The following is a 121,896-nucleotide window of genomic DNA, read 5'->3' on the forward strand; positions in this document are numbered from 1 at the left end:
GAAGTATTGGTGGACAGAATGGAGAGGAGCTAGGCCTCACCATCCCTTTTTCCACCAATTCATACACTTCCCTCATGATCTTCTCTTATTGAGCTTGTGAAACTCAATAAGGAGGTTTATTAGGCGGTGAGCTTCCTAGTAGAAGCTCTATTGCATGGTAATCATCCCCTCATTTCGGAGGTAGCTCACCCAAGATGTCATCAATGAAAACATCTTGGAGTCCATTTAGAAAATTAGACAACTCTAATTCCTCTTGATTCCCTTTATTGCTACTTGTGAAAACATTAGAATCATTTACAGATTCTTCTAACAAAAATAATGTACGCAAAAATAGAGCTTTTCATTGACTTATCAAAAGCAAGCCTATTTACTAGGGATATGGTGTTCCCCAAATCATTAGCATCTATGTACATGCTCTTTTTCCTGTAGGTGAAATAGGTTCTCCTTTCAGGGAACTTCATGTTGGCAGCCATGCAGTTGAACCATGGTTCCCCTAGGATAACATCCTCATGTTGGAGAGGAGAGATGAAAACAAACCTTCTTTGTCAATGTAGCTTTGGACATGAAGCCTCAACTTCCCAATCAAGGGAGTAACGGAGGCTTGCTGTCCCTTGAAAGCTCCATTGGTAGTTCTATATTTCCCATTTTGAAGGCTTGAATACCCAACTTAGTGGCCAACTCCGTTGATATAAAGTTGTGAGTAGAGCCAGGGTCAAACAAGATGAAGGCATCATGCTCTCTTACTTTTCCCCAAGCATAGGGAAGGAATGAGCCTTTGCAATGAGTATCCTCTTTTGGAGCGTCAACCATGGAAGCTCTAGGAGTGTCATTGTGTACATTTTTTTAAAGGCAAGAACGATAACCATGTCCTTGCTCCCCACACTTAAAGCATTTATGGTCTTTATGCAAGGCCTCTAATTCTTTGGGAGAGAGCTTATTGTAAGCTCCTTTCTCTTTGGCCTTGTTGTTGTTGGTGTTGCCTTGGGAAGATTTTTGAGCATTTCTCTCTTCCTTTAGCTTCAGTTCGATCCTTGTTTTCCATGGGCTTGAAATTTCTTCTCGCCCCTTGTTGGAAATTGATCCTTGAAGCAACCATAGTGTGGTGGATGGCTTCGGTGATAGTGCTAGGCCGTTGTGAGTTGACATACTCGGCCATTTCTTCAGGTAATACTGCACAAAATTGTTGCTTTTGTTTGAAAAAGTCTATCCTTTGAAAGACTGTAGCTTTGAGACGTATATCCCAAAACTTGTCTACATGTTTGTGGATAGACTCGTTGAAGAGCAGCTTCAAGCTCCGCCATTCGGTAATCACTTTGTCTTTTGCATCGCTTGCAAGGAATTGCTTCATGATGGAAACTCGTAGAGTTTTCCATGTCTTTGGGTCCTCGCCATTGCCACGAAGGATAGCCTACCATTGGCGAGCAGATTTTTAGAAGTGCATAGCTACATGGTGTAGCTTGGAGGACTTCGTGACGCCCTCGTCTCCAAAGGCCGCATCAAATTGTTGGATGAAGGCCAATACTTTGTTAATGGCACCAAACGTGTCATCATAGGTGAGAAAAGAGATACTCTTTTCTCCCTCTTTGAATTTCTTGAGCTTTTGGGACTTTCGCCATGCAGGGTAAGTTTTGCGATGTCCTCTCCTCTTGTATTCTCTAGGAGAATAACTATTACTTTCATCAGAAGAGGAGGAGGGTGAAGAAGAAGGTGAAGAGGGTGACCTCTTTCTTGCCTTTTTCTTCCTTTGTTTCTTCTCTTCCCTTTTAGAATGATGAGGAGAAGGACGATCGGTTGACCGTTTCCTCTTGGGAGGAGTTGGATGTTGGGGTATAGGCGTCTGTGCCTTGCCCGACCGCCCATAGTCTGGGCGTCCACTGACTTGTATACATTATACATAGCATAAGTGTATAGGGGGCTGCTCACTCTTTGAGTCTCCCCACCCACATCGTGTGTGTGTGTCTCCTTCTCTCTCTCTCACTCTCCGTCTGTGGTGCTCCCCAATCCCCTTCAATTGGTATCAGAGCGTAGGTGCGGAGGGAGCGCGTGTGTGCACAGTCACGACGACAGCGGAGAGTCAGTTTCATTCCCGAAATCGCGTCCGCGCGCGCGCACTTTCAAGAGTGCAAACAGGGTTTCGACTTCGGCATCGGCAAATTCAGCTTTTAGAGAGCGTTTCCATCAGGTGTTCTGGCATTTTACCCCCCTTTCGAAGCCATTCGAGCCATCAGAAACTTCATTCGAGCTACGGTTGAGGAGCTGCATTTTTCAGCCCTCTTTTGGCAGTTTATGCTACGTTTTTGGGTCGAAAAGGAGGTTTTTTGGCATAGCTTTCACACCCGGACTCGGATACATGTGATCCAGGAGTCTACTTTGGGGTTTTTGCACGCTCCGGACGCGCTCGTCATATCAGAATTTTAAAATTCTGAATGCTGAATTTTCTGCAGCAACAGTTGTTTATTGTGTGTTGAGGATTCCACACATGGTTTGCTCTCAGATGTGAGAGTGATATTTGCTGCAAGTTTCCTCACAGGTGGGAGGATACGATGTATGCCTTATGTGGTTTGATGCTCAGGGAGACTAATGTGATTGCATTTTGAGCTCGGCAATGTATGCCTCGAGCATGTTTTTTGGCAGTCACAGGTAGAGCAGATATTTGTGTACTAGATTTGCAGGTGTTTGCAATGATGTATGCAAAGTGTGGAGATTGGTGCATGCATTTGGAGTGCGGTTTGATGCGCTTTGGTTGCTCATGGTTTTGAGCGTGCAATCAGTTTGGTTACTGGTTTTGTGGCCGTTTTACTGACGAAACTCTGGCGAAATTTTCCCAGGAGTTTTATGCGCATCATTTATGCGATCTAGGTAGAGATTGCGGGTTGCACTCAGCATTTGCGTGCGGTGTTCTCTGCAGGTGGGAGATTTGTGCATGTGTATGCATCAATACCGCACATTGTGGGCTTGGTGATTAGCTCACGGGTTTGACAGGTGTACAACTATCTTGGCACAGTCACAGGAGTGAGTATGGTGATGTATGCTTGTGTGGCTACGAGCTAGGTAGCCAGATTCGAGCACTAATGGCTTGAGGTTTTTCAGCAGGTTTTAGCTACAGGTTTACAAGTTTACAGGCAAGTTTGAGGTCTTATTTGGGCGCTGAATTTTCAGCCATTGTTTCCTCTTTGCAGGTGTCCATGTATGGCTCAGTTGTAGGCTGATCTGTGACACGTTTGTGACTTGTTTATGCAGCTGTTTAAGAGCTGAATTTTGGGGCTGTTTTGGGGCTGATTTGCAGCCATATTTGCAGACTTTTGTTTGATGCGATTCGAGCCAGTTTAGGGCTGATTTGGTTGACATTGCGGGAGCTCTATTTTGGAGTGTGTCTCACAGGTTTTACATTGTGTTTCTGGCCATATTTGTAGACAGTTTCAAGGTGTTGTTGGTGAGGTGGTTTTGCTATCTAGCTTGCTACTTGTGCTCATGGCAGAGACAGGTGATCGATCAGATTGTGACCTCTCACAGATGCGCGTGTTTGATGGGTCAGACTTTGCGGCATGGAGAGAGTGTATGCTTGATGCATTGACACATCGAGGGTTGCATCGACCATTGAGTGGTGATGCAGGTAGACCTTCAAACATGTCTGATGATCAGTGGCAGGAGCTAGAGGAGATGGCACTATCTACGCTCTCTTTGCACCTTGTGGAATCTGTATATGCTCTTGTTATGTATGAGACTACTTTGAGAGCACTTTGGCACAGATTACATGAAATGTATGATAGATCTGAGTCATCAAGGACTCGTGTGAGACATGTACATTCACGAGCACGCCGACAGGTGACATGTTGGTATTGTGGTCATTCTGGACACGTTAGACGGCATTGTTTTTGTCGTATGCGACATCGTAGGAGACATGGCAGTCTCAGAGATGTATGTAGTGATGCCATGGACTCAGTTGCTTTGACAATTGAGGCACATGTAGTGTCGGAGTATACTAGTGATGGGGATGTCACTTTTACCTCGAGCTATGCACGAGATGCTATACATGTGGATAGTGCACTCCCTTCGCAGTGGTTGCTAGACACAGATGCTATGTTTCATGTCACGCCGCATCGTGCATGGTTTTGTAGCTATTCTAGCGGGATGCTTGGCAGTGTACGTTTGACCGATGGATCGGTGCATGCGATAGCAGGTGCAGGAGATGTGAGACTGTCATTACCGAGTGGTGCATCTTACTTGTTACGACTTGTTACAACAGTGAGTTTGATCTCGATTGGTCAGCTTAGAGATTGTGGATGTCAGATTTCTCTACGAGAGCGAGATTTTGTGATGCATTTGGGTTCGCTAGTGATTGCAAGAGGTGCCAGGAGTGGTACAAGTTACCCATTGCATGTGGATCACGGGAGAGACGGTGTTGTCTTCGTGATCACGCAGCGAGGTAGAGAGCGAGAGAGCAAGCGAGTCTCTTTTGCTCATGGGTTGCAGGGTACTTTGCATGGAGTGCAGAGTAGTGAGCTCGTTGTGCACACAGTTGGGGCACGACTTGAGCAGTCACACAGAGAGGTGACAGAGTCAGACATGCATGCTTTGCTAGTGACTGAGCAAAGCAGAGAGTCAGTTGTGCGAGATACTTCTATGCAGGATAGACAGGTAGAGCGGTCTTGCTCTAGTGAGTCACGACAGGAGGACGTTGTACAAGAGTCTATACATACGGTGTTAGAGCATGAGAGCTCTAGTGAGTCACAGCAGATTGAGTGGTCATGTTTGCAGTGGATGATTGCAGAGGAGGCTGAGATGTCAGCGATTATGTAGTCATTCCTTTCTATGCTCGACAGTGAGCATGGGGATATAGTTGTGCAGGATATGTCTTCCAGCAGACACCTAGAGCAGCTGGTTTGCTCTGAGGTTGCACGACAGGTTGATGCGTCTTTTGCGGACAGTCAGGAGATGCATGTGGCTGACACGCCTTGTCAGTCAGAGATGCCTATTTCCAAGGATATATATGTTGATGCATGCTCCGTAGAGCTAGCAGGGCCCGCTAGCATTGCATCGGCATTCGGTGGTCTCATGTATGAGATGTTGATCTTGAGACCGGATATCGCAGCTGTAGTGGGAGCATTTGCAGTTGGGGTTGTCAGTCGTTTGTTGACTGATGATGGCATAGTGCACGAGGGAGATATGCAGGTATTGCGTACATACTTGCAGTACGTGTGTGGTACGTCTGGTGGTGTATGGACTTACACGGGAGCAGGACAGCTGGATGCACATGATCACAGCCAGCTAGTGGGCATCGGTTGAGAGCGGTCTTCTCTCGCCTTTTGTAGTCTTTAGACTAGGTTCTCTTGCTTAAAGGCACAGTCGCCTTTAAGTGGGAGGTTGTTGGGGTATAGGCGTCTGTGCCTTGCCCGGCCGCCCATAGTCTGGGCGCCCACTGACTTGTATACCTTATACATAGCATAAGTGTATAGGGGGCTGCTCACTCTTTGAGTCTCCCCACCCACATCGTGTGTGTGTCTCCTTCTCTCTCTCTCACTCTCCGTCTGTGGTGCTCCCCGATCCCCTTCATTGGCGATAGTCTAGACTTCCATCTTTGTGGAGCCACATCTTTAGAGGAACTTAGGGATTCGCTTCTTTCTCGTTCTTTGGATTCCTCTTCTCTTATGAGAGAGAGTCTTCTTTTGGGAGTCTCATCGAGAGGCCTCCTAAACTCGCTCTCCTCTTGGAGAGGGAGGGAAATCCCATAAGCGCGAAGTTGCTGGGTAAATTTAGCTTGCAAAGTAGGGTTGCGCATAGCTTGATGCAACCTAGTAACAAGATAATTGATAAACATGTGGGAATCATCATTAGCACCTTCATGTGCAAAATCAAAGTTATCAATGTTCATTCTACTCTCTTGGTTATTGTCACCCATGCTAATTATACTTATTGTTAACCTAGTGTATCCTTTGGCAATTCAAAACCTTAGTTACTACTTCTCTTAGCCTTTTGAAAATAAGCACTTAAGTATCTACACCCACGGCTCGAATTGGTTAATTATAGAGTAGTGGAGTGGATCAAACATAGCAGAATTGTCGAGGGATAGCTCCTTTCAGACTTCTTGTGGCTCAATAATGGTGAAGCCGTAGGAAAGTCTAAAAAGACTCCATTATTAAGACCAAAGCTCCCGAGGTGTGCACCATATCCCACATACTGGTCTCAACAAAACCGATAATAGATCCCAGTCCTATTTACCCTAATATAATCAACAAAATCAACCCCATTAATAGGCTACTTAAGGACCTCTCTTCTTAAGCAAGAAAAGAGAAACCAAATGCTCTGATACTAATGTAATGGAAATGGCCTATGAACTTTGAGAATAGCGGAATTAAGAGAATTAAAGTGAGCATTTTTGTGAGATCACTTTGAGAACATAGAGGGTGAACTTAATTGGTGGTAGCAACATAAAAATAATACTTAATTAACTTGGCATGAACAATACTTTTGCAAAGGAGAGAGTATTAGAGAACATGACAATAGTTGAGGACCGGATTTACTTGGAGCCAGTCCCCCTTCTAAAAGGCACTTGTATTATAATTTCTCCCATCAAGAGAGACTTGGTACAATACAATCTTTGTGTTCCTTGTGACCTTGGTGATGCTATGAAGATGGAAAGCTTCATGCATCATGAGCGTAACATAAACTTTGCAAAAAGAATTAACTATCCCAAGCCTCGGTCCCAAGGCTTCAAACACCTTCGAAGGTGGAGAGATCTAGCAGGGAATGAGGGTAGGGAAGAGGAAGAAGAATCATTCATAGAAGAAAGAAATAGTTCCTCACTTATCATCACTCTTCTTGCTTAGCATATCATAATAGCATAGTAATGAAGATGAAGAAGATGGCAAGCTTAAGCATTGAAGCATGGCTCTTGGTTGGATTTGCATTCCATAGCCAAGATTGTTGGTGTAGGCTCTCAACTTCGCCACAAGCTGTGGAGAAGGAGATGGAGCTCTTGCACTTTGCACTCCACACAATGAGAGAATTTGTGTGTTTGTGTGGGAGAGTATACCCCCCTCTCATGATTGGTCCACCTCTCCCCCCCCCCCCCCCCCCCCCTCTCTCTCTCTCTCTCTCTCTCTCTCTCTCTCTCTCTCTTGTATCTTTGAATTATATCATTTGGACACGTGTCCTCTTTTTCCTCTTTAGAGAAAGAACTTAATTATTTATTTTTATGCACCTAATTTCTCATTGGACCCTTTAAAGCCTATCCAATAGGATTCAAGCACATCATGAGGGCCACATGTGGAGGATTTTGACATGTTTCTTTTATGCTTCTCAAGTCATTTGGTTTGAATTGAACACTTCAAGCACTTGGTCAATTAAGCATGGAAACCGTTTATGCCTCTTGAGAGTTTATCTTTGAATTGAACTCTTCGAGAACCTTAGTCATTTAAGCATGAGAATCACCTCAAGCTCGGGCAAGGTTCCCACAAACACTTTAAGCACTTTAGTTAGCAAGCCGATAAGCACCTCATGCTTGGGTAGGATTCCCACCTAAGGTCAAAGGACTTTTTAACATTAACTTTTTGGAGGTCTTTAATGAAGCTAACCCTAAGGTCTTTTAAGCTCCATTAGATGCACATTGCTCTTTGATAGACTACCTCCTTTTGGACCCCTATTGAGATGTAACCATGTCTCTTCTTGGTCCCTTTTGCTGAGGTAAATCTAGAAGCACTTATTGCACATTGCTCTTTGGTAGACAGTCTCCTTTTGGACCCTATTGAGATGCAACCATTTCTCCTTTTGGTCCCCTGTTGAGACAGGTCTAGAAGCACATATCTATATCCTAACTCTTGTTCCCCTTTTATCTTCACATATTAATTGATCACTCTAATATGAAAAAATCATTTGGTAAAGTTAGATATTAAATTTTATGACATACAATGTCGCGTAGAGATTTCATCTGCGAACACATTGAAGTACAGGACTTAGAAATAGAATGTTCGCTTATTATCCAAAAACTTCATAAGGGGTTTTGACAAAAAAAATGGCTTTATACCTTAGCGAAGGTTTTAAAAATGTTAAACATGCTCAAATCTTGGTAATTACAAGATGGAAGATCCCAGCCTCAACTATCGACTTGACAATCTCGTAAAAATAATCAAAATTACAAATTTGGACACGATGGGTTTTTACATCAAAAATGAAAGAAGCTACCAGTATCGAGCTCGAAATAAAGCCGCTTTGTTAGCCTGCTACTAAAAACTTCACTTTTTTGCTTCATAAAATAGATCCATACTTTCCTTGTATGGTCATCAATGAAGCTCTAATAGTACCTGTATCCACCCATGGATGTAGTCTTTGCGAGACCCCATACATCTATATGTACTAAATCCAATGCATTCTTGCTTACATGCTTGTCATGAGAAAATGATTATTTTGCTCGCTTTTCCCAAACTGAATAGCCTCATAAATTTTTTGCATTTTGGCAACTTTAAAGGTTGTGAAACCTAACCATCTCTTTATTTTGCATTGTATTCAGCCTTTTGCAAATTTACACGATCAATATGTTTGTGCCAAATCTTGACTTTTGCAACAGATCTTGCACCTTATGTAAGCATGACAACATTCACCTCGAACACATTTACATTCAAAGTAAACAGTATGTCCACTTTCTTTCCTTGCACAACCAACTTTCCATCCTTCTTATTCTCTTTGACAAAGAGACCATCAAAGTTAAACTTGATGTGCAAACCTTACTTAGCCATTTGCCCAACAAAAACCAAATTCTTTGTGATGTTAGAAACACATAGTAGATTAGCCAAGTACTTTACTTTACCATCTATTAGAGACAATGGTATATTTTCTATATGCATAATGGGATGTATCATATCATCCCCAGTCTCTACATAGCCAAGACTGTGCAAAATCTGCATTTCCTTGAACCACTCACCACCGTGATTGGTCATGTGATTTGACACACCTGAATCCACATACCAAACATTTTGTTATATTTACAAACATAGTATTTTAACATGTGCTGCACCACAAACAACCTTTCAAGCTCGTCCACATTTTTGCTAGTGGTTGCATAATTATTTTTTTGCATCCTATCTAGGTAGTCATGTTCAAAGTGACCATGTCTCCCACAACCTTAGCATACAACATTTCCATGTTGACTTGTATTGTTACGTTGCACATTACCACAACCTCTTGTATATCCCTTGCCTTGGAAATTTCCCCGACCATCCATGTTCTACCTCTGAACATTATTTTGATGCTATGCTTGGTGGTTTCCTCTTTCTCAACCGTCTCCATGACCTGTACTACAGCTTCTTCCTCTAGCCCTATTGTTGGAGAGGACATGTTCAAAACTATTTAAAAACTGCATGAAGGAGTCTTCCTAAATTTCCTTCTCTTCCATAATCATTAAGGATACAAAATCTATAAACAAGGGCACGTTCTTTTGAAGATGGATACTGATCTTATCATCATCATCAACTAAAGCATTGATTAATGCAAGGGTCTCACATCAGTTCTTGATGTTCAACGAATAGACATTGATAGATAATTATTTCTTTTGCAGATGAGGAAGAGAATGGGGTATAGGAGGGTCTCTTTATTTGGCAGTTTAAGAAAATATTTTAAATTTAATCAAGCTTTGACTAAAGGCTAGAATGGTGGGGTAGATAGCCTAAACACACTTATATAAAAATACTTTTCCTTTTTTCTTGAAAAGTATATGCAAATTTTACTAGATTTGGTTGGAGGTACTCTCCCTTCAAAAGTTTTTTTTTTCAATTTTCAAATATTAAAATTTCCCTCTTTTATCCCCTCTTTGTCCCAAGATCTCTTTCTCTCTCCTCATTTGCTAAAAAGTATAGATATGCAATATTTATCCCCACACTCCTCTAAAATGCCATGAGATCTCTCTCTCCTCCTATTCTCATGCTAGGGAACCTTTTTGTAAAGTAGCCTACCACACATCATTTTATCTTTGTAACATCTCCTTTTAGATTTTCAACCTCTTCCTCCATAGCTACTTCATCTCCTTCTAAACTTGCAACCTCTTTCTCCATAGCTATAACATCTCCTTCTAGATTCACAATATCTTTCTCCATAGCTCCCTATCCCTCTTGAGATATCTTTCCACAATTGCTGCAACATCTCTTTCCTTACTCCATCTCTCTCTCTCTACATATATATATATATATATATATATATATATATATATATATATATATATATATATATATATATATATATATATATATATATATATATATGAGAACTATGCACTATGCAAGTAATTTCTAGCAGGAGTGTGCTTGCTCCTAGCTACCAAAGGATTACAATGGAGTAAAGATCTATTGTACATGGTGCCAATGCAGTGGAATGCAAGGGATGTATATAAGTCTTATCAAGGGTCACACATTTTCAATGTTGGCAAAGGATCCTTAGATAAGTGCTAGTTTCTACAAAGCATGTGTGTATTTTTCCCATAAATGACTTATTGGAGCTTTTTTTTTTTGAAACTAGAAGGATTCTTTATTAACCATATCTTGTTTTAGCAGATTCTATATATTCAATAAGATTGGAAACTAGTATTAGTACCTCCAAAAGAGTCACTTGTAAGTTGCTAATCAATGGCTTGTAAAACTTGACTCCAATGCATTTCAACAATGTAGGCCACAAGTATGGATTGGCCTAAATTCAACAATGTTAAATCTAATCTATGGCTTTGAAAACTTGACTCCAATGCATTCCAACAATGTAGTCCACAAGTATAGATTGGCCTAAATTCAACAAGGTTCAAATACTTGCACTCTTAGAAGAGATAAAGTGTTGAATGTTCATATTGCAATCAAATTCATCTATGGATTTAAGAGGCTCACATTGTACTTATATTTTGATAATGTACATCTTTGTGTTTATGTGACTTGTAGAAGGTGTATTTCAAATGTTAATAACATGGAATTTCATGCCTGTGTTAGAAATAGGGTTGCAGAGAAACACACACAGCTTGGAAAAGACGAAGGAAGCTCAAGGCACACAATAGAGAGTGTGTTACTTAGTGTGCAATGGAAAGATTGATAGCCCTAGAGTGATGGGCGTATATACAATGCACGGGGGAAAAAACCTCCTAAAGAGGGAAAGAGTGATGGGCGTATATACAATGCACGCGGGAAAAAACCTCCTAAAGAGGGAAAAAATGCCCCGGCGGTCCTAGTGTGTTCACACACATCACTACCACATGTATATGGTAACAAATCCCCCTGGAGTGATGCGGTGAATGAGAGCTGGCACATGAGTAAAGGGAAGTGCCGTGCTTTTCCGTGCATCACAAAGGGGAGTAAGCCCAAAGCTTTGCGGAAAGCTTCAAGCTTCTCACGAGACAATGCCTTTGTGAAAAGATCTGCAAGGTTGTCCTGTGTTGGCACATAAGCCAAGCTGATCTCTCCTGCTGAGAGCCTCTCCTTGACATAGTGGTAATGCACCTCAATGTGCTTTGTGCGAGCATGAAAAACTGGGTTCCTCGCAACTGCCAATGCGCTCTGACTGTCAGTGTAGATAGTGTTGGCAGTGTCCTGTCCAACACCCAAATCATCCATAAGGCGTCTGAGCCATATACACTCAACCGTAGCTGTGAAGACTGCCCTGTACTCAGCCTCACAACTCGAAGTGGCCACAATAGGTTGCTTCTTGCTTAACCATGATATACATGAACTGCCAAGCATGAAACAAAAACCACTTGTGGACACTCGCGTGTCAAAACAACCAGCCCAATCTGAGTCCAAAAAAGCATGTAAGTCTGGCGGCAATGATCCCCCCTTGGGATAAAACAAGCCAAGATGTAAAGTGCCACTAAGGTAGCGGAAAATCCTCTTGACAGCCTGCCAATGCTTAGACCCTGGGCTATGCATAAATCTGCTGACCTGTGAGACTGCAAACTGAATATCCGGCCTCGTGTTGCATACATAAATGAGGCAGCCAACAGCAGTTTGGTAAAGAGTGACATCAGCAGGATCGCAAGCATCATGTAGACTTAACTTCAAACCTGTTTCCATGGGAGTGGCAATAGGTTTGCAATCCTCAAGTCCAAACTTACATAGCAATGTCTCTATGTAACTTTTCTGACACAAGGCAATACCACCATCACACTGCTTAAACTGTATACCCAAGTAATGATGCAACAGCCCCAAATCTTTCATCTTGAAAGTAGCATTCAAATCAGCCTTAAATTCAGCAATATGTCTCTCATTTGGTCCAGTGATCAGCAAATCATCAACATAAAGAACCACGATGAGAAATACATCACCCTCACGCTTTACATACAATGTGCTTTCTGCTGGACTGTTACGAAAGTCTTGTTTGACCAAATGAGTGTCAGATTTCTCATACCAAGCACGAGGAGATTGCTTCAACCCATACAAAGACTTGTTACATTTGCACACTTTGTCCTCTTGTCCTTTTATGACAAAACCGCGAGGCTGCGTTACATAAACTTCCTCAAATATGTCACCATTCAAGAAAGCAGTAACAATGTCTGATTGATGTACATCCCAACCAAAATGAGCTGCCAATGCACATAGAAAATGCACAGTAGTCATACGACAAGTGGGAGCAAAAGTCTCTTCACAATCTATGCCTTTTTGCTGTGCATAACCCTTTGCAACAAGTCGAGCCTTATGGCGATCAATCTCACCATCCGGCTTGCGTTTCAACTTGTAAACCCACTTCGTACCAATGGCCTTTTTGCTAGGAGGCAAATCACATAAAGTCCATGTGTCATTTTCTATAAGTGCATCATATTCTGATTGCATGGAAGCCATCCAATTTTCTGAATTTTGTGCTTCGTCAAAAGATAGAGGCTCCTCAACATCATGTAAACTAGACACAGCCAAAGCATAAAAATCTGATGCATAGGATGCATGGCGAGAGCCTGAACGAGTACGACTAGACAAAGGTGCATCCAATTTACTGTCACGCAAAGTGTGCACCAGCCATTTTGTCATACCTCTAGCCTGCTCATTTTCAGCCCTTTCCTCATCAAGTACATCATGTACATCTACATCAGTAATAGGCTGATCTAAATTTTTTTCAGAAACCCCCATAGGCTGTACATTTGCCTCATTGGAAGTATTTCCACCACTGAAAAGAGGCAACAAAGTGTCATAAATGTCCTGTGAGCTTACATTACTGTCTCTAGTACATGACAGCAAGGGCTGAACATAATCTTCCACAAACACTATATCTCAAGAAACCAGAATACGTTTTGTTTGTGGATGATACAACCTGTAACCTTTGCTTTCAGCACTATAACCTACAAAAATACATTTGACAGCCTTATCATCCAATTTTCTGCGCTGCACTTGTGGCACCAAAGCATATGCCAAACATCCAAAAACACGCATGTGCTCAATAGAAGGCTTTCTATCATGCCATGCTTCATATGGAGTAATAGACTGCAAAGCTTTCGTAGGACACCTGCTAAGTACATAAGTGGCACACATGATGGCCTCAAGCAAAAAAGAATGCGATAAAGCTTGACTTTTGACCATACATCATGCCATTTCCGTCAGTGACCTGTTTTTCCTCTCAGCAACACCATTTTGCTGAGGCGTATAAGGCACTGTACATTGGTGTTTTATCCCACGACTAGCCAGAAATGCATTAAATTCATGAGACATATACTCCCCCCCTCGATCGGAACGGAGGGTGCCCATAGTACATTTCGAGACATTTTCAGCCATAGCTAGAAATTGTTTGAAGCACATAAAAACTTCGGAATTCGCTTTAAGAGGAAATACCCATGCATGCCTGGAGTAATCATCAATGAAAGTCACGAAGTACAGGTAATTGCCCAAGGACGGAGTTTGCATGGGCCCACAAACATCACTATGCACAAGCTGCAACCTGCATGTGGCCCGAACTGAACCATCCTTTGGAAACTTAGAACGCTGCATCTTACCCAAAATACAGCCTTCACAAACGTGTTTGACAGGTGCTTCAAGAGGCGGGAAAGAAGCAACCATATCAGATTTCTGCAAACGCAGCAAACTGGCAAAATTCAGATGACCAAAATGTGCATGCCAAAGTTTTGCACCTGAAATAGCCCTTGAATCTGCAACAACATTTGCAAAATTTTGTCCACACTTGTCATACAAAGTGAGCTTATACAGCCCACGGCACAAAGGCCAGATGCAACAATTTCATCACCAAAACTGAGATCATGAACTGCACATCTGTCATCCACAAATTTGACTACAAGTCCAAGTCTAGCAAGTGCGGATACAGACAAGAGATTCTTCTTGATCCCAGGTACATACAGTGCATCAACAAGTGTGAAGGAACTGCCATTAGCAACAGTGAGCACAATCTTTCCAACTCCCTGAACTGGATAAGAGGCGTTGTTGGCACAAGTGACTGAATTCCCATGAGGGACAAACTCGAGAGAGGTAAACAATTCACGATGTGAGGTAATGTGCTTTGTAGCACCACTGTCAAAATACCACACATGTGAATCTGCAGCAACTGACAAGCATGCATCATGGACAATAGGATTGTAAGTGCACTCTGTGCTAAACGCCCATTCTACATCAACATCAGCAACACAGTCTCCTTTCACAGAAGACTCAACAATGGCTGCATTTGTAGTGGAACCAACATTTGCAGTGGAACCACCCTCTTTCTTATTAGCCTCTTTGGCCTTCAACTTAGGACACGACTTGATCAAGTGATCATTGGCTTTACAATAATGGCAATGCATCTTCTTTTTACCCTTATCACGAGAATTGCAAGACGAAGTGCTGCCAGCAGAAGCATTAGGAACATAATTTTTGCCACTCGCAGCAGAACCATAAGAAGTGGCTGCATTACTGTTACCACCCTTTCTTTGAGAAGCAATAAAAGCCTGTTCAACTGCACGCTGTCTAGTCCTGTTTTTTCTGGACAGTGACTCTTGCAACAGTAATGTGCATAATGCATCAAACTTGACAACTTCAAGATTTCCTTGGGTCATCAGTCTCCAAGTACTAGCAAAAGTCTGGTAGGAATCTGGTAAGGCATCAAGAACAGTCTGCACTAGGGAACTGTCTGAAATGACTTCACCTGCAGAAATGAGTTGCTCATTGATATCCTTGACACTAGCAAGGAAAGTGTCCATATCATCTTCCTCATGCATAATCCTTGACACTAGCAAGGAAAGTGCCCATATCATCTTCCTCATGCATAATCCTTGACACTAGCAAGGAAAGTGTCCATATCATCTTCCTCATGCGGCTTGCATAAAGACCTGCTAGAATATCCCAAGCTTGTTTTGCAGATTTTGCTGAATGGATGTGAGGAACAATGGTGCGCTTCACTGACAACGTAATCAATGCATGAGCTTGCGCATCCTTAACATCCCAACGAGCTTGTTCTGCCATAGGCAAAACAACTCTAACAGCTGCAATCCTTGCAGCAAGACCTGCAACATCCTCAACATCGCCTACATCCTCAGAACCAGGACGTACATCAATGCACAATGTTCCAGACACCTTTTGACACAAGAACATGTTGCATCATATAAGCCCACATAGGGTAGTTGTCCCCATCCAACCTGTCCTCAGCAGCAAACATCTTGAACACATCTGTGTTGTTGTTGTCAGCCATGGTAAATGCTGCACCTGATGTGAAAACTGCCCGAAAATAGGAGAAATGGAGCGGGAACAACCTATGCTATATAGCACAAACCGTAGAAGACTATAAGGCACCTGTTATGCAGAAAACGGCACTGACAGAAATTCTGCACAAAATGAAGAAATAGCCTGTGCAGTACTGCCTGTAGTGGAAACAGAGGCCAAAATGAGCCCAAATCAAAATTCTGAGCAGACCAAGCTCTTCGAGCTTACCCAAAAATTTTGTCGACCTGCGAACGCATGCCAAAGCTCATTGAAATCGGAGAAAGTGAGCAGGTGTGTGCTGGAGCAGCTGGCGACTAAGCCCGGGAGGACGTGACCTGCTTTGATACCAATTGTTGGAATTAGGGTTGCAGAGAAACACACACAGCTTGGAGAAGACGAAGGAAGCTCAAGGCACACAATAGAGAGTGTGTTACTTAGTGTGCAATGGAAAGATTGATAGCCCTAGAGTGATGGGCGTATATAAAATGCACGGGGGGAAAAACCTCCTAAAGAGGGAAAAAATGCCCCGGCGGTCCTAGTGTGTTAACACACATCACTACCACATGTATATGGTAACAGCCTGCAATATTTGAATTTTCAAGCCCTAGGGAGATATAAATCAATCACTTAGTGGCTTAGTTGCAGACCAAAAACTAACCAATCCTAGATGGAAAGTCAGGTGTGGAACCAAACCTCAACAACCAAGAATCAATTGACTGTGTTTGGTGAAGTTATAGCAAAGAAAGGTGCCGCAAATAAAAGGCAAGATGAAGGGGCGATAAAGGTGGAGCAATATAATAACAAGGGAGGATTCCTTCATCACGATGGTGGGAGAGACCTGAGAGCCTAGCTCTGTTTTCCATGTACAAAACACTTATGTCGACAACTCATATGCTAAGCCGTTGGGTTCATGTATTTGATTAATGCAATACAATATTTACCATCTTACAATATCATCTCTTTACTTGCACTACTCTTTGTCATTGTTTTGAAGTAATTTATGTTGTCATTCAATTAGTGGTTAATTGCGTGCACTTGTCTCAAAATACTAAAGTTTTCCCCATTTTCTAAGCCCCACAAAATTTGTGTTGAGACTCAAGATAGCCAAGAACTCTTGTAGTTGACATGTTTTTGTACATAACTAGATATCAATCGTGGCTACTGAAAGGATGGTCATAATGCACCATAAAACAAAGGAAAGCTCATTATTTATGTTTCTAGATAAAGGACAACTAAATCTAAAATGTGGACATGAACATGTAGTTTCTCAAGGTACAATCAACCTTTATAGAAATTCAAAAGAGAATGGGGTATACAAGGGCCTCTTTATTTGGCGGTTTAAGGAAGTACTTAAAACTTGATCAATCTTTGACCAAAGGCTAGAATGGTGGGGTGTGTTAACACTAGTTTTAGGATGTACGTACATAAGTTTCTTGGGTCAAGTTAGTGGTGGATCTTAGGACATATGGACAAAAAGTGCCTTAAATCAGGTTAGTGGCTTAGGCCACATAGCTTATGGTTGATTTTAATAATTTGACCATAACTTTATATAAAATATGAAATATTCATGGAAGTATATTTTTAATATGTTAATAAAATTATAAAACTCATGATTGATTTCAAAGGATCCAAAAGAAGGAATTTTTCTAAAAATAGAAGTTTATACTGAGCTTAAATGAGCATTGAATTTCATTAATCTTTATTGAGACATTGTAAAAGATTCACAACTTTGCTAAATACCTACAAATGGAATTTTAAAAAAATGAGCCAAATTAAGAAATTTATGACCATTTATGATTTAGTAAAAACTTCTACGATTTGACAATTTGTCCCCTTAAACATGGACATGGAAATGTGTTATGGAGCTTGATTTACCCTTGTAACTCTTATCTTAGAAAAGTACATTTATAAAACCCTTGTTACGAGGAGAAGCCATCGTGCATAAGAAAAATCACTCATTGGAAAACTAAAATCACTCACCGGAAAACCAAAAATCAATCCCCGGTCTCGCCAAAATATTCCCTTCCGCCAGAATATTTAGGCCATATGGTGGCTAAAAAATGGCTGTAAAGTTGATTTTTCCATGCAAGGCCATGTTTTTGGAGCAAATTATGACCAAATTGGGCAGCATATAAAGAGGAATTTTCCATCCAAGGCTATGTTTTCGGAACAAATTATGGCCAAATTGGGCAGCATATGCACCAAAGGACCACACCGAGGGGTGTTTCTGGACCCAAGGAGCCTGAAAGATGCCCTGTGCACCACGACATGCACAAAGCCATTTTCATGTGGCATATGGGGCATCTCCCAGGCTCCTCGACTCTCAAATTGCTCCCCAACATGGTTATTTGGTGCATATGCTGCCCGATTTGGCCACAATTTGCTCGAAAAACATAGCCTCGCATGGAAAAATCCTCTATATGGCCCCAAAAATGTAGCATGCAACTTGATCATGGTGCAAAAACACCTCCATACTTTAATGATCCAACAAGTCCCCTTTTCCAATTGACCCCATTTTCCTAGATAAGTAGACTTCTTGCAAAGAGGGTATGCAAGTCCAGACCCTCGGTGAACAAGTCAAAGAAATTCTAAAAGAGGAATAAGAATACGACTCAAACCACAGAGTAGTAGACACGATGAGAAAAAAGTATAAGAACGATGTCCTTGCATGGAAATGGAAGTCATCTCCTCCCCCACTACCAATGAATAAGAAGAATAAGAAATGGAGAGCCAACATAGTGGCCTTGCATGATATACGAAAAATACTAAAAGAGCACGCATCCATAATTCCCAAAGCTCCATACTAAAGGTTGGAGCATGAAATAATTAGAATTTTGCGACACTCTTGAAGTCCAATGGTATTTGAAATGTTGTTGAGAGGAAAAGAAATTGATAACCCTATGTCACCATTCCATGCAAAGTGAGTAGATGGAATTCTAGAACCTCCTCCGATCACCTCATCTTCATCCAGTAATCGGTCTATGTGTCCACAGGGCCAGAATCCTATAGGAGCACAAGTTTCATTGAGACCACTTGTTACCATATACATGTGATAGTGATGTGTGTGAACACAATTACGACCGTTGGGCATTTTTTCCCTCTTTAGGAGCTTTTTTCCCCCGTGCATTGTATATATGCCCATCATTCTAGGGCTATCTATCTTTCCATTGCACACTAAGCTATACACTCTCTATTGTGTGCCTTAAGCTTCCTTAGTGTCAAGATCGTGGAACTCGATCTGCTCATCTTTTTTATTTGGGCTCATTTCGACCTTCCTTTCCACTATCGGCAGTACTGCACATGCTATTTTGTCATTTTGTGCAATTTTGTTGTCAGTGCCATTTTCTACATAACAGGTCCCTTACACTCTTCTATAGTTTTTTCTATAGAGCACGTGTTGTTCTTGCTTTGTTTCTCCTCTTTTCGAGCAGTTTTCACATCATGTGCAACATTTACCATGACCGACAACAACACAGATGTGTTCAAGATGTTTGCTACTAAGGACAGATTCGATGGAGATGATTACCCTATGTGGGCTTACATGATGCAACATGTTCTTGTGTCAAAGGGTGTTTAATATAATGTGTAGGGCATTGATGTACGTCCTGGTTCTGAGGATGTACACAATGTTGAGGATGTTGTAGGTATTGCTGCAAGGATGTTACTGTTAGAGTTGTTTTGCCTAAGACAGAACAAGCTCATTGGGATGTAAAATATGCGGAGGCTCATGCATTGATTGCATTTTCTATGAAGCGCACTATTACTCATCACATTCGTTCAACGTATCAAAGAACTGGAATCAAAGATTATGAATGAGGAAGATGACATGGACACTTTCATTGCTACTGTCAACGACATCAATGAGCAACTTTATTCTACAGGCGAAGTCATTTTAGATAGTTCCCTTGTGCAGACTGTTCTTGATGCCTTGCCAGACTCTTACCAGACTTTTGCTAGTACTTGGAGACTTATGACCAAGGAAATCCTGAAGTTGTCAAGTTTGATGCATTGTGCACATTGCTGTTGCAAGAGTCACTTTCTAGAAAAAAACACGACTAGGGAGTGTGTAGTTGGACATGCTTTTATTGATGCTCTCAAAGAAAGGGTGGTAATAGCAATGCAACCACTTCTTATGGTTCTTCTGCGAGTGGGAAATCACTTGTTCCGAATGCTTCTATCGGGAGCAATTTGTCTAGAAATTCTATGATAAGGTCAAAAAGAAGATGTGTTTCCATTATTGTAAAGCTAATGATCACTTGATCAAGCAGTGTCCTAAGTTGAAGGCCAAAGAGGCTAAGAAGAAAGAGCGTGGTTCCACCGCAACTGCTGGATCCACTACAAATGCAGCGATTGTTGAGTCTTCTATGAAAGGAGACTGTGATGCTGATTAGTGCAGAGTGTACCTATAATCCTGTTGTCCATGATGCATGCATGTCAGTTGATGTAGATTCACACGTCTAGTATTTTGTTAGTGGTGCTACAAAGCACATTACCTCACCTCGTGATTTGTTCACCTCTCTTCAGTCTACCCCTCACGGAAATTCAGTTACTTGTGCCAACAATGCCTCTTATCCGGTTAAGGCAGTTGGAAAGATTGTGCTTACTGCTGCAAATGGCAGTTCTTTTAGACTTGTTGATGCACTTTATGTACTTGGGATCAAGAAGAATCTTTTGTCTGTATGTGCACTTGCTAGACTTGGTCTTGTAGTAAAATTTGTGGATGACAGATGTACAATACATGATCTCAGTTTTGGTAATGAAATTGTTGCATAAGGCATTTTATGCCGTGGGCTGTATAAGATCACTTTGTATGACAAGTGTGGGCAGAATTTTGCAAATGGAGTTGTGGATTCAAATGCTATTTCAGATGCAAAACTTTGGCATGCACGTTTTGGTCATATGAATTTTTCTAATTTTCTGTGTTTGCAAAAATTTGATACGGTTGCTTCTTTGCCGCCTCTTGAAGCACCTATCAAACATGTTTGTGAAGGTTGTATTTTGGGTAAGATGCAGCGTTCTAAGTTTCCAAAGGATGGTTCAATTAGGGCCACATGCAGGTTGCAGCTTGTGCGTAGTGATGCTTATGGGCCCATGCAAACTCCGTCCTTGGAAAATCACCTTTACTTCGTGACTTTCATTGATGATTACTCCATGCATGCATGGGTATTTCCGCTTTAAGCGAATTTCGAAGTTTTTAGGTGCTTCAAACAATTTCTCGCTATGGCTGAAAATGTCTTGAAATGTACTATGGGCACCCTTCGTTCCGATCGAGGGGGGGAGTATATGTCTCATGAATTTAATGCATTTCTGGCTAGTCGTGGGATAAAACACCAATGTACATTTCCTTATACACCTCAACAAAATGGTGTTGCTGAGAGGAAAAATAGGTCAGTTACAGAAATGGCACGATGTATGGTCAAAAGTCAAGCTTTTTTGCATTCTTTTTGGCTTGAGGCCATCATGTGTGCCACTTATGTACTAAATAGGGGTCCTACGAAAGCTTTGCAATCTATTACACCATATGAAGCATGGCATGATAGAAAGCCTTCTATTGAGCACATGCGTGCTTTTGGCTGTTTGGCATATGCTTTGGTGCCACAAACACAACGCAAAAAATTGGATGATAAGGCTGTCAAATGTATTTTTGTTGGTTATAATGTTGAAAGAAAAAGTTACAAGTTGTATCATCCACAAGCAAAGCGTATTCTGGTTTCACGGGATGTAGTGTTTGTGGAAGATTCTGTTCAGCCCTTTGTTGTCATGTACTAGAGACAGTAATGTAAGCTCATAGGACATTTATGACACTTTGTTGCCTCTTTTCAGTGGTGGAAATACGAATGTAAATTCCAATGAGGCAAATGTACAGCCTATGGGGGTTTCAAAAAATGTTATAGATCAGCCTATTACTGATGCAAATGTACATGACGTACTTGATGAGGAAAGGGTTGAAAATGAGCAGGCTAGAGGTATGCCAAAATGGCTGGTGCATACATTGCGTGACGGTAAATTGGATGCACCTTTGTCTAGTTGTACTCGTTCAGGCTCTCACCATGCATCTTATGCATGAGATTGTTATGCTTTGGCTATGTCTAGCTTACATGATGTTGAGGAACCTCTGTCTTTTGATGAAGCACAAAATTCAAAAAATTGGATGGCTGCTATGCAATCAAAATATGATGCACTTATAGAAAACGACACATGGACTTTATGTGATTTGCCTTCTAGCAAAAAGGCCATTGGTACAAAGTGGGGTTACAAGTTGAAACACAAGCCGGATGGTGAGATTGATCGCCATAAGGCTCAACTTGTTGCAAAGGGTTATGCACAACAAAAAGGCATAGATTATGAAGAGACTTTGCTCCCACTTGTTGCATGACTACTGTGTGTTTTCTATGTGCATTGGCAGTTCATTTTGGTTGGGATGTACATCAATTAGACATTGTTACTATTTTCTTGAATGGTGACACATTTGAGGAAGTTTATGTAATGCAGCCTCACGGTTTTGTCAAGAAAGGACAAGAGGACAAAGTGTGCAGATGTAAGAAGGCTTTTTATGGGTTGAAGCAATCTCCTTGTGCTTGGTATGAGAAAGCTAACACTCATTTGGTCAAACAAGGCTTTTGTAATAGTCCAACAGAAAGCACGTTGTATGTAAAGCGTGAGGGTGATGTACTTCTCATTGTGGTTCTTTATGTAGATGATTTGCTGGTCACTCCACCAAATGAGAGACATATTGATGAATTTAAGGCTGATTTGAATGCTACTTTCAAGATGAAAGATTTGGGGTTATTGCATCATTACTTGGGTATACAGTTTAAGCAGTGTGATGGTGGTATTGCCTTGTGTCAGAAAAGTTACATAGAGACATTGCTATGTAAGTTTGGACTTGAGGATTGCAAACCTATTGCCACTCCCATGGAAACAGGTTTGAAGTTAAGTCTACATGATGCTGGCGATCCTGCTGATGTCACTCTTTACCAAACTGTTGTTGGATGCCTCATTTATGTATGCAGCACAAGGCCGGATATTTAGTTTGGAGTCTCACAGGTCAACAAATTTATGCATAGCCTAGGGTCTAAGCATTGGCAAGATCTCAAGAGGATTTTCCCCCACTTGAGTGGCACTTTACATCTTGGCTTGTTTTATCCTAAGGGGGATCATTGCTGCCAGACTTACATGCTATTTCAAACTCAGATTGGGCTGGTTGTTTTGACATATGAGTGTCCACAAGTGGTTTTTGTTTCATGCTTGGCAGCTCATGCATATCATGGTTGAGCAAGAAGAAACCTACTGTGGCCACCTCCAATTGTAAGGTTGAGTACAAGGCAGTCTTCTACGGTTGAGTGTGTATGGCTCAGACGCCTTATGGCTGATTTGGGTGTTGGACAGGACACTGCCAACACTATCTACACTAACTGTCAGAGTGCATTGATAGTTTCGAGGAACCCAATATTTCATGCTCGCACAAAGCACATTGAGGTGCATTACCACTATTTCAGGGAGATGATCTCAGTAGGAGAGATCAACTTGACTTATGTGCCAACACAGGACAACCTTGCAGATCTTTTCACAAAGGCATTGTCTCGTGAGAAGTTCGAAGCTTTCTGCAAAGCTTTGGGTTTACTCCCTGATCATGTCCTCAGGGCATGGCACTTCCCTTTACTCATGTGCCAGCTCTCATTCACCGCATCACTCTAGGGGGGTTTGTTACCATATACATGTGGTAGGAGGACCACCGTGGCATTTTTTCCCTCTTTAGGAGGTTTTTTCCCCCGTGCATTGTATATACGCCCATCATTCTAGGGCTATCTATCTTTCCATTGCACACTAAGTAATACACTCTCTGTTGTGTGCCTTGAGCTTCCTTCGTCATCTCCAAGATGTGTGTGTTTTCTTGCAACCCTAATTCCAACATTTGGTTGTTTGGCATATGCTTTGGTGCCACAAACACATCGCAGGAAATTGGATGACAAAGCTGTCAAATGTATTTTTGTTGGTTATAGCGTTGAAAGAAAAGTGTATTATCCACAAACAAAGTGTATTCTGGTTTCACGGGATGTTGTGTTTGTGGAAGATTCTGTTCAGTCCATCTTGTCATGTACTAGAGACAATAATGTCAGCTCACAAGACATTTATGACACTTTGTTGCATCTTTTCAGTGGTGGAATTTTGAATGTAAATTCCAATGAGGTAAATGTACAGCCTATGGGGGTTTTTGAAAATGTTATAGATCAGCCTATTACTGATGCAGATGTACATGATGTACTTGATGAGGAAAGGGTTGAAAATGAGTAGGCTAGAGGTATGCCAAAATGGTCGGTGTGTTAAGTATGGAGCCTGATTTACCCTTGTAATTTTCTATGGTAAAAGCGCACATTTGTAAGGCCCCCATTATGAGGAGAATCCATCGTGCGTGAAGGAAAATCACTCGCCGGAAACCAAAATTTTTACGGCCAAGAATCAGGGGCAACTTTTTTTTCACTCGTCGGAATATTCCTTTTCGCCGGAATATTATGGCCGGACGGCAGCCGGAAAGTGGTCGGAAAACAACCGTCGATTGGCTGGTGGGCCGGTAGTCAATGGCCGGTGGTCGAAAGTCAATGGCCGGTGGCCGGTGGCCGAATTCAAAAGCGGACTTGTCTTCTCAAGGGCGGCCACACATGGGCGGATTGGAGGGTCCGATTTAGACTTATTCACACAAGGGCGGCTACACATGGCTGCCTCTCATGAGAGAGGGCAGCCCTTTTGGCCTATAAAAGGAGGCCATTTCTACACACATTTCATAGAGTGTGAAGTTGATGCAACAAGGTGAGCGTGAGGTGGTGAGAGTGAAGCAAGGCGGGAGCTCCATCAAGGGTATAATCCCTTTGTAAACTACTTCTTGTTTTGAAGTACTAAAGCCATTGAGTGGCTGCTTTCCCGTGGACGTAGCCCACATTGGGTGAACCATGTATATCGTGTGTACTCTCTCTCTCTCTCTCTACTCTATAATCTCATGTATGTAAATCTGTCTCTCTCCATTAGTAATCTACTCAATTATATATTTAGCTACGTCTTATTTCCTAACAACTGGTATCAGAGCAAGGTTTGGTTGTAGCTAAGTTATCTCAAGGAAAGGATTCCTTGAATTGAATGGGAGTTATGGCGGAGGAAGGGAAGATGAAGATTGAGAAGTTCAATGGCAAAAACTACCAACATTGGAAGATGCAGATTGAAGACTATCTCTACCAGAAGGACCTCTATTTGCCACTAGGCGGTCTTGCAAAGAAGCCCGCAACGATGGCAGATGAAGCATGGATTGTCCTTGATCGAAAGGCATTGGGAAAAATCCGGTTAAGCTTGGCGTCAACGGTGGCCTTCAATGTTTCGGAGATGAAGACCATGGAGGACTTGATGAAGTCACTTGACGACTTCTACGAGAAACCATCGGCATCGAATAAGGTATTTCTTATGAAGCGCTTGTTCAATCTAAAGATGGCAGAGAATGGTTCAGTTGCAGAACACCTAAATGACTTTAACACAAACATAAGTCAACTTCGATCAATGAAAATCAATTTCGATGACGAAGTGCGAGCTCTGCTTATACTATCATCTCTACCGGATAGTTGGGACAGCCTTGTGATGGCTGTAAGTAATTCTATTTCTGGCACAAATACTCTTAAATTTGATGATGTTGTGGGTGTTCTCCTAAGCGAGGAAATATGAAGGAGAAGCACAGGAGAATTATCAAGTGCTGCACTGTCAATGGAAACAAGAGGAAGGCCTAAGGAGAGGTTCAAAAACCAAAAGGGTCGTGATCGCTCAAGGCGGAGCAAGTCACGCACAAAGTCAGTTCTTGAATGTTGGAACTGCGGCAAGAAGGGCCACGTCAAGAAGGATTGCTGGTCTAAGAAGAAGAAGGAGACAGAGTCTCAATAACAAGCCAACATCGGAGGCCAATGTGGCAGGTAAAGTAGAGCAAGATGCTCTAATTCTCTCATTAGACAATGTGTCTAATTCCCGAATAGTAGATTCCGGGGCTTCATTCCATGCGACACCACACAAGCAACATTTCCAAGACTACACCAAAGGTAATTTTGGGTATGTATAGTTGGGAGATGATGAAGCTTGTGAAATTGTCGGCAAAGGTACAGTTTCTGTCAAAAATGCTAACGGAAATGAATGGAAGCTTAAAGATGTTAGGCATGTTCCTTCTCTTCGCAAAAATTTGATCTCTACATGACAATTGGACGATGAAGGTCACAACATTGCATTCGGAAACAAACGGTGGAAGATATCAAAGGGATCTTTGGTGGTTGCCAAGGGAGAAAAAGTCGGTACACTTTACTTGTGTACTGTTAGCACGCAACCTTCATCTTGTGCAGCAACTATTGAAGTTGGCAGTGTGGTGTGGCACTACCGACTTGGGCATATGAGTGACAAAGGAATGCAAATCCTTCAAACAAAGAAGCTTCTACCAGGTTTGAAAGAAGTGGACTTAGAGTTCTGTGAAGATTATGTTTATGGTAAACAAAAGAGGGTAAAATTTCAAAAATCAGGAAATGAAAGAAAAAATAAAAAACTTAAGTTGGTTCATTCTGATGTTTGGGGTCCTGCAAGTACACCATCACTTGGTGGCTCATTGTACTATGTAACATTCATAGACGATGCGACTAGAAAAACATGGGTTTATGTCATGAAGAATAAATCCGATGTATTTTCCATATTTCAAAGGTGGAAAGCCTTTGTGGAGAATGAAACAGGTACCAAGGTTAAATGCCTCAGATCCGACAATGGAGGTGAATATTGCAGCCAAGCTTTTGAAAGCTTTTGTGCTAGCAATGGCATTTGGAGGCAAAGAACAACCCCAAGGACACCTCAACAAAATGGGATTTCAGAAAGGATGAACAGGACAATCATGGAGCGAGCACGAAGCATGCGGCTACATGCAAGCCTACAGCTTGAGCTTTGGGCGGAAGCTGTAAGTACGTCTGTGTACTTAATCAATCGGTCACCCTCAACGGCATTGGATGGGGGAGTTCCAGAAGAGGCATGGACAGGTAAACCGGTGAATTATGCATTTCTCAAAGTGTTTGGGTGTGAGGCTTTCATGCACATAGATAGAAGCCTAAGATCAAAGCTAGATGCAAAGTCCAAAAAGTGTTTCTTCATTGGCTATGGAGAAGGTGACTTTGGGTATCGCCTATGGAATCCTGAAGATGGTAAAATCTTAAGGAGTAGAGATGTAATTTTTAACGAACAAAATATGTACAAAGATTACTTGGAAAGAAATCAAACAAAAGAAAAAGGTGATGAGTACATGGAGCTTGAGGACGGGGAAGACTTAAGGACTGCAAACGGTGACAATGTGCAACAACGTCAACCAAATGAGGAGCCTGAACCTATTCCCCGAAGATCTACAAGAGCAAGTAGACCTCCAGAAAGGTTTGTTCCTTCCTTCAACCATCTCTTGATCTCAGATTCTGGAGAGCCGGAATCATACGAAGAAGCTATGCAACATGAATCCAAAGAAGAATGGACGAAGAGCATGCAAGTGGAGATGGACTCACTACATCGCAACCAAACATGGGAATTGGTTGAGTTACCTAAAGGTAAGCGGGCACTTCAAAACAAATGGGTGTACAAGGTGAAGGAAGAAGAAGGTGGAAAGAAAAGGTACAAGTCTAGGCTTGTGGTAAAAGGTTTTTCTCAAAAGAAAGCTATTGACTTCAATGAAATATTTTCTCCTATTATGAAAATGAACTCAATTAGGCTTGTCTTAAGCCTTGTGGCTGCTCATGATCTAAATCTCGAGCAAATGGATGTAAATACGGCATTCCCTCACGGTGACTTAGAGGAGGAATCTACATGCTTCAACCAAAGGGGTATGAAGTAAAAGGTAAGGAGAAAATGGTTTGCAGATTAAAGAAGAGCTTGTATGGTTTAAAGCAAGCATCAAGACAATGGTACTTGAAGTTTGATCGATGGATGTTGGATCATGGATTCACAAGATGCAACTCGGATCACTGCGTCTACACGAAGAATTTGGGAGATGGGAAATTCATCATCCTAATGTTGTATGTTGATGACATGTTGATTGCAAGTGCCAACATGCAGGACATCAAAAACCTAAAAGAGGAGCCGTCTAAATATTTTTCAATGAAAGATTTAGGTGCTGCAAAGAGGATACTTGGTATGAAAATATCAAGGGACAGGACGAAGAAGACAATAAAGCTATCTCAAGAAGATTACATCAAGAAGGTACTAGAAAGGTTTGCAATGCAAAATGAAAAACCAGTTTCTACACCTTTGGCTGGTCATTTTAAACTAACGAAGGATATGTGTCCAAAGACACAAGAGGAGATAGCCTATATGTCTAAAGTTCCATATGCTACAGCGGTAGGTTCTCTAATGTATGCTATGGCCAGACATTGCACATGCAGTGGGAGTTGTGAGTAGGTTCATGGACAACCCAGGTAAAGAGCATTGGCAAGCTGTGAAGTGGATACTTAGGTATCTAAAAGGGAAAACAACAAATGCTTTGTATTTTGGAGGAACTGATATTTTTCTAGAAGGGTATGCTGATGCAGATATGGCAGGTGACAATGATACTCGAAGGAGCACTACTGGCTATGTGTTCACGGTTGGAGGCACGGCAGTAAGCTGGGCTTCAAAGCTGCAGAAAGTGGTTTCACTTTCTACCACGGAAGCAGAGTATGTAGCAATGACGGAGGCAAGCAAAGAAATTCTGTGGCTTCACAGATTCTTAGAAGAGCTTGGATTCAAACAAAACAATTGTGTCTTGTATAGTGATAGCCAAAGCGCTATCCATCTTGCGAATAAATCAGCCTTTCATTCAAGGACAAAGCACATTGAGGTGAGATATCACTTCATACGCACTCTTTTGGAAGAGGGACAACTAAAGCTAGGAAAGGTGCATACAAGTGAAAATCCTGCAGACATGTTTACAAAGGTGGTCAACAAGGAGAAGTTGAGCTTTTGATCATCTTCAATCGACATTCAAGGATAAGAAGCCAGAATGGAAAGCAGTCACACAGGTTTGGTTTGGAGATCAGTCTCCAAGTGGGAGATTGTTAAGTATGGAGCCTGATTTACCCTTGTAATTTTATGTGGTAAAAGCGCACATTTGTAAGGCCCCCATTATGAGGAGAAGCCATAGTGCGTGAAGGAAAATCACTCGCCGGAAACCAAAATTTTCACGGCCAAGAATCAAGGGTAACTTTTTTTCCCTCGTCGGAATATTCTTTTTCGCCGGAATATTATGACCGGTCGGCGGTCGGAAAGTGGTCGAAAAACAATCGTCGGTTGGCCGGTAGTCAATGGTCGGTGGTCGAAAGTCAATGGCCGGTGGCCGAATTCAAAAGCAGACTTGTCTTCTCAAGGGGGCCACACATGGGCGGATTGGAGGGTCCGATTTAGACTTATTCACACAAGGGCGGCTACACATGGCTGCCTCTCATGAGAGAGGGCAGTCCTTTTGGCCTATAAAAGGAGGCCATTTCTACACACATTTCATAGAGTGTGAAGTTGATGCAACAAGGTGAGTGTGAGGTGGTGAGAGTGAAGCAAGGCGGGAGCTCCATTAAGGGTATAATCCCTTTGTAAACTACTTCTTGTTTTGAAGTACTAAAGCCATTGAGTGGCTGCTTTCCCGTGGACGTAGCCCACATTGGGTGAACCACGTATATCGTGTGTACTCTCTGTTGGGGTATAAAGCCCAATGTGGTCACCCAGGTGAGTGGGCGGGCCGCCAAGTATGTACACATATTCTTTTGTAAAAACCTAATAAGAACTCACTATGCTCTACACATTACAGTAGAGCGAGTTCACCATATCATCGTGCTCTTCTTCTCGCACTCTCTCTCGCATCTCACTTCCGCTCGTACTCCTTCACTTTCTCTCTCTCTCTCTCTCTCTCTCTACTCTATAATCTCGTGTATGTAAATCTGTCTCTCTCCATCAAGTAATCTACTCAATTATCTATTTAGCTACGTCTTATTTCCTAACATGGTGCATACATTGCGTGATAGTAAATTGGATGCACCCTTGTCTAGTTGCACTCGTTCATGCTCTCACCATGCAGATTGTTATGCTTTGACTGTGTCTAGCTTCCATGATGTTGAGGAACCTCTGTCTTTTGATGAAGCACAAAATTCAAAAAAATGGATGGCTATCATGCAATCAAAATATGACGCACTTATATAAAATGACACATGGACTTTATGTGATTTGCCTTTTGGGAAAAAGGCCATTGGTACGAAATGGGTTTACAAGTTGAAACACAAGCTGGATGGTGAGATTGATCGCTATAAGGCTCGACTTGCTGCAAAGGGTTATGCACAACAAAAAGGCATAGATTATGAAGAGAATTTTTCTCCCACTTGTCGTATGTCTATGCGCATTGGCAGCTCATTTTGGTTGGGATGTTCATCAATCATAAATTATTACTGCTTTGAGGAAGTTTATGCAACGCAGTCATGCGGTTTTGTCAAGAAAGGACAAGAGGATAAAGTGTGAAAATGTAACAAAGATTTGTATGGGTTGAAGAAATTTCCTTGTTCTTGGTATGAGAAGGCTAACACTCATTTGGTCAAATGAGGCTTTCGTAACAGTCCAACAAAAAGCACATTGTATGTAAAGCGTGAGGGTGATGTACTTCTCATTGTGCTTCTTTATGTAGATGATTTGATGATCACTGGACCAAATGAAAGACATATTACTGAATTTAAGGCTGATTTGAATTCTACTTTCAAGATGAAATATTTGGTGATGTTGCATCATTACTTGGGTACATAGTTGAAGCAGTGATATGGTGGTAATTGCCTTGTGTTAGAAATGTTACATAGAGACATTGCTATGTAAGTTTGGTCTTGAGGATTGCAAACCTATTGCCACTCCCATGGAAACAGGTTTGAAATTGAGTCTTCATGATGCTGGTGATTTTTCAAATGTCACTCTTTACCAAACTGTTGTTGGATGCCTCATTGATGTATGCAACACGAGGCCGGATATTTAGTTTGGAGTCTCACAGATCAGCAAATTTATGCATAGCCTAGGGCTATCCATTGCCAGGCTATCAAGAGCATTTTCCTCTACTTGAGTGGCACTTTACATCTTGTCTTGTTTTATCCCAAGGGGGATCATTGCCGCCAGACTTACATGCATTTTCAGACTCAGATTGGTGCTGGTTGTTTTGACATGTGAGTGTCCACAAGTGGGTTTTGTTTCATGCTTGGCAGCTCATGCATATCATGGTTGAGCAAGAAGCAACCTACTATGGCCACTTTCAATTGTGAGGCTGAGTACAGGGAAGTCTTCACAGCTACGATTGAGCGTGTATGGCTCAGCGGCCTTATGGCTCATATGGGAGTTGGACAATACACTGCTAACATTATCTACACTAACAATCAGAGCGCATTGGCAGTTGTGAGGAACCCAATTTTTCATGCTCGCACAAAGCACATTGAGGTGCATTACCACTATTTCAAGGAGAGGCTCTCAACAAAGAGATCAACTAGGTTTATGTGCCAACACATGACTACCTTGCAGATCTTTTCACAAAGTCATTTTCTTGTGAGAAGTTCGAAGCTTTCTGCAAAGCTTTAGGCTTACTCCCCTTTGTGGATTGAGCATGTCCTCGGGGCATGACACTTCCCTTTACTCTATGTGCCAGCTCTCGTTCATCGCATCACTCCAGGGGGGATTTGTTACCATATACATGTGGTAGTGATGTGTGTGAACACATTTAGGACCACCGGGGCATTTTTTCCCTCTTTATAGGATTTTCCCCCCCGTGCATTGTATATATGCCCATCATTCTAGGGCTATCTATCTTTCCATTGCACACTAAGTTATACACTCTCTGTTGTGTGCCTTGAGCTTCCTTCATCTTCTCCAAGTTGTGTGTGTTTTCCTACAACCCTAATTTCAAAACCACTTACATCTTCAACCTCCCCATCTCTCTCATCAACAAGGATTACAGGGGTTTCTTGTTTGTTTTTTCCTTTGTTGTTAACCCTCTCCATGTCTTCAAGCACCAAAAAAGCTAGGACCATGTCCCAATTAAGGAATTGGGTACATATACACCCCATGCCCAATCCAGTGAGGTCATCTTGATTCTCTACCTTATAGTCCCTCTTAGTAAGCCCTTTGAAGAATCTCAACAGTCAATATAAAAAAACCTAGTCAGATTTGTACATATGCTTTAGAAAATCAATTGATAACCATATGGTGTAAGTCCCTTAAAACAATTGCATATTCAAACATGTGTGCCTCTATATATTAGTTAAAAAACATTTAAGCACTTAAAATTGAATTTTAAATAAATTTTAGTAGAGAAAATAAATAAAAAACTAAACTTGTGCACCTGCACAGTAATACAACTCTTGCATGCCATTTTCTAAGACTTGATTACTTTTAAAGTTGACATCACAAATCAAAAAATTAATGAACTACCGAAGAATCACCTAAATTGAATCAAAACTGAAAGAACTTAACTTAAACTTTACAATCAATAGTTATGCACAGAGATGGGATGTAAAAAAAAAGTTTCATTAATATAAAACTCTATGGCTAAGCTTGTACAATAATACATTGTGGAAATGAGATATCCTTACAAGTAAAACCCTTGAATTTTCATAAACCGCACAAATTTGTTATTCAAACAACAAGATTCAAGGAATTTATATCTAAGATTGAGGTACTTGCAAAGAAAGCTAAGATGGGAGTCATCATTGACACATATATCAAGCACAATATCATTGTGGGGACATATTTGAAGGTCCACAGTCTCTCAAAAAATAATATCAAAGTCAAGCGCCTCCCATACTCCCATCGTTTGCTTTCATCTTCTATATGTAAATTTCATTGACAAGCCTTGCTTCGCAATATGGTATCTCCATACCAAATTTTCCCCAATAATAGAGCACTCGGTCTAACATAGCATAACTATAAAGGAATATATCTTGTGATGAAAGCTATCAAGGTAAATACTCTGCATATAAAAACAATGCCACAATCCACATGGACAGCTTCAAAGCTGCCTATAAAACATTCAATTGGCTCCCACTCTACAAAGTTAGATGGAAAAATATATAAAAGAAAAACACACCAAATCATGCACACTTTTGAAGCAACCTAATAGGTAAAAGTATAAATGAGACAATCCAAAACATTTAAATAAAAGTAGAACATGTGCAGTTTGCACAAACCCTAGGTTGAGGCAAGGATGTGTAAAGCTTCAATTGAGAAGCAATATACACATGTTGTACCCTTGCTATATCCTTGCCATCTTGAGTCTGTTTGATATCCATGATTTTTCCCTTCTAATGATGTGCCTAAGAATTCAAAGGTCTCCTTGACACCTTGTGTACACCTCTTAAACTTGGGTGCATTGTTACCCACATAAATAATTTGTAGTCACAACAGCAAGCCAAGAACTGTTATCATCCTACACGTTTCTATAATGTATTGACTCAATAAAACTCCCACGTTGTGAGCACTTGAAGAAGTCATAAAAGGAAGGCAACACATCTTGTGAAAAAATTCAAGATTAGTTCATATACACGACTATTCTTAGTGTCGCAAAACCAAAAATGCTAAGATGCATATAAACACAGACAATGGCATTGGTACATGTCTCTACATGCAAGATGGAAACAAAAACCAATATGGTGAGTGAGCAAAGTTATGAGAACATTGGAAATAAGAATGAAGCTCACTATTTTTACTAACACATATGCTGAAAGAATCCTAATGATCTTACCAAACAATCATCTTGTTCAAAATCTCCAAAATGATGTAGATGAGTGAGGGGAGACCATTTTGGATCTAGATGAGAAAGAAGGATCAAGGAAGGTGTTGATAAAGATGCTCTAGAAACCGCTAGTGCTTTAGATCTATAGATTTATGTAGAGATGTGAAGATGAGGTTGAATGATCAACCTCACCTTCACACCTAGATGAGAAAGAAGGACCAAGGAAGGTGTTCATGAAGATACTCTAGAAGCTGCCAGTGTTGTAGATCTACAACTTTACGTAGAGGTGTGAAGGTGAGATTGAGTGATCAATGGAGAAGGGAGGTTTCAAACCTCTATTGCAAGAGGTATTTCGAGGGAAAAATGGGCATGAATCAGGAGATGTAGGTTTCATAGCTGGAGGGGAGAGAGGGTAGATGTAATAGCCTTGGAGAGAGTAAAGAGGAGAGAGAGGATGTCAACACATTTTTGAAAGACCCCCTTTTAGTGAGGGAGGGAGGGGAGTTAGCAACCTCTAGAGAGAGAAAGAGTGGAATTTATGAAAAAAGATACAAATTGTTCTATTTTCTCATTTTATTAATAAAGAAAAGACCTCTCCACCTCTAGGCCTATAAGTTTGACCACTCATTTTTAGGACCTACCACACCCACCATTTCAGTCCAAATGGTAGTCCCCTGTGTTGATGATATCCACCAAGGACAATAATATGTCCCAGGCCTCCTTAGGGCTGTGAGCATCTTGTATGTGCCTAATCATAGTTTCTAATACACTCATACAAAGCAAATGCATGACCTTTCAAGTTTCCTGGTTCCAATTTGTAAACACCTTTATCTGCATAGTAGTTGCACCATTATCTACTCCATTGCCTCCATATGTGAAATTGAGAATGAAGATTGTCCCAAATAATTTGATGAGGAAAGGCCTGAGATGGCTAAGATTCCTTTTGCATTTGTGGTTGGCTCTTTGATGGAAGTCATGATTTAGCCTCGTGTGAACATTGCATTTATAATGGGAGTTATTAGCAGATTTATGGAAAATCCTAGCAAGAAGTATTGGGAGGTAGTGAGAGGTGTGATGAGATACTTGGCTGGTATGAAAGATTTTTGCATTTGCTTTGGAAGCAAAGATGCATATCTAGTGGGCTACATGGATGTAAAGTATGTAGGGAATGTAGATAATAGAAGGTCTATGATAAGTTATGTCTTCACATTCATTGGTGGTACAATTTTTATGGTGATGTCATTTGCAAGATTGTTCATCTCAATCTATCATAAAAGTTGAGCATGTTTCTACATCAGATGCCATCAAAAAATCTATAAGGATTACTTGTCTGGTCAGAGATTGGACATCAATGTAGAGGTTTGCATTTTTCCTTGTGATAGTCAAAGTGTTTTCCAACTAGCATGGAAGGCAATGTTTCATGCAAAGACATAGCACATGGATGTGAGGCATTACTTTAGTCAAGAGGTGCATGAGGATAAGCGTATAGAGATTGTTAAGATTTACACTAGTTATAACCTTATTGATCTACGAATTAAGGGTATATGCTCCATGAAGTTTGTGGAATATTAAGTACTTATGGGAATTGGATTAAAATCTAGGCTCTACATACCTTGTATGTATGTCCATAGTTTACTTAAAGGCACATTGGCCTTTAAGTGGGAGGTTGCTTCAAGTCAAAACTTCTCAAGAGATCACCTATCTCAGTATTGTTCCAATCCAAGCATGCTTAATTTTAAGGTAACCAACCATTGATTTAAACATCTTTCTTGTCTATATCTCCAAGAGAACGTGGGCTTTAAGCTTGCCTACCTAAGCTCAACCATGTGTAGAATAAAATTAGGAGGGAATACATAGGACTGATAAAGTGCACATGTAGGTGGGTGTGTTATGGGCACATGCACGACTAAGTAGGAGAGGGAATCCTTCTTTTGTTGGGGATTTCTGTTTACCTTAATTGCCTCCCCCCATTGTCATTACTCCTCTCCAATTTCTCTCTTCTTGCTCACTTGCAAGTGGTATGTGAAGCTTGGTTATTTTCCACTTATGGTTGACCCACTGAATAAGTTTCCAGATGCCACAATAGTATACCAAAATTGAGATCATGTACTTTCCATAAGTCATACACAAACTTGACTACCAAAAACAAGTTTTGCAAGTTCAAAAAGTTGCAAAAGGTTCTTCTTGATCCCTAGTATATACAAAGCATCTAAAGGTGTGAAAAAATTTCCGCTTGCAATAATAAGCATAATCTTCCCAATTCCTTGAACTGGATAAGAGGCATTACTGGCATATCATTCCCATCAGGGATAGTTTCAAGAGAAGTGAAGCAATCACGATTAAATGTAATGCGTTTAGTTACACAATTATCAAAGTACCACACATGATCCAAAGATTCTGCAATACATACATCATGAACAAATGGGTCTTATTGACACGACACGCTAAAATCTCATATTGCATCTTGCACAACACTTTCCAAATCTTCATTGGAAGAAGCATTTGCAATGGCTGTATTTGCCTCTTTCTTCCAAGCCTCTTTGGCCTTAAGCTTCAGGCTTTGCTTGATGAGATGATCATTTTCCTTACAGTCTTTTCTTCTCATCATTATCACTAGACTTGTCAAAACTATTACTATTTGAAGACCTAGCACTTGTGGGGCAAGCCTGCTACCTGTAGAAGCATTATAAGTGGCAATAATAACAATATTATTTTTTGCTCTACAGCCACAAATGCATGTTCAACAACATGCTACTTAGCCCTATTTTTTTGGAATGGATCTCTTGTAGCAACAACCATCCATGAGTGGCTAAACTTAAGCGGCTTTACCTTAAATGGCTAACCTTAAGGGATTAGTCCTAATGGTTAACCACAAGCTAAGAAGCTTAACAAAGAAAGAGGATTTGATTTCTATTACTGAAAAAAACTCTTGAAACCCCCCAATGGTACCGATTCTGAGGGTAAGAACAATATTGATTACAAAGCATCCCAAAGCCGACAAACTATAAAAAAATTTGGATACAACTAGCCACATGGATTGTAGAGGACATATCTCCTTCTCATAAATTTGAGAAACCACCAAGTATAAACTCACTTGGTACTTGGAGTTCCTCCATGCACAAAGTTAACTTGATGAGAAATTTGGTGCTTATATACCATAATGTGCCTTGCACAAGACCATCAAAATACGCTTCATAAGGTTTACTCTCTATCACAAGCCTAAAGGTGGATGCATAAATGTGATAAGAATCTGGCAAAGCAATAAGAAATTTCTACAAAAGAGTGCTACAAAGAATGATCTCACCAATTGCAACTAACTGCTCATTGAGATCTTTAATCCCGGTAGGACATATCCATATCATCCTCCTCATGCATAGCCTTGGGTTGTAGGTCCTTATGTAGGTAAGCAACTTTTGCCAAAGCTCTAGCCTATACCATGCCTCTTTTTCTATTTGTGTTGAGCAAATTGTGGAGTAATGGAACACTTCACAAAAAGCACAATCAATGCATGACATGAGCATCCCTAGCATCTAACATGCCTAGTTAATAATAGGCAAAATAACATAATAGAAGAACAACATGCACCATCATCTACGGAACTTTTATCCACACAACTTGGTCTTATATGATAACCATACACAATGTTCCAAATGCCATTTGCAACAAGGACATATTGCATCATGCATGCCAAAAATGGGTAGTTGTCAACAGATGGCATGTGGAAAACTTCATTGTTGTCAGTCATGGTCGATGACTACACTTGATGCAAGAACTACATGTATCAAAGGACAATTGCACAGAAGCAACGAGTTCTCTATAGCATGATCCACATTAGAGTAAAAAGTGCCTCTTTTACCAAAAAATTCATTGTTGGAAAACTTACATAGAATGATGAGATTGCATGCACAATACTCCTAGTATTGGAGACAAAGCTCAAAATGAGCTCGAATCATAATTTTCCTGGCAAAAACTCAATAAAAATCACCTCAATTGGAGAATGTGAGTGAAAGTTTGTTGGAAACGCTACCATGGATGTCAAATCTTGCTCTAAATATTATACGCTAAAAATAGGACTGTAAGAATGCACACAAATATGAAGAAGATCAAAGAGAAGCTCAAGAGCACACAACACAAAAGTAGTATTAGTGAGTGTGCAAATACAAAGATGTTCTGGAGGTATGTACAAGCTAGGGAGAAAAAAGCTCCTAACAAAAGAAAAAAGTGTCCCAACAATTCTAAGCGTGTTCACACACATCACTACCATAATACTCTATAAAATAGCTAAAATATTAATACTTATGTATTGATGCCATCACAATTTTCACCAAATGAGCCATCGCTTTATGGATTTCTTGGAAAGAAGTGAGAGCTTTTGTTGGAATCTACAAGAGCTCTAGAGCTTGATGTGCTCATAATTTTGATTCGAGCTTGTTTTGACCTTTGTTTTCACTACTATAGGTATTACACAAGAAATTTTATCCTTTTGTGTAGAATTCTTTCATTGAATATTTTTGCATAACAGGTCTTTGATAGTGTACTATAAATTTCTATGTATCACATACAATTTTCCTTCAGTTTCTACTCAGTCTCGACATTTTTATGTCAAGTTCATTCTTTCACAATGGATGAGAGCAATAATGTTTTCAACATGTTGTTTGTTGATGACAAATTGGATGGCAAAAAATATCCATTGTGGGCTTACATGATGCAACATATACTTGTTTCCAAGGGTGCATAGAACATTGTTAAAGTTTATGATGTACGCCTAGGTTTCCTGGATACAGACTCCATGGAGGATGTTGCATGTTATAGCAGTTTTTCTCCTATTGCTAGTCCTATTTTACCTACAACTAAATAGGCTCATTTGAGTAGTAGAAATTCATAGGCACATACATTGATTATGTTCTTTGTCAAGCACACCATTACTCCTCACATTCGATCAACCAATATAGCAAAACAAGCTTGAGCCATTCTAACTAGCTTGTATGTAGTTCACAATGAGGCAAAAGTATCATTTCTAAAGGTAATGCATGATGAAGATGAAATATACATTTTTCTTGTTGACAAAAAGATATTGTTTCTATGTGGAGGCTTGTTGCACAAGGAAATGATAATGCTATTAAGTTTGATACGTTGGTATCTTTGCTATTACAAGAGGCTATGCCGAGAAAAAATAGGGCTAAGCAACGGGCTGTTGATGAGGCTTTTGTTGTTGCACAAAGAAGAGGTAGCAACAACAATGCTGCTACTTCCAATGTTCCTTATTTAGGTAGAAATCCATTTGCGACAAATCCCTCCCACAATAGTAATTTACCTAGTAGATTTGCTAAAATAGGAAAGATCACAATTATTGCACATTCATTGATCATATGATAAAGCAATGTCCTAAGCTAAAGATGAAAGAGGCAAATAAGAAAGAAAGTGAATGTATGTATTACAAAATCCAAAAGTTCTATTGTTGATGTAGAATGGATTTATAGTGCACAGTGTCAATATGACCCTTACGCCCATGATTCATATGTGATTGAGGCTGCAGATTCACATATGTGTTATTTTGATAGTGGTGCTACAAAGCACATTACATCTCATCGTGACTTGTTCACATTTCTCGATATTGTCACTAATGGGAATATTTTCATTTGTGCCAACAATACCTCTTATCCAATTTAGGAATTTGGAAAGATTGTGCTCACTATAGTTAATGGCAATTCCTACACACTTTTATTCTTACCATAAAATTGACTATTAGTAGTTATGGCCCCGTCTTTTGAATATGATATCTAAAATATCCAGAGGTTTGATGGCACAAACTTCTCCATCTAGAAAGAAAAGATCTAGAATGTGTTGATTCATAAGAACTAGTTAGAGCCATTGTTTGAACGCCAAGGGTTGATGGTTACAAAGATGCCCAATGGAAATCACTTGATGTAAAAGCAAGTTCTACCATTTGTTTACACCTTGCAGGGTTAGTGTTCTTTACTATTGTGGGTTAAGTCACAACTCATGATCTATTATAAAAGTTATACAACACTTACGAGGGCAAGACTGCTAGTAACAAAAGTTAAGCTTCACATGAATGAAGGTGGTAGTGTGTCAAGACACCTATATGAGTTTAACATCATTTTTAGTCAATATTCGCAAGGACTCAATTTTGACAATAAAGTCCAATATATTTTCTTGTTGTGTTCCTTATCTTCCACATGGGATACATTTTAAATAGCTATAATCAATTTGGCACCTACAAGTAAACTGTCTACAATGATGTCGTTAGTAGTTGTTTTATTAAAGAGATTCTCACCAAATCTATTGGGCCTTTCAAGTCTAGTGATGCTTATGTTTCTCATTGTTATAGAGAGAAGTCGCACTCATGATCATGCCAAGTCTAAAGAATACAAGAATTGTTGCAAAAATTCTCATGGTTCTTTGTGTAATGTTGAATCTTCTATTTCCATAAGAAGGGACACATGAAGAAAGAAGTCATATGATGACAAGAAATTTAACAGTTCATGGAAGGAGCTGAGCTATGATAGAAGTTCTAGGCTCCCATCCATGGTGGGTTTAAAGAGTTACTGACAAGAGATTAACACTAGGTTGGTAATGGGACACTTTTATGTCCTGGGACACTTTTATGTCGTGTTAAGTGACCATTTTCCTTGAATTATGTCAAGAGTTTCAAAATGGATTTTGAGGTGCTATCTATCTAGAAAGTTGTCCGATGAGCTGAAAAAAACTCGACATTTTTTTGCAATATCAATTCCATCTTTAACCTTGTCCTTGCACAACATTTCACAACCTAAACTGTGTGAAAAAACGGGTCCTGTTTTTGCCTTTTTTCAACTTTTTGCAACTATACCACTCTAGAATTCATGTCTGCAAGGTCTATAATGCTAGAGAACTATCTTTAGTAGTCCTTAACATGTCCTGATGCTTCTAGGGAGAAATAAATATTAAAGTTGTAAGTTATGACCAAATTACAAAAATTGTAAAATCCTGTATTTTAGCCAATTTTAGCTCTTCTATGATTTTTTTGGTGGATTTCATGATATCCAAATGCATTTTTGATTTTCTATGTCGCATATTGTAACATAAAGCTAATATTTCTTGAGTTTTGGGGCACCTAATACCCTATTTTGCATAGTACACAATGATGGTTGATTTTTTCAATTATAGAAGAAAACGAAACATTCTAGTATATCAAGTATAGCTTTTTCAATATTGTTAGTTTCTTGTGACAACTACATGCATTTTGTAGGTAGTAACCATATCTAGTCATAAGGATCAAATTTGGCTAGATATTGAATAGTTTCTATGGGATTCTACAACGCATAATGTTGAACCCAGTTTTTTCATGTTTGCTGTATTTAGCACTTCATCTTTGTCCCCAAGATTCCCCTTGGTAAGAGATGTATTATTCTTTTGACATGCTCCATGGCTCCTTACGAACATAAAGGACAATAGGGAACTAAGAAAACATGCATATATTATTTTTATTGAGCGTGGCTATAGAAACTTTGATGATAGGTTTGCAGAATGGTAAAAATTCAACTTTTTTGTACCTATTTATTTTGGCAAAACAAAAAATAGTGAGTGAGAAGCAATCATATGTTCTCATCACCAACCCATTGAAGTTAACTAGGGAATTTATATCAAGTCCTACAAAAATCCCTAATCTTATTTTTATGCAACAAAACGTAAGAAATGACTGTTTTGATGAAAATGCACTGGTCCATCAACTTTGGAGGCTTGGTGTGACCAAAAAATGAGAAATTTTACAAGTTTCTTATTTTTTCCATGTATAGTAGGCCTTGAACTATAACCTCATGAAAGGATTTTACAAAATGAATGAATCTACTATGGTTTTGGAGGTTTTTTTCAAAACCCTGAAAGGACACTTTTATGTCCTGTTAGGTTACCAACCTAGTGTTAAGAGAGAGACTAGAGCCAATAGAACTAACAAATCGTTAACTAAATGCAAATCATGGTTACAAACTTGGCTCAAAGTGATCTTGTACAAAGTGTGTGGATGGGGCTTCTTTTATAGGAATAGAGACCTAAGAAGGGACTCATAAAGAAAGAAGTCATTTGATGACAAGAAGTCTGATAGTTCATGAAAGGAGACAAACTATGGCGGCGAAAGTTCTAGGATTCTACTCATGATGGGATTAAAGAGTTAATGACAAGAGATTAAGAGAGAGACTAGAGGAGCTAATAGAAGTAAGAAATCATTAACTAAATTAATTACAAACTAAATGCAAATCATGGGTACAAACTTGGCTAAAAGTGATGGGCTACAAAATTTGTGGATAGGGCTTCTTTTATAGGAGTAGAGAAAACATTTTTTTGTGACACAAGCGATGATGTCATTTGGAGATCTAGATGTTATCTAGTGTAGGCTCATTTAAGGTAGAGGGAATTTCCATAGGTAGACTAGCTGGTGGTGCGAAGTATGACACACCCCCAACCGTTCGGATTCTAAGGGCAAAGCTAAGGCGAAAGAGATTCATGTTGTGGCGTCTCCTAAAACTCATGTTTCTAATATGACTCATGTTTTGGATACCTTAATCCTTACACTAGATTTTAGCGAAGATACTCTCGTTATGTATGAGGCTAGTTATGCACATAATTGGATGATTGATTCTGATGCCAGTTTCCATGTTACACCGCATAGTCCTCCTCCCATGCAAAGGGATATCATGGTATAGTCAAGTTAGACGACTCTTATGTGCTTGGCATTCTGAGATTGGAGCATACAGTTGATACTCTCTAATGGCACATATTTCACGTTTAAGAATGTCATACATGTTCCCAAATTAGTGAAGAGCTTGATCTCGACCAGACAACTAGATGACTTGTAATACACAACCACATTTAGGAACAGTCTAGGGTTATCAAAAGAAGGGAAGCTTGGTATTTTTCAAAGTTCAGAAGCATAGTTTTTTGTATTCCATGCATGTGTCGTGTGTGAAAACTGATTTTATCGCAATAGGTCTACTGAGTTATGTCAAAGTTGGCTAGGCCATATAAGACAAAAACAAATGAAGATTCTTGCACATTTTTGCTATTTACCTGTCTTGAGTTTTAGTGAATTTTGAATGTGTGAACATTGCAATTACGGAAACCAAATTAGGAGTGTTCATTTACCCATGAATAGAAAGCATGTTGAGCCTCAAAGTTTGTTCATAGTGACGTATGTGGTCCTATTCTGACCAAGTCTCTAGGAGGAGCTAGTTACTTTGTAACTTTCAGAGACAAATCTACTAAGAAGGTGTGGCTTTACCCTTTGAAACATAAGGATGAGGTTTTCTCTACGTTCCAAAAGTTCCTTGCACTAGTTGAGAATTAGTTGGGAAAGAACCTTGAGAGCTTACGAATAGACAACGGTGGGGAGTATGTATCAAAAGAGATGGTAAACTTTTGTGCAAAGAGAGGGATTTAGTGCCAGTTTCTCAAGTCATACACACCTACATAGAATGAAGTTGCTGAGCGTATGAACCGTACTATATAGGTATGTGTTCTAGCTATGCTTTCTATGGCAAACCTTACAAAAGGCTTTTGGGCAGAAGTTTTTAATTAGTAATGCATATTATCAATCAGTCTCCTAGCACCCATTGGATTACAAAATTTCAAAAGAGTTGTGGTCAGATAAGAAGTTGCATTGCGACCATTTACGTGTCTTTGGTTGCAAGGCATATGCTCATATGCTAGAATGATATTATGGATGAATGCATTACATAGCCCATTCTTTGACACATCTAGAGTTAACAAACTATGGCCATGCATGCAAGTAAAGCAGTAAGATATTCTCTGTTGTGCACAAGCACATTAGTCCTATATGCCTAATTGTAGTCATTCGCATTTGTTAGAGCACATACACAATGCAAGCCCACATTCGAATTGTTAACGTATCTTTAATCCTAGAATTTCTTGTGACTAATAATCAAGTTTAGAGTTTGCTTTAAGGGGAACACAAGGTATGTCATTGGAAATTGCTCACCAATTTCAACACGAACAATACAAAGCTATGTAGACAAGCTTAGATATACCAAAAATATAGACTCCTACCATCAATGTGAAGTGATGGCACCCTGAAGTGAAACTGAAGCAAATATTTTTGCCCAAGACTAGAGCTTTGAAACAAAATAGTTAAAAGTGAAGTGAAACTAAGGACACTGACATCACTCAAGACTGAAGCAACAATGCATGACCTTGTTGTGCAATTTGAGTGGAACCAACCGAGGCACCTCAAGCATTGCATAAGGTATGAAAAACCTCCGACTAGAAAGTAGTGAAATTGATAACCATTGATAAAGACTCCCTCGTCGATTATGCAAGCCATGAGCTTTCTAGGCCATTAAATTTGATATATCTCACTCGCTGTCCCAAGATGATTAACACACATGAAGCCCTATAGGTTGGACATCAAGATACAAATGGCTCTTGAGGAAACCTGTGCCTAAGGACGAATTCCATAGACGAGGCTTTGGCACCTCAACCATCCAATAAGAGTAACAACATTGATAGTTTGCCTACCCGAAGTCTTGGTAGCCAACCACCCACCATGAACAACAATCAACATAAATCATATTGTATGGCAAGCTGCTCTATTTGAAATGTGCACCCATAACTACAACAAGAACAAACATAATCATGTATACTTCTTGTACTATTGACCAAGCAAGACTCTTTCTCCCCCCTCCTCCCCTTGGTTTCCCTTCAAATTCTCATGGAGGAAAGTCAATTGAATAGGAAAGGGTTGTATTGTTGCTTTGTAGACTTCAAAAAGGCTTTTGATATGGCAAGAGAATCTTTAGAGACGTATGGAAGAACTTCAAGTGAAACCATGAATATGATTTCACATACATAAGAGAAAGTGATATGTCAAGTACAAAGAAATTTTCTCACACAATATGTGTGTTGAGCAAGGGTGCCCATTGTATTAACTCGTTTTGGGCTATGCATTGGTGGGTTCGCATAAAGAAGGGATTGAAAGTGTTTTTATTTGGTAACATTGTAATCATATTTTTGGTGTATGCAAATGATGTAGTGCTTTTGGCTCATTCTAAAGATGTACAAAAGCTCATGACCTGTTTTTAAAAACTTTTGCTTGCATAGTGATTCAATGGTGAATGCCTCAAAGACAAAGGTTATGCTTGTGAAAACTTAATAAAGAAAAACCATTCATTGTGTATGATCAAAAGCATGTTGAAGTAGTAAAAAGTTTCAAGTACTTTGGCCTTGAGGTTCCAACCAATCACAAGACTAACGAATGTGCTATGTGACTTCATAAAGCCAAGAAAAGAGCCTACTATGCATTTGAAAACATGTGCGAACCGCCGCGGCGGGGGGGGGAGGGGGGGGGTTAGGTATTATATATTGGATTCTCAAGAAATATCTATGACACCTTCATAATGTACAAACATCTTACGAGCAAGATAAAGCTGGTCCAAAACACACATGCTTCATGAGGCATCATAGACCCTACAAGAAATGAGCCTTCCTACAACATCAATGTATCACGCCATGGGAAAATTCAGGAAACTTGCGCTTCATGCATTACACCATATTACCCCCAAAAATCATGTCCTTCTCTGAGAGAGGAAAAAGCATACATGCTTTAGTTCTTCCCCTTGTCGTGATCTGGCCATAGCAAGAATCTAGCTTAGCTCCCATCTCATTTGCATTGAAGGGGGTGGGGAAGAGTCCCATAGTGTATGTACACTATGATGCTTGCAAGTTCAACAGTCTAAGCAACAAGCCGTACTTTAGTGCTCAGAGTTTGACCACATTTCCTTTCTCTTCCAAGCCACGCCATGGACTCTCAATTGCCACTCTCATATCCACAATTCTCAAGCATTGAGTCATTGATCGACATTCCATTTGGTCCCATAGGTCATTTGACTTTTGAGGATGAACGATCTCTCTCTCTCTCTCTCTCTCTCTCTCTCTCTCTCTCTCAAATGTGAGTCAACATTGCGGAGAAACATGTGCATAACAGAGAAAAACAAGAACCTACTAGATCATATGGACTCTATGGACAAAACCTTTTCAATTGTCGTTTCTGCAAAAAAATTGAGTGATTCGAATGTAACAATTCATTTGGCAATGCTTAGATGCAAAGAAAATGTCAGAATCCATATTTGAAACAAGGTGTCTCCGGGACGGGAAAGTATCCTTTTGTTTCTCACATCTGCATTGAATACATATTCTTCACAACAGTCTCTCTGAGCTCTTTAAGGCTTCTATTGCACAAACATGATTGCAAATAACATCCAACAGACGATGGAACTGCCTTTTGAAGAGAGAGAGAGAGAGAGAGAGAGAGAGAGAGAGAGAGAGTCCTACGCACAGGCACATGGCAATAATGTGAAATGTCTCCAATACACGGGCTTAGCATTCACCCTCCCTCTCTGTCGAAAGGCAGTGCCAACAAAAAGCAAGCATTGGTATCCTGTGAGGCAAGTGAGATGGATATTGAATGTAATCGAGAGAACACTTTGTAAGGCCTTACCTAGTGGAGATGAAGCATGGAATGTGAATGACATTTTTATTTGAAGAGCTTGAGAAAAATAATAGACATGCATGCTGCATTCAAATAATCAATAGGCTGAAGGATTTTATGTCCATAATATGTTCTTCATCGTTTTTTCTTCTGATGATGAAAGAGAAAAAAATATTGTCTGATTTCATAATCAACTTTTGGATGAAGCACACGCATTTCAAGGAGCCAAAAAAGCAAAGAAATAACCTGCTATACTACTCCTGACACAGCATTCTTAAGATTAAGCACTGACTATATTTGATAGATGTGTCAGAACACTTTACAACAACACGATGCATACTTTAGATTCCCACTACCCAAAACCATGTAGCAAGCTCACAAATTAAAATGCTTCCTGTGATCGCCTTACAATACGGCTAACTTTTCTTTTGAAGTCATCACGAGAGTCACGCCATTCTTTCTGAAAGGTCAAGAAGCCTCTGTATGAGCAAACCTGAATAAAAGACGCCGAAAAAGATATGCAGTAAAACTACATAAGCAAGCCTAAACCACATCATGCCATCAACTTACAGCAGCATCAATATTTGCTGGAGACTCATCATTTGGGCTTGAAAGCATTGCAATTATGCTCAGCAGGATAGTTTCCACCTGTATCAAAAACAACAATGATGACCAAGTACCACACAAAAGCCCATATCAAACAGATTTAATAGAACGCTTCATACTGTGTGCACAGGAGACCACCGTTCACTAGCCAGTTCATATCCATTAGGATCGTCTCCAGGAGCATGAAGAATGGAAATGCAAACCCTTCCGTCTGGATATACTGGCAAAAATTGTACCGATTGAAAGAAGTCACGTTAAAAGCATCCTTTATAGAGAAGGTGAGGCAAAAATTAAGACAAGATTAACCCAAATACAATACCATTTGGATGCCACATTTCTGAGGTAAACCTTACTGTTGGAGGACTGTTCGGATAATTTGCAGGAAAACTCATGATGGCATTGAAAAACCCACCCTCGCTGTAAACATGCAAACACCTACAGTTCATTAACAAGTACAGTATTTTGCGCACACAATCTTCCAAACCCACTTGCAATAGCTTTATGACGCAATGACAAGAATATAAGTGGGACAAACACAGTCCAAAAGTTACCACTGGATTCACTTGTAGTACTACAGAGATATAACCTGCGCAGTGCGTGCACCAAATGGCCTTTATGCCCCTATATATGGGACCCTCCTTTATAAAATTGTAGTTTTTGCCTTATAAAACCTCCCTATTGCACACTCACGTGATACCATATGGTAACCCTTAGTTAATACCCCGAGGCCTTAAGAGCTACCAGAGAAAAAATATGTACAAACGAACATCTTCAGCCAAAAATGTTGTTTACACCAAAACTGTATACAGCATCATGTTCTTGCAAACATCTTTGAGCATGAAAAAAATGATAATCAATAAGACAATCATGGGCATAGCTTGTGTAACAACAAATGATGAAGTACAGATCCAGCAAAAATAAACCAGTTGAGGAGGAAGGAGTTGCCAAAGCAAAAGTAGTGAAGGAAGACAAAATAGTAGGGCAAGTCAGTTTGTTGCGATCCACAAGCCAATTCCACAAGTTGGCTGCAATAAAGAATAACCATGATCATCTTCCAAACCATGAAGCTGGAACCATCCAGCTTCTCCAATATCGGCATCCCATTGCCAAATTTGGACATAACTGCAAGAAGGCGTAAGTACACCAAAAATCTCAAAGTCTCGCAGCTGTGTCCGATAGAACGGTAAGGCCGATGCAAGGAAGGGGTAAGTCAAAGAACTCGGAAAGTTGCAGATAGAGCACGTGTCCAGCTGTCCACACCAAAATGTAGCAATCCAAGGGTTGGTAGCATAGGCAAGACACCATGGTAGAGCAATCCACAAGTGGATGTGCACCGAGAAAAAGAACAAAGCCAAAAAGGGCTGAAATCTGCAAGGAGATGAAGGAATTCGATGAACGAAGCCACACGGGAAAAGTAGGTAATGGAGCAGGAGACAATAGGGAAGGGAGAGGATCATAGGGAGAGAGTGTTGTTGCCAGCAAAGGAGGATTGCTGAAAATAAAGAGCTCTCCATAGGGCATTTTTAAAAAAACACTACAAGGCCAAACGTATTAAAAAAATGACACCCAATGTTTTAATTTTTAGAAATGCTATGGTAAGGAGTGTTTTTTTATAAAGGAACTGTTGATAAATGGACTGTTTTCTTACTTTTCTAAGTAATTTCTATTTAATGAAATTAGGATATTTAAACGTGTACACCTGAACTATAAAGGTTAGGAACGGTAGATATTTTGGAATTAATAAAAGCCATTAGAAACGAACAACTCTGATATGTCATATGATGGGTGACATTAAGCATCACTAAGGAGTTGTACCGTTAGTTCTGTGGGAGAGACTGAAACTAAATATTCTTGATGCGTCACGTGAAGGGTGACGAGAGCATCAGAAAGAGAATATTTTATTGGTATGGCAGGAAATCCGAATTGGAAAAAGGAATACGCGTAAAGATGCAGACACAAGAATAAAGATGGGTTCGGAGAAGCTTTTTCTAAAAAGAGGAATATTTTTAAGTGCTTTCCAGTCTACGTCTGCATTGCATCTATGCCAGAGAACTGCATCCAAGGAATGCTTGGGGAGTGTTGTGTAGCATCCATTTTCATGTCACTGAGTTTTTAAACAGGTTCACAAATTTTTAAAAGATGACCGGCCGCCCACTTGATAAGTGGGCAGCCAATCATTAAAAAAAGCAAGGCTTCGTATGAAAAATGCCAACGCCAACTCTTGGGCTGAGAATAGTGTGCGATCTCTCTCTCTTTTGCTCTCGCCAAAACTACCGCCAACTTCCTTGTTATTCTAGCGCTACCCTGCTTGGCTATTCTTGCGAGAATTTCACCGGGTATTCTTGCCAGTCCCATGAGCTTATAAAAGCGGCTAGCGCTTTCTTCTCTATCCCCCAGTGTTGCCAGCACTAGAGCGAAGGAGTGCTACCGCTGCAAATCTGCAAGTGCTCACGGTAAGACAGAGCATGGAGTTCGCTTTTCCGCACTTGGGAGGTACCGATTGTGAATACGTTCTACGAGTTGTTGTTTCATGTTTGTGCTTTTGCACGTACTCCATCACAGAGGAGGAGCAAGGAGGCCTCGGCCTACGCTCAAGGATTCTGGAAACGGAATCAAGAACGGTTTGCGGAGTTTCACACTCCGTGTGCGGACGGAATTGAGAGCTTGTCTTGAAATTTCCAACACGAGGAATTGAACATCGAGTTTGAGATTTAGAACAGAGGGTTTCTCCGATTCTTGTGCTTGTAAAAAGATTCTCCCTAATAAAGATTCTCTTTTTTTTTGGGGAGGGGGGAACCCATCTTCTAGTTCCCAATACTGTGTCGATCTTCTCCTCGTCCCTTTTGGTTGAAAGTTTAAAATATTCTCAGCTTGTTGATTATTCGTGTGCACTCCCCTTTGTGATAGCAACATCATAATAAAATTCAAGTCACTAGATCAAAAAAAGTTTGCCACAGGTGCCATGCAAAGAGGCATTGGCAAGAGGATGCACTCGAAGGGTGTTCGACGAAGGCAGATCATACGAAGAAATCCCGGAGCTCTAATACCATGTCAGAGTGTGTAGCGGAAGAAGAAACACAAACACAAGAAACATGAGAGCACAAGACAGAGAGAGACACACACACACACACACACAGAGAGAGAGAGAGAGAGAGAGGGGGGGGGGGGGGGGGGGGGGGGGGGCTTGAAGCCGACAACTCAGTAAGTCCAAAGGCATAATGATACTCAATAAGCCAGTGCATCTCAGAGTGGAGCTCCGCCACTCCGTGTCTCGTCCCAAGTCTGAAGATCTCTTTCATACAAGTGGAAGGTATGGAGTGATAAAAGAGTTTTATGTGTGATCAAGAGGAACAAAGAAGAGAAATAGGAAGATTTCAAAAAAAGGATATGGATATTTTATATATATGATAGCAAAGGAAGAGAGAAGCAAAGAGACAACATGTTGATGAATATTTGACAAGTTTGACCCATGTTGACCAACGTTTGACAGACCCAAAAGTGCATGGAGAAGCGTGTGCAAGTCTCAAGAATCATAGTTCGCATGGCTTTATACGCTTGTTTTCTAATTAAAAAGTCCAATTGTTTCAAAGACCTCTAAAAATCTCTTCAACGGATGAGAATAACGCAGAGCTACATAAGAAAAATTTGATTTTCTCGACGAGCATGACATGAACAGAGTTTGATTTTGACAACTTCGAAAAATTAAGGTTTTCAGCAATAAATTAGGGTTTTCGCTGTAAATTTCAGCCCGTTTCTAATTGATGTTTTTCAATGCCGGTAACAACACTAAGGAAGGACTTACAAAGGATGGGAGATAGAAAGCCACCTTTATGGATACGAGAAGAATTGTTTGATCATTGAATCAAAACTTGTTTGAAAACAAATATTGTTTGAACTTATTTAGATTTGTTTGGACCTGTTTAAACCTTGTTTGGATACTGTCTGAACTTGTTCCATCTGGTAGATAAATGTCTGAACCTGTTTGACTTGGGCTTATTTGGACAAGATTTTCCTCTTCAACAAAGTGTTCTTCGGCGGAACTAATGTTCTTCGGCGGATAGTTCCTACTTCGAGCAAATGCTTGAGCAGCTAGTACTTCTTGTGCGGTCGAACAAGATTCTAGGGTCCGTACAGTTGACCTGCCTTTGGTGGATGGACTTTATGTATTCATGTTTACGTAAGTACATCTGTAGCAATTGTGTTGGCATTGGCATGGCATTCTGTCGCATTTGTCAAGCATTTATTTGACTCTAGTGCATCAAAAGTGTAATACACTTGGACACTCCAAGCCAAAGATCCAGTGCAACACACGCGAGAAAACTGAAAGAACTGAACAAAACTGAAAAAAGAGAGACGACACGGCACGGCGAAGTTCCGTGCCCAGAGAGACTAGCCCCAAAGACTAGCACCCCTTCTCGGTATTTTTTTGTTATTATGCTTCACAAGTACAATGTCCGAGGGTCCTCTTCTCTCAACAGTGCTCCCAAGATAATCTGTCGGAGAGAGGGGGTGGTAATTCTTTTAAAGGCCCCTGGCTATAAGCAATACATAAAAAGCTTCGTCTAAAAGCATCTTGTTTCAAAAGCTAGCGCTAAAAATCCGTACAGCTGCCACATCATCAACATAAAACGCAAGCGTCCGTATAGCTACCACATCAACACAATTTTATGCAAGGCTTGAGTGTACGTGTGTGGTCCTGTTTTATTTTAATGTTTAGTGCCCCTAGGCCCCGTCAGACGGGGGTCCCATAAGTTGGTGGGAACTCAACTTGAAAAAATAGGTCACTCGACAAGCCTTGTAAGTTTGGTAAACTTTCATCTACCTCTTTCACTAGGGTTTTGGACGAGTCCGTCCTTTAGGTCATGCAACATCATCACTTTGTGACATACCCCCTCTTGAAAGAATTGTAATCACCCTCGATTACGCCTGCAAAAACAGAGACATGACAGAAACTAGTTCAATAGACACTAACTCTAAGTACCGGCACACTAGACCACATTTACCCAACACTTGCACGAAGATGACAGTCACTGAACATTCACATCACTATCCCCGTCGAAATCTTAGATGAGAATCATGATCATTGTAACTTAGATAGCAATCACACCCAGATCGCGTTGATCTCTGACACGTGTCTTGATTGACTAAATCTTGTTACTATCATATCCACATCACCCCTCGGTTGAACAAGACAAATGCTGCAGTCATTTCGTCTTTCAAACATGCACTTAAACAATACACATGAGAAAGCACATATAACAGATTCATTTCAAGAATTCCCATTTCAATGTACTATAAAAAGTCATTCAGTAGAATACTGTCAGCCTGTCAGTATCCCTAAAATCTCAAAAGAAATCGATGACTTTATTCCAACGAGGTAACCTGTGACAAAGGAGCGGAATAACTCCCCTCTTGTGCAATCCTCACCGCACCAAATTCAACCTGTTGATTTACCGATAACTCTTGGAATAGTCAGGGCTAGACCAAAAGCTTCAAGGTAAAGCTCTAAAATCTAAGGAATAAATGATGGGTCCTTCTCCTCCATCCACTTTGCATCCAAAGCTGGGTAGTTTCTGAACTTGACTAAATACCGGCGTGCTAGCTTACCTTTCACTTTCCTTTCCTTGTGAGCTAGGACCTATTCTGGAATGAGCATATCCTCTGTCTCTTCCACTTCGAGCTGCTCCTCTAGCTCCTTGACCATTGGCACTTCACCTTTGAAAGGTCTCAATAGACTCACATGAAATGCATTGTGAATCTTTCAAGTATCTGGTAACTTTAGTCTGAAGGATAAGTCATTGACCTTCTCCTAAATTTAGAATGGGTCGTAGAATCGCATACTCAACTTTGGAAAAAGCAGCTTCTTACGTAGGAGTTACCCTTCCGTTTCCATAGGCGTACACTCTCAAATTGTAAAAGCACCCAATCATCCTCCTTCAGCTCCAAGTCACGTCGATGTTTGTCTGCTGCCTTCTTATGCCGTGCTTGAGACTTCTCAAGAGCCTCGCGTACCTTAGCAAAAGCAGTGTCCACATCCTGGGTGTACTGATCTGCTTCAAAAATCTTATCTTTGGTGCTTAGAATAGGTGGGACCTTCTTAGTACCCTCGATAATCTGAAATGGTGTCTTCCTTGTAGACGTATGAACCGAGTTGTTGTAGGAAAACTCCACCAAGGGCAAATACTTCTCCCACTGATCTTTTGATTAGAGATGTATGACTTGTTATAACAAGGCCAAAACCACTGAATTCGTTATCTCTGATTGCCCATCTGTTTGTGGGTGGAAGAAGATGAGAATTGTAACCGTGTACCAATATTCTCCAGATTGCCCTTCAAAACAAACTTGTAAAGTGGGGATCTCTATCTGAAACTATAGACTCAAGCATACCATGTAGTCGAAAAATCTGCGAGACAAACAATTTAGCCAAATGATCGGGCTTAGCTGTCTTCTTGATCGGAATAAAGTGAGCCTGTTTACTGAATTTGTCGATGATCGTCCAAATGCCAAGGCCCAGTTCGAGGCTTTCGAGCTGATTGGAGGTGCCATTGATGATGAGGGCATTGATGTGTTGCTGCAGCAGAGAAAAGGGGTCGACAAGGGGTTATGGTGGGCTGTGAGCACATAGTGGGAGCTGATATGGCTAGCGAGAGCTTGAGGATTTGCAGATTTGAGCTTCCCTTGTAGCACGCAGGCTGACGTGAAACGAGTGTAGAGGCTAAAGTGAGGGAAGCAGCTCTGCTAGCGGACGTGAGAAGCAATTAATAATAGTTAAGCATCCGTGTGCCCTTTTTCCAAAAAAGGCTAAGTGCCCATGTGTCCTTTTCTAAAACAAAAGTCAAAGGAGCCCCTGAAATGAGGAGCCTTCACACGGTTTTGAAAAAGCTTGGAGCTTGATTTCCATCAAAAACAGCTTGGGAAATGAATGCTTTTAGGCGAGCGCGCGCACACAACTCTAAGATGTTGTCGGGCAAGAATTCCAGAGAGTAAAAGAACCAATAATCTTGCAAATTAATTGGGCAATTAGGTCAAAATCTTGTTCTCACGCGCCCTCCAATTCACACACTTAAGCACCCATTCTAACAAATATGAAGAGCTCAAAGCTTTTTTTGGTTTTGGCAAGCGCTTTCACGAAGCACAAAGCACATTTTGCCTCACCTTCTCGGCTTGGGATTATTCCCACCCGCAGCAGATCATTCGGCCACCAACCTTGGCCATCGAGCACGAAATAACTGTCACACAAGCTCAAGTGCACAGAAGTTTTTGAAAATCCAATTTCAAAATTGTCTGCGCATTTGCACAAAAATTTTGCATTCACACATTTGCATTGGACACAAAGCATAATCACTATTGGCTTCACAAAAGCGATTTTTATACAAGGATCACAATCTCGACATTGGGTAAGACCATCCTCATTTGCACATATCTTTGCACAAAAATTTGGCACACATGCCATGCCGACAACAGCATCTGCTTTGAAAAATTTGACCACATTTGGAGGAGAGGAGAAGCATCGACACGACAAATATCGATGACACTTTGTAGCCGACATCGGCAACAAAAAATGACAAAAGCATTTGAAATATTTGAAGTAAGCTTCATTTTGGCCCGTCCGACATCGAGGGCGTACAAAGCATCGATTGTAATTGGACGACCACCTTGATTGGTATACATTCTCTCAAAGGGAGACACTTTGGTCTAATCCTACTGTCAAATTCTCTAGGATAGACGTTTTGACTCCTACACCCTAGTTGACAATCTCTAAGGGAGGACACATTTTGTATCTGGTGCTACTTAAACACACATGGGGAGGCTTGTTGAGGTGTGTGACACATCCCACCACCAACTAATGGAAACACTCTCTACATTGGAAGTCTACACTTTGACATCACTGCTTACATCATTTCTCCCAATTCTATAAAAAAAGCCTATCACTTTGTGACACATCCCACCACCAACTAATGGAAACACTCTACACATTGGAAGTCTACACTTTGACATCACTGCTTACATCATTTCTCCCATTCTATAAAAAAAGCCTATCACTTTGTATTCAATTTATATCTGACTTTACATCATATCACTACCCCATCACTCTAGCCCACTTTTTACTCATTTGCATATATCAATCTACCTATGATTTGTCACTTTAATTAGTGTCCATATCTCTCTCTTTCTCTCTAATCTCAAGTAATTAACACACTTACACAACCATGAGCGGGATCATGTAGGGAATTGCGATCATGGCGGAAACGAGAGCGACTCATTCATGGTTGTATTAGAGTGTTAATTACTCGAGATGTGGATGAGAGAGAGAGAGAGAGAGAGAGAGAGAGAGAGAGAGAGACTAGTTGAAGTGGCAAATCATAAGTAGATTGACATATGCAAATGAGTACAAAGTGGGCTAGAGTAATGGGGTAGTGATAGGATGTAAAGTCGGTTATGGATTGGATTCAAAGTGTGCAGCATAGGCTTCTTTTGTAGAATTAGGAGGGAGTCTTCTAATGATGTAAGTAGTGATGTCAAAGTGGACTTCCAAACTAGAGAGGGTTTTCACTTGTGGTGGTGGGGATATGTCACACACCCCAACAAGCCTCCTCGTGTGTCATAGTAGTACCCAAAAGTATAAAGGTATCCTCCCTTGGAGAATTTGACAACAAGGTGTAGGATCAAAGGTGTTTGCCCTTTGGGAGAATGTATGTCAGTCAAGGTGGTCAGCTCAAATACAAACGGTGCTTTGTACGTCCTCGATGTCGGACGGGCCAAAATGAAGTCCACTTCAAATATTTCAAATGCTTTTGTCACTAGCTATATTGATATGTAGGCTAAATTTTATTGTCACCATGTATATGACGAGCTATGTCTTTGGACAAGGAATAGACACTGCCATTGGGAGTCCCTTTGGTAAGATATCTCTTCACACAAATTTTGGCACAATCATGTTATGTATGCCATATGCTTTTGTTGAGAACCACATTAAGCTCTCGTGCTTTATGCATGGCGAGAAGCACAAAATCTCTACATACACATTTACAGCATGATCATGCTGGGCTTTACAAAAGCAACTTTTGTACCAGGATCAAACACTGCCCCACAACAGGTAAGACAATCCTCACTAGCATATATTTACACAAAAAATTTGTTTTGTATGCTAGAAACACCCATGGGCCATAAACCAATGTATGGGCTAAGCATGCATAAGTGGCTAGGGAGAGGTTCCATAGGAGGTGCGAAGTATGTTACACACTACAACAATCCTCCCCGTATGTGTCATATGAAGCACTCAATAAATACAAATTGTCCTCCCCTAGAGAATTTGAACAATAGGGCGTAGGAAATCCTAGAGAATTTAACAACAGGAATAGATGCAAATGTCTCCCCTTGAGTGTATTCCGTCAAGGTTTTGGCTACAAAATGTTGGTGCTTTACAATTTGTCGTCAATGTAGCAAGTGTTTGCCTCGCCATCTTCATCGTCAAAACCTTGAAATGTCGTATTGACTTTGCCTTTGTTGTTAAGGTTTCTACCTCGACCTCTGTCTTTAAAGTTACTTTTGTTGCTTGTGTCAGCATCTTTGTCTTTGTAAAAGCAAAACTTCGATGAATGTATATTCTTTCCACATATGTTGCATAGGTTATATAGACGTCGATCTTTGGCTTCTTGATTTTTGTTGGTCCATTTTGTTGAGAATGCGGCCTTCATGGCTAATGGTGTAAAACACGCATACATTTCATTTACAATGCTTGTGATGCTTGTATGTGTGCTCATGATGATGGGCGGTCTTACCATACATATGTCATATAGGCAGTGTCTAAAACCCGTGATCGTGCAAGTGTACATGCAAAGGTTTTGTGTAGAAGCGAGAGTATGTGTATGCAAATGCGTAGTGTTGGTGCTTTCAAGGCCTTTGATAATCTCAAGATTGAATCTAACATACATTGCTTTGTGCTCATAATGTGCATGATAGTCACCTCTATAATTTAAAGGCATAAGTGGTGTGTGCGCTTTTACACAAAGATACAATAACATTTGTGTGTATGTTCCATAGCATGTAAAACCTTCATTTAATATGGCAGACTTTGTCATCACCAAAAGGGTGAACTTTGCAAAATGTTGTGTATTTTGCTTGAGCTTCTTAACTCGATAGCAGTTGGTGCTATTATGGGTGGCTGTAAGAACAGATCTTTAAAGGCTTGTGGAAAGGATCGACCAAGCTAAAAGTTGTACAAGTAGACAGACGATTGCAACGGGTGGTGAGGCCGGGGCTGATCAATGAGAAGCAGCACGCGGAGGTTGGGTTTTGCAGAGCATTGGGTGAGACCGATGATGTTGCTAGAGTAATCACCGGCAAAAGCTGCAAGGCTAGTGACTTAAACCGTCGAGTAGCAGATAGTTGAAGTGATTGAGGGCGAGTAGCAGGGGGCATCTTTTGCACTCGCCTCCTCGTTGCATCTACCTCGGTGACCCCTGCTACTCACCCTCGATCACTTCAACTACTTGCTGCCCGATGGTTCAACACACTGGCCCTGCACCTCCTACCGGTCGTTACCCTAGCCACATCAACGGTCTCACTTGCATGCTCTGCAAAACCCAACCTCCACACGCTGCTCCTCGTTGATCAGCCCCGACCTCACCATCCGCTGCAGTCGACTCTCTACTTGCACAGCTGTCAACTTGGTTGATCCTTTCCACAAGCCTATAAAGCCCGGGTTCTCACAGCCACCCATAATAGCACCAAGTGCTATCGGGTTGAGAAGCTCTTCTCATGGCAGCACAAATAAAATACACAACAGTTTGCAAAGTTCTCCCTTTTGGTGATGACAAAGTCTGCCATGTTAAATGAAGGTTTTACATGCTATGTGGCATACACACAAAGGTTATTGTATCTTTGAGTAAAAGCATGCACCACTTATGCCTTTAAATGAAGGTTTTACATGCTATGCGGCATACACACAAAGGTTATTGTATCTTTGAGTAAAAGCATGCACCACTTATGCCTTTAAATTATATAGGTGACTATCATGCACATTACCAGCACAAAGCAATGTATGTCAGATTCAATCTTGAGATTATCGAAGGCCCTAGAAGCATCAACACTACGCATTTGCATACACATACTCTCGCTTCTACACCAAACCTTTGCATGTATACTTGCACGATCACGGGTTTTAGACGCTGCATATATGACACGTGTATGGTAAGACCGCCCATCATCATGAGCACACACACAAGCATCACAAACATTGTAAATGAAATGTATGTGTATTTCACACCATTAGCCACGAAGGCTGCATTCTCAACAAAATGAATCAACAAAAATCAAGAAACCAAATATCAACGTCTATATATAAATGAAGATAAAGAAAACGATGTGACGGTTGAAATACAACAAGAGGAAGATCCCTCTTCACATGAATTTATTTAACATAGAGCTTTGTATAGGCCTTAGGATCCACATGACTCTACATGTTGTACCCGATTAAACCATGGTCGCTGAATCCGCTAAGAATCTCCACAATGTATCCAATTGAGAACCGTGAAGTGTTAAATCCAGTAAGACCCGCCATGATGTATCACGAGAACCTTGTAGATGTATCCAACAACAGACTTAAACACTATAACATCATGAAATCTTTCTAAAAGCCCCAAGTTTGACTTAAGGGACCATTGTTGGGATAAGCCAAACTCGTGGCTTCTATGGAAATTCCAGCTAGCCACCTAGGAAGGATGAGATTATGACATGGTTCGATAGCACGAGGATGCAACCTCTCTAGCCAATGATTGTAAAACACTAAGCCTACTTAAGAGGTTATTCTCTAATAAATTAATTTCACTTTTGAGTTCTATCAATTATGTCTATACTCTCTCTCTTTATGCTCTCGTCCTTACCGTAATCCTAACCCTAGTTTGCATTGCTCCAAGTTCCAACCCTAGCCCTAGCCTCATGGTGAGCTTAAGACTTCATCCACCATAGCCTATCTTGTTGGGGTGTGTAAGTTTGGAAGTCTATATTTTGGCATCATTGCTTACGTCATTAGAAGACTCTCTTCCAATTCTATAAAAGAAGCCTATGCTACACACTTTGAATCCAATTCATATCCGACTATCACTACCTCATCACTCTAGCCGACTTTGTACTTATTTTTTGCATATATCAATCTACGTATGATTTGCCACCTTGGTTAGTCTCTCTCTATCACGGGGACGGGCACCACGTGCCAACGGAAAAGAACAGACTGAACAACTTTAAACACTTCAAATAACAACTGAATTGAAAGAGATGTACAACACACGAGACGAGGAGTAGCAGAGTTCCACTCCAAGAGAGCATTGGCCCCAAACCTTGGCGCCCCTTTCTTTATATTGCTTCAACTCTGTACAAGCCGGTACTCCACGCTCTGCACCTTCACCCAGAAGCGTGCCAGAGACTGAGCCCTCTGCACATATTTAAAGGCCCTTGGCCTCTCAAAAGCAATTACATGAAAAGCTTCAAACTCAAAAGCATCTGGTCCAAAAGCAGCCAGCGCGTTTTGTAAAAATCCGAACAACTGCCACGTGTCACTGTCAATGTGTTTTGCAGGAATGTCCGTACAGTCTACCACGTCAGCATGTCGAGACGTTTTGCGGGCTATCCGTACAACTATGCCACGTCATCAGTTGCTTGGCTTTATTTAATCTCTTTAGGTCACTCGGGCCCCATCGGATGGGGTCCGCTAAGTTGGTGGAAACTCTTCTTTAAAATAGGCCACTCGGCAAGACTTTGCGAGTTAGTGAGACTTCTTCTGCTGCTTCTACGGTTTAGGCTCCTCGACCGGGATCTGCAGGTTGGCTCCGTTCTTCAGTGGCTTGAACGTCAGCAGTTTGCGGCATCCCCCCTTCTTAAAAGAAACTAATCCTTCGCGATTACAGCATATCTGCAAAACAACTCAAGTTAGCTCAAAAAATTTTGAGGGTAATTCCGAGGGCCATTCCGAGGGACAATCAGTTTTCTCAATCCAGATCGGAGCTCTTCATATCCTGGGTCGTTGGTTTCCCACAAGTATCTCATCCAATAAGCATCCTCATTCCAGATTGAAGCTCTTGATATCCAGGGTCGTTGGTTTCCTAGAAAAATCTCATCTTATAAGGAGTCTCATTCCAGATTGGAGCTCTTGATTTCCTGGGTCGTTGGTTTCTCAGAAAAATCTCATCCAATAACAAGTATTCAATGGTTGGCATATCACAATGCAACACAAATGCTGACATATGCATGTTACAAAACATAGAAACATAAAGCTGCCGGCCCAAATAACCATCTTGGTCGAGGCCATGAGTTGTTCGACAACTCCCTCATCACTCCTCCCGCAAATAATCTAAATAAGTTCGGGCCATGAGATATAGAGGACTTCTACAACCAAACGCCTCCCAGACCGCAGCTTGCGTCGTTTGGAGGTGCTGAAAGTAACCACTGCTCAGACTTCTTAATACTCCCTCCATAAATAACCATCCAGGTCCAGGCCATGAATAACAACAATACTCCCTGTCACAAGACGGGCACCACGTGCCAATAGAAAAGAACAGACTGAACAGACTTTTAGCACTTCAATAACAACTGAATTGAAAGAGAGAGACGACGCGCAACACTGAGTGGCGGAATTCCACCCCAGAGAGTATTGGCCCCAAACCTTGGCGCCCCTTTCGGTGTTTCTTTATATTGCATCAACACAGTACAAGCTAGTACTCCAGACTCTGCACCTTCTCCATGAAGCATGCCATAGAACGAGCCCTTAACACATATTTAAAGGCCCTACGCCCCAAAAGCAATTTACATGAAAAGCCTTCAAAACTCAAAAGCTTTTGATCTGTCGGTGCGATTTGCGGAATTCCGTACAACTACCACGTCATCAGTCAACGGAAAACGTAGAGCGTCCGCACAATTGCCACGTCATCAGTTTTGCGCGCGAGCGTGTGTCCTGCTTTATTTTAATCCCTTTATGTAATTGGGGCCCCATCGAACGAGGTCCCCATAAGTTGGTAGGACTTCTTCTTCTGCTACTTGTTCTTCTTAGGGTTTAGGCCCCTCGGCCGGCATCTGTAAGTTGGCTCCATTCTTCAGGGCTTTGACACGTCAGCAGTTTGTGACATCTCCCCTTCTTGAAAGAAAGTAATCGTCCGCGATTACACCATATCTGCAAAACAACTCAAGTTAGCTCCAAAATTTCAGAGGGTCATTCCGAGGGACAATCACTTTGCTCTTTTTGTTAAGGAGTTAGCTTCTCTTTTCGGCTCTTTTGATCAAGGAGTTGGCTTCTCCTTTCGTCCAAATCGGAACTCTTGATATTCAGGTGTAGTAAAATTAGCTATCACACCCAGACCGCACTTATCTTCCACGAGTGTCTTGATGCACTAAAATTACATACCCAAGCAATCTCATCCAATTAGGAATATTCAGTAGTTGGCACATCACAATGCAACACAAATGCTTACATATGCATGTTACAAGACATAGAAATATGAAGTCACCGATGAACACTCCTCCCGCATAACCTAACAAGGTCCGGGCCGGGTGATATTCAACGACTCCCTCATCACTCCTGCATAACCTAAAAAGGTTCGGGCCGGAAGATATAGAGGCCTTTTACAACCAAACGCCCCCCAGACCGCAACTTGCGTCGTTTGGAAGTGCTGAGAGTAACCACTGCTCAGACTTATTAATACTCCTCCCGCGTAACCATCTAGGTCCGGGCCGAGAGTCACAACAACAACTATTTTACAAGCATACAACCAAACGCTCCATAGGCATCGGCATGCGTTATTCGGAGGTTTTCTAGCATACAACGGAACGCTCCCCAAACATCGGCCTGCGTCGTTCCGAGGTTTTCAAACATACAACGAAACGCTCCCCAGGCATCGGCCTGCGTTCCTGCGAGGTTCAAACAATACCAAAACAATATTTCTCACTTCTCCATCCGGAAGTAAAATCACCAATCAATGAAACCAATATTAAAACCAAAGTCAAACAATTCAAATCGGTATCAAGACAGGTTCAAAACAGATACCATCCATTTCAAACAAATTTCAAATAGGATCACCAAACAAGTTCTCGAACAGAGTTCAAACTTAAAAAAGCAATCTCGATATCAGTCGAGCTCGAAAAGTCGACTGACTTTCCATCTTGAAACCTGCACAAAAAAAATTAGGGTTAGGTTCATTCCATAAGGTCGTAGCCGAGCACAACATGGTCCTTCAGCTCTTGGACAGACAATGCTTCTTTGGCGGCGATGGTAGTCCCAAGATAGCAATCGCACTGGACCTGAAAGGTTATCTGCTCGTCAAGAAACATCTACTGAGAGATGTCGAGAAATTTTAAGTTATAATCTGCTAGGGTTTCCATGGCAAGCATTGTAGGATACCCCACTCTACTAGAAGTTGCAATCCGAAGGAAGATGTCAGAAACCATATAACTTCGGGCAAAAATGTTCTTGAAAGCTTGCCAAGTCCTTGGAAGTGTGCAGCTTGGTAGCTATAGGCATCAATATCTGCATGGCACTTCTTTTGAGAAAAACAGTGACTCGAAACAAATCTTGGATCCTTCTCTTGCAACTGATCTTTTTGGCTTATGCCCTGTAAGACATGAGCGGTGAAGACGGGAGCACGCCCGATGCAAGTGAAGTAAGGGTGGGAGTGACTAATAAGTCCGGGGTCGGAGCACGAAGCTAAAATTTCCAATGAACTCTGGAAAGTGCGATCTTGCTTTGTCGGCTCTTTGGTAGGACCGGTATGCTTTCAAAAAAGCACACGCCTGATGCTCTAATATCACTGTCACATGACGGGCACCACGTGTCAATAGAAAAGAACAGATTGAACATACTTTTAGCACTTCAATAATAACTGAATTGAAAGAGAGAGGCGACACGCGATACGGAGTGGCGGAATTCCACCTCAGAGAGTATTGGCCCCAAACCTTGGCGCCCCTTTCGGTATTTCTTTATATTGCATCAACACAGTACAAGCCGGTACTCCAAACTTTGCATCTTCCCCAAGAAGCATGCCAAAGAATGAGCCTTAATACATATTTAAAGGCCCTAGGCCCCAAAAGCAGTTTATGTGAAAAGCCTTCAAAACCCAAACGCTTCTGATCCAAAAGCAATGCCAAAAAGCTGCTAGTCAACGCAAAACGCGGAGCGTCTATATAGCTGCCACGTCATCAGTTTTGTGTGTGTGTGTGTGTGTCCTGCTTTATTTTAATCCCTTTATGTCACTGGGGCCCTATTGGACGGGGTCCCCATAAGTTGGTAGGACTTTTTTTTTTTCCGAGAAAAAAATCCTTCTATTAGTTAATGAAAACTGCCCATAAGGCTACAACCACCCCTGCAAGAGAGGGCTACAACAAACATGATGGGGAGACTCTCCAATGAAAAAAAACAACATATATACAATGAGGCTAAATCAAGAGATGGGAGGAGGGAAGAGCCACACAGGTGGACGGTAGTGCCATCTGAGCACACCCTGGACTATGGTGTAGAAAGGCCCGGGGCGCCAGAGTCGAAGGAAAGCCTCGCGGCGCTCCCGCATGCGGTCGGAGCTGCCCTGTAGTCCCTCAAGCTGTCCTCTGAGAGTATGGATCAGCTCTAGCCAAAAGTCACGAACAGTCTCTGCTGGTGGCACAAGGCGAGCCTCAAAGATGCGGAAACAACGGGCCCGCCACATGAACCAGAGTGTCAGGCCACTGATGAGCTCCCAACACTCCTCTCTCTCACTGCACCACTCCTGTGGAGTAAGCTCTGTAGCAGGCTGGAGTGTAGGTCGCCCCCCCTGCATCACTATCATCCTGCTGGTGGAAGATAGCTCAAATTGAAGTGCCGGGCCCGTGAGGGTGGACCAAGCCGCTCCCCCCAAGTGTACTGTCGAGTCGTCGAGAGAGCAGGCATCAGCCGAAGAACTCGTAGCCCAAAGACAGTGACGCTGACTCTCCACCAAATGGTCACAAGCTGCACATGCGACCGAGAGACCACTATGCACTAGCCAGCTCCCTACTGCTGTAGCTCTGTGTGCGACCAGCCACTGAAACAAGGTGACTCGCCTCGGCTGTCTTGAGTCCCACAACCTCTCCCAAAAGGCTGCCAAGAACTCGACTGTGAGACCCTCCTCCTGCCAATGACGTGCTGCAACGGGGCAGGCCTCTCTCTGTGCTGCTAGTATATGACGTCCCAGTCGAACAGTGTACTGAAAGAACGGGACTCCTAGGTGGTCTGCAGAAGAGAAGGGGTCTCTCCATAGCCACTCACCAGGATCCCACTGTACTCGTGCCAGTGGAATACACTCCCAAGCCCACAGCCTCCAGTGTCCAGTCTCAAGAGCTGCTGGGTCAGGGTCTATGACGCAAGTCCTCCCACAGATGCCCACTACTCGGATCCTCTGAAAATAGCACTCTGCTACCTGCGGGGCCTCTACTACAACTCGCTGTAGTCGTCCCCCACCCTGCAGCTCGAAGAACAGGGCTGGGACAGTCTCTGAGCAGGCCCTGACTGAGATGATAACCTCCAGTCGTGTGAAGGCTCCCATCCACCGAGGTGCTACTAGCTCGAGAGACGTGAGCCACTCAGCTGGAACTGACTTTGCGATGTCCTGACACATGCTCTGCACCCCTCTCATGCCCTGTAGCTGGAACCCCTGTATCTCCTCTGACAAACCTGTGAACTCTAGCCAGTCACCTAGAGAGCGCGCTGGACCTGCTGCCATGGGACCCCAGGAAACATGAGGCCGACTACCAACTAAGTGGCCTCTCTGAGTGCTAACCATGGGGTTCCAGACAAGGGGCTGTCGTAGGCGCTCCTCCGTGCAAGTAGGTTGTCTCTGCTCCAGGCCTCGCCGCAAGAGCTCCCAAGATCGAAGCAAGCTCACAGCGAAGCGATCCTCCAGTCTCCTGCTCAAACCAACTCTGCGCATCTCTGTAAAGATCCATTTGGTCGAAGGTTGCCAAGGGCCTCCTGACTGAGGCACCCTGGCACGAAGCCGCTGTAGCAAGAGCTCCTTCCAGGGCTCCTCACCTGGAAGAAGTCCTCTGACGATGAACTTCCCAAGAAGGGCTCTGCTCTGCTGTGCTGGATCAATGATCCCAAGCCCTCCCTGAGAACAAGTAAGCGTGATGACCTGCCAAGCCACCTTGGCTCGGGCTATTTGAATGTCACGTCCTGACCAAAGGAAGTTCCTGATCAGCCTCTCTACCTGGCTGATACAAGAACTCGAGAAGATCCAGCAAGAAGTGATGTACCGAATAGTCGCCAACAACACTTGGTTGGCAACTACTACTCTGCCAGCCAGAGAAAGTCGTGCCGAGCTCCAATATAACAACTTTCTCCTGATAGAGAGGAGAAGGGGAGCAATCTGCTGCTCGGGAGACAAGTCCAAACCAACCTGACAACCCAAGTATCGAACTGCAGTCCCTGGGGGAATCCACCTGAAGCCCTCTCCTGGCATCCAATCTGGCACAGAAGCACTACCAACCGAGAAAGCCACAGTCTTTCTCCAGTTGATCAGTGCGCCCGATGCACAACAGAAGGTCGCCAAAGCCTGCGCACATCTGTGAAGATTGGCCTCCTGGCCATCTAGGTACAAGGCTGAGTCATTGGCAAACTCAGCGTCCAGTAGCTCATCTCCCCGAATAGGGAGTGCTAAGCCCCGTAGCCAACCTGCTGTGACACCAAAAATCTGCTCATCGCCTCCGCATAGAACAGAAAGAGAAAGGGGGCAAGAGGACAGCCCTATCTGACAGAACGTGTAAGCATGAAGCGATCCCCTCTACCTCCTGCCAAAAGTACCTGACTGTGAGCCTGTCTGTACAAGGCTGACACCCCTCTGATCCAAGCATCTGAGAAGCCTATCCTACGTAGAGTGCCCTCTAGAAAGTCCCATTCAACTCTGTCGTATGCCTTCTCAAAATCGAGAAGAAGAATCACGAGGTCATCACCACGGAGCCGTGCCAGGGCAGAAGCCTCCCAAAAGGTTAAGATGTTAAGGATACTGCGTTCCTTGACAAAACCTGTCTAGGTCCCATGTATAAGGCTCTCTGAAAGTGGCTGAATCCTCAAACTCAGAGCCTTGGCAACAATTTTGTAGGCTGAGTTGAGGATGGTGATGGGGCGCCACTGTCAAATCTCATCCAAGGAGCCACCCTCCTTGGGAATGAGGTAAATCAGGCCCTCATTCATGCTGTCAAGCAACACTCCTGTGTGCAAAATGTACTGAAAAGCACTACAGAGATCTAGGCCAAGCAGGTCCCAGTACTCCAAGAAAAAGCTGGGAGTCAACCCGTCCTCACCTGGACAGCTACCACCGGGGAGGGCCCTAAGAGCCGTGTGCAGCTCCTCAAGCTGAAGTGGCATCTCTAGCCTCTAACGCATCTCCTCAGTCACAAGACAAGGCATCTGTGCCCAAACCTGCTCCCTGCATGCATCCTGCCGCTCTGACTGGGGCTCTGCAGACAGTAGCTCACGGTAGAAGTCAGTAGCAACTGCACGCATATCCTCGGGCTCACAAGCAACTGACCCGTCGGGCCTCCTCAACTGACTGACCTTGGCATGCGAGTGCCGAGGTCCCACTGTCTCAAAGAAAGCACCAGTCACTCTGTCACCCCCTGAGTCCACTGAGATGCCTGTAAGTGAAAAGCAAACTCATGTCGCCTCTCCTCTGTGCTAGCAAGCTCCTGTCGAGCCTGCTGTAGCTGCTCCAACCACGGACTGTCTGGATGCTGCTCCTGCATCCTCTGTAGTGAAGCAATGCCCCGTCTGAGACGCTGCTCCGCCTCTCTCACTGCAGCCCGACGAGCCAGAGACTCCTGAAGAAAAAAATGGTTGATCTAAGCTAGGCCCGAGGCCACTCTGTCAGCAGGAGAAGCCTGTCTGTCCATGCCCTCTGTCCAGAGAGCCTCTACCCTCTCTCTGAGTGTTGAGTCCAGCAAGACCCTCTCTGGGATGCGGAGCATCGTGCTCCCACTCCTCTGCATGTCTGCCACTGTGAGAATCACTCGTGCATGGTCCGAGAAGGAGGTCCTTGCCAGGATGCCCACTGATCCTCCCAAGTCACTGAAGTGGTCACTAGTGTAGAAGCGATCTATCGGCGATAGATTCACTCCTCCCACTCTGCGGTCCGATCGAGAGAAGGCAAGACTGTCTGGGGGGCTCACAAAACCCAGAGTGCTGCCATGTATTCAAGACCCTCAGAGTCATACAAAACCTCTCCCAAGCTGCCAACTCGACTCCATGCACCGTAGCATGGCTGCCACCAATCCTGTCAGAAGGGTCCTCCAACATGTTGAAGTCCCCTTCTATGCACCAATGATCTGCCTATGGCAGAGACTCAACAATCTCTGACCAAACTCTGCACGAGCACTCGCCACATTGGGCACATAGATGTTCAGGAAACCCACAAGGCCACCCTGAACCTGCATAGTAATCCACTGAGCCCTGCTTGGCACAATGATCCCTCTGCCCACAATGGCCTGCTGCAATGAATCCGCGATAGTCATACATACCCCACCCTGGATGCCTCCAGGTCGAAAAGCAGCTGACCAAAAAGTATCATGTAAGGTGCAACGGAATGAATGTTGTATTTTCTCAAGATTAGTGATCTTTACTGCTCAAGGTTCCTTTTAGTTCTTAGGGAAAGAGAGAGCTTTCCGTCTTATGGAGACTGCTATGATCACGAAAAAAGTGAGTGGATATTGTGCGTGCAAGTGAATGAGACTGAGAGAAGGAGAGAGAAGAGATACGACACCGAGAGGTTGTAAAACCCTCCTCCGAAGGCCCCACTCTCGTCGGCGAGAGTGGTCTACTTTGATTGCACAAAGGCGTACAATGCGTATGCAATGGACTGATGCAATGGGACTATGCCGATGACGACGACGGTGGTGATGACGACGACTTGATGGCTGAAATCTGAGATCTTCTAATCGCTGAATTTCGGGACTGTTTCGGTGGCTGAAAATGACTGTTTTGGCTGCGTTTTTATGGCTGAAAATGGGGGAACATCTGCAACCGACTTGGGGCTGATCTGCTACTGTGTCATAGGCTCAAAACTGTGAGAATCCAACTGCTGAATTCTGCGTTTTTGCTACTGCTGAGCTGGCGTTTTTGACAAGGCTGAAAAAACGTTGAATCTGCAAGTGATGCTGGCGTTTTTGTCAAGGCTGAAAAACGCTGGCTGGGATGTATCTGCTGAGGTTGGAAAACGCCAGGCAAGAGGACTTGTAGGCGATGGCTTGCTGGGAGGAAACGCCAAAGGGAAGGAGTGGATGGCGAGGGTCTACTGCTGAGGGGGGGTACTGCTGAGAAGTTGCCTGTTGAGCGGGAAGCTCCTGTTGCCTCTTCTGCCAGAAAGTGCTAACTTGGGTTTGCTTATATATTAACTTAGCAAAATTGCCCTACCTACTTTTGTTGGAAAGTCACTTAAAAATAATAAGTGAAAATAACCAATAAATAGGAAAATAGGCTAAATGCACTGGAAAATTCCTCTAACTGATGCTAATGGATTCTGATGGGAATTCCGATGATCATGCTGTGTGCAACCGGAGGATATGCATCTATGCTAAGTGACTGGGCATGCACGGTCTACGAATAGACTCACAAAAGTGCCAGATCACTGCTAATCTAGACTTGACTGAACTGACGGAACCCTGTTGTGGTGTAGCTTGTCCACGGACACATAGGGTTGGGATGTGTCACGTGACATCCCCTCCTTTTCAAAGTGAGGTACTGGTACCGAATTGTATGGCGTCGTGGGAGATCGCCAACAGCATCCGGAATCCTGGAAGGGACTCTTCGCCGGCCCACTCTGATGTGTGGGTCGTGCGGTACTTGAACTTCATAAAGGTCTGCAACGCTTGCTTCTTTGGGCCGCGCTGAAATCGACACAAAGTCTTCTGTGGCTCCTTCCTTGCTTCAACTTCATCTAGAGACCTACTTCTTTCGTCTTCAAGAATCTCCATGGCTGAAAATTCCTGAAACCATCTCCAACACAAAACCATGAGCATACCCATTCCATGTAAATTGAGGGAAAAAAATCGTGTCTTCTCTAAAGACTGTGTATGCAATGTAGATGAACATAGAGACTGAGTGACAACCCGTTCATCAAACACATGCAAACAATGCGATCAAATCTTTTCTGTTTGATCGAAATCAATCAACTGTGGCAAATCACAATGGAAATTTCAAATGCCCATGCGTGGTGTTCATACAATCATGTGCTCTTTCGGAAACTGTGTCATGCCAAGGAAGAGACATGCAATGCGACTTCCTTACATACAAACTTTTTAGCTTTTCATGAACAATCTGCATACATTCGTGCTCATCCATGAGAGAAACGTGCTCAATATACAATATGTCATGCCTAGGAAAAGGGATCACATAACGATGCTGACTAAAATACAGGAAACCTTCACAAATGAAACACTCGAACAATGCGTGCGTATCAATCATGCGAACACATAATACTTCCTGTGAGGGTTCTTTGGACCAAGGCTTGAGAGCCAAGATCGGTTCGTCCTAAATGATCGAATCGTCCTGTGGGGGTTCTTTGGACCTCGACTCGAAAGCCAAGATCGGATCTTCATGATTGATCGAATCTACAACGAGGTTAGCTTTGATAGGAAAAGCATCCACTAACACATCATGCTTGTGAACAATCACATCTTCAAAATGCAAATCATCATGCTCGTGAGAAATCACATCTTGATCATGCAAATCATCATGCTTGTCATTGGCATCCAAATCATCATGCTTATCATTGTCATTCAAATCATCATCATGCTTCACACAATCATGCTAATCCTGTGTGTCATGCTTTGGAGAAGAAGAGACTGAGAGAGTCTCCGTCTCCTGAATCTCTTGCATCTGTGTCGGCACGGGATACAAGAGTCGCAAGAACTCTTGCATGTGTCGGTCGCGCCGTTCTTGTCTTGCCTTTCTTTCGGCTTCTCTTTCTGCTTTTTCTTTTGCATGGCTGCGTTTCATTTCTAAATTCTGTTTCAGAAACAATTGCTCCAAAGCCTCCATAGGAGTTAATGCAATCGGTGGTCGTAGATGGGGAAGGGTCGGAAAAACCTCCTGGTGGGGAAAATTCTTCTTCGCCTCTCTCATGCTCATCACCTCTATCCATTCTGCTTCGAGTGATGATCATTCTGAAGTCGTGGGTTCTTGTGGGTTCTTGTGTTCACGAGGAACTTGGGTTCTTGCGGGTCTTGGGTTCTTGAGGTTCTTGAGGTCCTTGATTCGTCAGAATCTTGGGTTCTTGAGGTTCTTGAGTCTTAAGGGTCTTGGGTTCTTGGGGTTCTTGAGGTTTTCTTTCGCTTGCAAATCGCGTTGGAGAAGGATCTTCTCTTCACCCGAGTTCTACTCCTTTCTACGGGCGCACCCCTTGGCGGCCTTGCGCTCACACCAAGGTTGCTTTTTCCCACCTCACGTCGATTGGCCGGCCGCTAAGTGCACGGTCCGCTCTCAATGAGTGAAAAGAGACACAAGGGGAGGCTGGACAAGCCCTTCTTTCTTGGGATTCCTGTCACTCTTCAACAAAACACGATTAGGAATCGCCACGCCCAAGTAAACTTGGGTTCGTGCGATCGCAACAAGCAAAAAAATTCTTGTGGTTCTTTCCTTGAGTAATGCAAAACGCTTCCAAAGCTCTGATACCAATGTTAGGTGTAGCGGAATGAATGTTGTATTTTCTCAAGATTAGTGATCTTTACTGCTCAAGGTTCCTTTTAGTTCTTAGGGAAAGAGAGCTTTCTGTCTTATGGAGAGTGCTATGATCACGAACAAAGTGAGTGGATATTGTGCGTGCAAGTGAATGAGACTAAGTGAAGGAGAGAGAAGAGATACGACACCGAGAGGTTGTAAAACCCTCCTCCGAAGGCCCCACTCTCGTCGGCGAGAGTGGTCTACTTTGATTGCACAAAGGCGTACAATGTGTATGCAATGGACTGATGCAATGGGACTATGCCGATGACGACGACGGTGGTGACGACGACGACGACTTGATGGCTGAAATCTGAGATCTTCTAATCGCTGAATTTCGGGACTGTTTCGGTGGCTGAAAATGACTGTTTTGGCTGCGTTTTTATGGCTGAAAATGGGGGAACATCTGCAACCGACTTGGGGCTGATCTGCTACTGTGTCATAGGCTGAAAACTGTGAGAATCCAACTGCTGAATTCTGCGTTCTTGCTACTGCTGAGCTGGCGTTTTTGACAAGGCTGAAAAAACGTTGAATCTGCAAGTGATGCTGGCGTTTTTGTCAAGGCTGAAAAACGCTGGCTGGGATGTATCTGCTGAGGTTGGAAAACGCCAGGCAAGAGGACTTGTAGGCGATGGCTTGCTGGGAGGAAACGCCAAAGGGAAGGAGTGGATGGCGAGGGTCTACTGCTGAGGGGGGGTACTGCTGAGAAGTTGCCTGTTGAGCGGGAAGCTCCTGTTGCCTCTTCTGCCAGAAAGTGCTAACTTGGGTTTGCTTATATATTAACTTAGCAAAATTGCCCTACCTACTTTTGTTGGAAAGTCACTTAAAAATAATAAGTGAAAATAACCAATAAATAGGAAAATAGGCTAAATGCACTGGAAAATTCCCCTAACTGATGCTAATGGATTTTGATGGGAATTCCGATGATCATGCTGTGTGAAACCGGAGGATATGCATCTATGCTAAGTAACTGGGCATGCACGATCTACGAATAGACTCACAAAAGTGCCAGATCACTGCTAATCTAGACTTGATTGAACTGACTGAACCCTGCCGTGGTGTAGCTTGTCCACGGACACATAGGGTTGGGATGTGTCACATCACATATCATATCGTCCACGCAAAAGCTGACCACATCGCCGAATGCGGCTCTCACACAGATGGTTCTCCTGAAGCATAAGGAGATCAATCTCTCCTCCCACAAGGCAGCGTTGAAACTCCTGACGTAATCGACCCCGCTGACGCTAAAACTGGAGCGAGAGAGAACAGATGCTGCCGCAGCAGCTAGACGGGCTATCTTCGAGGCTGGCTTGGATGGGGAGTAATCCGCATTCGAGCGTCCTCTAGATAGACGTGACTGCAATGAGTGCCTAGCCCAAGCCCACGCAAAGCGAGCCGTGCGTAAAGCAACCTCCTCTGTCCAGGAGTCCTCATGAATGTACACATAGCATGGCAAACGCTGCATGTCAGCAAAGAAGTAAACCACAATGTGCCTACATCCTGCTGAGTCTGGGAGTGTCACCGCAAACTTGGCCAATGGCCACAAAGTCTGTAGCATGTCTGTAACTCCTAGTTCTCCCATGTGGTGAGAGAACTCTAGGACCTGTGTATGCAACCATCCCAACACTAAGTCGAGAGTCCACTCTGTCTCAGCCTTGCCGCAGAGGGGGAAGGAGAAACCAACTGCTGAGTCCAAGGCCTCTGTCCACCTAGCGGCAAGGAAAAGAGTATGGACCCTGAAGCAGGCTGCCTCATGGTCTGCTGAGGGATCGCCGAGAAAACGAGTGAAGCCGTAGTCGAAAAAGTCCCAGCGGCGCCGGATGTCAATGCTCGTCAGACCCCGAGGGACAGCTGCAAGGGAAGATGTCTGTACCTGCAAAGGGGGCCGTAAGAAAGGCTGACCCTCTCTCGCTAGGCGACTCGTGGCAAAGGCGAGGCCAAGAGATCTCCTAGCCGCCGGAGAAGGCCATGCCCCCTGGGTCGAATGTGGAACTGGAGTAGGAGAAGGGGGGGAAGGAGCTGGGGGGAGCGGTGGAGAAGAGGGGCGGGAGGGGGCGACAGAGGTAGAGGGGCGAGGTGAAGAGGCGACAGGAGTAGAAGGCAAGGGGGAGGATGAGGAAGAGGGGGGGAACTCTGAGGGGAGAGGCTGTCGAGGGTGCAGCTGGGGTGGGGGCTGGAGCTGGTACCTCCTCTTGCTCTAGAGGACCAAAGCGGTTCCCCGTGGGAACCCACTACTGCTGAGTAGGCGCCTGAGGGCCACTCTGAGTGTCAGGTTGACGCTGTGGCCCCTGTCGTCGTCTACCACCGACTTGCTGTCATCCCTCCTCCGCTGGAGCCCCAGGCTCGGAGGGTGGCTCAACAAGAGTGCGTTGTGTCTCTGTCTGTGGCTGCGGGCCAGCCCAGGCAGGCTGGGGCTGAGGCTGTGGTGCAAGTCAAGGCCTCCTCCGTGGACAGGCCTTCGCTAGATGGCCCATCTGTCGACAAATGAAGCACTGGTTTGGAAGGCCCGAATACTCCACACTCTGTCTAAACCAACCCCCACTCACCCGAGGCAAAAGAATAACCTTCGGGAGCGTGTGGGTGTCTCTGACCAAAACTCGAACTGAGGGGATGCCAGCCGCCTTGGCAGCTACTGATGTTGCCGTACAAGGTGTCTCTAGGACAGTCCCAATGGCTGAGCCGATCCTGGACAGAAGTGGTAAGTACTCCCTCCATAAACCCGGAAAGCAGACTGAGATGGGGATGTCTGCCTCCTCTACTAGAACATCCAAAGCCGGGTCAAAACCATGTCTCCACTGTCGAAAGTGGGCACGTGCTGCTCGGATGGTCAGTGGACTCATGGCGATGACCTTGGACGCCATCTCGGAGGTCTCAAACTCGATCTGATAGTAACCCCGTCCGAGAATCTGGACATCCAAGATCTTGCCCACCTCTGCTAGAAGGCGGGCCTGGAGAAGGTCACGCAGCTCTCCTCTGCTAGGTCGAGTGCCAAGAATCTTGCAGATGACCGAAGTCGCCTGCAAACGCTCTACCTCTACGGCAAGGCTCGCTTGCTCTGTCGGCGAAAGAGCAAGTCGAATGGTGGGCTCAACGGGGTCGAGAGAGGAGGCTTCGAACGAGTCCCTCTGTGGCGAAGCTGGAGCCTCCATCTGTGTCTACTGTTGTGGCGTAAGAAGAGGGCGGCGGGCGGAATCTGCAACTTGGCACGCAAAGCACTGCCCCAAAAAAGAACTCAATGCTGTAGGTACCGACTTGCAGAATGCAATTGGGAGGAAAAAGAGCAGACGCGCCGGGGCGAGCCGGGGGGGGGGGGAGGGGGGGGGAGGGGGCTAATGCGGGAACGGCTACAACAGGGGGTCGGCAACGGGACGGCTATGGCGGCAGGGGCGGGTAGGGCTGCAACAGCGACAGTGGCGCGAGTTGCTACAGCAGGGGTGGGGCAACGCACGGACGAGCACATCAGCGAGGGCTAGCCGGGGGAAGAGAGGGCAGGCGGGTAGCGCTGGGAGGGAGGGGGGGGGGGGGGGGGGGGGCGAAGGCGCAACGAAGGGAATACAGCAGCAACGAGCGCACGTCTTCTCAATGAAGTTAAGAGTGGAAGGTTCCCAGTTGGTAGGACTTCTTCTTCTACGACTCGTTCTTCTTAGGGTTTAGGCCCCTTGGCCGGCATCTGTAAATTGGCTCCATTCTTCAGGGCTTTGACACGTCAACAATTTGTGACACTCCCCCCGTAAATAACCATCCAGGTTCAGGCCATGAGTAACGACAACAATACTCCTCCCGTAAATAAATAACCACAAGGGTCCGGGCCATGAGTAAAAACAACACTTTTCAAACATTCAATACTCTCTCCGCAAATAACCACAAGGGTCCGGGCCATGAGTATGTGCAAGCATTTCTCACTACTCCACCCGAGATTAAATCACCAAGCATTGAAACTAGTATTCAAACTAGAGTTAAATAGTTCAAATCGGCACCAAGAGAGGTTTGAAACACATACCATCCATTTTAAACAAATTTCAAACAGTACTTTGTCAAACAGAGTTCAAAAGTATTATAAACAACTAGATAATTCTTTCAGGTTTTTGTTCGTACAGCCTAACTTTGAGGACGGTTGGCCTATCCTTCTGCATCACGGTAATGGTTCGGTTCCAGATCTGGAGAGTTGCATCATTCTTTGTTGGGTTAAAGGCCTAAATAACCCCTTTTTGTACATTTTTATACTTTGTCCAAGTTCAATATGAATCTGAACACATTTTTTAAAGGTCACTTATAATAAAAGTGGGAAAACCCAAAACTCACTTATTGAGTTTTCCCCAAAAACGTCAGCTCTCTCTCTCTCCCTCTTCGTTCTGCTAGCGCTTCTCTTCTGCAGCACAGTGCCTCCGCTTCAAGCCTCAAGGCCTGCACATCTTCGCGTGCTCTATCACTTGCACACACCGCCGCGCGCTCATCAACCGGTATCAGAGCCCAATTAGGGTTTGCTCCCAAACCTGCAAACGCTGATTTTCAGCCAAGGAGGTCAACTTTCACGCGAGATTTTGTAATTTCATCGCCAAAGGACTCGTCCCCGGACACTAGAGAGCTCCCGGCAAGTCAAATTGTCCTAAAACAGGCAAAAATTAGGTCAAAACCAACGAATTACAGGTTATGACAGCAAAATACAGGTTTTGCAAATGATGTATTCAGGTGTGGGAACACTTTTGCTAAGTCCTCACTACCCGAAAACACTGAAATTGCCGAAAAACAAGTCCTAAAACAGGTGTTTTCAGCAAATTTCAGATTTACGCAGGTTTTTGCAAGTGTTTTTATGATGCGACTACATTGGGGGAAGTGCAAATTGAAGCAATCTACGCACGTTTGACAAAGTTTGGCTATGTATGACCATTTGTGGCTCAATTTCATACAATTTGATGCTACAAATTGGGGCTTTTGCTCTTACATGCTTCTAAAGGCTATGCATTAGCCTTATGTATGTTCTGTGAGGTTAAAAACAACTAAAATTGTTGTTTTTGAGCACAAATTCACTAGCTGAAATTTCCTGCGCATAAATTTCAGAAATTGTTTTTTGTGCCTAAATCGACCTATTTTGCCCCAAATTGCTCCTGTGAACACTTGGAGCTATAGTGCACACCTCTGTGAGGCTATACTCCGGTTTTTGTGCATTTTGTCCAAAAATTCAACGTATTAGCCCTCTTATTCGTGCAACAATGGCCTCATCTTCTTCGGATGTGAAGAATCTCTTCGAGATTAGGAGGTTCGATGGAACAGGTTTCGATCTTTGGAAAGACGGGATCCAGGGAATCCTATTTCTTAAGGATTGTGAAGGGGCACTTGAACAGGTAAAGCCACAGAATATGACGGATGAAGCATGGGTTAGCCTGAACAGGAAGGCTGTTACATACATTAAAATGGCCATGACCGATGAGACAATCATTGATGTGAAAGGTCTCACAAGTGCTTTTGATGTGTGGGAGAAGTTAAAGGGAATGTATGAGAATACAACGCCTGTCCACCAAGTGCATTTGATGCGAAAACTTGTTGACATGCAACTAGATGAGTCCAAGAGCGCTGCAGAGCACTTGTCGTTGTTCGTAGGTACTTTGTCGCAGTTTCAGGACTCCGGCTTGTCTCCTTTCGATGATAAGCTGAAAGCTATCTTCTTGCTTATGACCTTACTTGAATCATGGGAAACATTGGTGGTTTCATTGTCCAATAACCCCAATTTGACCTTTGATGGTGTTAGGAGTTCTATCTTGAATGATGAAATCGGGAGGAAAGCAAGTGGAGAGGGAGGCAGCTCTGCCAACATGGTTAGAGGTAGGACAGAAAAGAAGAATGCCTATGCACAAAGAAGGAAGAGTAAGAGTAAGGAAAGGGGAAATGGCAGCAAAGGCAAGGGTGATGTGACTTGCTATCAGTGTGGCAAGAAAGGTCACAAGAAACCCGATTGCAGGTACTACAAAGCCGAGTTAGAACGGAAAAAGAATGGCAGAGACAAAAAGAAAGAGAAGAAGGAAGTCAAAACAGATGCACAGGATAGCTCAAAGGACAAAGAGAAGGCCAATGTGGCTTCTAGTATTGTGATTGAGGAGCTGTCAGATGTAGAGGACATCTTGTGTGCCACTTTGTCAGATGATGATGCTTATGACATCGATGCCTCTCTTAATGTTCATTCACAGGACATGCAGATCACCAAGAGTGATCTTATTGATGCTTTGTTGACTGTCAATGATGCATTATTCCAGGCTTGGATTGTTGATTCCGGTGCTTCATTTCATGTGACTCCTATCAAGGAGTGTTTCTCTACTTTTGATGCAGGCAAGCTTGGCCATGTATACCTTGGAAACAATCATTCATGTTCCATTGAGGGTATTGGCACTGTGCATCTCTCCATAGATGACACAAATGAGCTTGTCTTGCATGATGTTAGATATGTGTCGGGAATCAAGAAGAGTCTGCTTTCTGTTGGTCAGATGGATATGCATGGTTACAGCATCTTGTTTGAGAGAGAATCATGGAAAATGACTAAAGGCTCAAGGCTGATTGTAAAGGGCACAAAGAAAGGGACACTTTACTGTGTTGGGCAAGTTTATTGCATTGGCTGAAATTAACTCACATGGAGTTGTGGCACAAGAGGCTTGGCCATATGAGCCAAAAGGGCCTTTCTAAACTTTGTACTTTGAACAAGCTTGATGCTAAAGGCACAAAGCTTGATGAATGTCAATATGGCAAGCAAACAAAGACATGTGAGTCAAGCAGTAAGTGGGAGCTTGCAATGCAAGAGGAAATGAAATCCTTGTATGCAAATGATACTTGGGATCTTGTGCCATTGCCTAAAGGGAGAAAGGCTCTTCCTAACAAATGGGTATACAAGATTAAGATTGTGGATGAAAAACCCAAGTACAAGGCAAGATTGGTTGCAAAAGGATATGCACAGAGAGAAGGAATTGATTTTCAAGAAATCTTTTCTCCCGTTGTAAAGCTTACAACTTTACGTGTCCTTTTTGCTCTCGTTGCGGTGCTTGATTTGGAATTGAATCAAATGGATGTACAGACAACGTTTTTGCACGGTGACATTAAAGAGAACATATGAAACAACCTGAAGGTTTTGTAGTTCCTACACGTGAGGAACTTGTATGCAAACTGAAAAGGGCTCTGTATGGTTTGAGACAATCATCATGGCAGTGGTATAGGAAGTTTGACACTTTTATGCTGTCTCAAGGCTTTAAACGCAGCCATGCAAATCATTGTTTGTATACGAAAAGGGATGAAGATTGTAGTCCCATCATACTTGTTCTCTATGTTGATGACAGAGCATATTTTGGGTGATGCAGAGCATATTTTGGGCATGCGTATTGAAAGAGATAGAAAGCTGAAATTGTTGTTTTTATCTCAAGAAAGGTACATTGCAAAAGTACTTGACATGTTTAATATGGCTGATGCTAAGCCTCTTGGAGTACCTTTACCTCCATACACTAAGCTTAGGAAAGCAGATTGCCCAAAGGATGAGGTGGCATTGAAAGCAATGAAGGGAATCCCTTATGCATCAGCTTGTGGTTCTCTTATGTATGCTATGGTTGCCACTCGTCCTGACATTGCTTATGCAGTGGGAGTTTTTAGTCGATACATGTTGAATCCTGGCAAAGCGCATTGGGAAGCTGTCAAATGCATTCTGAGATATTTGAAAGGTACATAATCATACTGGTTGGATTTGTAAAAATTCTTCTTCTTTGCATAAAAGCTGCTGTCATCCGAGTCCGAACTAAACGAGTCCTCTATAGAACTGTCAACCACGCGACGAGATTTAGACTTCTTTGCCTTTTTCTTGCCCTTTCCAAAGCGTTTCTTTTTGCTTCGCTTTTTGCCTTTTCTGTCTTCTTCGCTCCAGTCAGATGAGCTAGAAGAACTGTCAGAAGAAGAAGAAGAAGAAGAAGAAGAAAAACTGGGTACTCCTTTTAATCGAACAATCTTCTTCTACTTTCTTGCCTTTTCAAATGTACACTGACGACCCAAATAACCCGGAAAGTCAATGCCTTTCTTCTACTTTTTGTCATGCTTTTTAGCTTTGTTTTGCGCGTCAAAAAGCTGAGCAATTCGTGCATCAACCACCTCTTCTAATTCTTTCTCTGTATACTTCTTGGGAGTAGGAGGTTTCTTGAAAGCGGGTTTTCGGGGTGGTTTTGTGGTCTTCTGCCACTGCGTGTGCACTTCCTCGAAAGAAGTCTCGCTTATATATTTTGCCAATTTCGAGTCCTTGGCAAAATTAAGCATCGTCTTTGTTGCATCGTCGATCAATTGTCGACGCTCCATCTCTTGACACTCCGCCTGAGTAGGCTGAGGCGGGCCATACTTCTTGCCTGAATCTTCGTTGTGATCCCTTCCCGCATCTCCGGATGCCGAGAGAGTCGACTGACCTTTGCCTGAAGCCATAGGCGTCGCGTAAAAAGGATCGGATTTCCCGTAGGAGAGAAATCGGCCGCGCTCTGTTACCACTGTAATAGACTTGGACACTCCAAGTCAAGAATCTACCACAACACCACAAATAATCGCTTCAAACAATTCACAGTTCACAATTGATTCGACACTGGCCCGGCGAAGTTCCGTGCCTAGAGATATTGGCCCCAAAGACTGGCGCCCCTCTCGGTATTTCTTTTTGTATTAATCTGTGTTCAAAGTACAAGAGTGCAGGCAAGCGCTCACACTCGGACTCTGCGTCCAGATGCTCTAAGTTGTGAGAGGCCTACCTGCTTATTTATAGATTACAAGGGATGCTAAAAGAAGAGCCCCAAAAGCTGAAAATCAAAAGCATTAAAAGCTTTGAAAAATAAAGCAAAGGCTCTTTCTCTCTCAAGCTCTCTTGAGCCCCAAAACAAAGCAAAAGCTGGTTCTTGCAATGCGTAGAAAAGCAATGCCCAAAGCTGAGTGCTGGTTCCGTAAATTCTGCCGCTGCCACGTCATCAGTTGTATGGAGTTTGCCACGTCAGCATTTTCTGTCCCGCAGCCAGCCAGGTTAGCAGCCATGTCACCATTTCAGCCCGCCAAAGGGGTCCTTGCCGGGGGGGGGGGGTGTACTGGGCAGCAAACGTCACCAGTTTGTGACACTGAGAGTCTCCTTCTTATGTTTCTTTTCAAGCTGCCCCTGCACATTCGAAATGAGAGGTAAAGAATGAATACCCTCCTCACTACGAATGATAATGGGAGAGTTACTTTTGGCATTTACAATTAGCGTATTGTCTGCCTAATCAATGAGAGGGTTAGGCTCACGAAACCATCGAATGCCCAAAATAATATCACATTCTGAAAGAGGAGACACACAAATTTTCTACAGAAGGAAGCTTGCTGAATAGTGAATAACACATCAAGGCACTCTCGTATAATGAAAGAGTCCATACCAGCAACGAAGCCCAACACCTCGAGAGGAGTTGTCTTGCTAACCTTCAAGCGGGCTCTTTCTACAAGAGAGGCACCAATCACATCATGCATATTGCCTGAATCAAACAAGATCACCATGCGTTGACCATTCACACGACCATAGCACTTCATGAGAGACTCATCAACTAGATGATCATGAGAAACTTGGGACACACTAGTGTTCTCATTTATGGCATTAACAGAGGATGTGGGTTCTGTGGATTCTTGAGATTCGTTGGATGTGTTCTTAGGACATGTCTTCTTTATATGACCCTTGACGTGACATTGATAACATCGACCTTCCTTAGCATAAGTGACTTGTTCTTCTGGCGTTATGTATCCTCCTATAATTCCTTGTGAAGCTTTTTTATCTAGGCTTAGCTTAGGTTTAGCAGGTGTTTTACCTTTACCCTTACACTCATTTTAAGACTTATTTTCCGAAGGATTAGAGGAAGGTGGGCTAGAAGAGTTACCATTCTTACCGTTCTTACCGTTCTATGGATTCTGAGGAGTCTGAGAGGTATTGTGAGAAGACTTGTTCTCCTTAGGCTTTCCTTTGTTGTGCTTCATCTTCTGTGCGAGAGCAATCGCTACCTCCTTGTTGAGATATACGGGGTCAAGTACTTCGACATCAAACTTGATATACTCCTCTATTCCGAAAAGGAATGCCTCGTTGCGCTCTGTTAGGTGCAGCGGAATGAATGTTTGAACTTTGCTCAAGATGAGTGCTCCGAACTGTGCTCAAGGTTCCTTTTGTTCTTATGGAAGGGAGAGCCTTCCGTTCTTAATGAGAGAGTGCAATGATCACAAACAAAGTGAATGGACACTGTGCGTGCAAGTGTATGAGACTAAGAGATAGAGAGAGAAGAGAATACGACACAAGACGTTGTAAAACCCTCCTCCGAAGGCCCCACTCTCGTCGGAGAGAGTGGTCTACTATTGATTGCACAAACTGGTACAAAGTGAATGCATGTGACTGATGCAAGTCTAGGCTAGGTCGATGTCGACGACGGGGATGACGAGACGGACGCTACGACTGGAATCTGATGCTCCTTATTTGCTGTCCAAAAACGCAAATGGCTGAAATCTGCTGCGGCTGAAAACGCAAGAGAAAACACTGATTTTGCTCGTCTTTATTGCTGAATTTCTGCTGGTTCTTAGGCTTGTCAAGGGCTGAAATCTACTGAAAAACGCTGGGTATTGTGGACTTGGCGATGAGATCTTGCTGGTGAAAAACGCTAGTCACTGGGAGATCTAGGCGATGAGGCTATGGCCGAAAACGCCAGATGGCTGGGGGTCTTCTGGGCGAGGACGACTTGATGGAAAACGCTAGGGGGTCTTCTGGGCGAGGACGACTTGATGGAAAACGCTAGGAAGCTGGGGTTCTCTGCTTAGAGGAAAAACGCCAGGAGATGAAATCGCCCAAGGTTGGGTCTTGCTCAGAAGTGTCTCCAGAGGGCCTGTTGCATGTGAATGCTTGACACTCTCCTTCTTCTTCTACCAAATAGTGCTAGTCTAAGTTTGCTTATATATTTGCCCTGCCTACTTTCCAACAAAAGTCACTTAAAAATAATAAGTGAAAAGTGTCAAAAATAGGAAAAATAGGCTAAATGCACTAGAAAATTCCCCTGAAGGGTTCTGATGGATTCTGATGGGAATGCTTATGATCATGATGTGTGCAACCAGAGGATATGCATCTACACTAAGTGCCTGGACATGCACGGTCTGCGAACAAACTCAAAAAAGTGCCACAACACTTCTACATTTAGACTGACTGGACTGACTGAACCCTTGTCGTGTTGTAGCTTGTCCACGAACACATAGGGTTGGATGTGTCACGTGACATCCCCTCCTTTTCAAAGTGAGGTACTGGTACCAAACTGTATGGCATCGAGGGAGATCGCCAATAGCATCCGGAATCCCGGAAGGGACTCTTTGCCGGCCCACTTTGATGTGCATGGGTCGTGCGGTACTTGAACTTCATAAAGGTCTACAAAGCTTGCTTCTTTGGGCCGCGCCGAAAGACGACACAAAGTCTTTTGTGGCTCCTTCGATGCTTCAACTTCGTCTAGAGGCCTACTTCTTTCTTCTTCAAGAATCTCCATGGCTGAAAATTCTTGAAACCATTTCCAACACAAAAACATGAACATACCTATTCCATGTAAAGTGACTGGAAAAAATCTTGTCTTCCTAGAAGACTGTGCATGCAATGTAGACGAACAAATAGACGGAGTGCCAAACGGTTCACCACATACATGCAAACAATGAGATCAAATCTTGTCTTGCTGATCTAAATCAATCAATTGTGGCAATTCACAATGAAAATGCCCACGCTTGGTGCTCATACTGTCATGTGCTCTTTCTACAACTGTGTGATGCCAAGGAAGAGACATGGAATGTGACTTCCTTGAATGCAAACAGTTTATCTTTTCATGAGAAATCCGCATACATCCGAGCTCATCCATGAGTGAAACGTGCTCAACGTACAATATGTCATGCCTAGGAAAAGGGATCACAAAAAGACGCTGACGAAAATACAAGAAACGATCACGAATGAAACACTCGTACAATTCGTGTTGACCAATCATACGAACACATAGTACTTTCTGTAAGGGTTCTTTGGACCTAGGCTCGAGAGCCAAGATCGGTTCTTCCTAAGGGGGTGCTTTGGACCTTGACTCGAGAGCCAAGATCGGTTCTTCGTGGTTGATCGAATCTACAATGAGGTTAGCTTCACTAGAGAAAGTATCAACTAACACATCATCCTTGTGAACAATCACATCATCTTCATGCAACTCATCATGCTTGTGAGAAATAACATCTTAATCATGCAAATCATCATGCTTGTGAGAAATCACATCTTGATTATGCAAATCATCATGCTCATCATTATCATCCAAATCATCATGCTTATCATTGTCATTCAAATCATCATGCAAATCCTGTGTGTCATGTTTTGGAGAAGAAAAGACTGAGAGAGTCTCCTTCTCCTAACTCCGTTCAATCTTCGCCTGCACATTAGCAATGAGAGAGGGAGAATGAACAACTTCCTCTCCAAGAATGACAATGGCAGAGTCACTTTTGGCATTGAAAGTGAACGTATTTTCCGCCCAATCAATGAGAGGGTTATGCTCACGTAACCATCGAATGCCCAAAATCATATCACATCCTGAGAGAGGAGAGACAAAAAAATTTCTACGGAAAGCAACTTGTTGAACTGTAAACAACACATCAAGGCACTCTTTCGTGATGAGAGAGTCCATACCAGGAGCGAAGCCAAAGACCTCGAGAGGAGATTTTTGACTAACCTCTAGGCGGGCTCTCTCAACAAGAGAGGGACTGATCACATCATGCATACTACCTAGTCAAACAATATGACAAAACGTTGCCCCGTCAAATGACCATAACATTTAATGAGAGACTCATCAATGGGAGGGTCAAGAGAAACTTGGGACACACTCGTGTTATCATTAATTGCATTGATAGAGGAAGTGGGTTCTGTGGATTCTTTAGATTCATTAGAGTCAAGCTTAGGACATGTTCTTTTTATGTGACCCTTAATGTGACAATGAAAACAACGACCTTCCTTAGAATAACTGCTTTACTCTTTCGACGTGATGTATCCTCCTAAAATTCCTTGTGCTACCTTTTCATCTAGAGTAAGCTTAGGTTTAGCGATTGTGTTAGTCTTACCCTTAGGTTCATTGGAAGAATTCTTTTTTGAGAGACTATTGGAAGATTGGTTAGAAGAGTTACCGTTCTTACCATTCTTTCCGTTCTGAGGGTTCTGAGAAGTCTGAGAGGTACTTGTCGAAGTCTTGTTCTCCTTAGGCTTGCCCTTATTGTGCTTCATCTCCTGTGCGAGAGCAATCGCTACCGCCTTGTTGAGATCAATTGGATCGAACACCTCCACATCGTACTTGATATACTCGTCCAATCCATAAAGGAATGCCTCTTTGCGCTCATCATCCGACTTGTGTAATTGGGTACCTAGCTGCAAAACACGATTAGAGAAAGTCATAATCGGCATACCATTTTGCTTGAGAGCGCACCAATCGTCCTTCAATCGTGCGAGGTACTGAGGTGACATAAACCGCGTCTTGAGCTTGTCTTGGAGATCAACCCAATTGAAGGAAAGGGACGTGAATTCATCGGCTTCCTCTAGGTGCGTGGCTAACTGTGCCTCTTGCCATGCGTGGTACCAATTGATGGCATCACAGGCAAGGTACATAGCTGCCGTCAAAACCTTGCTATTCCTTGTCTTCTTAATTGTCGCAAAATAAGCATTGAATTGATGCAACCAAGAATGAATAACCGTAGTATCCATCTTACCATCATACTTACTGAAAGTCAACTTCTCTGTGACTTGGTTGTTGGAGTCCGCATCCCGGCTTGCGCCACTTGAGGAACTATTAACTTCTTTGGCTGGTTCAGACTTCGATGCAAGAACTTGTCGAACCAATCCTTGAGTGCAGAGGTCTCTTTGAACCTCACGATCGGCCTCCAAGGCCGCTCGTCTTGCTTCAGCTTCCTCCTTTGTTTGTGCTTTTCTTTCTTTTCGTTCGACGCGCTCGCGTTCCAAGGCAATGCGAGTCGCTTCTTGTTTGGCTATCATGTCCAACATCGACTTGACCATCGCCTCCATAGGATTTGGTACAACTAGTGGCGTAGATGGAGATGGGAGAGGGTCGGAAAAACCTCCTGGTGGGAAAAATTCTTCGTCGCCTCTCCCATGCTCATCACCTGTATGCGAAGTATCCATTCCGCTTCGGGTGATGACCATGCACTATGATCTTTGGTTCTTAAGATCACGAGGAACTTGGGTTCTTGAGGGTCTTGGGTTCTTGGGTTCTTGAGGGTCTAGAGGTCTTGAGATTCTTAAGGTTGTTGAGGGTCTTCTTTCGCTTGCAATCTGTGTTTGAGAAGGATCTTCTCTTCACCCGAGTTCTGCTCTTTTCCGCGGGCGCACCCCTTGGCGGCCTTGCGCTCACACCAAGGTTGTTTTTTTCCACCTCACGTCGATTGGCCGGCCGCTAAGTGCACGGTCTGCTCTCAATGAGTGAAAAGAGGCACAAGGGGAGGCTGGACAAACCCTTCTTTCCTGGGATTCCTGTCACTCTTCAAAAACACAATTAGGAATCGACACACCCAAGCGAACTTGGGTTCGTGTGACCGCAACAAGCAAAAAAATTATGTGGTTCTTTCCTTGAGTGATACAAAACACTGCCAAAGCTCTGATACCAATGTAAGGTGCAATGGAATGAATGTTTGAACTTTGCTCAAGATGAGTGCTCCGAACTGTGCTCAAGGTTCCTTTTGTTCTTATGGAAGGGAGAGCCTTCCGTTCTTAATGAGAGAATGCAATGATCACAAACAAAGTGAATGGACACTGTGCGTGCAAGTGTATGAGACTGAGAGATAGAGAGAGAGGAGAATACGACACCAGAGACGTTGTAAAACCCTCCTCCGAAGGCCCCACTCTCGTCGGCGAGAGTGGTCTACTATTGATTGCACAAACTGGTACAAAGTGAATGCATGTGACTGATGCAAGTCTAGGCTAGGTCGATGTCGACGACGGGGATGACGAGACGGATGCTATGGCTGGATGGGTATTGTGGACTTGGCGATGAGATCTTGCTAGTGAAAAACGCTGGTCACTGGGAGATCTAGGCAATGAGGCTATGGCCGAAAACGCCAGATGGCTGGGGGTCTTCTGGGCGAGGACGACTTAATGGAAAACGCTAGGAAGCTGGGGTTCTCTGCTTAGAGGAAAAACGCCAAGGGATGAAATCGCCCAAGGTTGGGTCTTGCTGAGAAGTGTCTCCAAAGGGCCTGTTGCATGTGAATGCTTGATGCTCTCCTTCTTCTTCTGCCAAATAGTGCTAGTCTAGGTTTTCTTCTGTACAAACTTACTCAATTTGCCCTACCTACTTTCCAACAAAAGTCACTTAAAAATAAAAGTGAAAAATGTCAAAAATAGGGAAAATAGGCTAAATGCACTGAAAAATTCCCATGAAGGATACTGATAGATTCTGATGGGAATGCTTAGATCATGTTGTGTTCAACCAGAGGATATGCATCTACACTAAGTGCCTGGACATGCACAGTCTGCGAACAGACTCACAAAAGTGCAAGAACACTTCTACATTTAGACTGACTTAACTGACTGAACCCTTGTCGTGCTGTAGCTTGTTCACGGACACATAGGGTTGGATGTGTCACGTGACACGCTCATCATCTGATTTGCGTAATTGGGTGCTGAGCTGCAAAACACGGTTAGAGAAAGACATAACTGGCATACCACTTTGCTTGAGATTGCACCAATCGTCCTTCAACTGTGCTAAGTACTGAGGTGGCATAAACCGCGCCTTGAGCTTGTCTTGAAAGTCGGCCCAATTGAAAGAAGGGGGCACGCCTTCTTCGGCTTCCTCTAGGCGCACGGCCACCTGTGCCTCTTGCCATGCGTGATACCAATTAATGGAATCATCGGCAAGATACATGGCTGCCGTCAAAACTTTGTTATTCCTTGTTTTCTTAGCTGTCGCAAAGTAAGCATTAAATTGATGCAAAAAGAATGAATAACATTAGCATCCATCTTATCGTCAAACTTACTGAACGTCAACTTCTCAATGACTGGAATGTTGGAGTCCGCACCTCTACTTGTGCTACCTCATGAACTGTCCACATCTTTGACCGGCTCGGATTTCGAGGTGAGTACATGTAGGACCAACTCGTGCATGCGTTGGTCTCTCTGCGCCTCACGCTCTGATTCCAAGGCCGCTCGCCTTTCTTTGGCCGCTATGCGTGAACTTCGCGTGCTTGCTCACGCTCAAGCTCCATAGCTACCTTTCTTTCTTCGACCGCCAAGCGCGCTTGCTGACGCTCACGCTCCAAGGATGCCTTTCTTTCTTCGCGGTCGCGATCCAGGGCGGTGCGTTGCACCTCTTGTTGTAGCATCATGTCCATCATCGACTTGACCAAAGCCTCCATAAGATTTGGTACAACCCGTGGCGTAGATGGGGAAGGGGGAGGATCGGAAAAAAATCCTCATTCTTCGTCACCAACTCCACTCTCATCACCTTCACGCAAAGTATCCATTCCGCTTCGGGTGACGACCATACACTGAGATCTTGGGTACTTATGTTCTCGAGGAACTTGGGTTCTTGAGGTTCTGGAGTTCTTTAGGTAGCAATCGGTGTTTGAAAAGGCTTTTCTTTTACCCGAGCTCGACTCTACCTTGCGGGCGCACCCATTGGCGGCCTTGCACTCGCACCAAAGTTGCTTTTTCCCACCTCACGTCGATTGGAAGGCCGCTAAGTGCACGGTACGCTCTCAAAGAGTGAAAAGAGAAACAAGGGGAGGCTGGACAAAGCCCTTCTTTCCTGGGTTACCTGTCACTCTTCAAAAACACGATTAGGAATCGACACGCCCAAGTGGACTTGGGTTACGTGCGACAGCAACAAGCAAAAAATTTCTTGTGATTCTTTCCTTGAGTGATACAGAACACTGCCAAAGCTCTGATACCAATGTAAGGTGCAGCAGAAGTAAATGTTGGTATTGCTCAAGATGAATACTGAATGTCATGCTAATGATCCTGCTATGTGCAATCGGAGGATATACAACTACTCTAAGTGCCTGGACATGCACGGCTTGCACACAAGCTCACAAAGGTGCCAAAACACTTCCTAAGTTGACCTGAACCCTAGACCTGAGATAGCTTGTCAACATGCACATAGGTTTAGATGTGCACGTGACAAAAACCCTAAGAAGCAGCAGCAGAAGAAGAAGAAGAAGTTATACAGACTTACAAAGTCTTGACGAGTGGCCTATTTTTAAAGAAGAGTTCCCACCAACTTACGGGACACCGTCCGATGGGGCCCAAGTGACATAAAGGCATTAAAAATAAAGCAGAACACACTCAGAAGACTTTGCACAACAAAATATGATGATGTGGCACCTGTACGGATGTTCCGCAATTCACAGCGGATTTTTAGGAAAATCCTGAAATTTTAGGAAAGTGTTTTTTTTGGGTCAGCTTTTCATATTTGATGCTTCTAGGCTTTGGGCCTTTAAATATGAGCCTTGGGGGCCCTCTCTGGCACTCGCAGATTGCAGAGGAGGTGCTCCCCGCCTATTGTACATTGCGAACCAGCAATAATGAAGAAATACCAAAAGGGGCACCAGCATTTGGGGCCAATGCTCTCTTGGGGTGGAACTTCGCCACTCCCCGTCTCGTGTCGTGCATCTTTTTCAATTCAATTGTTATTTGAAGTGCTTAAAGTTATCCAGTCTATTCTTTTCTATTGGCACGTGGTGCCCGTTTTGTGACAGTGGTATCAGAGCAGCATGCGTGTGCATTTCTGAAAGCATACCAGTCCTACAAAAGAGCAGACAGAGCAAACCAAAGACTACGGAATTTTATTTGAAGTATCTTCGGGTCCCTACCCCAAACTTATTAGGGACTCCCACCCTTACTTCATTGCGCACTGGGTGCGCTCGGAAGTCTTCATCGCTCATGTCTTACAGGGCATAAGCCAACAAGATCATTTGCAAGAGAAGGTTCCAAGATTTGTTTCGAGTCACTGTTTTTCTCAAAAGCAGTGCCATGCAGATGTTGATGTCTATAGCTACCAAGCCCCACATTCCAAGGACTTGGCAAGCTTTCAAGAAAAAATTTGTCCGAAGTTATATGGTTTCTGACATCTTCCTTTGGGGTGTAACTTCTGGCATAGTGGGGTATCCTAAAATGCTTGCCATGGAAACCCTAGCAGATTATAACTTGAAATTTCTAGACATCTCTCAATAGGTGTCTCTTGTTGATAGCCTCGGAGGTCTGGTGTGATTGCTATGTCTTGGGACTACCATCACCGCCACAGAAACATTGTTTGTCCAAGAGCTTATGGACTGTAGTGCGGTCATCTACGACCTTATAGAAGGAACCTAACCCTAATTTTTTTGGTGTACGTTTCACGATGGAAAGTCAGTTGACTTTTCAAGCTCGACTGATGTCGAGATTGCTTTTTAAGAGTTCTGTTTGAGAACTTGTTTGGTGATCCTGTTTGGAATTTGTTTGAAATGGATGGTATCTGTTTCGAACCTGTTTTGGTGCCGATTTGAATTGTTTGACTCTAGTTTTATACTGGTTTCAATGATTGGTGATTTTACTCCCGGGTGGAGTAGTGAAAAATGATGTTTGAGAATGCTTGTTCATACTCATGGCCCGAACCCTTGTGGTTATTTGCGGGGGGAGTAATGAATGATTGAGAAGTGTTGTTTTTACTCATGGCCCGGACCCTTGAGATTATTTACGGGGGGAGTATTGTTGTTGTTACTCATGGCCCAGACCCTTGTGGTTATTTACGGGGGGAGTATTACGAAGTCTGAGCAGTGGTTACTCTCAGCACCTCCAAACGACGCACGCTGCAGTCTGGGGGGCGTTTGGTTGTAAAAGGCCTCTATATCTCTGATCTCATGGCTTGGACCTTTTTAGGTTATTTGCGGGAGGAGTGATGTACAGACTTGGACACTCCAAGTCAAGAATCAACCGCGACAGCACCAAATAACCACTTCAAAACAATTCACAGATCACAATAGATTTGCACTGGCCCGGTGGAGTTCTGTGCCTAGAGATATTGGCCCCAAAGACTGGCGCCCCTTTCGGTATTTCTTTTTGTATTAATCAATTCAAAGTACAAGAGAGTGGGTCGGGATTCACTCTCAGACTCTGAGTCCAGATGCTCTGAGAAGTGAGGCCCTCACCACTAATTTAAAGGTACAAGGGATGCCCAGAAGCAGAGCCCCAAAAGCTTTTAAAATAAAAAGCATAAGAGCTCAAAAGCTCTTCTCTCTCAAGAGAGTCAGTAAAAAGCAAGTTCTCTTTTTCTCTTTCTTTCTCCCAAATCAAAGCGAAAAGCTGAGATTTGCGTCGCTCAGAATTTCCCAAAAAAAAAAAAAACTATTTTTTATTTTTTTTTAATAATCCGCTTCCGCGATTTCCGGAAATTAGGGTTTCTTGCAGAAATTAGGGTTTCTGTTGTCCGCCAAGTCATCACTTTGTGACATACCCCCCTCTTGAAAGCATTGTAATCGACCGCGATTACGCCTACAAAACCGACAAAAGCCATAAACTGTCTTAGCAGACACCGACTGTTAGTACCTACGTACTAGGAACACACATCTAGCACATGTACAAAATCGACAGTCACATCACAGGACATCACCAGACATCACAGGACATCACATGACATTCAACATTCATTCGGATCTTAGACCATGATTTATCGGCAATGTAGCTAGCAATCACATCTAGGTCCAATCGGGACCTCATCGATGTCCAATTGACTAACCCCTATTGCAACCATGTCTATTCGAGATCAATCAGACCAAAATGCTGCAATCATTTCGTCTATCAGTTCCTGCACTCACAAGAAGTCAAGAACAATCAGTATCATAATCAGGAATTCCATTTCATAAAGTCATCAAGCAGAATACTGTCAGCTCTCAGTATCCCTGAAGCTCAAAGAGGCATCAGTGACTTTAGTATCAAAATCGAGGCATTTGTTGACAAAGGAGCGGAGTCACTCCCCTCTTGTGCATCCCACTGCACCAGATCTTCGGCCAAGCTGAGTTTCTGGGTTCCGTTTGGAGCAGACTATGCTAAACCAAAACATCGAGGTAAAGTTTCACAATCCGAGGAGTATCTGCTAGGTCCTCCTCCTCCATCCACTTCGCATCAAATGCAGGAAAGTTCTTGAACTAAACCAAGAACCGCCTTCGGACTTTACCTTTCTTCGTATCGTTAGGTGCCAAAATCTGTTCAAGAACAAGGATCTCCTCGTTTTCTTCCACTTCGGGTTGCTCATCAGGCTTCCCATCATCAGGCACATCACCCTTAGCAGGGTTCAAGAGATCACATGCAATGCATTGTGAATCCTCCAAGTATCTGGCAGGTTCAATCGGAAGGAGACATCATTTATCTTTTCAGTAAGCTGGAAAGGTCCGTGGTATCACATACTAAGCTTTGGAAAAAGCCTCTCCTTTCCCTTTTTCTTTCTTAGGCGTGCCTTCTCAAAAGTAAGAGCACCCAATCATCCTCCTTCAGTTTCAAGTCGCGACGATGGCGATCCGCTGCCTTTTTCTGTCGTTCTTGAGACTTCTGCAAAGTCTCGCGAACCTTGGCAAAAGCCGTATCCAAATCTCGCGAATATTCATCCGCTTTAAATTTCTAATCTTTCGTGCTCAGGAAGGATGGAACCTTCGCAGCACTTTCAACAATCACACATGGCGTCTTCCCCGTCGAAGAGTGTATCGTGTTATTGTAGGCAAATTCCACCAAAGATAAGTTCTTTTCCCATTGAGTCTTCTGATCCGAGATACAAGACTTTAATAAATCTAAAATCACTGAATTTGCAACCTCAAATTGCCCGTCAGTCTGCAAGTGGAACGATGACGAGAACTGCAACTGCATGCCAATGTTCTCCCAAATTGCCTTCCAAAACAAACTCATAAATCTGGGGTCTCTGTCGGAGACAATCGTCTCAGACGTGCCATGTAATCGGAAAATCATCGTGATCATTCTGTGTTCTCGGGAGATCAAAAAAATGAAATCCATTTCAATATTTTCCTAGGGGCGGGTGGGTATGGGTAAAGGCTGTAATAATCCCTGTGCTTTATGCCTGTCAAACTTGACCTTCTGGCATACCAAGCTACTGCGTACAAACTCTTCCACATCTTTCTTGAGTCTCGGCCAAAAGAAATATCTCTCTACCCCTTTCATGGTGGTAGCAATGCCGCGGTGACCCGTAAAAGGTGGACAGTGGCATTCAGTCATAACCTTATCCCTCAACGGCTGTGTAACGCACAACATAGTCTTTCGCATCAAGTAGCCTTCCCGAAGGGAGCATCCAGCTACTGTCTCCCCATCCCGTATCCGTGTGAAAATATCTGCAAAATCTCTATCTGTGGCATACTCATCGACCATATCCTCGACGCTCCTATGATGTATCGCGGAAATAGCCAGAACCAATGGTTTCCGAGACAAAGCATCTGCCACCACATTCTTCTGTCCCTGCACATGGACAATCTCGAAGGGGAACTGTGACAAGATGTTCACCCACCGCATCTGCTTTTCCTAAAGCTGCTTCTGTGACAAGAAGTAGCGCAAACTCTGATGGTCTGTAAAGACAGTAAAATCCGCTCCGAGTAGGTAATGCTGCCACTGAGTAAGAGCATGGATAACCGCCAAAAGCTCTCTCATAGATCTGTGCTGTCATCTCCGGCCTAGAGAACAAACGGCTCTCGTAAGCTATGACATGGCCTTCTTGCATCAAGACCGCACCCAGACTACGACCACAAGCATCACAAAATACTTCAAATGACTTCTGCAAGTCCGGCAAAGTCAAATCTGGTCCTGTAGTCAATTTCTCTTTCAATGTCCGAAAGGCAGTCACCTCTGTGGGTCCCCATGAAAAAGGTACTCCTTTCTGTGTCAAGGTATGCAAAGGGGAAGCAACCTCTGCAAACTTTCATATGAACCGCTTGTAGTACGAACACAGTCTCAAGAAGCTTCTAACTTCATGGACATTCCTCAAATCGGGCCAATCACGGATAGTCTCTATCTTGGCCGGGTCCATTTGCACTCCTGCTGCTGACACAATGTGTCCCAAAAAGTGTATCTCTGGTAGGAAAAAATTCACTTTTCTTTGCATTAATCACTAGCGTGTGATCTCGTAATGCCTGAAAGACTTGAAGCAGATGATCTCTGTGTTTTGCCTCATTCTTGGAGAAAACAATGATGTCGTCAAAGAAAGTGCCAACAAATAGCGTGTACTCTCGAAAAATCCTGTCCATCATCCGGTTAAATGTCGCAAGAGCATTGGTTAAGTCAAAAGGCATCACCAAAAGCTCAAATAACCCAAAAGTCGTTCGAAAAGCTGTCTTGTAGACATCTCCTGGCGCTATCCTGATCTGATGATATCCACTCTTCAAGTCAATCCTGCTAAAGCACGAGGATCCCTGTAACCTGTCGAGTATATCATTGATCCTAGGAATCGGAAATCTGTTGTTGATGGTGATTTCGTTGAGAGTGCTATAATCGATGCACATTCTCCAAGATCCGTCTTTCTTCAAAACCAACAACACTGGAGAGCAATACGGTGAAGTACTAGGCTGGACAAGACCCTTTTCCAAGAGGTCTTTCACTGGGTTCATAATCTTTTCATTCTGTACTCGGCTCACCGGTAAGGTGGCCGATTCGGTGGCGTGCTTCCAGGTATCAGATCAATGGTTTGATCTTCAGGCCCTCTGAAAAGCAATCGGCATGAGTGTGGAGAAAAATCTTGGCATTCTTTTGATCAGGTCAAAACATATTCAACCTTTATCCAGCGTTCAGTTCTCTCCCAAAAGAATGAGTAAGAAACTGAAGTTCATCAAGTACAATCTCTAAGCCCTTCATTTATCAAAGTCGCTTTCTCGGCCCGGTAGTCAACCACGGCGTAGTTCTTGTGGTACCAAGGGATCCTGAGTAGAACGTCACTCGCGTGCCCTGAACACCCCTGTCATTGCAAACAAAGTTTGCCAATGCTCGGTGTAATGGCAACATCCCATCCGGGTGCCTGTCGAACTACCTCTGCCTGTGGCGTCAGTCTGTCGGGCGTAATTCCAAATCGAGCCGCCAATTCCAAGTGAAAAGAAGTTGGCCTTGGCTCCTTCAAAAGAGCTTCCTGATCCTTCACTTTGCCCCAAAAGCGGCAAAGTTTGTACTTTCATTCATTAGACTCGGTGCAGGTCCCACGCCATGTGGTACCAGTTCTGCTTTTCTATTTGCCTTTTCTGCCACATTCCTCAGCTGCTCTCGAACTCTCAGACCTGTCGTCGTCTTTATCATTCTGTTCTTTCTGTGCCTTATTAGGGCACTTCGCGGAGATATGTCCCTGTTCCCCACATCCAAAGCACTTCCCCTCTCTAAAGAAGCCAGCTCTCTCTTCAGGAGTAAGCTTGGGTCATGCATCCTTTTTTCTCTGGGTTGCTCTTTTTCTTTCTACTTTCATTCCCAAAAGTCTGTTCGGCTCGTTGTGTCATGGCCTCATCTGTGGGGTAGGTCAGACTGCCAGAGTGAATGGCAAAGCCCCACTTCGCATGACTCATCAACTCCTGAATAGAAGCTGACTTCTGTTCCAAGCAGTGATCTCGGATCTCTGTAGGTAGACCCAAGGTAAACCGCTCAATCTGTTCTCTGAACGAGATCTTCTTGAATGAAGAGGCGGGTAGAAAAGAGCTCCAGAATCTTTCACAATAAACATTGATTGTATCTTTCTTGGTCATCCGAAGATGGTTCCAAGCAGCTCGTATATCTCGCTCAAACTCTTGAGTCAACCAAGAAGAAATAAAAAGCCTCTTAAATTTCAGCCATTTAACTGGCGCAGTCTTGTTTAAAAGAAGCGTGGACCACCAAGTACGAGCATTCCCCTTAAAGTAAGAGGCAGCTCTCCGAATCTTGGAGTGCTCTGAATAGCGTCCTCCCGCGAAAGCGATGTCAAACTGCTGTATAAAAGACAAAGCCTTCGAAGCATCTGAGTATCTTGAAAAAGTATCAAACTTGATCGAGTGGCACCTTCCTTAAACTCTCGGACTTTCTTGCTTTTATCTTCGAGAAAGTCATACTGGTTAGCTTTGTAAAAGTTCTTCTTGTTCGCATAAAACTTTCCGTCATCGGAATCTGAGCTGTCTGTAGACGAGTCCTCGGTAGAATTGTCAGTCTCTGGGAGATGTAGCCTTCTTCTTGCCCTTTCCGAAGCTTTGTTTCTTGCTTCGCTTTTTACCTTTTCTGTCTTCTTCGCTCGAATCTGAAGAGCTAGAAGAACTGTCAGAAGAAGAAGAAGAAGAAGAACTCGGTACTCCTTCAAATCGAACACACTTCTTCTGTTTCTTTGCCTTGTCAAATGTCGACCGACGACCCAAATATCCCGGGAAGTCAGTGCCTTTCTTCTGCTTTTTGCTGTGCTTTTTGCCTTTCTTTTGCACGTCGAAAAGTTGAGCAATCCATGCATCAACCACGTTCTCCAGTTCCTTCTCCGTATATTTCTTGGAGGCAGAAGATTTCTTGAGAGCGGGTTTCGGTAGTGGTGTTGTGGTTCTCTGCCACTCCATTTATACCTCTTCCAAAGAGGTCTGGTTCATATATTTTGCTATCTTCGGATCCTTGGCAAAACTGAGCATCATCTTCGTTGCATCGCCTATCAATTGGCGACACTCCATCTCTTGCCGCTCCGCCTGAGTAGGCCTAGGCGGGCCATACTCTCTGTCTGAATCTTCGTTGTGATCCCAGCCCGCATCTCCAGATGCAGAGGGAGTCGACTAATCATTGCTTGAAGCCATAGGTGCCGCGGAAAAAAAATTCGGGGATCGGATTTCCCGTAGAAGAGAAATCGGCCGTGCTCTGATACCACTGTAACAGACTTGGACACTCCAAGTCAAGAATCAACCGCGACAGCACCAAATAACCACTTCAAAACAATTCACAGATCACAATAGATTTGCACTGGCCCGGCGGAGTTCCGTGCCTAGAGATATTGGCCCCAAAGACTGGTGCCCCTTTCGGTATTTCTTTTTGTATTAATCAATTCAAAGTACAAGAGAGTGGGTCGGGATTCACTCTCAGACTCTGCGTCCAGATGCTCTGAGAAGTGAGGCCCTCACCACTAATTTAAAGGTACAAGGGATGCCCAAAAGCAGAGCCCCAAAAGCTTTTAAAATAAAAAGCATAAGAGCTCAAAAGCTCTTCTCTCTCAAGAGAGTCAGTAAAAAGCAAGTTCTTTTTTTCTCTTTCTTTCTCCCAAATCAAAGCGAAAAGCTGAGATTTGCGTCGCTCAGAATTTCCCCAAAAAAATTTATTTTTTTATTTTTTTTTTTTAATAATCCGCTTCCGCGATTTTCGAAAATTAGGGTTTCTGTTGTCCGCCACGTCATCACTTTGTGACAAGTGATAGAGGGAGTCGTTGAACAACTCATGGCCCAAACCTAGATGGTTATTTGAGGGGGGAGTGTTCATAGGCGGCTTTATGTTTCTATGTCTTGTAACATGCATATGTGAGCATTTGTGTTGCATTGTGATGTGCCAACCACTAAATATTCCTAATTGGATGAGATTGCATGGGTAAGTAAGTTTAGTGCATCAAGACACTCGTAAAAGTCTAAAGATCAATGCGGTCTAAGTGTGATGGCTAATTTTACTACGCCGGAATAACAAGAGTTTCGATCTGGACGAAAGGAGAAGCCAACTCCTTAACAAAAGAGCAGAAAAGAAAAACCAACTCCTTAACAAAAAAACGAGCAAACTGATTGTCCCTCGGAATGACCCTTGGAAATTTTTGAGCTAACTTGAGTTGTTTTGCAGATATGTTGTAATCACAGACGATTACTTTCTTTCAAGAAGGGGGATGTCACAAAACTGCTAACGTGTCAATCCACTGAAGAACAAAGCCAACTTCAAATCCCGGCCAAGGGGTCAAAACCCTAAGAAGCAGCAGCAGAAGAAGAAGAAGAAGTTTTACAGACTTACAAAGTCTTGACGAGTGGCCTATTTTTAAAGAAGAGTTCCCACCAACTTACGGGATCCCGTCCGATAGGGCCCAAGTGACATAAAGGCTTAAAAAATAAAGCAGAATACACTCAAAAGACTTTGCACAGATGATGTGGCACTGGTACGGACATTCCGCAATTCGCGGCGGATTTTTAGAAAATTTTCAAAATTTTAGGAAAGTGTTTTCTTGGGGTTAACTTTTCATATTTGATGCTTCTAGGCTTTGGGCCTTTAAATATGAGCCTTGGGGGCCAACACGCAAATTGCAAAGGAGGTGCTCCCCAACTGTTATACTTTGCGAATCGGCAATAATAAAGAAATACCGAAAGGGACGCCAGCATTTGGGGCCAGTGCTGTCTTGGGGTGGCACTTCGCCACTCCCCGTCTCGTGTCATGCATCTTTTTCGATTCAGTTGTTATTTAAGTGCTTAAAGTTGTTCGATCTGTTCTTTTCTATTGGCACGTGGTGCCCGTCTTCTGACATTGTGCGTGTGTACACTAGAGCGCCATACATTCTAGTCGTCGTCATTTTCTTTTGAAAGCTTGACAAGAAGCCAGTTCGAGCTGGCACTCGACGGCCCCACCATTTGCTCTCTATGTTGCATCATCACCGCATGTAGACCATCACCGCCTCCACGTTGTCTGGTTTGGAAGTCTATACTTTGACATCACAGCTTACATCTAGGAAGACTCTCTCCCAATCCTATAAAAGAAGCCTACGCTGCACACTTTGACTCCAGTTCATATCCGACTTTACATCCTATCACTATATGTAACAAATTGATGACGTGGCAGATTGCCCGGGACAGGTGACGTGGCAACTGTATAGCCCTCTGTGAATCACGCGGACGTGGCAGCTGTACGGATCGGCTGCATTTCGCGTTGACATGCCACGTGGACAACCATATGAATTTCCGCCAATTGCACTGTCTACTTCTTGGGCAGTTTTTTAAGATTAGATGCTTTTGAGTTATTGCTTTTGAACAATGCTTTTGGGCTTCTGCTTTTGAGGCATCCCTTGTAAGAATAAATAGATCCTTGGGGCTCACTCTGCGGAGCATCTAGACGCAGTGTCTGAGAGCAAAGGTCACGCAGGTGTTGTACTTTGCTTAAGCATTAAAAATAAAAATAAATACCGAAAGGGGCGCAAGATTTTGGGGCCAATACCTCTAGGCATGGAACTACGCCGGGCCGTGTCGACTCAAATTTTACAATTGTGAAGTATTTTAAGTAATTCTCTCGTGTGTCGTGTCCAAGTCTGTTACAATGGTATCAGAGCTTGTGCTTCTCAAAGCATACCGGTCCTACCAAAGAGCAAACAAAGGACTTGGGCACTTTGGATTTTTGTCATTAACGAATCCTCGTGTCTCGACCCCAAACTTATTAGCCACTCCCACCCTTACTTCATCGCACATCGGGCGCGCTCCCATCTTCATCGCTCTGTCTTAAAGGGCATAAGCCATAAAGAATCCCAAATTACACATGAGTTCTCGTATCAGAGATAACACCTCTCGGTGGGCAGGCAAAGAAAAGTGAAATCTGGCCCGGGAACTGAAGAAAAGAATGAAGAATATGACAAATTTTCGGCAAGAAAGTTTGCCAAAAGACCTTTAAAATCTCTTCGATGGTGGCTGAGAATTTGGATATGCAACAAAAGGAAAAATTGATCCTTTCAACAAGCTCTACACATTAACACAAACAGAACTTATACCTAACAACTTTGGAAAATTAGGGTTTTTGCAGAAAATTTCAGTATGTGTGGAATTAATGTTTTTGGAAGCTCTCATTATCTGTGTGCAGATAACTACTAGAAGCAAGGAACATGCATATGAAAGCATTTGAAAGAATGGAGCCGGACATCGACTCTTTTGCAACAAGGTGAACCAATTGCTAGAAATTTTGCCTGTTTTGCAGGTGAAATCGAGGATGACATGGCCAGGAATTTGCATCTGAAAGAAATTGAGAGCAACAGCAACTCAGGAATGATTTCGTCGATTCAAGATTAAAAAAATGATGAATTTTGTTTTGAAATTTGAATGATGATGCATGAGGAATGATGAATGATGAAATAACATTCTAGTACATCAAGATTCCCATATGAATGAGATGACTGGATATTGTAACCGGCCCGTAGGGCAGTAGGCGTTGGCTTTCACCCGAAATTCTTTACTTTATACACACACACAGAGAACTTTGCAAAGAGAACCTGCGACGGGAGTTAACACTTGAATACACACACGGCTCGGAAGCTAGAATGCTCCGAGCAGACGCCGACAACCTGTAGGCCCCAAAATTGGCGCCCCTTTCGGTATTTCTTTATTCTTTAGGAGGGTAAATTACAAGGTAAGGTCCTGGGAATCCTTCACGTGTATCCACCTAGATACCATTTGATTTGGCCAAATTTCGGCAACGTAACAGCCCCAAAACTTGCGCGAAACCCATTTCCCTGCTGGAACTCGCTTGCACTGTCGTATACCCTCTGATTCCTGTCCAAAAACAGTAAATTCAGCACGCTGTATTTACTGGTTTTTGCCCTGTTTTCAGCCCCAAACAGTCCCCTAACTGTCCTTTGCCAGTGGGGCACGATTCCCAATGATCCTGGCGTCCGTATGGCTGAAAAACAGTAAATATACAGCGCATACACAGCGCTGATTTTGCACCTGTATGGTGAGGTTATGACCCTCACCAGTGCCCGCTTTGGAGCAGCAGCTAGCTACCCCTGTTCTTGCTCAAGGAGGCTCTTGCCTCAGCACAAAAGCATGAACCCACACAACTGTACATCAGTCAAATGAGGAGCCCTCTTGTGGGGCATCACATAACTGCACGTAGGGGAGACAGAGAACAGTGTGTAGTGTGCAGGGCATCACTCCTAGCACCACACTGTACATGAGAGGGAAAGGAAGCACTCCATAGCTCTTAAGCTGTGACCGGTTGCAAATGAAGCCTCTCCCTTCTCTAAATTCAGCGCCAATTCTTCTGCAAGAGGAAAGTGCATGAAAAGTTGACACTTGGCGCATTTACAAGCATTTGCCCGTTTCGAGCTTGCCGCTTAAAAATATCCTGACCGGTTGCCCAGTTGACTTGGCGGCAGAGTTGTAAAATGTTCCCCTAGTCATACCGGAGGTAATGACGCGAACACATTTCACGGCCCAAAATAGCAGTTCCCTAAATTTTAGGAGATGCTTCCGTTGGGCTCCCACTGGTCTTCTGACCATCTATCCTCATTGGGACCGCATCCAAAATTGCAATGTGGCCCAACTGTCGGATACTTTTTGTTGGTAGTCCCACCTTGACTTTACGCCTTAATTGAGTTCACTTCCTAGTATCCACCAACTTGCTAAGTGCGACGGGGGGACCTATAGGATCTTGCTCTGAGCCTAGACATCCTCTTACCATACGAATTCCAGTGCCGACCACTTCCCGTCTGCGGGTGAATCTACCGTTCACATTGGCCATACAATGTCCGACCGTTTGCTACTTCAAAAAGAGGGTCTCAAAATAAATAAAATAAACCCCATTGGAAAGAAACCAACAACCAAGGTTAGCAGTTGCCACATCTCTGTGACATGGTTAATAACTGCCACGTCCTCGTGACATACCCCTCTCTTGAAATCGCAAACGTCCTCGATTGCATACCATAAGTACACGCCACTGATGATCTTGTGCTATCAACACTCTTTTATCATCGCATGTATCCGCAAGAAAGGTCGTAACATACATAGATACAAATGACTTAATGAGGCCTTCATACTTTTGTCAGTTCCATCTATGGCACTGAATTCATATGTACATTTGATGTACTAGCTCTATCATTACCCCTCCTTTGCACACGTTGGGTTGGGGCATAAGTAGGCTGTAACCCAAAGGCTTCAAGGTAAAGCTGCAATACATTTGGTGACTCTAACAGTTCATGCTCTTCCATCCACTTTGCATCCATAGGCGGATAGTTCTTGAACTTCACCAAATAGCGTCTTGCAACTTGTCCTTTAACTTTTCTGTCCTTATGTGCCAAATCTTGCTCAGGTACCAGGATCTCATCAAGTTATCCTCAACTGGCATATCTTCTGGCACATCATCCACGAAGGGTCTTAGAAGACTCACGTGAAACGCATTATGAATCTTCCACGCATCAGGCAATTTCAGCCTGTAAGCCACGTCGCTGATCTTGTCAAGCACTTGAAAAGGCCCATAGTAACGCATGCTGAGCTTAGGAAATAGCCGTTCCTTGCCCTTCATCTTCTTTAACCTTGCCTTTTCGAACCTTAGCAGAACCCAATCACCAGGTGATAGTAGCAATTCACGACGGTGACGATCAGCAACCTTTTTCTGTTTTGCCTGAGTCCTCTCTAAGGCAACTTTAATCTTCTTATACATCTCATCCATGTTCTCAACATATCGATCTGCCTCAAAGATCTTGTCCTTTGTGTGCAAAATGGGAGGAACCTTTTTGCCGCCTTCAACAATTTCAAAAGGTGCTTTGCCAGTAGACGAATGCACCGTATTATTGTACGCATACTCAAGCATAGGCAAATACTGTTCCCACTTGCCCTTATTATCTGACACATAGCATTTCAGCAGATCTAAGACAGTAGAATTAGCCTCTTCTGACTGTCCATCAGTTTGTGGATGAAACGAAGACGAGAACTTGAGCGTAGTACCCATGTTCTCAAACAATCCTCTCCAGAACAAACTGGTCATGCGAGGATCACGATCACTGATAATCGATTGTGGCATACCATGGTACTTAAACACATTGTACATGAACAAGCGTGCCATCTGATCAGATTTTATCTTCTTCCTGACAGGGATAAAATGGGCATGCTTGTTGAACCTGCAGATAATGGTCCATTTACCATCATTTCCTGTTGGCATCCTTGGAAGATCAAAGATAAAGTCCATAGCAATGCTTTCCCATGGCTTATCCGGAATCGGTAGTGGTTGTAACAACCCTGTGCCTTTTGCCTGTCAAACTTGACCTTTTGGCAAACTATGCATGCTCGCACAAAGGCATCCACATCTCTCCTCAAGGTAGGCCAATAGAAGAACGTCTCTACCGCTTTAACTGTTGCATCAATGCCACGATGCCCTGCATACGGTGGGACATGACTCTCTTCCATGACCTTATGTCGCAGTGGCCTAGTGACACAAAGTCTGCCATGCATCATGATAAAACCATCTCTGAGGAGGTAGTGCTCGTGATGTTGCCCCTCTTGTAACTGTTCAAAGATCCTTGCAAAATCTTCATCAACAGTATACTGTTCCTTCATGTCATCTAACTCATGATGATAAGGAATTTACACAGCTGAAATTTGTGGCTTTCTTGATAACGCATCAGCCACAACATTCTTCTTGCCTTCCACATGCATAATCTGGAAGTGGAACATGGAAAGAATGTTTGCCCATCGCATATGCTTTTCGGATAACTTTGACTGTGTCAAGAAGTATCGCAAGGTCTGATGATCTGTTTGGACAACAAAATCAGCACCTAAGAGGTAGTGCTTCCAGCTAGAAAGCGCATGAATCACGGCCAAGAGCTCTTTCTCATAGACTTGCATAGTCCTCTCTGGCCCTTGCAAAATTCGGCTTTCATAGGCTACTACCCGTCCATCTTGCATTAGCACTGCTCCGATGCTACTGCCACACGCGTCACACTGGACCACAAATGACTTCCTGAGATCTGGCAGAACAATAACTGGATCTGAAGTCAACTTTTCCTTTAAGAGACTAAAAGCTGAAATCTCTTTTTGGGTCCATCTGAAAGTGACCTCTTTCTTTTGCAATGCGTGAAGAGGCGATGCTATCTCTGCAAAATTTCTGATAAACCTTCTATAGCAGGAACACAATCCCAAGAAGCTTCTGACATCGTGCACAGTCTTCAAGTCTGGCTATGTCTTGATAGCTTCGACCTTTGCGGGATCCATTCTAACACCATCCTTTGAGACTATGTGGCCCAGAAAGTGGATCTCTTCAAGGAAGAATTCACTTTTCTTAGGATTAACAAGTAACCTGTGACTGCGCAGCTCTTCGAACACAATGGTCAAGTGACGCCTATGCTCCTCTTCATTCTTCGAATACACAATCATGTCATCGAAGAATGTTCCAACAAACTGTTGAACGTGGCAGGAGCATTTGTTAGCCCAAACGGCATCACTAGAAACTCATAAAGACCAAATGTCGTTCTAAACGCAGTCTTGTGCACATCCTCTGGGCTTATACGAATCTGATGGTACCCACTCTTCAGGTCTATCCTGCTGAAAATTGCAGCACCCTCTAAACGATCGAGAATATCATCAATGAGAGGAATAGGGAACCTATTCTTGATGGTATTCTTATTCAACGCACGGTAATCAATACACATGCGCCATGAGCCATCCTTCTTCTGCACTAGGAGCACTGGGGAGCAAAAGGGTGAAGAACTAGGCTGAATCAGCCCCTTCTCTAATAACTCCTCAACCTGGCCCATAATCTCTTTCTGTTGCGCCGCACTAACCCTGTAGGGAGGTCTATTTGGTGGGCTACACCCTGGCACCAAATCTATCCGATGGTCCTCAGGTCTCTCTGGCAGCAATTGCGACGGTAATGAATCAGAAAAACAGTCACTAAACTTTTGCAAAAATGCTGACCTTTCTTTATCTAACACAGATAAATTTGACTGATCACTATCTGAGACATCACGTGCAAAAATCAAGTACACAGAAAGATGATTCTTTATTACAGAAGTGATAGCAGAAGCAGATACAATAGGGACTAACTCTCCTTTAAGCTTTACATCCAAGATGTGAGTTTTGCCCCTATGCTGTACAGTGATCTTTTTTTTGTAGGCATCCAAGACTCCATGCACTCGGAACATCCATGGGATCCCCAACAAGGCGTCACAACCTTCCAGCGGCATGATGTAAAACTCTTCAGTGTCCACATACGACTGAATATGCAGACGCAGTTTTCCAATGATGGGAGTAACACACTCTGAGTAGCCAGGACATGCCAACCCTGCCTCTGCTGTGTACCCCATCTCTTCAGCTTTGATGCCGAGCTTCATAGCTAACTCTGGTGAGATAAAGTTGGCTTTGGCACCTGGACCAAAGAAGATGAGTGCCGTCTGATCCCTAACTTTACCCCATGCCCTGCATAACTCACTGGCATCTGTGCTGGGCCTGTCACCCACCATGTCTGGCACTAAACCTGCCGTGGGTTTAGGCTTCTTGCCTTTCTGGTCTTCTTTATCCTCTGAGTCAGTTGGCCTTTTCCTTTGTGGACAATTGATAGAAATATGACCAGGCTGCTCGCATATAAAGCATTTGTTCTCAGCCATTAGGACCTTCTTTTCCTCGAGCGACTCACGCACAAAAGGCTTCCTTTTCTGTTTCTTTGCCTGCGCTCCAGAAGTCCCAGCTGAATCCTTGTCCTTGGTGGCCTGTTCTGACCCCTGTGACGCATCAGGAGCCGTTTTCACAAAGGGCTTCTTCGCTGAATTTTTCTTTTGCTGCCCTCCTTTATCACTGCTCGGAAATCCACTGTCCTCTCCTTTCAACAGGGCAAGACTAGTGTTCGCAACTTCCATAAGCTGAGTAAGGGTAGCCACTCTATTCTTTGTACAGTAATCGCGAAGCCCTTTAGGCAGCCCACAACAATACTTCTCTATCTGCTCTGTCAATGGCACAAATCTGTAGGAGGTCACTGAGAGTAATGCTTTACAAAACCTCCTATTGTACTCCAGCAAGCTCTTGCACGAAGCTGCCGTAAGCTGGTGCCAATCTGTCAGGACATCGGCTTCAAATTCATTTGATAGCCAAGCAGATGCAAACATTTGCTTGAAGTAAACCCAAGTGGCGGGTGCCTGTCCTTGCATTAACAATGTCGTCCACCATGTAAGCGCATTGTCCTTTAAGAAAGTGGCAGCTTTCCTAACCTTCGAGGCCTCTGTAAAATTCCCTCCCGCATAAGCTGTATCAAACTGCTGGAGGAAAGTGAGTGCCTTTGTCTTGTCCTCGAAACCACTGAAGGTACTGAACTTTACCGCTGCACCACCTTCTTTGTAAGCCTTCGGCTTCTCTAGTGCCCCCAAGTTGTCATACGGAATGGTCTGCAACATGGGCACTGTACTAGGCATGATCGGCACGCCTTGGCCATTCACATTTTGCGTCAGAGGTGCGATATCTGGCTGCTGTCCAGAAAAACCAGCCATGCCAAAATGACTCTGTGGCACCCCAAACTGGCCCTGGTTGCCGTGGAAACCTTGCTGCATGCCGATAGTACCATACATGGGGTTTGGCATGATGCCTTGCATACCCCCGAACACTGTTCCTGGCATGTACGGCTGACTTCCAGATGCATAACCAGCCATACTTTGGAACACTGATCCACCCCTGAAATACCCAGGATGTACCGTGGGTGGTGGAAAAACTGAGTGCATAGCCTCGTATCCAGCTCCCTGTCCATTCAAGACAGCATGCTGGCTCTGAAAGGTGGCGGGCTAAACTAGCATAACCTGTGGAATAGGCGTTCTAGCCACCTGTTCAAGCACGGGAGGAACCTGCTTTGGAGCCCCCGACTCCGCAACATGCGAGTGTTCCCTTTCCTCCTGCGCCTCATGAAGTACCTGGGCTTGAGCTTCAACAAGCTCCGTACGCGGCGTAGGTTGCCTATTTCGATGTTGCACTGGTGGCGCTTGCAAGAATTCCATAAACCTCGGATTCTGCACCAGCTGCGAAAAGACATTCACCGCGGCAACTAACTGAGTCTTAAACGCATCATCCTCAAGTTGCCCTGTCATAAAGCCCTGTACTACTGGAGGGACATTCACGTTGACAGGAGGTACAGACTGACGTGGCCGTGAGCTCTCGCCAATCTCAAAAACCATAGGAATCTCCTACCTGTCCTATGGAGAGGAACCCTCTTCCATAATTCCCTTCCCCTTGTCGGCCATAGTGTAATCCCCGCGTTCTTGCACTGTGTGTCTTTACCCTGAACAATCCAGGCTCACTCTTTAAGGAAAAAGTGATTGATATCCCGGCAACGGAACCATGTAACCGGCCCGTAGGGCGGTAGGCGTTGGCTTTCACCCGAAATTCTTTACTTTATACACTCACACAGAGAACTTTGCAAAGAGAACCTGCGACGGGAGTTAACACTTGAATACACACACAGCTCGGAAGCTAGAATGCTCCGAGCAGACGCCGACAACCTGTAGGCCCCAAAATTGGCGCCCCTTTCGGTATTTCTTTATTCTTTAGGAGGGTAAATTACAAGGTAAGGTCCTGGGAATCCTTCACGTGTATCCACCTAGATACCATTTGATTTGGCCAAATTTCGGCAACGTAACAGCCCCAAAACTTGCGCGAAACCCATTTCCCTGCTGGAACTCGCTTGCACTGTCGTATACCCTCTGATTCCTGTCCAAAAACAGTAAATTCAGCACGCTGTATTTACTGGTTTTTGCCCTGTTTTCAGCCCCAAACAGTCCCCTAATTGTCCTTTGCCAGTGGGGCACGATTCCCAATGATCCTGGCGTCCGTATGGCTGAAAAACAGTAAATATACAGCGCATACACAGCGCTGATTTTGCACCTGTATGGTGAGGTTATGACCCTCACCAGTGCCCGCTTTGGAGCAGCAGCTAGCTACCCCTGTTCCTGCTCAAGGAGGCTCTTGCCTCAGCACAAAAGCATGCACCCACACAACTGTACATCAGTCAAATGAGGAGCCCTCTTGTGGGGCATCACATAACTGCACGTAGGGGAGAGAGAGAGCAGTGTGTAGTGTGCAGGGCATCACTCCTAGCACCACACTGTACATGAGAGGGAAAGGAAGCACTCCATAGCTCTTAAGCTGTGACCGGTTGCAAATGAAGCCTCTCCCTTCTCTAAATTCAGCGCCAATTCTTCTGCAAGAGGAAAGTGCATGAAAAGTTAACACTTGGCGCATTTACAAGCATTTGCCCGTTTCGGGCTTGCCGCTTAAAAATATCCTGACCGGTTGCCCAGTTGACTTCGCGGCAGAGTTGTAAAATGTTCCCCTAGTCATACCGGAGGTAATGACGCGAACACATTTCACGGCCCAAAATAGCAGTTCCCTAAATTTTAGGAGATGCTTCCGTTGGGCTCCCACTGGTCTTCTGACCATCTATCCTCATTGGGACCGCATCCAAAATTGCAATGTGGCCCAACTGTCGGATACTCTTTGTTGGTAGTCCCACCTTGACTTTACGCCTTAATTGAGTTCACTTCCTAGTATCCACCAACTTGCTAAGTGCGACGGGGGGACCTATATGATCTTGCTCTGAGCCTAGACATCCTCTTACCATACGAATTCCAGTGCCGACCACTTCCCGTCTGCGGGTGAATCTACCGTTCACATTGGCCATACAATGTCCGACCATTTGCTACTTCAAAAAGAGGGTCTCAAAATAAATAAAATAAACCCCATTGGAAAGAAACCAACAACCAAGGTTAGCAATTGCCACATCTCTGTGACATGGTTAATAACTGCCACGTCCTCGTGACAGATATTGTGGTGAGTGCATCAAGAGTTGCTGCAAGATGAGATGGCTACACACGGATCTAGGTGCATCAAGACTTCTGGACGGATGAGATGACTAGGCTGAATGATTGAAACACTATGTTCAGTATGAACTAAGTGTGTGAATGAAGAACTTTGAAATAGAAATTTTCCAAAGATGACTTTCATTTACGTATGAAACTAATGTTTTATGGAGAAGCAGAATAAGATGATGACGATTTCGAACCAATGACAGCTCCAAAATGAACCTGATAACGATAAGAATAATGAATTTTTGAATCATGATAATGATTGATGATGCATGATTGAATGAAACTGTGGTGAGCACATTAAGAGTTCTCAACGGATGAGATGGCAACAAAGCGATAAGATGACTAGAAATGAATGATTGAAACACTTTGTTCAATAAAAACTCACTGTCTGATTGATGAACTGGAATTCCTAGAAATGATTACTCGCACATGATTGTGTTTGAGTGCACATGGAATGATTGATGAAATGACTGCACCATTTTGGTCTTAAGAAATCTGTGGACATGATCGCAATAAGGATTAGGTAATCCGACATAAGTGAGATCCGGTGTGGATCTAGATGCGATTGCCAAATATGTCGCCAAGATCATGGTCCTAGATCTGAATGGATTCTATGTGATATGATCTGAATGTGATGTGAATGTGATGCAGCTGTCCTCTTTGTACACGTGTTGGATTTGTGTCGTCTAGTGCGTCGGTACTTAGAGTCAGTGTCTACTGAATTGGTTTATGGCTTGTCTCATTTTGCAGGCATGATCAAGGGCGATTACAATACTTTCAAGAGGGGGGTATGCCACAAATTGATGACGTGGTAGACTGCCCGGACAGGTGACGTGGTAGCTGTACAATCCTCCGTGAATCGCACTGACCTGGCAGCTTTACAGATCGCTGCATTTCCCGCTAACATGCCACATGGACAGCTATACGGATTTTTGCCAATTGCGCTGGCTGCTTTTTGGGCAGTTTTTGGAGATTAGATGCTTTTAAGCTATTGCTTTTGAACTAAATGCTTTTGGGGCTCTGCTTTTGGGGCATCCCTTGTAAGAATAAATAGACCCTTGGGGCCTCACTCTGCAGAGCATCTTGACGCAAAGTCTGAGAGTAGAGGTCCCGTGGGTGTTGTGCTTTGCTCAAGCATTAACATAAAAATAAATAGCAAAAGGGGCGCTAGATTTTGGGGCCAATACCTCTGGCCACGGAACTACGCCTGGCCGTGTCGACTCAAATCTTAAAGTTGTGAAGTATTTTAAGTGATTCTCTCGTGTTACGTGTCAGATTCTCGTCTTGGGGTGTCCAAGTCTGTTACACTCTAGCCCACTTTGTACTCATTTTTTGGCATATATCAATCTACTTATGATTTGCCACTTTAATTAGTCTCTCTCTCTCTCTCTCTCTCTCTCTCTCTCTCTCTCTCTCTCTCTCTCTCTCTCTCTCTCTCTCTCTCTCTCTCTCTCTCTCTCTCTCTCTCTCTCTCTCTCTAAACACAATAACACAACCATGAACAAATCAGTCTCGTTTTCGCCACAACGCCATTCCCTTTCATGTGGAGGGCCCAATCGGGGTGTGTCACAATAATGCACACGGGGAGGCTTGTTGAGGTGTGCGACACATCCTCACCAGACTTCTCAATATCTGCTCTCTTGATTTTCCAAGGGCTTATACTTTTGTTGTCAATTTATTGAGGGTTGCTCCCGTAATGCTACCTGCTCAGACACCCTCCTTCGAAAGGATCTATGGCCTTAGGCCTCTTGCAGGCCAAGCTCAAATAGCCAATGAAATGTATGTCAAGACATTTGATCCTAGCTGCACAAAAAGAGGAGTCACCAAATTTGAAAAATGTATGCAACATTGCTCACACAAGCACGAGATCAAGCAATCTCGAGATCTTGAAAACTTTAAGCCATGAATTTTTACACACACCACTTGCATTTACTCATTTGCATTGGACACAAAGCATCATTACACTTGGCTTCATGAAGATGACCTAACTGGTACAAGAATCAGACACTGCCCGACATTGGGTAAGACTATCCTCACACATATTTGCACAAAAACTTGGCACACACGTCATGCTGCCATCGGCATAACTTTCAAGATTTTAACGACACATTTGAAGGGGAGGAGAAGTATCAACAAACGCAACGACAACAATTTGCACCAGACATGGCAACAAAAACACACAAATAAATGCTTTGCACATTTGCAGTAGAACTTTGGAAGCGTGCTCCCTAATCACCAATGGTTTAGCATTAGGCTATGTCACAAAATTATGACGTGGCACGACCAATCGACACTCGCTGACGTCGCAGTTGTACGGACCCTCCACAAATTGCGTTGGCTGGCTGATGTGGCAAGCCGTACGCACGCTCCGTTTTTTACGGCAAGCTTGTACGGAATTTTTGCAAAGAGTGCTGGCAACTTTTGGGAACCAATGCTTTTGAGTTTGAAGCTTTTCATGTAACTGCTTTTGAGAGCCCTCAAGGCCTTTAAATTGAACCCCAGAGCCACTCTCTAGCTCAGATTGTTGACGAGCTTCAGAGCAGAGAGGACCCGCGGGCATTGTAACTTTTGCTCATAAAAAATAAATACCGAAAGGGGCGCCAGACTTTGGGGCCAATCTCTTTGGGCACAAAACTACACCAGGCCGTGTCGACTCAATTGAACTGCGATTAAAGTGTGGAGTATTTTTAAGTAATTCTCTCGTGTTGGGCCAGACTCTCGACTTGGGATGCCTAAGTCTGTCGCAGTGGTATCAGAGCTCAGCCAATTTCTCTTCTAAACAGGAAATCCGATCCTTTTTCCTGCGGCGCACATGGATTCAGGAGATGATTCTCGCAAGAATCAAACAAACCCACCCGACAATTATGGAGCGGATGGCAGCACGGGAAATTCAAATGGAACAACAGATGAAGAGTACGGCCCACCTCAGCCTACGAAGTACCAATTAATGGAGATGCAACGTCAACGGCAGGTTGATGATTGCACAAAGCAATGCTCCAGTTTTTGAAGGATCCCTAATATGCCAAATTTTTGACCCGACACCCAATCGATGAAGTGCATTCCTGACGGCAGACATCCATCGGATTCCCATTAAAGTCAGCCCTCAAGAAACCTCCTGTCCCACGGATGTTTACTGAAGATGAACTCGATGACGTTGTCGAAAGACAAGTCAACCAACTTTTGGGGTCGAAGAAGCAACTTAAGAAACGCAACAAGGGAACAGACTACCTAGCTATTTGGGTCGTCAATCTTCTTTTGCGAATGCAAGAAATAGAAGAAGCATGTACGCTTTGAGGAATTGTCCAGTTCGTCCTCATCTTCTTCTGACAGTTCGGATAGCTCTTACTCTTCTGATTCGAGTGATGAGGACAAAAAGGGCAAGAAACGACGAAAGAACCACATACATAAAAAGAAGAAGAAGGCGGCCAAGAAAAGCAGATCCCACCGCAGATCCCGACAATTTTTTGACAGTTTTAACGAGGATTCATCCTCTTCTGAGAGTTTGGACTCTGAGGACCAGATGTTTTATCCGAAGAGGAAGCATTTTTATAGAGCAAATCAATACAACTTTCTTGAAGACAAGAATGCCAAGACCAAAGAATTCAAGGAAGGTGGGACAAGCAGTCAAATTTGATACTTTTTCAGGGTTTAGAGATGCCCACAAAGCCCTTGCCATTTGACATAGCTTTTTTTGAAGGGCGTTACTCATAACACTCAAAGATTAGAAGGGTGGTATCTTATCTGAAAGGAAATGCTCGAACATGGTGGTCCACTCTTCTCTTACGAAAAGAAGCACCAATCAAGTGGCTTAAATTCAAGCGAGTTTTGATTTCCTCTTGGCTCACTCGCGAGTACGAACGCGATATGATTACAGCTTGGAATCATCTTCAAATGACCAAGGGAGACACTTTGGATTCATTCTGCAAAAGGTTTTGGGATGCTTTTTTACCTGCCTCTTCCTTCAAAAAGATCAGCTTTAAGCAACAAATTGAGCGGTTTGCTGTGGACTCTCTTAAGGAGCTTTGAGATTATTGTTTACTACAAAAATCCGAGTCCATCCAGCAATTAATGGGACATGCTAAGCAAGGGTTTGCTATGCATTCGGGTAACCTGACTTATCCCACAGATCAACAGTTGACGCCAAGGACCGGACAAAATTCAACCAATGACAACAAAAGAAAAAAGAAGTTTCAGAAGAAGAAAGATACTCGTCCCTGTTTAACGGAGAAATAGAAATCCAAGTACCTCAAAGAATGCAAGTGTCTTGATTGTGGCAAACAAGGGCATATTGCCGCACGGTGCCCCAAAAAGGCACACGAGCCACATCAGAAGATAGGCCAGAGAGTTCCAAAGCAACCAAAGAACATGGCAGAAAAGGAAAGATGAAAGCAAGACTGGTACCGGATTGTGTGGAGACCGACCAGATCAGATGGATGAAAGCACAAGACTTTGCCCTGCATGGGGCAAAGTACGAGATCAAGAAGCCCTCATCTTCTTTGACAGAGGAGCCAAGGCCAACTTCATTTCACCCGAATTGGCGGCTCGACTTGGAATCACGCCCGACAGAATGGGGCCACAGGCAGAGGCTGTTCTAGCGACACCCAGACGAGATGTTGCCATTACACCTGTCATTGGCAAACTCCGTTTGCATTGTCAAGGGTATCTAGGGCACAAGGACTTTTACATCATGCCTTTGGAAGGGTGTGACGTCCTCCTAGGAATCCCTTGGTTCCACAAGAACAGTATTGTGGTTGATTAGTATTGTGGTTGATTATAGGGCCACGAAAGCGACTTTGAAGAATGAGAAGGGCAAAGAAATAGTATTGATGTAAAATTGAAGGGCGAGTCTGTCCCACTTGTATCGGCTTCAGCCATTTCCAAATTAATGAAATACAATCTTTTTGTTTACTCGATCTTTTTGAATGAACTGAATGATGGAACGATCAAATAAGTCTGAATTGGAAAAGGAACGACAAGAATTTCTGCATATACAGGCTGACTATTTCTCTGAAGGCCTGCCAGGCGAGTTACCTCCACCTCGTCCTAAGGACCACACAATTGATTTGATTCCCAGAAGTACACCACCTTAGCGAGTTAGTAGGGCCGAAAATGAAGAGATAATGAACCAAGTAAAAGAACTTCTTGAGAAGGGTCTCATCCAACCTAGCACTTCACCTGTCTGCTCTCCGGTGTTGCTAGTATTAAAGAAAAGGCGGATCTTGGAGGATGTGCATTGACTATAGAGCTCTCAATAAAATCACCATCAAGAACAAATTCTCTATTCCAAGGATCGATGATATACTTGACACACTACAGGGATCCTCTTGTTTTAGCAGAATTGATCCAAAGAGTGGATATAATTAGATCCGAATTGCTCCTGGGGATGTCTATAAGTCAGCTATCCGGACAACCTTTGGTTTGTACGAATATTTGGTTATGCCTTTTGGACTTACGAATGATCCAACAACATTCAACCGAATGATGGATAGGATTTTCAAAGAGTATCAATCTTTTGTGGGCACTTTCTTTGACGACAAGAGGGTTCCAAAACTACAAAACCTTATATAGACTTGTCCGGACATGTAGGCCCTCCAAACAAAGTCACAAAACTGGCAGAAATAAATTCGTCGGACTTTGTAGACAAACCTCGGCTCCAAAGACATGCTGTTAGCATGTCCATGTGGCGCATAGAGACGTGCATGTGACAACCCATCCAGGGTCTTCTCTAGAATAAAATGATAATGTATCTATATAAGCTTGGATTATTGTATCTATATATGCTTGGTCCTACCGTGACATACTCGATCCCTTGTGATAGCTTTACAACTCTGGTTCTCGAAGTAAATTGTAATAGTCTACTACGGGAAACCTATCCCAATAAGTAACCTCCTCAACCAAATAGACTCGCAAATAACACTCCAATACTCCCCAAGTATGCAAGATAAGGCGACAGTAAGCTGCTTCTTATTGCCCCAAGAAACTGCTCCCGAAAAATAGAAAAGGTGTATCTTGTAATCGAACATCGTGTCTTAAAGTTACCACGAACGAGAAATCGGAACGGGGAACGGGGAACGGCAACAGGCATGAAATACCATTCCCTGTTTTGGATACTCACGTTTGAAACACGAAACGGGGATTCGGAACGGGAAATTGGGATGGGAACGAGGACCGGGGACCTGAAAATGGCCATTCCTTGTTACGTCGTGTCTAAATGTGCACCCCGACTGAAATCACTCCATCCTTGAAGACTAATCCAAGAGTCCGTACCTCTAGCATCATACTAGATGCTTAAACAACTATATATACCTAGCTGAATCCAAGATATGCCTAAATTCGCCCTTAAGGTAAAGTGCAAGGTATAGTCTCATGGTAGTCACCCACGAGACAATAAAATCAGCTCCATCATGCATAGTATTGACTAAATATTACATCCCCACTAACGTCGTCAATGCCCAATAGTGGGTGTAGAACTAGGTACTCTATCTATGCTCCCACACACTCACACCACACATGCATGCACACACACAAGCATACATGAATACAAAGATCTGCATCTGAGTGTCAACTTTCTGTCATAACTCAGACTCATCCATAATGAAGCCTAGGACTAAAAGAATCACAAAATAGGAAAATTTAGCACAAAAAAGTGGTAGTTGACAGGACATACGCACCACAGAAGATAGAAAGAATTAGCACAATATCAATTGGTCGTAACTCGGACAAAAACTTCACAATGTGAAGCCTACATGTCTTCTATACGACTAAAAAATATACCAAGATGAATCCACGATATGCCCAGATTCACCCTTAAAGAAAAGTGCAAGGTATGGACTCATGGTAGTCACCCATGAGACAATATAACCATCATGCATAATATTGACTAAATACTACAACATTCCCACTAACGTTGTCAGTGCCCAATAGTGGGTGTAGAACTAGGTACTCAATATATGCTCCCACACACTCACACCACACACACGTACACACATGAGCATACATTTAATACAAAGATCTGCGTACTGAGTTGCTGTCATACCTCTAGAGATGCAAGGCAAACTTAGCCATAATGAAGCCTAGCACTTAAAGAATCATTAAATAGGAAAAAACTATGACTCTTAGAAATATCATAAGATCAAAAGAGCTTCCTACCATTGTGACTTCGTGGGCTTCTACATGAATGAACTACAAAGTCCAACCATGAAATTGAGGTCAAAACGCCAAATGAGGGAACCAAGAGTTTCCAATGCTTGGTAGCATCCGCTACCTCTGAAGGGACAACTTGGAGTTGGGATCCATCAAAAAAGAGATCGGCTTACAGTTGGTTATGGCAAAGGCCTCCAACAACCCATGGACATACCGCTAATCAAAGAGGAGCATACCCTCCTATGTCTGCTCAAAAAATCCCAGATCTATTATTTCAAACTCGTTAGCCATCGTCTCCACCACTACATGGCTACTTGTAATAACGAGAGGATAACAAGCATCACCAATCCACCTTCTCTGAAAAGGTATGAGTCGCAGTCTCGAGAAAGGCGAAGCGCATAGGAAGAAGAGATCAATCTTCTGGTACCAAGCACGAGGAGCCTACTTCACGTTTCACAGCCTTTAAAACTTGTCTTTTGATCATGGGACTGAGAAACCAAGAGGTTGCTCCACATACACCACCTCCTCTACATCACAAAGCTGATTTGGTATCCATCTAATACAAGTCGATCATCTACAAGGGCCAAAATTATCCAAATAGTCACCGTACGTGTAGTCGGTGCAAAGGTTTCAATGTAGTCAACATCGGGCTGCTGAAAAAAGCCTTTAGCTACCAACTAAGCTTTGTGCTTATCCAATGAACCATCTAACTTTTAGTTGGTCTCATGGACCCACATGACACAAATGAACTTCCGCTTCTTTGGGTGACGAGATGAAAAGTGAAAATATCAAGAGAAGGCAGTATCATACCAATAATTAGCTTTTTAAGCAGTAACCTCATATTGTCTGATTTTAATTCTCTTGTTTCAATATCTTCTCTATCCACATTGCCCAGTTGAGCACCATCATATTGTCTGATTTTAATTCTCTTGTTTCAATATCTTCTCTATGCACATTGCCCAGTTGAGCACCATCATGATCAAACAATCTTGTATTGTTATTGTCCCTTCTGCCCATCTTTAATCTCTCATTCCCCTCAACTTTGCAAAGTACAGTATCGACACAACAAATAAAACAAGATGCCTTCTCATTCACTTAGGCACATTGAGTACAGCATGATGGCACGCTAACAATAATATGACACAAAGGCTAAATCAGGCCAAGTGACTTATATAATTGATCAATCGCAGCAAACACATGGTTTGCTGCAATTTACAAAAAAAAATTGAACTTCACCCACAACACTACAAGTTTCGTCATCCTTGCTCTTGTCCTTGACGCTTGACGCTTCTCATAAAGCAGCCACTTGCAAACTACTACTTTAGATTTGCATGATCTCCCATCAGACATAGACGCTGAATAAAACTATAAGGTCGACTTGGATAACATGGTGGCCAGATATATCAGCGCTACAACAGTGCCTGACATTAGTGATGAGCTGATCAAACAAGAAGCTGGCACTTACTAGAGAGTGTCAGGTGGACCAATGATGGTAACGTTCCACTCGAAGATATTCGAATCATCGACAAGTCCAGCTGAAAAACCTTCCACTGGGCGCCTGGCCAGATCTGCACACATATCAACATACCAAGGCATGAGATTGCCACCACGTTGAGTCTGATCGTTAGCCCGGTCAGCTGCAAGAACCCATCAAACAGGAGCGCCTAAACCATGGTGGGTCCGGCCATGAACTCAGGTTAGCTGCAAGATCCCATCAAATTGGCACCCCCATACCCATGTGGGCTCTGATCCTACACTTAACTTTGATCAAGCATCAAGCTGCCACCCTCATACAATTTACGCCTCGTGCGTACCTTTCAGCTGCTTGCGAAGCAGGAGGCTGGCTTGAGTGTCCGCCATACTCTCTCTCTCTCTCTCTCTCTCTCTCGCCTAATGTAAATAGCTTTTGACACATAATGAAAAGCTTTACTAGCCTATGAGAGTGTCATGGAAACTAATTACGTCGATAGTGCGCATCTTACCAAAGGGAATTTTACATCAACAAACAATTATTAGGTCTCATGAGGAATTCTATACTGGTTATTTACTTCTGCAATCAAGTTTGTTTTGTGATTATTGCAAACACATCATTTCTCTTACTATGGTTACCCCACGTGAGTAAAGAGCATGGGGTCTTCAATGAAGACCTCATCATGGGATCGACGGCAAGCAGAGCATGTGTGCATCTCGAGGGCATGTGTGCATCTCGAGGCGAGGATGATCGACAGCCAACAAAAAAGCGAGGTCAACATCCCCCTTGCGATTCGAACCCACAACCTGGATCATGGTAGCATGATGAGTAAACCATGCGTGCGCGTGCATTTCGTTGTCCTCAAGGTGCGAAAGAAAACCTATAAGGTAAACTCTTGCAGGGAAAAGTAAACTCGGACAAGTCCGTTTAAAATCAAATAGTCGAGCCTACCTCGGCTTTGGCGCGCATAGTTCGTGCCATGGATCCCATGATGGGGTCTTCATTCAAAACCCCGTGTTATTTAGTCCCGATGATGGTTACCACAAGTACATAGCACCCTAAAATTTGGAAAACTAATAATTCAATGTACATTAGACATTTGTAGTACTTAAAAAGGTGGGTATTAGGGGGAAATGGGAGAACAAAGATACAAAACGCAAAGGGGGCTTGCCATCATGTGGCTCGATAGTGATCTTTTTAACATCTTAGGCCACCATCCATTCAAGATGTTCTTGCTCATATTCTTCTTATAACCAAACGATAGTGTTATGGTATAAGCAACATAAACTAACACTATCGTTCATCTGTTTGTCTGGCATACTCACACACTCCAATTCAAAAATTTAATCTACTCCCAAACCAACAATGATGCTACTTTATATTTCTTATAACCTTTTAATATTGCCATTGACATGGCAATATCAAAGGATTGCAAGGTAGGGAATGCGTGCAAGTTGAGAGATGGACACACACACACACACACAGACCCTATATCTTGATGATGCAAGCAATAGAGTTGTCCTTCTCCCTCACAAGGATGTGCAATAGAGTGGCAATGGGACAATGCGTGCACACACACACACACAGGGGGGGGGGGGGGGAGAGAGAGAGAGAGAGAGAGAGAGAGAGAGAGTGAGTTATAGCTGTTTCTGAGAGAGCTTTTAATCAATTGAACTTAGCAAAGAGAAGCATCTCCAAAGATTCCAATAAAAACTATTACCCACCATGTGGTTGCTCTATTCTTGTCATATGCATAAACATTCAATGATTTTTGTTCTTTGAGTACCTATGTCACCCCTTGGACTTTCAAAAACCGTGTCATACTATACTTCGATCCTCATATACCTGTAGTGTGACATGAACGAAGGATATGGATGACAACTTGAGCTAGATTACCTAGGGGACAAAGGTTTAAGGCCAAGATTAGCACATGGAGCACATTGATAATGAAAAGGGCACTTGGATTCAATTTGGTCCATCTTCTAATCTTAGTCTTAGCCCTTCTTCCCACGAGTGGTTGAGTCCCAATTGCTATTTATATCCTCCATTGATGTTACAAATAACCATGGACTTTTGGAACCTTGTCATAAGTGTACATAGAATTTTGTCCTTGCATATGACAAATTCTTTCATGAAATATATGTCAGAGTCTTGCAACAAGTCATGTACTTGTGTGAGGATTAGAAGTTTAATGTTAAGCATGCTTAAGGCAAAAATTGAACAATGTGATCTCTCTTTGCCTTTTCCAACTAAGTATCACAAATTTATAGCTTCCTGGACATAAATACCTAAGTACCTCATATTTCTAATTGTTTCGGATCTTTAAAAAAAGGCTTGTGAGGGACTTCATTTTAGCACTTCATTGGCAAAGGCTTGTGAAGGACTTCATTTTATAACAGTGAGCTTATATATGAGGTTACTCTATGTGATGGCTTGTATATGAAGCTACCCTATATATAGCACTCGAGTCTCCTCTATATATGCATCATCTAGTGTGAGTATTCAACACACTTTGGGGTTGCGATCTCTACATATCGTGTTTCTCTTTTTCTCTTCCTCTTTTTTATCGACATGATATTAGAGTGTGGTTGCTTATTTTCTTCCAATAAAAATTGCAATTGAGTAAAATATAAAGTCATAACTTTCTACTCGAAACTCGAATCATAAATTTTTTCACGAAACCTCGATTTCAATGTTGGAAGAGTCGTTCTTAAGGCTTTGGGGCGTTCCAAAGTTTCTTGTCGGACACATTCATCAAACTCTACATCATTAGTAATCTACAACAAATTGGTGATTATTTTCTCTATGTTTGAGGTAAAACCATCAATAGTTAAATGGTTTTATTATATTTACAAATTCTTGAATGTTAATTTTATTGTTGTGAATCTTTGGATTGTGTTTCATGCATCCCATTGAGTATTGGTTTGTATGCATAATACACAAAGATAGATATGTATAGATGAGGTAGATTGAAACCTTCAAAAGAGACTATTATTGCTATAACTTTATTGATTTCTTTTTGTGTAATAAAGAAATCCTAATTTGTAGACATGGTCTAGATTTTGACTTGCAAAAGAGATGCAATTTTCTTTTTATGTAACTCGAAAAGTTTGATTTGTATGCATGGCATAATCCCAAATTGAATAAAAGATGCAAATTGCGTCCTATGTAATATAAAACTCCAATTTGTATGCATGTTATTGTTAAGAAATTGTCCATACAGCCGCCGTGATCTTGGCAACACGTGAATGGTCATCGTGTATAGTCCTTGGGTAACGATCAACATGGAAGATTGCTTGTATGTGATTAGATAATAGCTGGATTTTTACAGTGGTATTGGATTGTTGTCCTGAGTTAGTAATTAACTAATTGTGTGTCGTATTTGAAGATTGAATGCAAGAAGATAGGATGTAGTCGTGCTTGGAGGTGTACATTGTAACTCTATTCAATTTAATTTTTGTCTTAGAGGATGTGAAACAGTTTCTTTGTAAGTACCTTGTGCCAAAAAATTAAGCTTCTCTTTTACAAAACCATTGTATGTCAATCCATAACCACACACTCCAAGAGGTGATTCACACTTGTATCCCCCTATGCTTAATCTATTGCCTATGGCCCCTAGCCCTCCTCTGAACTCTGACCTTGCCTCGAAGTCGTAAACGCCCCCTTCCCCCCTTTTGGTCCTACACTTGTCCAAACCTTACTCCCCCCTCGAAGGAGATTTTTTGTCCTAGAAAACATCAATGAAACAACTCTTTGTAAGAACATCAATTTTTTCTTTATATAAACCTACTTTCAACAATCAATTGATCTACTTGGATAAATACCAACTCATGTACTCGAAGATGGAACTATCTCATCGTAGCAAAACTAAACTAAATAATTGCAATCAAATATCCTCGTTCCTTTGGCCAAAAGAAGCCTCAACCGATATCGACTAAGAGTAGAGCCTACTTCAAGCGAGATGCTCTAATTGAGCAAAAAAAATTGCTCCCACTTCTCAATTAATAGTAGAGCCTACCTCAAGAAAGAAGCTCTAATTGAGAGAAAATTATTGTTCTTACTTCTCAGCTAATCGATTGTACCTCAAGCCAAATGCTCTAATCGAGAAAAACTTACTGCTCTTATTTCTCAAGAATTCCTTTCAAAAACTAGATTGCTTACATACTAATGCAAATCAATCAAGTGATTGATCTGCATCGGGACTTGCCTATGACACATAAAAGTTTGGTACCTTGTGTCTAAGTCCATGGGTACATTTACCCTCCATATGTGGAGTAAATCCCAAACTATTCTCTTGAAAGAAGAAGAGCCTATTGTGTTGCTACTGAAGGGAACAAGATCCTTGCAACTTGTCAACTCCATAATATGAGGGATGTTATAACGTGCACAATCATGGCTGCACAATAACTAAACCTACATGCCTTTTCTTAAAAATTTGTGCCCTTACAGCTACACATTGCTTTTAATTTGAGTAGCCAGATGTGGCTCAGTAATTTCACTCAATAGACACTCCTCCCTATCCTTGATGACAAGATCCGTTATAAGTGGCATAACATATGCCTTGATAGGCTGTCGCCATCACTAGAACTCATAAATTAGCTGCTCACATTCCTTGAAAGTGACTAAGTGAAATTTTATCAACAAAATTTTTGCTACTAACCTGCACTTGTTAAATCTTCTGACAAGGCAACTTCCACATTCCACATATGTGTGGATAAGGTCCTTGACTTGTTTAAAAGATCTTTTGAACTCAAAGACACTGTTTTGGATGACTTACATATAAAAGCAAAGGTCCAAAAATGGGTAGATTAGGTCCCTTGTTGAATTGCTTTTTGCTTGCTTATGCACCTAGTATATCCTCAAGCACTTATTTTTGTAACATGTCCTCAAGCACTTAGGCCATGCATGTGATACCCAATTTTTAAGACACTAAATCAAATTCAACTCTTATGAAACCAATAAGAAGTTGCTTGAAAGTGGAACAGAAGGAAACTTAGTATGGTCGGGAGTTTCGTAGCTTCCCAAGCTTGAGAACCTATATTGCCTTATGTATCGGATGAACCAGATCGGTGTTAAATCCTTAATGATCAAGCTTTGGTTGCTGCTCTCTAGAAAGAAAATAAAAAAAGAGAGCAAACTTAATCTTCATCTTGTCAACATTACCTTCGTGATGTTGCAAATCTTCTTTAAATCTCAAAAAGCTTGTTGAGGATGAAGACTTGAGGTTGTGCTTGCTTCGTGTTTGAATTCCAAAGTTTTTTTGCCATGGCCCCTTGCCCAAGCCCTTGCATGGTGTGCTCAAAGTCTATAGATTGCCTTGCAATTCAAAATCGTGGCCCCTACCAAGCGCTTGCATGCTAAGCAAAATGCCTCTTGCATGGCCTAGGGAAGGCCCTTATTAGGGGAGGGTGCCAAAAATAGGTTGCCCAACTCAACCCAACTAAAAAGTGTGAACTTAAAGGTAGTTAGGAATGGCGAGCTCTATAGACAACATGGAAAAAAGAAGAAACAATTGTGCGGGCTTCTATAGGGCCCCATTGAAGGTGGTGATGAAAGAAATATACTCGCAGGCATAGTGCGCTTCCCTTTGGACACACTTGCCTGCCCAACTGTGAAGCTCGCCATTCCTTCCTCCTCCATGAAGTGGGGCTTGCCCATGCCACATCCTCAACTCCATGCACATGAAAAAGTGGCTCTTCCATGACTCTCCTCCCTAGAAACTTAAATGCTCTGATACTACTGAAAGGACAAGGGAACTAATGCAGGCTCATCTCCATCCAACCACCTTCTCTAATAACTGGCCCTTGGCCTCGTCTTTAGAAGCCTCTGAACTCGCATGCCTAGTCATCTTTTCCCAGGAGCCATGCCCCCCCTTGGTCCTACACTTGTGCTTTTGTTAACAACACAAGAAAAGAGGAGACCAACTCTTACACTCTCTTATAGCATGATAGAGGATGTCATAATAATCAATATCTAATTCTCCTAAATGATTTTCTCATATTAAACTGATCATTTAATGTGGGGAAGGCCCAGGGAGAAAAAGCTAGAATATTGGTTAAGCTAGCAGACCGTCCACAGTAGGGATCCAAAGGAGGGAAAATAGGGATCCAAATGGGGGGCCATCTGCAAAAGAGCCATGTGCAACAATGGGCTAAAAAGACCCTAAGGTTCAGCCCATTAAGACTTCCAAAATGCTAAGGTTCCAAAATTCAAAGGTTGTGTCCAAAGGTCAACCCTGGAAAATTGGATGCTTTGTGTGTGCCCTAAAAGTCTTTGCACATCCCTACATGGGAGGGGGCGAGCCCTAAAGGTAGGGGATGAGAGAGAAAGCCACACACACACACACACAGGCTCCCTTTACACAAAGGGAATGAGGGACACATGTCAGCTCCCTAGGCCAGATGCCCACAAGGTGTGCCCAATTTCTATTGGATGACCCTTGAAGTGGACCAATGAAAATTAAGCTAGAGTAAATCTAGTTTAATTAATTTAAAAACATTTAATAAAAGAAACCAATGAGAATTAAGTCTCCTAGAAGACTATTGGG

At 43.1% G+C, this 121,896-nt stretch overlaps 1 protein-coding gene across 2 annotated transcripts; it reads right to left on the reverse strand.

Moving 5' to 3' along the window:
* Positions 1-45,946: 45,946 nt before the first annotated feature.
* Positions 45,947-115,852, reverse strand: LOC147459544 (ubiquitin-conjugating enzyme E2 7). 2 transcript variants are annotated; one of them, XM_086510794.1, is made up of 6 exons: positions 115,693-115,852; positions 115,344-115,446; positions 46,809-46,906; positions 46,609-46,709; positions 46,454-46,531; positions 45,947-46,343 (listed from the first exon to the last, which is right to left on the reverse strand). In XM_086510794.1, exons 1-6 carry the CDS (start codon positions 115,736-115,738, stop codon positions 46,266-46,268), a joined length of 504 nt encoding a protein of 167 aa, XP_086366920.1. In that variant the 5' UTR covers positions 115,739-115,852; the 3' UTR covers positions 45,947-46,265. The 2 variants fall into 2 exon arrangements, with proteins under 2 accessions (XP_086366920.1, XP_086366919.1); XM_086510793.1 differs by having other exon boundaries at positions 45,947-46,376.
* Positions 115,853-121,896: the final 6,044 nt, after the last annotated feature.

The sequence above is a fragment of the Adiantum capillus-veneris genome, chromosome 4, assembly GCF_014529385.1.
Source record: "Adiantum capillus-veneris isolate H3 chromosome 4, ASM1452938v2, whole genome shotgun sequence".
In the NCBI taxonomy this organism is placed as follows: domain Eukaryota; kingdom Viridiplantae; phylum Streptophyta; class Polypodiopsida; order Polypodiales; family Pteridaceae; genus Adiantum; species Adiantum capillus-veneris.

Excerpts from the sequence above, each read along its gene's own strand:
- LOC147459544 (XM_086510793.1), bottom strand. The coding sequence starts at position 115,738 with ATGGCGGACACTCAAGCCAGCCTCCTGCTTCGCAAGCAGCTGAAAG. Across the intron at positions 115,447-115,692 it reads GCTTCGCAAGCAGCTGAAAG|ATCTGGCCAGGCGCCCAGTG; the intron begins GTACGCACGAGG and ends ATATGTGTGCAG. Across the intron at positions 46,532-46,608 it reads GGTGGTCTCCTGTGCACACA|GTGGAAACTATCCTGCTGAG; the intron begins GTATGAAGCGTT and ends TTTTTGATACAG.